Source organism: Pecten maximus, chromosome 5, assembly GCF_902652985.1.
Source record: "Pecten maximus chromosome 5, xPecMax1.1, whole genome shotgun sequence".
In the NCBI taxonomy this organism is placed as follows: domain Eukaryota; kingdom Metazoa; phylum Mollusca; class Bivalvia; order Pectinida; family Pectinidae; genus Pecten; species Pecten maximus.
The window spans coordinates 40,029,705-40,173,883 of NC_047019.1; the positions used below are offsets into that span (position 1 = coordinate 40,029,705).

A 144,179-nucleotide genomic window follows, 5' to 3' on the forward strand; every position below is an offset into this window, starting at 1 on the left:
GTACCCGGACTCCATTCTTTCGTACTCGACAGTCGGTATGATGAATCAACTTCAACTCCTCTTCAGAGAATCTTCTTTCTACAACAGACCAAAACCAAAAAGTGCTTGCTTGGGTTTCTTTTAGGCACGATGTGCTAAAAATACATATATTCAGTATCCATATCTGATCTGAAATAATTATAAATTATTGTTGAGACAAGTATATTAAAATATACCAATCTGATTACCTGACCTCCCCATTAGGAATTTCTACATTTCGAGTCATTTGTATCTAGCTCTCATTTCTTATGAAAGTTACTTATATGTTATAAAGGGAAGATACCCAAACAGGGGACATTACTCATATTTGACTTTAAATACTTGTTTACTTACTACTTACGTAAACTACTATCAAGGAAAACGGATTGTTTGTGGGATGTTATTGAATGTAGAAAGGTTCCCATTTTCACTGCTGTAAGTCTTTTTAGTTAGATAACCGTTTGGGCCCTAGGGCCTGTTTTTAAACAGTTTTTATATATATATATTTATCAGTAGAGATTAGATATCCCTGTCAATATGTAATATTAGTATATCATTCTGATTCTCGCAAAAAAAAAAAAAAAAAAAAATAATTATGACATTCTGCGGAAAAGAATCAATACTATATTCACCAAAAAAAGTACTAATGGATACATTTATTACAGCAGCGATTAGCTTGAAACTGTGAACCATGTGAATTGTGAACAATTTACAAGACCATAACTATCAAAATATTCAAAAAGAGAAAAATTAAAAAATGTGGTTGCGAGTGCGAAAAGAGTAAATCGCCGAGGAGAAGATATCCTCTCATATGTGTGCGTTTGCAATGCATGTTTACCACCTGTTACATCCTTTGAACCATGTGATCAACTTTTCACTGTCAGTCATAATAAGAAAATAATAATAACATCAGACAGGTGAAAATTACGTTTACGTTTCCTCTATAAATCTGGATACAATTTAATGCAGAATTTCTGTCTGCCTGACGGGGAAAATGAACAATAGAAAAACTGCTCTAAGAATATGATATATTTCATATGATTATATTAACAATACCTCTATATGGTTCCATTCTCCCGCATATGATACACTCGAAGGTCATTCCATCATGGTCCACGAAGTACCACCTGGCAAGGTCCAACACCCAGAATCTGATTGACACATGTCTAAAGGTCGAGACACGTGTCAATTCACACATCAGACGTGCCATTGTATATACTTCTACCCATGTCCAACTAACTGGCATCTGAAATAAACAATGTTAACACCAGGAGGTTAACATATACATTGGTTAGATTGTAAGTGTTATAACAGATAGTGTCACATATACATTCGTTAGATTTTAATTGTTATAACATACAGTGTAACAAATACATTCGTTAGATGATTTTAAGTGTTATAACATATAGTGTCACATATTGTAAGTGTTATAACATATAATGTACAATTGTGACGTTGTAACGTTTTTGCATTACTGATGATGATAACAATAAGTATAGCATTCATTTTCTGAATACAATGCTCCATCAGATAAATTTATATCGGACCTACATACTGATGTAATAGTAACTGTATGTTTTTTTCGCTTAAAATGCATAATATGCCATAAAACCGATATTCAATACAAAAACATAATCCAGAATGTGACCACCAAACTGCCATTCTATACTGTTAATTTCAACCATTGTTTTATGAACAAATTATCCTTTGTAGATTTTATCCCCTCCTCCTTCCTTAAAGGGAGAGAGAGGGAGTATAAGGTTGCGAAAGGGCTTGACTAAGCTGGACTGGACAGATTTGAAAAGGTTTTTGGAGAATAGATTTAAGAGAAATAATAACACCCCCCCCCCCCCCCCCCCCCAAAAAAAAAACAACAAAAAAAAAAAAACAACAAAACAAAAAGCAAAAAAACACAACAAAAACGAAAAACTAGGTTCATAGAAGTAGGATATATATTTTGTTACCAAATAAAGATCCTTTAGCCTTTTATTCAACCTCACCTAGATCATTTTTATGGCAGATAATAATTTTTGGTATCACAGTAAGTTTGTGGGACCTTTTTAACTTATTTAAGAATATCAATGTATTTTATTCAGACATTTGTTGAAGCAACCCTTTATGTGTACCATGTCTTGTAGAATATATGTCCTTCAACAGTGTTTTACTACAATGAAGATTTCGAGATAAAGTTTTTCCTTTATTGTTTTGATATAATGTTTACGATTATATCTGGTCCTGACTTTAATTTGCTTCCAATATTTCATTCTGTCGTGCTTGATTTACTATCTTTGGTATTATCGAGGAAGTGAAATTTCTGTTTTCTTAGTTTGTAAAGTAATTTGTTGGATTTCCCCCCTTCCTTTTGTCATCTTACGCTAATTTTCACATTATTATACTACTGTGAATCTACATATTCATTATCTTTAATTTCACGTATCAAATCCTTTCAATAAGCTTCATGCACATTCTGTTATTGTTCTTATAAGGTAAATGAATAACATATAATTCATCTCCAACTTCCATATCAAATGCTATAAAAAAAAGCTGGACTTCAATTAAATATTGATATCTATCTGAAATACCGATAATGTTATTGATTATAAGGATACCTATCCCTCTAGTCTAAGGGTAATGGATTTTACTATCTGACCTTAAGACCCTACTATATCTGAGTATTTGATTATGAAATATTTGAAGTTGATTGATATTTTTGAAATCCAATTCCATCCCAATTTGCCCCGCCCCTCTGACCCCCAATTCATGTCGTGCTTACATTTCTATCTTAAATTGTGTTATTTACAACTGAATAACTGAATATAAACAAAATACAAATAAACAAATGAGTACTTTTCCTATTAGATTACTAAAACATCAGTTCCAACATCGTGTTTCTCTCTTAATCTTAACACGACTATTGCATATATAACGAATTGATACATAGAGGATATCTAACAGTGTCTTCAGTAATACCAAATATATTTCACGAGTGGGGCTAATATTTTGATATTTTTCACGAGTGCGCAGCACAAATGAAAAATATCAAAATATTAGCCACACGAGTGAAATATATTTGGTTTTACTGAAGACACTGTTAGATATTCTGTTTATTACATTTTTTATCAACGAAAACCCTACCCCGTATGCTTACTAGGACTACAGCGATAATTTGTAAACAAAAAAAGTAGTTTCCCCTGTCTAGTTGCTGACATATATGTCGGGCTTTCTGATTGGTCAATTATTTTGGTATTTTCTAATCATTAATTTGATTGGTCAAATCAGCAAAAGTGATATTTTTCACTAGTGAAAAATATGATATTCTCCACTAGTGAAAAATATCACTTTTATAGAATGAATAATTTTTGATATTTCACTGGTAAAAATGTAATAAATTGATATACTCGTCATTTTTCGTTCTTTTAATTTCACATCTACATTTCACAGTACAGTGGGGCCGCGGTGGCCGAGTGTTTAAGGTGTTCCGACACTTTAACACTAGCCCTCCACCTCTGGGTTGCGAGTTCGAAACCTATGTGGGGCAGTTGCCAGGTACTGACAGTAGGCCGGTGGTTTTTTTCTCCGGGTACCCCGGCTTTCCTCCACGTCCTAAACCTGGCATGTCCTTAAATGACCCTGGCTGCTAATAGGACGTTAAACAAAAACAAAACAAAAAACAAACAAACAAACAAACAACAAAAAAATAAATCACAGTACAGTACCATATAAAGATTTAGAAAGTTTAGCTTTCTGCATTTTCCAGATAATCTCCAGAAAACAAGATACTGATTGTATAATCACACCGGCCTTTTCCTTTATGTGGGGCCATACCTGATATATATCGTAGGTTATATTTGCAGTAACTGCAACCTTGGCATTGACATTGATAAAATTTAATTTTGACATATGCAGGTCAGAAGAAGATTATTTGAGACTTAAACCCTATTTGGTCCCGCCCTTTACCCAATAGGGGTTGGTATATATTATGTCATATATTATGCCAAAACCATCAAACAGATATTTGCTTATAGTTTTATCCAATTAATAAAAATAATTTCCAACTGAATGGAATAAAATACAACTAAATGAGTCGTTTCCTATAAAAACTAAACAAATAAATTGTGTGTCTGAATGTTTGGTTGAAAGTTTCCAGGTTCCTGAATTTCCATTTAAAAGAAATAAAATCAACAAAGATAGAAAATAAATAAATAAAGTAATAAATAATAGTTAAAATGAATCAATATTCAGAGGGAGAGACCAACTTCAATCAAAATAACAAAAGACGTGTACATCTGTCAGTGTGGTATCATATTTAAAACATAACATCGGCTTTTAAAAACTAACATATGTCGGATTTAAGAAAGCATGGTCAACCTGGCAAACAATTTCCAATGAGAAACTTCTTACTTATTTCCAAGTGCTTTTTGGTGTTATGTATGTACATATTTTATCATTAGTATTGCTGTTATCATGCATTAATTATATATTTTTCTATTTCCTTTAATATTAGAAACAAATATTAAGATGGATACTTATTGTACAGGATATCAATATATTTTTGGTAATTGTCAAAATATTTAATAGTCTGCTATAGTACATACACAAGTAAACAGCATTTTTTCCCTCATCCGAGAGTGTGTAGTTTGGAAAGGATATCATGTATTCAACTCCATCAAACGCTTTTTTTTCTGAGTGGTAGAAGTTTTTACTTCAATGTCAAAATATCTGACAAAAATATTTAATATACTGCTTCAAATATTCATACATAAGGTTATGCATGTATAAAAGTAGAGAAAACTTATAATGTTATAGAAATATGGTAGTGTGAAGTTCATAGCATGAACATTATACTCCATTCCAGAGAGACGTTCCATACACGTGCTCGAAATAAAGATTCAAAATTATTCTTTAATCTAATACTTTTCTATTTTGTATTTGTTTACAGAATATTATATACAGTTTAATTGTTTTGAGCCGTGAACTATTGAAACTAGACACGTGATAACCAGTTCAGGTAACAGCAAAAAAAACACACTATCAGTAGAACGACTGTGAAGGCCCATAAATGCCATTTGTTTAAATATAAATAGAGCGAAAAAATAAATACTTAAAAAACATAAAATGAATTATTTAATTGTCCATGACTGTCTTTTAATTCATTAGCTTAAATTATCATACTCATTTTCATAAATGTGTGATTGTGGAAGAATGAAATATGGCTTGATAGGTTAACTAGAGAAAAACTACGCATTCAGAAAAAAAATACCAAAACCTAGACTACTTATGCAACTTCATCAACAAATTTGTCAAAAGAGCATACACAGTCTCACTTACATGTATGCTCCTTGAAAATTATACATATTCATAGATGTTACAGCGAATTAAAGTTCAAATTAAATGATTCCAAACATCCATACGTATGAAACATTCTGTTTTGACATATAGACGTTTTATTCCCTCCTTGAAATTATAGAAAAAAAATTAAATACACTTTCATTTTGAGTTGAGTACCCTAGGTAAATAATAAAATTCTTTTGATTTATATTATTATGACTTCATAAATATTATTTCAATCTAATAGGCCAATAACTAAACAAAGCTAGTTAATGACCCATGATTAAGGAACGTTGATGTGAATAAAATGTGTCCACTACATCTCAAAGGGAAACATACATTATTTATCTACAAATAATCATGTAATCATCACTGCCATCATTCAATATATTGAATTCAGCGATGTCTTTTTTACAATCATTTCATACCAAAGGAGTAATATTCTGATGACGCTTTTAAATGAATGTATGTGACTGCATTTATCTTTTATACAAATCATGCACAAGTACATTAGTAAAACACTAACCTTCGCACGTGTATTTATCACAAAATGGCCGACTACGGTTGATGCAATGCTTTGTTGTTTAATATAGACTCAGGGTTTATTGTGTAAAAACTCGAGGTGTAACGAATGAAGTTTTGATGCTGCGTTAATGTGACGCTTAAATTTGGGCAATGTTGGATAAACATTTTTTGCCGCCATCGACATTTTGGTTTGTATTTGAGCTATCTAACCCATATTGACTTGACAAACCGAACGAAAAGATAATTACACAAGCGGAAAGAAATGTATCATATCACGTGTAATTGTTTTTACTTTATCTCTGTAAGAGTTCTAAATATAGCATATACTAGAATAGGAGCGATTGAACTTCACCACCTATAAGTTTTCTTTCCGCTTGTGTAATTATCTTTTCGTTCGGTTTGTCAAGTCAATATGGGTTAAATCTTACTTTAAAACTGGTACTACTAATTAACTATAAATCTGAATATCCAAAAGTAAGATTTAACAGTTTTTGGTATTGTAAAGTACATGTATAAACCACATACTGTATATATAATTCGTATGATGGAAAAAAGAAAATATGTCTTTGTTTATAATGCAAGTGGACCAGACCGGATGAGGTCTTAGTCACCCGGAAGATCTATTGCATATCAATTGATATATAATCATATATTTTTTAAAACTTGGTTCAACAATGCAATTGCAAGATATGCATACTATAATTCCCAATGCTCACAATCTAAATCATCCATACACCGTATTCTTTACTTACACACCACTTACTTTCTTACAATTGATCATACTAGTAGTTAATTGGAGATAAAATGAAGGTATTTTAATTCTATGTTTTAAGTTTCACTTATACATTTGTTTGATACACTTGTTTGATATGCTATAATGCTCATCTATAGATAAATGGTTCCCTCAACTTTGCCTATGTAATAGTTGAGTGTACATGTTGACATGGCACTGTAACTACACTGTCTGTAAGAAGTTATAGAGCAGAAAAAAAAGAAAGAAAAAAAAAAACCCAGAAAAAAAGGATATCTGGATATGGAGAGGGGAGGGAGTCACAGCATTGTAAATGATAATAAGAAAAACCAGAGATCATCAGGGTTTAATAATCTGATTTCTATAAATTTAAAATAGTGTGCAATGAAAGAAAACTACGGCGGAACAGAGGTGACATGAAAAATATTTTTTTCCCTTTACCTGCTCACATTAAAGTTTTACGCGAGCACGTAAAAGTTATTACGTGCTCACGTAAAACATTTATGTACGGTAAAAAAACCCATTTACTTGAGCACGTAAAGAAAAAACAAATTTCAGTCAACACAAACAAAAAACAAAACAAAAAATAACAAAAAAAATAAAATTGTTTAGTCTTACATAAAAAATATCATTTTCATGTCATCTCTGTTCCGCCGTAGAAAACAATTATGTATATTCAAATAATCTAGCCCATGTCTTCCACCAAAGCTGCGTATTTTGGGGTGTAGCAACTTTATCTGATCTGTTTTATAAAAGCGTTTACATATAGGTGAGTTCTAAACATCACTGTATTTCTAATAGCTAATATATTACTAATCTTTAGACTAGAAATTCTTGCAAATTTGCTTAGCTCACTTAAGAATTCTTTTGATGGCATCTTGGTTCCATCTAAAAGAGAGGTATCATCTGCGTATTTAGAAAGGAGAAAAGGATAGTTATCTACATTTATACCATTTATACCATTTATCATTTTGTTATTTCTTCCGATTCTTCCCGATGAAACTCAGAAAGGTCAGTTCTGACATGTTATAAAGGTTAATCACTCATTTGGCTATAATTCCAACCTGAATGAACTTATACATACAAGATCAAATTCAATGGTATGGGTGAATTGACTCTGACTAAACCACAGGGGCTAAGGGGTTTTGCCGAATTTGTCTATTTGTCTATTTGTTCAAACCCTCATATATTGAAATCAAATCTTTTTTTTGCGCATTTCATTACCTTGGCGCAATTAATGCGTTTCGCCTAGAGAGGGGTATTTAACAAAGATTATATATACTTCGTCAATACATGTCCCGGATGGATATGTAAGCACAGGATCACAGTTTGATGGCTTTAATATTTTCTACATGATCTGCCCCAGTTGCATAAGAGGTTGGGCTTAACATTGCCATTTTATCTAACAATATTCGTGTTCTTCAGATCAGTTGTGAAACCTTCATAGCATTTTATCAAACATTTGAAGAACAGCCATGTTCTGATCCTTGGTGCCCATTCGGACTTCAAATTATACAACACATGTATATTATATGTGTAGGTAATGCAAATTTTTGACATATGCAGCACAAGCAAATTGATTATAATGGAAAAACAATAGATGAAGCATATGCATATGTAAAATATGAAATAATCGACATCATAATCATAATATCACCATAGTACCTACCTAGTTATTATATTGACATGTAAAACATAGTCTAGTTATCTATATAAAAAAATAACTCATGCACAAACAATACTAATGCATTATAAAATTCTTATTATTAATAGGTCATCCATAGCTTTTTCTTTCAAGATATGTAAAGGCATAACTTTGTTTAAAGCCTAGTATACTCATTAGACATATGAAAGTATTTATAAAATATCTTTAGTTAATAGTTGTTGTTTCAGTTAACAATGTGGACCGACTGCTTAATTGGTTCATAGTCGATGAAATCGACTAGTATTGGTATCTTTTCGGCAAACAATGAGATACTCCTAACTAATGTATCATGACCAATGTAGACTTATTGATAAACCTTTACTGATATACATAATTTAATATAATAGCAGTTACAATGACTTCTGCTGAAAGTGTAAATACATGTATATTGTAAAGATGTTGTTTGGATTTTCATGATATTTGACTAACAGTTAAATGCTGAATTATGGATATGTTTTGAAAAAGGAATGTATAGCATAATCCCGTTTATTGATATAACTACATGAAGCGCTCGTTCTACTTTTTAAATGATCTCATTACTTCCTGTATCCGTTGTATTAACGCGCGTCTAGTTGTCCTCAGACACAACGTACTATCTATATTGCTCATATTATAAACAAGAAATTATACACGTCAAATCACTCGAAATATTTTAACTTTATATCCTGTACACAAATCTGATATTTCTCTTACGTGACTGCGCAGTAAATTTAATTTTGTATAGTGTCTACATGGCGGCTAGATGTATATGTTTTTCCAGTGATTTTATGTACAGTGCATTTCTACATAGATGTGCATTGTATTTAACAGAATTATATACATATGAACTATTAGCAGCGATGACTGCCTTCATTAACCAACTTTCTGTAAGGGTTACTAAAAGGACGCTCAAATCGAAACATAATTTGTAATACCAGTATTCAAACGACCATTCCTTCATGTCGATGTACAGCATAGCTGCCATTATTGAAAACACCTTTAAGATAAGAAAACTAAACACGTGTCAATCGCATAAAACTTACCGAATTTGAAATCAAGGAAATGTTCTACTCCATGATTCGTGAAGTCCACCCCAAATATGCCATTAGTCGAGACATTATTCTTTATTTAGTGTCTCATTTATTTTACTGATAACATTATGTTTCTTAATATCCATGTTTAAAACCTGTACGTATTGTATACGAAATTCGGAGATTTCGATTTCGACTATGCTGTAGTGTTACAACGCTATGCTGTGCTATTGTAATTGGACTAAAATGACTCAATCTTGCTACTCGTTGTCTCATACTTGGTCATATATGTGCCTAATCATCTCGTTTTAGTAGAAAACAACTCGGACATGTTTTACACCTTGTGTACATCTGATTCCCTGGCCATTAGTCTGATAAAGATTAAACATGCCATAATAGTCATCAAAACGTCACCTGTAGTCAACAAATGGTTATGTAACAAATTACTTACATATATCATGACTTTTGTCCTCATTGGAATGCTTTTGAGATCTTTCGTAGTTCTTCAGTATACGTTCTCCCATGACCTCCTCTAATCTGCTCTTGTAATTGGGATTATTGAAGATCATATCCAAATGTAAAGCGTTACTTCTTCCTTCTTATAATACAACCGAACTGTCCTTCTTCCTTTTGCATGGAATGGGTTCGACTGACACCAGTTGTTTCTTGTAACCTTGCGTACTTCCTCTGCAATATTTGTGAAGAATAAATATGCAAATGAATACCTTATCAACATATTTAAGGTTTTTTCGTTCTTATGATACAGGGATTTAGCAAGTGTAGCTACAGTAAGTTGTAAGCCTTCTTTCTCATCAGCTTATACCAATTTTCATTTGTTTAGTCCGCCTGGTAGCACAAACAATTTGTTGTTTTCGTGATTATTATATATAACAAGCGTTTCAGTCATTGTTTTGTAACATTCTCTTAGGTTTGAATCGGCAATATCTTGTTTAAACAGGCTATCTTGCGCCTGGTGTCGATGTATTCCAGTAACTATCTACAATGGCTGGTGTTGTCCATGTACAGAAAATAGTTTAATGATTTTTATTATTACATGTAGCTGTTACAGATGATTAAAATACTTACTCATTCAACCTTTCTTTCCCGTCTTTTATTTTTTCATCATTTTTTTTATCTCGTATGTGTCTCCTTAGGACTCACTAATCACCAACTCTTTCGATATTCTGTAGTACATGTTACATACACACTCTCTCCTCTCGCATTGTTCTATCCGTTGCTTTTTATTTAATTTCTTCAATTGAAAAGTATATCTCTCCTCATAGCCATCTTTTAAATACACAGGATTTATATTGCACATTGGATATTTTATAGTCTCAGTTACATTATCGTAAATACAACGTCACTGTGAAAGACGGCCATTGCTATATAATATCAAATTTCATATCAATTGCATTTAAAAGTAAACAAGCTATTCATAGAGCACAGTGACAGAAATTGTACATGCATACATACCCTACTCTGGCGCTGTATCCGTATCGTTTACGTATTTTACTATATCATAAGGGTGTGATGGTAATACATAAAACGTGGCGTAACTCACAAATCACTTGATTCACTAGTTATTAATTGTTATTTCTATTTTGTGAAAATCACAACAATACATTAACTGACACACACTACATAGTTTGATGTATATGGATATAAATAGTCGTTCAAATTCAGTGACAACGAATCATTTATACCACCTTATTTTTCCATTTCGCCGTCTTCTTCGTTAGTATTCTCATTTCTGTCAGCTGCTTTCCTTCTTTGTAACTAATGGGAATTGTGTTATCCATTTCTGTGTCGTAGCAATATTTTAATGGCGAAAATACATCCACTTTATACAGTCGGTGTATCTTCAAATGACGTAAGTCTTCGTTATGTGCAAGGATGTGACAGGGGGGGTTAGCAATATGAAGTGGTTTATTATCTCTCAAGTATTTTGTGATGTAACGTATATGCAAGATTGTTATTAGTAATCTGACTCAATGGAAGATAAATGAGATATTTCCGTGAACAAATATTACATATTATAAATGTATGTATGTATAAACCGTTGCTGCAGTTCGTACATTGATATTATTCACTTATGGATTAGTTTCCCTATATAAAGTTTTACTATATTTTCGTATTTTCTGGATGTTGAATATTTTGTTCACATATGATACTTATATACGTGAAACCTATATAGTCATTTTAGTTAGTACAACTCGAGAGATATTTAGCATTATATGAAATGCATGGAAAATATTTACTATATTATTCTACTATGTTATTGTAAGAGTCGAAACACTTTATTGGGATATTTATTGTGGTATAATTGTCAAATTGTTGTGCCTTGCCAGCCTTAATTGGTGCATAATATTTATGAGCAGCAAGGATAAATTGTGTAAATTCGTTATAATTATAAATTTAGTTGTTGACATGGACATTATGACAATTTAAATACCTTGTCAGAAACCTTATTGCTCCATACTTTCATTGGCAACCGGACTAATCTTGCTAGATTGGGGATTGTTGGTGCAGCGGCGTTCATCTTCTTCCCCCGAGCAACTGTTTGAAATGGCGAACAGGTGAACTGACGACCAACGCTTCCAATTCAGCAGTTTTGTAGGCTAAACGTGTAGATTCCAGTCATTTATTTAGGATGGTGTCATCACCGATTTTGAGGATGGGCTACTGGATGCTTTAGCTCGTTTGTTAAGTTTAGTAGTGTGTCTGGTGTCAACACCAGCCATTAATAGTATTCGTATGGCCTTTTATTTATTATTGTGCTTTATTCATCATATTATATAGTATAAGTATATAAGTGTCAAAGGGGAACATAGGTCGTTAGTCATATTTATCGAAGTTTTGTGGTTATTTTAGAATTGCATCATTATAAATGTCATTTCATCCAAGATTTGTTTCGGCTGGTTGATAGAGTTATATATAGTTTTTATTGAAGCTTTGTTGACATTATTCATTGATGAAAGATTGATGTTTTACCTTGTGGATGACTATGTAGGACTAAGGTGTGGGCCATTGTGATCCGGTAAGCTAGGAGAAGTGTGTTTTAGTCTGTATTTATGTAAAAATTAATATTTTAACACTGATTTTAGCAATAATTAACATTTGACTTGTTTCTCGGTGTTATTGACTATTCTTTTATAAGAACTTAACCTGTTGCTGTTACCTAGAGCTTCGCTCAGGTTTTCAAATATAGAGCTAGTCTCAATGGAGATAACTCTCCCACACGTAAGGAAAGACTTATTGGATCAGGAGGAGACACCTTTGGTACTCAGAGCCAATCTATATAGGAAGAGGTGTCCCAAATCTTCAAAGGTAGCAGTCTGTGACTTCGACTCGCTATACTGACATGAAGAAACAGACGAGGCGCAACTGGGCGTTTCTTCATTTGTCGATTTCAACAGAATTTAACAGGCTGAAAGTCTTTTACTTGTCATTGCTCGAATGTCAATGTACATCAATATGTAAAATTATATTATGACTCAAGGGAAGCAACTCTTGTTTACTGACAGCATGAGCGGGATTGGTATATGACTGGTGAAGGAGTACTTTTCCAGCTCTTTGCCATTTTTTTCTCAGATAGTAAATAAGATACCCATTTAATAAACTTGCAATGTCAATATCAAAGGGGTTGGACCTAATAACTGATCCTTAACCAAGGAATTTGAAAAGCATGCGTATGGACTGAGTTTAAGAAGTTGGTAGGTATATATATATTTGCTCAATCAATCTGTTTTTACTGATGATGTACTTAATAACTTAACCGAAAACTAATTGTTAGTTCCAGTGGTACACATTTGAAAACCATGGATATATATTTGACATTCGAAGATGAAATATTCGGCAGTTATAAATAATGCATTGCATTCACATGAAGCATATAAAAAGTAGATCGGACACTTTTTATATGGTCTCAATGAATGGATGTTTGAAGGTTTCTGACAGATAAGATTAAATTCAGAGAACATCTTCAGGAAGACATTTGTTGATAGATCACTGTTATCCACATAGATTAATTAAAACATCGATTAGTTCTAAGCTTATCTATAATATCTTCAATAGTTTCCAAGCAAGGCTAAACATGAATATTTTTGAGTTTCGCTGTTAAGTATTCTATACTTAAGCAATATTTTAGGTTTTCTTCTCCGTTCGTAAGGGTTCCCTACCCAATTCATTACATAGTGCTATATCAAAGGTAAACACATAACCACACTAGCTGCTTAAATGTCTATTGGTTTTAAGCATAATCAAGACATTTATCCCTATCAACATCTGCATATTTAAGCTATGTTCTAACATATGAACTATATAATACCTGTCAATTATTTTCTTCAGTAGTCTCAAGATGATGATGTATTGAAGTGATTGATACCAGCTAATTATTAAAAAAAAAAAATGCGGTAGATTTTTTTTTTACTGGACAAACATTTGTTATGCAGTTATACATGACGTTAAATGAATATCCCACCGCTTAGCTCAAGTATTACTGTAATAATTCTAAATCATTAGTTAAACAGTTTAAGTTATTATACCTTTCCTTATTTTACGCAATACATAAACTAGACAATATAATTGCTATGCAATTTAACCGAAATGGACGCATTCATATTTTCGCTCATTCTGATCGGACGATTTAAATGCAAAAATGATATGATCTAAATGCTGGTATAATAAAACAGTAATTGTATGGGTATTTCTGGAAATAGCATTTTTATTGACCTCCCTGATATTAACTCTTTCCCTCGGCCTTGCCTCGGAAAATAGTTAATGTCTCGGGGAACAATAAAAGTGTTATTTCCCTCACAACCATACACTATCTGTATGCTATAGCGAAGGAGTAAGTATCAGCAATTTCAAAAACAAGGAAGTCTCGTCAGTAAACAACCTTATAATACTCCTAACACAGTTTGTAATACCACTATCATTAAAGTACCATATCAAAGAAAACCTAGAGCAGAACAATTTGAAATAAAACAACTTAAGTGATCTAGAAATCGTTTATCATAGAAGGCTTTTTATTGTTCTTTGTCAATTAAGAAATCAAATTTAAAGTTTGACTGATTAAATGATCATTGGGCAAACAGCCCATGTTGTACCTGCTCTGTTGATGTTTATCTCTTTTCAGTATTGAAATGATAATGGTTGAAACCAACGTTTTTCTACAAGGCTGTCCTGATTCTGACGGAATAACAAACAGACATTTACTTTATGACGTACAATTATTCATTAGTTAGTTCTGACGTTTTAATCTCTACGTTGTCTAATCAGCCATGTCTATGGTTATTTCAATCTACATTTAGTAATATATCCCGAAAATGATCTACTTTACCTTCCTTTCAATGAATGCTATCATTTAAAGGACACACAGACGATATACATACAATTACAATACCATTTAAAAGTTTTTACAACACTGATCTATACATATACTGAGCACGTAATTTTGGTTAATGTATATCAATAACTGATATGATAGTTATTTAAAATGATTAAAATGCCACCAGATTGAGTTGCCTCCATTCAACTGGTTATAAAAGAGATAGCAGGTTATATAATCCATGACCAAAGGAATCTTTGGAGAACTAATCCAATTCATTTGCTCGGGATTACTTAACCAACGGATGATCGGCAGACGCATTTCTCATTATGTCATTTCTTTGAAATGACTCTTTATCTAATGTTAATAACATCAAGTGTTAATAAATAGTACGATTGTTTTAATCATATCAACAAAATCTTATGGATAAGGGTCTGAGGTTCTTTCACTCTTTCCCCGTATGGTAATGAAATATTTCTCTCTGAATCGTCTAGTTTTAGTGATGATTTCTTGTTTATATGAATACATTTTCTATATAACGATAGAAAAAAGATATTGTTATGCATGTCTTTTATTTTCATTAATTAGACATCCACACTTGATACTTTATTGTTTGATTTATTTTCATTAATTAGATATTCACAGTTGTTGTCTCATTGGTAAATTTATTTTTCAAAACTGCAAAAATATGGTAAAGCGTCTGTTTTCCTCTCTTAACTAAGTACATGTCTAATATAGCTTCTGTTTACACTTGAAGACTCAGGAGTTCTTGCTCTTTTATTTTGGTGTTGCACTTTGACTCAGTAGATATGAAGATGGCGTTGATGTCTGGTTTTATCCATCTGCAAAGTAAAATGAAATGCATTAGCACATTTTTTTTCACAAAGGTTATAAGTGTATATAAAACAACTTTATGAATAGTGGATATAGGGGATCAACAGCTATTTGACTAATGAACATGTCTACAGAGATGCTCTCACGGCAACAATATTTGTACTTTTGAAAAAGAGTTCCTTGTAAAGTTTAGCTGATTTCGAGAGCGCCAATCAAGGATATTTATATGAGATTTTATAATCCTTGTATGTTCAAGTAGCTGTCAAACAAATATAAGATAAACATTGTAATCAATGATTTACCATATTAAACAGCTGTCTTCCTGCTTACATAGCATTAGTTACGTTTCCGGACTCCATTGATTCGTACTCGACAGCAAGTATGATGAATCGACTGCAGCTCATCTTCAGAAAATCTTCTTTCTATAACAGACCGAAACAACATTGACTACTAGGGTTTCAGTTTGTAATCAGGCATGGTGTGCTACAATACAAACTACAGTAAAAAATTCAGTTTGAAATAATTTGGAATGTTTTTAAAAATACGTGTTTGAATAGAATGATCTGGCTACCTCCCCAACACAATTCCTTTTTTTCTTTTTTCTTTTTTCTTTTTGTGTTTCTTCGGTCGCCTACTACGCATTGATTGTTTAGTCCCTCAACTTTATTGACGATCTTCAAATCAGCTGTATAGGTCGATTAAACTTTTTTACTAGGAAAAACTGTAAGACCCAGTAGACTATCATTTCAGGTCATCTGACCCGAAGGTTAAAATTTTGCTCCTCCTATCTGTCTAAGCAAATTTCAACCTTTGGCTGATCTATTATCGGGGAGGGACATCATACTTTATATAAATCAGGTATGTTCAAACATTTTAAACAAAGAAATGAGGCCACAAAACGGGAAGCTGACTATGGATTTAACAATATTCGGACGGAAAGATCATTCGGGACGGCCATGATTTATCAAATAAATGAACGTGGTTTAACCTCTGGAGACAGAGTGGCGAGGCTGGAAAAAAAGAAGCTGATCAAGTGCAGCTTTCAACTGCCATTGCTTTAATCCCTGGTAACAGCAAGATATGGTGTCTAATAAGGAAAATGTCTCGTTTTAACCTTTGAAATATACCACTGAAAGAGGCAATCCTTTCTTAGATAAGTAGGCCTAGTTTGAAAAATCTATGGACAAATGGTAGGTGTGGACATTTGATTTGCGTTTGCATGTAAATGCTTTTAGATACTATATAAACAAGTAGTTACCCATTGCTCGTAAAAATCACCACAAAGGAAAACAGATTGTTAATGGGACTTAAATGAAAGTGGAAGGGCTATCTTTGAATTCGTTTAAGCCGTTAGCCTCTTGTTAAATAGCTGGACATTTTTTGTAGATATCTGTCTTTTCGATATTTTCATTTTCTATAAGGCAGTAGGGATTGTATATTACAACTGGCTGTTTTCAATACAATATGATTTTTCTCAAATAAACATGATGGTATTCTGAGGAAAAGAATATCTATAATATACATCAAATATATTGATGAATATGTCTTTAGCAGCTCACACCGTAGAGGGGAAAGGGAATCTTTTTCTACAGCCAGCGTTAAGCATCAAGCTTACCGATATTAAACAGAACTACTGTGAAGGCAAGTCATTGGCAAGACCATTGATTTCAAGCAATAAAAATATATACATTGTTAAAAGTGTAATTGTTACTCCTCCAATTAGTAGTGAACACTTTGTAATCAACTTCAGTACACTGTACCTCTTTCTCTGTAAACACTAATATTATCAAATTGAATCAAATGATTGATAACAATAAATGGGTAAGTATAAATAAGCAACAATATGTAAATGGTTTTAATATTGCCTTGTTGATACTATTAACAATGCTGCAGATTGTATACCAATAAGAAAACCACTATCCGACCAAATGATAAGCGATATATGTCAAACGAGATAATTGGGCTAATGTTCGGAAAATAAGATTAATACTTATTACCACAGATGTATACATTCTACATTCACAATTTATAACACTATCTGAAAGACCCAACTGCTATCGTCTAGATAGTGGAAAACTACAAAACCTATTCTTAAAATCAACAGGTCACCCATTATTCCACTATTAAAAGTACTATAACACTGTCTTGTTATATCAATTGGATAAAGTCGAATGTGTTGTTGATTATTTTACAGCCATATCAACATCGACTGGTTACATTGATCCTATGTTTCCTGTTCCTGAATCTCCTTCTCTATTTGATAACATTTTATATCAAGAGCAGGATTTACTGACAGTTAATGTTCTGAAATGTGAATGATCTGATAAAAATATACCGAAAGTCAGCTTCTTTCTTCATCACTAATCACTAAATCATTATTTTTAAAAGATATCAGATGGTTTTATTTTTCTTTCTTGGAAATTGTCTAATATTGATGTTATATGTAAAGGCAAAGGTGATAAAAAGGATGTCTCAAATTACTGTCCAATCTCTATTATATTATGTCCCAGTAAAAAATTAAAAAAAAAACGTAAATGAACCTCACACTTTTAACTTTATTGTGAACCCTGTTGGGACTCTCTGTCTGCAAGATGAAATAGATAGACTTATTATTGTATACAAAGATCGTAAAGGGTTTTAGACACAAAAAGGTTAAAGTTGTCTATAGGTTGGTTTTCTGAAAAGCCAGTCAAATTACCCTCACACTCCTGGGGTTGTGTATATACACGCTGAGATACAGGACATAGTATGGGTCCATCTGGACAACTGACCTATATGCAAAATTTCATTCTGATAACGAGGTCAGTTAGCCTCCTACGTCACAGGTTCACTGCTGCCGAGATGATAGTATAACTAACGTTATAAACACCCAAATGTGTGTCGCATTAAATCACTATTTACACACTATATACCAAAGGTTTTGTGATGTGGGAATACTTTACATTAATATATTGGGTTACAACAGTGAATTGGTTACATGTACTCCAGTGATGATCCCGTTATTCATTAAACAACTGTATTCAATTCAACTTTATTCCATAAGTTTTACAACTTATTGGATAAAATAGTATATAACATTAATGGACAAAGGCATCCACTCTTACATGATTTATAATTCAATAAGCTAATTTGTCAGATTTGTTACAGGGAAACAGAGAAATAATAATTAAAAATGAATATATTCTAATTAAAATCTTATAAAAAATCTTTCCTTTAGTTTATTTGTTAGTGATAAATATTTTCCTAAATTGTTAAGTTCTTTTATATTTTCTACTTTGAGTAACTGAATACGTTTAAACATACTAGAGTATTTAAAATGATATGTTTTAATCAAATCAATAGGAATGTCTGCGTAACATTTTCACCACATCAAACATTCTTTAAGGAAATTGTCAAAAAAGGACGTTGTTTGAATACATTACTGTAAAATTGATCAGACCAGTAACTGATTTCTTCAAACATTTACCCAAGACTGACAGTTCAAAGTTCCTGATTTAAATAAAGAATCCAAGGATCTTTAGTTTCCAACATGTCATCATTACATGCTTTGAGTACAAAATTACCTGGACGCTTTAATTTCAACCAATATTTAAGAATTCTTGATTTAATATGTAACAAAGGAAATCCTCAAAGTTCGATGTACAAAAAACCCATGTATCGTCTTAGACAAAAAAAATCAGTTCTGTGATTACGTACTATCTAATTAAAGTACATCAGGATGAGACAACTTTATTTCAAACTACTGCATTTTTATCAAATCTTTATCTTGCAAAATTAAGAAATGGATATTTTTATGTTAATATTACTTCAGGAAAGGGTAAAACATTTTCTTAAAAGTGTACAAAATCTTATCAAATTATGACAAAAATAAAATGGTTAACAAGGCTAGGAAAATTAATCACCGTAAACAGACTGCACAAGTGAGATCATTTTGTCACCTCACTGTGTAGTAGACCAGATATGTATATATCACATATGTGATATTTACATCTCTGAGTAGACCTATAGCGTATATGCTATTATTTGAGTTTTTAAAATAAAAAAATAAATAAAAAGATGACATGTGATATTAGTAAATTACCGAGGTTATCATATTGTCCGCTGGTCTACTATTTTGATTATACAATTACAGACATGAGGTGTGGAAAGAAAATCTAAACATGTAAGATGATAAAATCAGGACATTCACGTCATTGCTTTCAATGTTTACAAAATAATATGGGGCTCTTTGAAGTTTCCCTCTATAAATGCATATAACAAGGCATAGTCTAGCCTAGTGATACTGGTGAGGTGAACCAGATGACGCGTCGGACCACGTGACCACCTAGCTCATTAAAATTTTTCAGCCAGCAGCAATATCCCCCAACTGGCCTAAAATAGATAAACAGCTTTGTAAGGCGAGGTGAAACCTGTGTCAGCCAACATTTATGGGGTCGGGCTAACAGAAAATGGAAAAATACCTTATGTGTCCAAAACCCTTTAATGGAAAATGCCCCGAATTATCTAACGGTATCAATTGAACCAAGATCACGATTAAGTTGAAACAAGGTTTGATCTACTTAACATCATCATCATATCATTCTCACTTTGCCAACGCAGGTGATAGAAAATAGAATGTCATACTCTGTCAACGAAGACATTTTCCTGTTTTATTATTTTTGATCTACAACGTATCACATTCCTCATGAACTTGTGTTTGTAGTAGTTAAACTGTACACCATTGTTTTCCTCATTTACAAAAAGTAACTAAACTAACGAAAGCCCTCTACGATAAAACATTTGATATTATTTACAATCGCTACACACTGATTCATTTTCTATCCGGATGTTAAAAACCAATATTACATTATGTGAGTGTAGTTGTAAGTATTTTAGAGCTACACATATACTTCCTCATATCTACTACATTATACATATCTGATTTGATAGTAAATAGTATGTGTAATCGTCACAGTTCCCTTTACCTGTGGTTAGCTTTTCCCTTTTGGATTTGATCTCATAACGGTGGACCCGTTCAATACCAACATATTAACAAATCCCAACAAGATTTGAATATCAAAACAATGTTTGGAATCCACTAATACATCAAAATAAAAGTCTTCCTTTCCTCATTATCTTATCTGCGAAAATTATTATGCAGTATCCATGACTGGTCCACAATTTATGTATGACGAGATGAAATTGCTTAAAAAAATAGAAAAGCCGATGTAAGCAGTATTCTATTATAACAATACCTCTATATGCATGCATTTTTCCGCATATGACGCACTCGAAGGTGATTCCATCATGGTCCACGAAGTACCATCTGGCAAGGTCCAACACCCAGAATCTGATTGACACATGTCGAAAGGTAGAGACACGTATCAGTTCACACATCAGATGTGGCAATGTAAATACGTCTACCCATGTCCAGCGAGCTGTCATCTGAATAAATGATAACAGTACCAACTGTAAATTGTAACTGTCATTACATTAAGTGTACATGTATAAATTTGTAACGATTTTACATTGTTGATAATAATGCTAATTGCTAAAATATTCATATTGAGTACCTCCTTTAATTCATATCTGTTCCAAATCAAGATGTAACTGTATGCTGTTATGCTTTCAATGAAAATATGCAATTCATTTCATGTGCAATATAAAAGCATGTTATCTTAAAAAATAACATAAAAAATCGCTTTAGCCTGTCTGAGTGTGCAGATGTGTCAAACTAAATTAGTCCCTACCTAAGGTAGTAGCTGTCCCTTACATTATTCTAAAGCTTTTAGCCACTTCATCAAATAATGCTGGTGATTAATATAATTTAAACCAGCAAGTTTTGCAGAAGATCAGGATTTGTTGCATATCCTGCATGAAATGTATATGGTAAGCTTAACTTCTTCCCAAGAGACATGCCCTGCAGTGAGGGCATAACAGTTGTTCTTGCTGCCACAATCACAAGATCTAATACAGACGGCTAAATTAAAGATAGTATCTTCTGTCCTCTTTACGTGTTTTTCCCTAGAAAGCGTTCAACTTTTAAGAAATATTTTGGTTCCAAGACCTTGAAAAATACTTCAGCAAACCTAAAAACTAAACTTTTCTATATGAACTATGGTAAAAGTTGTTAAATATGATGGCCCATTGTAATAACTTAACACATGTACACACACGCTCACACACAAAAATATAAAAAATAAATAAAAACAACCGGATTCAAAAGAAGATACACATGATATATAACCCCTAGACTCATAAGTCAAGAACATATAGTATTGACAGGTGACCTGAATGTTAATATGCTAAACTTACAACCTCATAGTCATCTCGGCAGATTAATAACAAAATTTAACTTGAATAGCTTTGTAAATGTTCCTACTAGGATAACTGCAACTGCATCAACCTCTATAGATGTTGTCTTTTCTAATAATCATAATTTGGTTAAAAATGTAGTTGTAACTCCTCCTTTTTGTAGTGACCACTGTGTTATTAAATCCAATGTCTCATTTCATGTGTTTAAATTAAAACCTTATCAGAAACAAATATTGATCTATCATGAAGCTGACTTTGAAAAAATGAATAGGAATTTGAGTTTAATAGATAGGGAATTATCATCAGAATCACATAATAGTAATGACTTTATTGATGTTTTGTGTGATGCTATCAATGAACAAATATCAGAATGTATCCCTAGTAAACTAATAACAGTTAGACCTAGTGATAAAAAATGGGTTACAAATGGAGTTAGATTACAAATAAGACAAAGGAATAGGGTACATAAGAAAGCAAATATAAGTAATCTGCCAGCCCATTGGGAAAACTATAGGAAAGTCAGGAATGACACCATTACTAATATAAGAGAATCAAAGAAAAAATTATTGGTAATTTACAAAAATCTTTAGCAAACAAAAACACAACTACTAGCAACTGGTGGAAAATAGCTAAGAATGTACTTAATATAAACAATAAGTCTAGCCCTATCCCTCCTTTTAAATTTGAAGATTCTTTTATTCAACATCCATTTGATAAAGCGGAGCCTGTTCCAGACATTGAAATAAACCTTCCGCATTCTTTAGAAAATATAACAATTCCCAACAGGACACTAGTGATCAACGTATTCTTCTTAATAGCGATAAGCCACCTGGTCCTGATGGTATGATTCCTAAAATCATCAAGAAACTTGAACCTTCTATCACCCTTCCTCTTACGTTACTCTTCAATAAAACTATTCAAACAGGAGTTATCCCCCCTTCGCTGGAAAACTGCAAACATAAATGCTATTTATAAAGGAAAGGGGTCGGTTAATGATGTGTCTAATTATAGGCCTATTTCTATTACATCTTGTTTAAGTAAAAGAATAGAAAAAATAATTTTTAAATACTTGTATAATTATTTGAAAGAACACAATATTATCACTAAACATCAATCTGAGTTTATGCCAAATGATTCAACTGTTAACCAACTGTTATCTATGTATCATACTATTGTACAAAGCCTTGATCAATATAAAGAACTTAGATTTGTTTTCTGTTACATAAGCAAGGCGTTTGATCGTGTTTGGCATGATGGACTTTTACATAAATTACAACTTTATGGTATTAAGGGGAAACTGCTATTTTGGTTTAAAGACTTTTTATATGATCGAAAGCAAAGGGTACAAACTGAGGGATTTATCTCTACATTCAGGTCTGTAAATGCGGGGGTACCCCTAGGGCTCGGTCCTAGGTCCAATGTTGTTTTTACTTTATATAAATGATTTAGTTGACTGTGTTGCCAATGTTATTAAGCTGTTTGCTGATGACATATCACTGTACACTATAACAGGTGAGGATCCTAATCAATTAGCTGGGCAATTAACAGATGATCTAACTAATATTAAGAACTGGGCCACCAAATGGGATATCAAGTTCAACCCAAATAAAACTGAATCTGTTATTTTTTTCTAAAAAACAAAATTCTACTCATCCAGACATATATTGTTATAATGAGCCAGTAATTGTGACACATAATCATAAACATTTAGGCATTACATTCAGTGAAGATGCTAGATGGAATGATCACATTAATGACATTTTACAAAAAGCAAGTAAAAGGTTAAATATTTTAAGGATCATGAAACATCAGCTGGATAGAAAATCATTAAATACTATTTACATTTCTTATATAAGACCAATACTGGAATATGCTGATGTGGTATGGGCAATTGCCCACAAAACTTAAAAGATCTCTTAGAATCTGTCCAACTTGATGCTGCTAGGATAATAACAGGATTGCGTAGAGGTACCTCACATCATATTTTGTACAAAGAATTAGAATGGGTAACATTAGAAGCTAGAAGAAAACAACACAAACTACTGTTGATGGACAAAATTCTCCATAATGAATCACCAGATTATTTGAATGATATTGTTGAACCCTATCTCCATGATCCAACCCTATCTGGATATCCACTTAGATCAGTTAGACTATTTGATCCACCTTTATGCAGAACAATTAATTATTTTAATAGTTTCCTTCCTTCCATGTTTAATGAATTCAATAACATTGCCTCTAGTCTAGAAAATGTTCACTCTATATATCAGTTTAAAAAAATAATCTCTCAGCACCATATCCCAAATTCAAATACTACTGATGTTTTCAAACTATTAGGAAATCGAGAGATGAGCATTCTTCTCTGTCAACTAAGAAATAATGCTAGCAATCTTAACTTCGACCTCTTCCAAGATCATCTATCCGATTCACCCATGTGTTTTTGTAATGCTAGTATTGAAACTGCATACCACTTCTTCTTTGAACGCACTATATATACTGATATACGTATCATTCTCTGTCAAAATACTACACAAGTCATTCATCATGACCACTTACTACTAGATGTTTTTTTCTCAACGGCTGTGGAAATTGTAATGAAACTGAAAATGTAGCTATTCTCTCTGCAGTATCTAAATACATTTCTGATTCAAAAAGATTTAAATTTCATACTTGATAACTTATAACCATATTGGTATAGTACATATACAAAATGTACATGTATGTAAGCATGTTATAATATAAAAGACATACTTATAATATTTATTATAATTTACTATTTATTATTATTTCCTTTAACAAAATATGCATGTATAGCGAGATATAAATAAAAATGATGTACATTTTGTATATTGTGATATACTAGTAGTAATGAATGAATTTTTACAAAGATGGTATATATATTGATACCATGAAACTTGTACCATATAATTTAATGCTACTTCCTGCTTCTGCCTACATTTTTCAATATATAAGTCATATGGTTGTTTACTATGGAGAGTGTGGCTTGGTGGGCAAAGTATATATATTTCTACCTACATGTTAATATTGTGAGGCAGCTCCTGTTAAATACTATTCTCAGTCAAATAATCATTTCAAACTTTATATTTAACCTTTAACCCAAAAAATATAAACTATCTGGTGATATGGAATTTCTAAATTTCATCAGTGGATGGCCAGTGTGATGATGGAATGGACTATGTGGCCTGTATCAGTTGGGATAAGGATATTCAATATCATCAGATGTTTATTCCATAAAGTTTGTTAAATTTTATTCAATTAGGATATAAATGCCTATTCTGTCTTTTTGCTTTAAATATTGTTTTACCTATTTTAAAAGGTTAGAGTATTCTTTTCATCAAGCAAAATTAATACTAATCAAATGGAGCTGCCTCTTTGTTAAGAATTGAGATTGTAATATGAAATGTGTTATATTATGTCCATGTTTGTACCATTGTGTATGTTACTGTTTTGGGAGAGGACTTATATAGGCTTTGCCTGCTGTCCAATTCTATTGTCCTTATGTGTCAATAAAATGTTTTAAAACTGACAAAAATGAGTCAAGAGCATCTGGATTTAGCATTTGATCTAATTATATATATATATATATTAAATTACTTAATAATAATTAAAATTACCTTATTATCAGTTGCTGTATGTCAAACTCTCATATTAAAGTCCCAAAATAATATTTTTCTTTATTAAATGAAAAAAGAATGACCAGTGCATCCTAAAGTAGTTCTAAACTTTGTATAAAGTACTGAGTTGCCTGATATTCCCATATTACATGAGCAAACCTTTTTTGGTTATGTATTAAACATGTGATTATCCTAGTTTATACAGAAAGAATTTTTTGTCATAACATGATGGACTGTTTCATTAGCCACCGTGGCTTAGTATATTAATATTATATTATTATATTCACGATCCGAGATATCTACTCAGTTTTTGTTATGTAGTTGAACCAATTCTTCCCATTCTTCCTGCCAGAAAAAAAAAGCAATATACATGTAGGGCGTTATCATAAGATTACACGAATCGTTTGACAGTTTTATTCTTTTTATAAATAAATCCAATGCTAACAAGTAAGTCAACCCAACAAAGATTTGATGGCAAATAACAGAATACGGTATTTCAGAACATTTGTGTTAACTTGGTATATTTGGATAAATGTTTGAATTCCTTCCTTTTAATCTTTATTTCATAATCATTTATAAGGCATTGATCTAGAAAGAATTAAAATATGGCTGTGAAATAAACATTTTGATAATACATCTTGAGGCCCTACTATTTATGAATATTAGACGGTACATTCAATGTTTTATTTTTTATTGTCATCGGCCGTGCCCTTCACAATAAGAACTTTAAACACCCTGGATGTGCAACACCATATACAAGGTTTTAAATTTTTGCTTTCTGCATTCTGAGATAATCTCCGGAAACCAAAGTGTTATGATTGAAAGTATATTCCCAGTTCTAAATTTAGCAACATCAGCCACAGCCGTTTTAGAATGTTATGGCTTTTGTAAGAGATATATTTTGACAATATATTCATGGTTATGTTGTTAGTAACAGCGACATAACCATTAGGATCTTCCTCTCACCCATATTGCACATCTTTATATCACAGAACAGTTAAGTTTCAGAAAGGCTGTCCCTCTGTATTCTTATATAATCTCAGGACTCAAAAGAGCTGTCGGAGAGACCAAAGCACGGATGAGCGGACGGACGGACAACATTTTTACAATAGGAAATTTACCATGCGGGGAAGTAATTATGGTAAAATTTACCAATGCTTCATTGGAGAACGTGTGGTCCCAGGGTAACGAATTCATACGTTGAATAAATCATATTTACCGAACGAATACTTTGTTTTGACATATTCAAGTCAGAGGAATCAGATTGGTTATGTCATTTTACCTTATTTTGCGCCCCCCCCCCCCCCCTAAACCATGGGGGTAGATACTATAAGTCTAAACTAACTGTCATTTGGTTATACCTGTAACTAATTCTATTCTTCGAATTTGAATCTAAATAAAGACATAAATACAACCAAATCAGTCATTTTCTATGTATACCAAAACAATATGTGATTCCAGGTTAAGGAAATTAAATTTACACTCTGCTCTATGACATGCTAACAACACAACGCATATTTCCCTAAATTTGACTAATGTTTAACCAATATTGGTGTGAATAAAATGTGGTCACTTCAACTCAAGCAAAGCGTGCATTATTCATTCATCTACAAGCAATCTTAAATCATTAGTGTCATCATTAAGTATATTGAAATTTAAAATGCTGTTTTAATGACACCTAGTCAACAACAAGATATACAAAACGTATTCACACTCGTATTGCTTATTCATGATGCATACAAATCAAACTGATCAAATCAGAACGAACACATCTATCTCCATAAACAATTCAACAGACCATACACAAATAGATTGACAGAACAGTAATATTTGTACCTTCTTAGTACCGAAAATGGCGGACGTAGGCGGAAGTATGTGAAAGTCGAAGGTGTAACGAATGCTTTTTTACATGAATTATTTTGGTTACGTCGACGAGTTTTGTATTAGAGTCAGCCAACCGAGCTCGACAAAGCAGATAAGTATGTATCATTTTTAAATAAAACAATAGAAAACCATCGATTCTAATTTAACCACCTACACCATCGGTACTACCGAGTAACTGTACATTTTATTATTCAAATCGAAAGTACAGACATTCCGGTATGTCGCTTAGAACATAGATATATTTGACTGTAGCGATACCGACATAAACAATATGTGTTTATAATACACCTAGACCTCAACATATCGCTGTCGCTCAGGTATTTAGGATATGATGCAAAATTTACAAAATAAATCAATGACAGATAATTTATATTTTCTTTACATATATGTTTATGTTCCTGTATTCCCTGACTAAGCATGTAGTATACCACGTTAACTGGAACTAAATTTGTATATAAATATAAGTAGAAATATGATTATTTTAAGTGAAGCACTGAAAGAAAACAAATTCATGTTCTTATGCATCGATTGTTTATAAGGGACATCGACTGCAGCCTCCGTAAATCATGTTATCAAGCGTTTCCATTATGCTGGGGAATTAATGGACTATCATTGTACTTTATCATATATAGAAGGCAATGAACGGAACTATATGTATCAATACATACTACTGGTAAGGTAGGTATATATCTTCTTTTAATTTTTTTTTAAAACAATGTCTTTATAATTGGGCTTATGTATGGTTATTTATTTGGAGCCATTACACATTTTTATACGATTAAACAATTTCTTTAAAAGGAATTTTGTGTTCAGAATAAAAATCCGATAGCATACATGTAGATATGTTGACCCTGGCAATTCAACAATTGCGAACTTCATTACCATGGCGCCCTTATGTTCCGCCTGGAAAGGGGAAATTAATATTTATACTTCGAATAATTAGTTGAACACGATGAAGACTCGAATTTTATGCACACGATAACAGATTAATGGCGTGGATATCTCTCCCTGATCTACCCTATTGCGTAATGAGTGAGGCTAAAAGTTCATACTGTCTAATATTCCAAGAATCTTCTCGCTCTTCAGATCAATTGTGAAACCTAAAAATCAGATCTTTACTTATCCTTGGTGGCTATTTGGTGTTTGAAATTAACAAAAATATATGTATATGTAGAAAGGCATATTTCTGCAGCACAATCAGATTGATTTTATTCATATTTATCCACAACATATCCTGCTATCCTTTCCCCATACGACCCTTTAGAATTCGACGTCAGTTTTAGTTAGGTTGATAAGGAAATGCCAATTCTTACACTTTCTGCAAACTTGACATGTATTTGAGGTTCTGTCCCTTCTTATACCTCTTGCATATTTATTTATTCAATTCAACAGACCAGGGGCCCAATTACAGAACTGATAACAAATCAGTTGTACTTGCGTGACATATCTAAGCATATCTAAGAAACACGCATACATAGATAAATACATACGCATACAAAACACAAAACAATCATAATCATAATATCATAATAGTACCTACCTTGTGTATCCATTGAAATGGATCTCAGCGGGGAAAGTATATTATCCATAATCCAAACTATTAAACACATAACACATTTTCGTTGTTGCATTTTATGATGACGAAACCCATTAAGACGTCAATGATTAAACTGCAAACAATTCTGAAATAAAAAAAGAAATATTTTAAACGTTCACCTGACCAAATGTAAACGTTTACATGCAAACGTTAGTCATAAGTCTTTACTGATCTATTTATAATCCCCGTATACATTATGTTTGGGCAAAATCAAAATCAAATTTTTTACACATTAGAAATAATAAAAGTAGAAAAAAACAAAACAAAAAAAAAAAACATTACTACTGATGCACTACCATTCTACTTCGACCTTCCTATAGTTATATAGATATATCAAACTATGGTAATGTTTACACTTTACAAATATTTTCCAATCAATAAACTATTGTACGTGTTATCTACGATAATCCTTTAAAATGCTTTAAGGTGAACATTTGTTTAATTCCCAGTTTATATCTACATGTACATGTATATATCATATTTTAGATAGCTTGTCGAGGTGTTCGTAATGTAACATTACTAGTCCGATCTGTACAAATGTAGCGATTTAAATTTAGAAAATGCTAGAAAAGAGGACCTGTATCGCTCATCTGGACATTCTTCAATGACCGATATCAGCCATCACGTTACTTGCATTTTTGTGATGCGAGTAACCTGACACAGTAAAAATCAAAGGTCTGAAAGGCCTGTTGGTCTGATAGACTTAAATGGCCTCAGCTGTTCATAAAATGTCCGAACAACACTCAGAAATTCACAATTCAAATTCGAAATGACATACTTCATAAGTTGTAGCCTTGATTCAATTTACTTACATCGTACACGAGTTTTGATTTAAATTATCTTGACACCACTAGGCCGGAATTGTATTCGGGGACAGTGTTCCTAATTGAAATTAATGTCTTTTCGAAGTGATAAGACTGATTCACGCACTCTAACAAAAATAAAACAAAAAAAACGGTGTTACACGAGCTAGCCTAGTACGTATACACGTGCACATGGGAATCTCGCTTCAGACCCATGCCATGATTACTAACTCTTAATACCAATATACCTTATTAAACTGAATTATCTAATTCTAACTTTACCACAGATCATTTATGACCAATATTATCAACGTCCTACCAAACGCACAAGTACAGGCATAATATACAAAGAGAAACGGACAATTTGTAGCAGACGACACACATGTAGTGGTACACAGTTACACCAACCGGAAGTCTAGAACGGTGTATTAATATGTTTTTGTTTTTTTTTAAATTCTTGTATTTATTCACATTTTTTCATTGTAAATACAACACACAAACAAGTGCTAATGTACTTAAACTTCATTGATTCGTGTGAGAAGCAAGTATCAAAATTTTGAATATCATTTCACATGCACTTTTCCTTAGATCGGAAGTTTTTGACAAAGAGTAATGACCCCTTCAACGGAAACACTGAAACCACTCGACCATGTCTGCACGACAGCTATGGTCTATCCGACCAATCATATGACGGGTTACTCTCATTAGATGCGAGTAACCCGACATAGTAAAAATCACATGACGGGTTACTCTCATGTGATGCGAGTAACCCGACATAGTAAAAATCACATGACGGGTTACTTTCATGTGATGCGAGTAACCTGACATAGCAAAAATCACATGACGGGTTACGCTCAGGTGATACTGTAACGTTTCGCCCCCTGCTCCCATATTTCCAACCCATTTTATGTAGATAACCTTTACGGTAGAAATACAGAAACAGAAGGAGTTACATACATTTAGGTTCGCTCCTGTCTAGTATCTTGAAATTGAAATACGTTGACAAACACGTCAAATAGAAATAGTGGTACATTTATTATTATTAAAACGGAGAATAGATCAGATACAATACATAACTTTGATACTGTTAGCCACTGTCACGTTACTGGTAATATTTTGGACGATATGAATATAAGAAATAGTAGTTGTTGCCCATTTCTAATTCTGGTTACTTCCCTTGGATCGTGAACTATATGATCGGCTGATAACTATTGTTTGGTATATGTAATTATTAAGTAAGGACTGATTGGATATTTGTTTTGTTAACACCGCCTATTTATAAAGAATATTTGACTAAACCATATCTGGACCATTAGAGGCATTTTGTTTTAAGGAAGAATTCAGGATCACTCCATGAAACTGCTATCCCTCCTGACAATTCTGATCAAGTTAGAAATATTTACAGTGTCAATTCAAATGATGCTCGAACATGTGAGTCCCTTTATACAAATCAAATATTATAAATTTCATTCGGATCCAAAAATCATCAGTTCGATAAAGCACCTTAAGGTCGTGTCATTAATGAAGAGTATTAATTGACCATATCTAGATTGTCGTCAATATGGCCCGTTTTGGCACTGGTCATCAGTCTCTGGGAAATGGCAAGGGCAATTATGTAAATACTGTCACCATACTGATAATCAATTTTGAATAAAAAATGTGATCTAGTCAAGTCTTGTAAAGTCAAATTATAAGCCCTTTATCCAAGCATGCTATAGACAAAACTCTTTTTATGCCTCTTAATTATTGAGAAGAGGTCATGATGATGTGATATCTTTCCGCACCTACCTCTCTTTACATCCATCTCAAGGTTGAGAGTTAAAACCATTTCAACGATCCATCCATCTCAGGGTTGATAGTTAAAACCTTTTCACGATCCATCCATCTCAGGGTTAAGAGTTAAAACCTTTTCACGATCCATCCATCTCAGGGTTGAGAGTTAGAACCTTTTCACGATCCATCCATCTCAGGGTTGAGAGTTAAAACCTTTTCACGATCCATCCATCTCAGGGTTGAGAGTTAAAACGTTTTTACGATCCATCCATCCCAGGATTGAGAGTTAAAACTTTCTACGATCCATCTATCTCAGGGTTGAGAGATAAAACCTTTTCACGATCCATCCACCTCAAGGTTGAGAGTTAGAACCTTTTCACGATCCATCCATCTCAGGGTTGTTGAGAGTTAAAACCTTTTCACGATCCATCCATCTCAGGGTTGAGAGTTAGAACCTTTTCACGATCCATCCATCTCAGGATTGAGAGTTAAAACCTTTTCACGATCCATCCATCTCAGGGTTGAGAGTAAGAACCTTTTCACGATCCATCCATCTCAGGGTTGAGAGTTAGAACCTTTTCACGATCCATCCATCTCAGGGTTGAGAGTTAAAACCTTTTCACGATCCATCCATCTCAGGGTTGAGAGTTAAAACGTTTTTACGATCCATCCATCCCAGGATTGAGAGTTAAAACTTTTCTACGATCCATCTATCTCAGGGTTGAGAGATAAAACCTTTTCACGATCCATCCACCTCAAGGTTGAGAGTTAGAACCTTTTCACGATCCATCCATCTCAGGGTTGTTGAGAGTTAAAACCTTTTCACGATCCATCCATCTCAGGGTTGAGAGTTAGAACCTTTTCACGATCCATCTATCTCAGGATTGAGAGTTAATACTTTTTCACGATCCATCCATCTCAGGGTTGAGAGTTAGAACCTTTTCACGATCCATCCATCTCAGGGTTGAGAGTTAGAACCTTTTCACGATCCATCCATCTCAGGGTTGAGAGTTAGAACCTTTTCACGATCCATCTATCTCAGGATTGAGAGTTAAAACCTTTTAACGATCCAAGGTATAAATCACAAGCACATCTTTCCTGTTGTAGTTTGATTTTGATGAAATCATCAAACATGTCATCTATTATACTGCAAGATTTCCTGAAAAGAAAGAAACAGATAATACAACGTTTACCATTACAAACGTCAAAGTTTACAAGTAAAATTACTGTGAACTTGTATTTACAGATTGATTACTTAATCACATGCATGAAATATTGAAATTTACTGTCTATTCATACAAGAGAATTGAAATTGTCTTTACCACAAGAAAATATATATAAATAACTTACGGTGCCATTTATCGTCTAGTTGTCAGAGCAAATTGAAAGATACATTTTAAAACACATACGCAGAAGGAACTATTTATTTGACTGAAGCACTGTTCGAATATACAAATATATAGCATGTCAACATTCGATCAAAGATTCAGAACACATACCTTTTGTAAGTAAGCCCAGGAGTACATCGGTTTGTTAAACAACAGCGGACAGTGGACAGCAATATATAGCGTGAACTCAACTTAATCCTTCAGGCTGTAGGAATTGAAAATCATCTCTGCTACAAGTAGAAAAATACAAATTGGCACTCAATATAAAACCATTTCACTCATTTTATTTAACTTCATGCAGTACATACTCGTCCACTGACATTTCAGGGATTATAATACAAGTTACACGATCCAAACATTAAATACATGCATGCTTATCGGCACAGGTAACTCCGTTCCATATTCTATGTCAATATTATGTCAGTTAAATCATAAAAACATGTTGTTATTACCGTACCATTATGTAATTTTGTTTGTACTTATATATACATATGATAACGAGATATGAATTTATGTACTAATACAATTGCTATACCTGAACACTTGAAGACCATCCGCCTTATGTATAAACCCAAGTGAGTAGTTTAACAAGTAATGATCGCATAAAAACATTGACTGTTGATCAAATCCACCTCGTTATTATTACGTCATCATGTCTTATATGATTTGAATGTTCCACACATGAAGCGACAAAGAGTGTGAAATGTGGCTTGCCCACTGGAACGCTCTTGGGCTGTCTTAAAATATCCCTTATTTTTAAACTATTTTACCCAATCAAAAGAAAACTTATTTCAATACCTGGTATTGTCAAACGAGCAATTGACCAATTATCTCTGTGATTTTCCATGACTATTAGTTATGTGATTTATAAAAGCACACAGTCTTTGGAACAATATACTATAGAATTTATTAAAAACAGATCGATAGATAAGCCTTAACTTCCTTGCCTGTCAAACCAATATACATGTAAACGGAATGCTTTGTAGATAGGCATATTCACACATGAATCACCCGTATAACAGTTTTCATATCTTGATTATTTAGAGGTCTTTATTTTCTTGACACTCGTGTTAAGGGTGATGTTTTTGTTTGATTAAATGGAATTCATCGGACCAGTCCTCAATTATTTCACTTCGTGTAATGTCCTAAGAAATAAGGACAGAAAGTATCAACCTTCACAGGCATGAATGTTATAGGATCATCGTCATAGGTTAAAGATTACTTCGCTACATATATCAAATACTTGTTTAAACATTTAATGTGTAAGATACATAAATGTATATGAAGTTAATTTATCAGAAAGCATGTGCACTTTAAAATTATGTTGTATAACTGTACCAGCATGTCTTTTGCATTTCGACATCGCACCCTTAACTGAGTTTCGTTGTATTATGCTGAACTAATATACCGATAAATATATATCGGACACCCGATATATTAATAGGTCTAGATCTATTATTGGTTGTTTTCTAAGTACACGTTGTTATAATGGTTATAAATAGAACACACCCGATGTCAACGTGCATTGTGTATAAACGGGTATACACGAATTAACATGTACATGTAGTGATAGTTTAGAAACATTGACGTCTAGAATAAAGCATTTATCCCAGTATAATACAGAAACGGTTTATTATTTTAATACATTGAATCCGCCCTGTTATTATTGCATTAAAATTACACCATATTTTATTACAGCCACCTGTTACACAAAGTAACAACCCACGAAGCCATTGAACATCGCCACTCGTCTTTATTTACAATATTGGACTTTATGAGTACCTTTACAGAATCGGCAACTACTGTTTGGTTAATACTTTAGTATGATCGATAATTTTCATATTAATTACACCCGGTATAATATACCGTGAAAACGCTTTGTAGATAAAGTTTTGTATGGATTAAAACACTATTTACCGCGATTGATGATCGTAATTTAATCATTCACGTAGAAAGCTGAATGTAGTCACAAGCTCGATTTCCCTCATCACTATTTTTTTTTTTTTACAAAAAACGTTTTAATCCCCCAGGACATGAATATATTTGGAGGCTACCGGGGGGCTTGGGCATTGGTGTCAACCTAAAAATATAATAATAAAGATATAAACAATGTCCCCACACAGCTCTCAATCGCCACGCAACTGACATATGTTACACACCTCATACTCTCACAACATGTATATGTGCAACATTTATTGATCAACATCTTCATACTTTGTTAGAAAACAAAATAGGATCAAAATATATAGGATGAAATAAATAAATTCAAATATATTGGCTAGAATTCAGTAAATTCATGGCCAGATAACACAAGTGTAAATATACATATGCTACCTATATTTATTTACAGGTTTATACTTTGTTTCGAAAAAAATATTTTATGATGAAATGCTAAAAATTGTCTTATTGTACAATATATTTATATATGTACATGTTATTTAGTTATTGAGAAAATAAGTCTTCCCATGTTTGAAAAAAACAACTTTTAAAAACAATTCACTTTGTTATTGTGCAATTGTTTTATGTATTATGTACATTTTTGTTATGTATGCTATTAATTAATTGATGTGTATGTCTGATTTTTTTCTTGATTTAAGATAAATGTAGTATTTTGAGTATATAATTCTGAAATCGCTTGGAAAGTTTTGTTTTTGATCAGTTGTTGAAATACCGAATATGATGTTCTTGATATTTAGGATTATATTTATTTGTGTTTTTTTCGAATATCCAAAGTTCAATGTTCCTCCAGATTATTGTATCTTTCTCGCATACATGTCATGGCTTCCCTTTTTGCTTCTAAGTAGTATTTGTATGTGGTAAGGTATAAATGGTCTATTAAAAGGTTCTGTTGATTACATTATTTTGTTCTACATTGTTGTTGTATTTCCCGACAAAGCCCTACAGAAAACAAAATATTTGACTGTATTCTGAATATGTTCTTAAATTCTTAAAAAATTAGAAAAAGGCACCGTCTTCAGACATAACATCACGTACATCTTAAACACCTTTCTCATACCATTCCTTGCAAAAATCGGATCTTTTTTCTATTTGAAATAAACAATTGTGCCATAAAGGAGATTTCATTATATCATTAAAATTTTGTGACATTATAAAATGCCTCACATAAAAGAGACAAATTAAGTGACACTGAAAACAGGTCAACCATTGATCGAATCAAAGAAATATCCTGAAAGAACTTCCTAATGTTTGGTGATATGACATGTTTCCCAGTTTTCATAAGCAACACCTCAACTGAAAGATTACCGAAAACATGTCAGCTGTCTAGTTCGCGGAGTTGTAAAGCAAGCACTTCAACGCAAAACTTATCGGCATTTTTTGCCCAAATATATGACCAACCGGTCCCTGTACATATATCTGGTATCAATGATATCATCACACCCGAAGGAAAGTATCTCCCACTCTGCTTCCAGACGCTTCAGCGAAACGCTTCAACAAAAGATTCGGATAAAAGGGACATTGTCATAGAATTTCTTGTCAATGAAATCAGAGAGTGGCAAAGAAGGAATATGTGTTTCAACATGATGAATCATGAAACAGATACTGCCAACTGGAGGAAACGTACATATGTTAAAGTACCTGTATCATTATAAAACAGGAGTGCTAGGTCTAAGGAAAATTACGAGGAGACGAGTTTATTACCCATATGGCGATGATCACTTTCACTCCTAAGAAAATATGTAAATGTCAGTACTTCTGACATAGAAGACGTGGATACTAGGACAAGAGTTGTACGTATAGCACAAGATCGTATCTACGTTGTGATAGATATGAAACACTGGACACCGAAGCATTTGGGCTCGGCTAACACATTGCTTCAAAAAACTTGGTCAAAGGAACTTTTGAAGATGTGTCATGAAGCAGGACCCACCATAAGCTTTAACAGCAGTTACTCCATCCTATGTTGTGTCTGACAGATTTACACACCTTGCAAGCAACAACATTGATATAAATGGTTCAAACCTGAGTTGCAAACACAGTCTTCATGCTACAGCATGACAGCCTTTCAATTGGACACCGGAGGCTGCATGTGAAGAAAGACTTAAAACCATCAAAAGAAGAAAGTCTTCAGTTCCCAAGGTGATTAATGATCTTGTTCCAGTAAGTGCAGTATAAGGCGAGGTTTACTGCAAATCAACAGCACACACACACACACACACACACACCCACACACACACACACACACACACACACACAAAGAGGTGTTCCAACCATCAGATGAAAAAATGACCAATTGCAAAAGACACATTTTTTTCAAACGACAAGATGTAACAGATGTGAAAGACGTTTGGACAATGAAAAACACATTTAACAATTCACATGAAATAAAAATGTTGGTTACATGTACATGTGCATCGTCCAGGCACATGCTCACAGCTAAGGTACTCCGAAAACCGTTGCTTTGAGATGCAAACATTTGGCCAAAAAGGAAAAACGTTGTAATGACAAAGGATAGAAGGCATGGTTTTGTAAACTAATGGAACTGAAATGAGCAATCGCTGAGTACCAGGATTGCCTTGTCGTCAGATTGCATGTCCTTTACACTGCCCTTAAATTCATACAAGTCATCCGTAAACACGTTCAATTATCTGGACTGTTGAGCGTGAGCTGAAGGCAATATATTGGTCCCTAGACCGCTGAACAAGTCATTTCTCTAAAATCAACCTGTAATCTATTTGGGGGATTCTTATACCTCAGCTGCTAAGATTCATCAAAAGCATGATCCCTAGTCTGAAATAACTACTGGACAATTCTGAAAAATACTCGAGCTCGATGGGATGGAATCTGGGATCTCTCAGCTTTGTTGTTTCCGTTTCAATCAGTCAAGAGTGGCTCGATGTATCAGCCATAAAGGGGGTGGTATCATTTATATCACAACCACTTTCCACTGCTCTTAACTGGTGGGCTTTGTAATTCAATATCTGATATCATCTGCCCCTTGATCAAATATGCATTTGGCTGTTAGGATGAATCTACAAATGAAACTTGATTCCAAATACGAAGATGCGCTGCTGGAGTCCAACACAGGTGAATGTATATCCCAAGTAGGAAGCTCCAATGCATTATAAAGCGCTCGGACAAGCTGTGATGAAGACATCCCTCTTTTCGGCTCCCGGAAAGGGAAATTCAGTCAGTTTAGTGTAAGAGTAGATTGAAACATCTTTTCTGCAAATATCCTCACATCAGTTTTATAATTTGACAGTTCGGTCCAGATCAATAGATGAACGAACGAAATAGATTTAATTACTCAGTGATGCTAATAGACAGCATTCCCTGCTAACTACTCAGTTCGAAAGTCAGTTTGATAGACTGGGGAGATTGTATGCCATGGAATGGCATTCAAGTTAGCACCGCCCTTAAATGGTCCTAACATATATCATAGTGTTATGGTCTTTATTTAACACAGAAAGTTACTTTTGATTTCAAGCTAAACTGATCAAGAACCTTTATCCGGGGCTTATTAAAAAGCGCTGTTTAAAAAAAAAAGTTGATGGCTGGAGATGAAATCGACAACCGTCAAAAATCGACAACCGCCAATATCAGCTCACATTAGGCTTGCGGCGAACTGTGTGCCAATAAAATGTACATGGCTGTGTATTGGTTGTACATGCTCTTATAATATTTTTGTCACAAGGTGTAATGATCATTTTTGTAAGGCAATGCGTAAATTATTTTTTCTTGAGATCCGATCGCAATTGGCAATGCTGTAATACATTTCTAGAATTCGACCTGTCGAATTGCTCAATGAGAAAGTCTGCAATTTTCGCATTCTTCTTTGGAACAGGAATTTAACTACCTTTGCCTAGGCCATTGCACCACATCCCAGCAATAACACACCAACTGGAGCTTTATTTTCTGAACACTGTATATTCTATCCTGGCCTTTGTCTTCATTGCCCATACCCTCCTCAAATCTGTTCTTGTCATAGGGGTAAATAAAAAGCATTACAAGGTTTATAGCAGTTAGTTTTGTTCTCCGTTATAATACACCAAATCTGCCTCTTTGTCTTTGCAATCTAATAAGTTCTACTGAACTGTGGTTTTCCTCGCATCAGTTTTTTTCTTTTAATTTGACGAACTTCTACAAGAAGATAACACTAATTTCGATGATGTCTTTTCACGACAAGTGTAGTCTCCATTTTGACCAATTTTCAACAGTTTACAACGTCTAGTATTACTTGTACAGATATAGTCATTACCCGGGAACGTTTAGAAGTATCTATTATTAACATTCACATATTGATATTTTCGTCTTTTCGAAAAGCAATCCTGTAGTCAAAAACTATCATCTTTTGATTGTTTCTGTCTGGTGTGCTCTGACTTTTCTGTTTTACATTTTCTTACCATAACTTCACAATTTTCCACCCTTTCTTTATCCCGTGTTAGCTACTTGATCCATTCTTCTTTATATGTCTATATGTGTGAACTCTTTAATTGTTTCTTTCTCCTCTGGTTTCGTTCTATCCTTTGTGTACAATTGAATCCCTAAGTTGATAAAATTGTTTTCCCGTTTTCTCTCTCAACGGCGTTCATTTTTTACCTAGTATATCAAATTGTACACTTTCGTGACAAATAATATAAACGGATATTTATGTAAACTACATTAGAATCATCACAGGAACATTTTGTTATTGAAGCTGCCTTTTTAACTTCCTATTGTCCTGGGATGGCTTAGAGGTATTTACACACGTAATTTAGATGAATTGTCACAAACCACCCGTGTCATTTATACATTTTTGATATAAGAACATGTTTTCAAATACTAAAGACATTTCTTTCAACTTAAAAATAAAGCTTTTTTTGTACATGGGTCCCATCATTGTCTCTGAAACATCATCGCTAGAGTGACGTCGCTGTGAAACAGCAATTGAAAAATTGTTTAAAAAAATATTGTTTATGTGTAGCTTTATATCAAGTATGCGAATTATTTATAATGTGTATATATATGTCTGCAATCCTGGTTCTGGTGGATCGTTAGATTGTCTTACTGTATCATAAGAACGTTGACGGTATAACAGAAATATAATGTAACTCAAAAATTAGTAGATCTCCCAGATCGAAATGGTTATTTCTATTTTGTTTAAAAGGTATAATGCACCATCCGACAAATATCACATATATTGAACCATACTTTCATAGATATGATTAGTCGGTTAGAACAATCGATAGGGAATCATTTATACAACCTTATTTCTCCATCCTATCTCCTCTTTTGTTTGTCTTCTCACTCCTGTTATCTGTACTCCATCTTGGAACTACAGTATTAAAGTACTGCGTTGTCTGTTTCTACGTTATAACAATCTCTTATCGACAAAAAATAGATACATCTCATACAGTACATGTATCTTCTGATGACTTAACAAACGTCCTCTTACATGTATGTAAGTCTGTGACAAACGGAAACTCTACATCTGGTTTTGTTATTAATATGAGGGGTTATTATCTCTCCAGCATTGTTATGATGTATAATAAACACATGGTTATCATAAGAAAATCCCAGCTATATGTATACATTTAGGTATTCTACTGTGCCACGACAATTCAAGTGGATATACGTCATTGATTCTGTTCATTTATACATTGTTTTTCTCCATAATACATTGACTGTAGTTTCCCAACATTGAATCGTTCACACACTTTACCGGAACGAAATATGATCATTGTTCATGAAACATGTTTGTTTCCTTGTTTCGGTTATACATATTATACTTTTTTTTGTAAAATGGTGAGGTGTAGTTATATGTGTGCAACTTATATACTTAATCTATATAATCATTATCTGTAGAAATCATGTGATATTTAAATGTAAGGACATGTGTTTATGTACGTGTTAGTCTGTATATACAGCCATGTTTGGTATTATGAAATATTATGATGAAAGAGAGGCAACTCTTGTTGATTTATAGCATGAGGTTATGACAAGTGAAACAATGATCAATCCAGCAAAATGAGTGTCATAACTGTGGCATTCACTGAAGAAGTGATGATCAGTTTCAAATAGTACGCTACTTTCACAAGAATTATCTTCATTTACAGTATCACTATGGAGGGTAGAGCTGAGATAACTTCCTTGATCGGCAGAAACAGATTATATTCTCGGACTTTGAAATTGGAAGATAATATTTGCTTCATCTCTGATTTTTGATTTTTTGCTCAAATACTTTTTAAATGACCCATATAACGAATATTCGATAGATCGTTACTGATATGATAAAATTCAGACAACAAACACGGAGAAGAAACTTTATGAATAGTTTACTGTTCTGCAAAAAAACATTGCTTAAAATGGTTTGTTCTAAGTCGATATCTAGTATCATCACCATTATTCATGCAATGCTCAACAATATCTGATAAATATGCGAGAGTTTCACTATTAAGTATTTAATGCATAAGCGATATTTCATGGTTTATTTATTTTTTCTTCGTAGGCATTTTCCAACTGAGTCCATTATATAGTGTTGTATGTATAGGAGGAACACGTTAACGTTCTAGATATTTCAAGACTTTTCAAGATTTTAGACTGTCACTAAGTATATCACATTCATTCAGAAAATCTTTAAAATAAATCTTCAATGTTTCAAGTGTTTTGATTAAAAACTCATTATACAAAAATGTTGGTTTTTTCCATATTTCATTCTAAAATATTTTTTCAAGTTTGTTTACAATTTTGTTAATATATTTATTTGATTCAAGTCTGCTGAAACAAAGAAAATACTTCCTCCCCTTCCACTCATTTTGCTCTTGATATTATCATATTTCCTTTTAGTTTGTTCTAATCTAATTTATGTATATACGTTGTCTATGTGATGCATATTGTATAAATAATCCTCTATGTTTTGGTTTCCAGCAATGCTAACTTCCCATAGGGGCCGGCGTAAACACTTTTTTACAGCTAGAGACCACTCAGTACTGTTCGTTTTTCTTTTAAGGAATATTGGTAATCAGATTAATCACTTTGCTCAAAACTCTTAATTACTAATCTGGGGCAATTTATTTGATACTGTTAGATGTTTTTAGCACAAACTTACTAATGAACTGCAATAGGGAGTTGTTTTGATCTCCGCTTAATGTAAACTAAACATTTTCTTACTTGAAATATATTAAGTGTTGCAAGGAGTGGTCTGCTCTTTATTCGGCATGTATATGTGTTTGCTCTACCAAATTTCATGAAATTATCAGAAATAAGACAAAAGCGAAGCCTAGGTTGGTTTGACGGATTTCTTCTTGTCGATGTGTATCATTTATATTCTGGACGTTATTTCCAGGGCTAAAATGTTCCCTACCCCACATCCATCCTGTCATGTAGTTCATATTCATAATACTTACTGCACGTGCATTCTAGTGAAAGAATTAAAAGTAACATTTATAGTCCCACGTGTCTTGAAGTTGTAGTGAAAATTCAATAAATCTCATCTTTTACTTTTGATTATCAGGCTCTGGCATTTTTCTGGTGCTATCCTTATTTTATTGTCAACAGAGTATATGCAATTATATTTGTATATAATAAACAAAGAAGCATTATTTAGTATTTGATGTAGTAGCCATATAACCATACAAAACGAATAAAAATCATCACGAAACAGATCGATTAACTTATAATATATATCAGGTTTTTTTTTCTATCTAAATGATAATTCACAAGTATTTTAATCATATGTCTCTTTTTGCTTGATGATGTTATCCCCATAAACGTGTACCAGACTAAAGGAGAAGTTGTTTAAAGGTATGTAACGCACATAGTTACAAGCTGTAGCTATACAATCTCGTGCATGTATTTCTGTGAAAAACTTCACGAAGTTAGTGTGACGTCAAAAAATATTTGTACCTGTAAAATGTGCATTCGTAAATCAATAATAGTAACATCAATAAATCTAGAAGCGAAGCAAAGGAACTGGTAAAACTAGCTAGAGATTACCTTATCCACTTTAAACTATAGATGGACATGTTTTATTGAGGGCAACCTAGTCCTTCATCTCTTGAACTGAGGAAATTGTTGAAGGACATTTTTACAACTATTGGCATGAACTACACTTATGGTAACCTTCATTGTAGATGTATTAATACAATCATTAGATAATTTGGGTTGGTTCGCATCTTCCATATTTGTGGACGAATCAAACAAATCGTTTGGCTGCTTACAAATTAGAAGTAGAGGCATAGACAGTTAATGGAGCTAAGACTCAATTTGTGATTTTGACTCCTGAAGAAATAGTCCAGTGTGTGGGTAGCGTTAGATACTAATTTAGGTTTCGTTCTCCAATTTATACTATAATGTCTTATAGTATGTGTATTACAACTCTATGTATGTGTAAGACGAAAGATTTAGCACTGCACTTCCGTAATGCAAGCAAGATAGTCAACACCTCAGGCCTAACACCTAACCAATCGTCGTTGGTGTATTGCATACGAGATGCCTCTTTCCTTTCACACCACTGTCCATATACAGCTTCTACTGAAAGTTTTATAATAAAAAGTCCTGTTGACATCTTCAACCTTAATCATTGTTTTATCATGACTCATATTACCATCTTGAAATAGCCATAATCTTGCAAATTCTTTTTATGAATTGATCAGTAATATAAACCTTCAAACATTTGAGAACTACTTAACCATAAATTTAGATAAAGAATGAAAAATTCACGAAAAAAAAAAAAAAAATCAATCGATGATTCTCTAATAGCTGAACTTCATAGTTTGTCAGACCTAGAACCTACTGAATTATACGTGTAGTGTTATTGTGCTCCTTAATCCTGTTCTACTATCGAAAACAGTTATTTGCAAACCTCAGGAGCACCTAATCATGAAGAGACCATAGACGAACCACAAAACCAGTAAATTCTCACCAGCAGACGACCGCCACAGCGACACATCAAACCTTGACGATCACTCCAGCACAGACAGACAACGGGCAGATATATTGATTAAAGAAAAATCTTCAAACGGAAAATCAAAACAACTTCACATTGGTGTCAGGAGATTGTCATGAAGGTGACGAAGCCGCCGGGACTAACCTACAAGCTCTACCTGTTAAGATATATGAAGAAATGTTCCCAATGGAATAAATGAAAAGGCCATTACAGCAGAGGATTCAGAAACAAAAACGTAATACATGGGCTGTATCCCGACAAAAAAAAGACAAATAAAATGTGTGACTTAAGTAGGACAAAGTGAATCTATTAAGGAACTGTCATTGATCTCATAGGAATAGCAAGATGATTTAAATTTTTTAGAGGAATTATCAACGTGAAGAAACTTTCCTTGTTGTCATTTAGTATGAGAGAGTTTTTCTGTATATATTATATTGTACACTATATGAGTATATTATATTAAGTGTAATCAGTCTTTATCATATATTAGCAGATAGCTTGGGTTCGTACGACAGACTTCGATATGTGGCCAAGCATGTAGATCTAGGACCAAGACTAGGGTAGGATCTGTGTGGTACTGTATGTAAGTGTTAATGCAAGTATTTATTCATATGTATATATTCCATCTTCATCCTAACTAAAAATAAAAATCAACTTTATATTGGACTACTTCAAAGAGTAAGTTGACATGTACATTTTTGTCAAGTTATAATGTGTGAAACAACTTCAATTACGTAGTTGTAATTTGTCGGTTGATACGGGCCATCGTAGTTATCCCTTCATTAACCGACACGTTTTCTCAAGTCATGTTGCTTACCAAACCTGAGTTGACAACACGGGGCGATGCGGGACTTCGGGACACACTAACATCTGGAGTAGGTGTGTGATTTGCCCGGAACCCTGACTTGTCCTACTACAACTATAATGATGGTGAGTTAAATTCAATATTGTAAAAAAGATATCCTTGCCGTTAAGAGCAGGATGAGGTCACTTTGATATTGAGAAGAAAGTTTGTTGTGAAGAAACCTTTCTTAGTTTTAGGAAAATAAATTACAAATATGTACCGTGTAAACATTATGCTGATGTACACGAGGAGGAGCACATGCTAAATGAACTTTAAACAATGATGTGATAAATGACTGACCCTGTTGAACTATGGATAGTTTTTTGTGGATGAACTTTAAACAATGTTGATGTTGTTGAAACTGGAACTACGCTCAGGCGTCTATGTTATCGTTTTATATGTACATTCACATTATCAAATAATTCCATATATATGTACTTATACAACAGAGGAGAATATAGAGTCTGTGATAATGAATGGTGGATTAATACTGTTACAGTGTTATATTCGACAAACACAACTTGTGTTGATTGCGAAGACATTGAATTTACAAGTAAGTGTAATGATTATTTTAATGTTGAAGTATTTAATAAGTTTTTTTAATTTTTTTTTTATTGAAGATTAATGAAATATATTACCCCTGTGTTTTGTTGACAGGGATATCTCATCCCTTGGGATAATTTTTTTTAAGTTTCTAGCACGAGGCTTTTCGAGTGCTATACACTTTAAAAATTCTATCCCGAGGGATCCATCGCAAAAATTACCTGTACCTTGTACATTGAATATGTTCCAATGGGCTTAAATATGTCAACAATTTTACCCCTTTCACTATTCTTATCGACAGTAAAATGCTCACAATTTTTGAAATGCCCTAATGTTGCCATCGTATACATTTTGTTTAAATTTAGTATGTGTGTACATGTGTGTAGAAAACGATGACGCGATCCGATCGATTTAGTGTTAAATGTAGCGGGTCAAAGATCACCAAATATGAAGTGCGTTGTTTATGACGCAATAGCGCGTGTGAACTGTCTTTTTCCCTTCCCCGGAAAAAAACAGAGTTATTTTTTCCTACATGTACCTAAAATGGGAATGGACCTGTGAAGTATGAGATAAAAGATTAATGTTAAGAACAACAGTGTTGGATATAGTGCATGGTGGTTGGTGCATGCTTGTGTATGTAAGGCAAGTGTGTGAACTTACCTGACTTTCTAATTGTTAGGATATACAGCGTATGATAGCCTATAAATGATTATTTTTTATGATTTATTTATTATGCTTTGACCGGAAAGAGGTTCAAAAATACATCAATTGAATATATATTTTGCTCAGAGGTAGAACCTAAGAGATATGAAAGATGTTATGCGAAATACATTTTATCTTTTTTTTCAGGAAGGTATTTAATGAGTGGTTTTGATACAGGTTTGATTGGAAATATTTTGACAGCCTTGGTCAAGTTGGGTTAGACATCAAATGTGACAGGCACGTAGGCATTATATATAAATTTAGGCCGATCAGAGCAACCGTAATTGGCGAGTCAAATAAAATAAAGGATGTAGTTTTGTTTGTTACCTTGTGACCCCAGTCAAGAAGTGGCAGATGGGTTACAAATTTACATAAGATGCTTTCAAAAGTTTAATCTAATTAGAGAATAACTTTAAATGAGTGTTGAGTGAACAATTTCATTCGTGTTTATTAAGATGGAGTAACCTCCCTTAGATGGAGCTTCATCATACATTGAAATATAATTATATAATACTTGACTACAGCCATCTTTGGAGAATGAAAAATCCAATTGTTACCGAAATGGGGAAAAAATCTTAATTTTGATACATGTTAAATTAAAGCGTCTTTCTACTCTAGTCCAATATAGATTTTTTAAGATCGATTTATGTGTGTATATTTAAAACTGGCCTTAAACGGCTCAAAATGAAACAGCATTTCTTTTGGTATGTTTACTGTTTGCATCTTTCAGTAACAAGGATTAGAATCATGAGCGAATATTTGTTCATTTACCAAGTTGTGTTCACATTGGATATTACTTATCTATACTTTCGATGCAATTATCTATAGGAAATGATTTTAGTTTCAAGAATTATCAAATGATGTTTCGGTGTTAAAATGGTAACATATAATATCATAGATCAACACTATACATCGCTTGACGTTTCTAGATATACGGTAACTACAAACAACACGATCATACAAAGTATAATAACATGTTTTGTGGTAAACTCGTAAAATAATATTTTAGATATAAAAATCATATACAAATATATAAATAATGCCGTTAATCATAACGGGCATATCTTTGTCATTATACATACTGTCATGGAATATTGCCAAAGTAAGATTGTTTTCTACTGTGCTAACTCAATTATTCATTTAAAGAAAAAAAAATTGATAAATATTTTGAGACACAATATCATCATTTTTGAACCAAACCATCGCGCATGATTAGTTTCGTTGACAGGTGATATGGTTCCCAGATATGTTACCTTAAGAGACCCAATATGTCATAAACCATTTTCCTGTGTAAGAGTCAGTATTAGTGAATTTGTTTAATCTCATTGCTTGTAACTGTGCATTCCCCCTTTTATATACATGTTAAGTTTCAGATCCTTTGATTGATTTCACAATCTTAAAGAAATGCTAGATGCCCGCTTTTATGCTTCGTTTTGCGTGACCTTTCAAGGTGACAAAATGCTGTAAACAACGTAATCGCATTCCTTTTCGACTCGTTTCATCTTATTTTGTTTCTTATATATGTTTTAACTATTTAAATACAAATGACATGTTTAGCTTGGTTATGACGACACATCCTTACTTTATTAAATGAGAAAATAATGTGTTAACATACTATTCAATAACAGCAGAGTGAGCTTGTCGTTTTTATACCGTGAATGAACTACGTAAAATTATTGAGGATAGGAGATGATCTTTTGAACCTTAATGATCCTCGGTCTGTTAATAACAAAGTAATTAAAACTGCAGGTACATGTCCATGCTTCTTAGTCATGTCAGTTAAATTTGATGGACTAAGGTCTGAGGTTTTATATTACAACCCCCGTATATCAATACAATATTTCTTTCAATATTTTTTTGTCTTTTAGAGACATTGTCTTATTTTTATTTGAATAAATCTCTAAAATGTCAATTGCAAATATGAATTTGATTTTTTTGTTTGTTTTGGCAATAATGGTCGCAAAGACCTGAACATATAGAAAGGGTCGCCTGCGTGATCACATGGGTATCCTCCGGATAGAACAAACCCCCAATTACCGTTTTGGATTGCAATAGTCCTTGTATATATAGGCAAATTTATATCCCACGAAATATATTTATTTCTATGGGAAATCACTACGTGACACATTTTTTTTTTCTAAAAACAAATATAACGATGAGACGAGATATTTTAATGCCAGTTTTCTTTTTTTAGCATATTGCCATAGTTACCCTCTTTTTTCAATTTCAGTTTTCGAAATTCGCGCAAAAATATGGCTATTTTTATTTACCAATAAAGGCTTCAGAATTGAAAAAAATCTAAATTATAGAATAGTGAGTAGAAATCCGGATACACTCAAAACTATTTTATGCACCTCCCGTCCAGTCTCATAATAACAAAACGGTTATGTGGTTGAATATGGTCACCATATACGTGTATATGGTGACATTTAATTGATATTCCAAACAAAAAATACATGAAAATGACAATCACGAACCATTGCCAACTACAGCATGACATTATGTATATTTGACGTAAAACTTGCTGAACCCAATCCTGAGTGGGGGTTGCCAAACTTCGCCACAAAACCAAGATGTTGACATTGCAAGTTTCAAAAGTATTTTGCAGTTCTATTTCTGTCGGATAAATTGCATTTTGCCTCAATAGATCGAAAAATGGTGTTGAAATAAGGTTTCCGTCGATCTACAACGTAAAATGAAATGCACAAATTAAGATAATAATTTATTTCTGTAAAATATTTTTTTGAATAGTTGATATGCATACTCATTCTCGTTTTAGCAAAAAGGGGATATTGAACTATTTGATTATTGATATTTAGTTATACTTATACCCTGAGACCAATCCACAAAAACATGAGAATTTCTTGTAAGGTTTATAAGATATTTGTGTGTGATTTGTTTGCATTTTCAAAAAGTAGCCTGCATACAATTTAAAGATATACATGTAAATACATATTTACCATATTAAACACGTGTGTTCTCGGTTACTTTGGTATCAGTAGCGTACCCGGACTCCATTCTTTCGTACTCGGCAGTCGGTATGATGAATCAACTTCAACTCCTCTTCAGAGAATCTTCTTTCTACAACAGACCAAAACCAAAAAGTGCTTGCTTGGGTTTCTTTTAGGCACGATGTGCTAAAAATACATATATTCAGTATCCATATCTGATCTGAAATACTTATAAATTATTGTTGAGACAAGTATATTAAAATATACCAATCTGATTACCTGACCTCCCCATTAGGAATTTCTACATTTCGAGTCATTTGTATCTAGCTCTCATTTCTTATGAAAGTCACTTATATGTTATAAAGGGAAGAGACCCAAACAGGGGACATTACTCATATTTGACTTTAAATACTTGTTTACTTACTACTGACGTAAACTACTATCAAGGAAAACGGATTGTTTGTGGGATGTTATTGAATGTAGAAAGGTTCCCATTTTCACTACTGTAAGTCTTTTTAGTTAGATAACCGTTTGGGCCCTAGGGCCTGTTTTTAAACAGTTTTTTTTATATATATTTATCAGTAGAGATTAGATATCCCTGTCAATATGTAATATTAGTATATCATTCTGATTCTCGCAAAAAAAAAAAAAAAAATTATGACATTCTGCGGAAAAGAATCAATACTATATTCACCAAAAAAAGTACTAATGGATACATTTATTACAGCAGCGATTAGCTTGAAACTGTGAACCATGTGAATTGTGAACAATTTACAAGACCGTTACTATCAAGAAATATTCAAAAAGAGAAACATTAAAAAATGTGGTTGCGAGTGCGAAAAGAGTAAATCGCCGAGGAGAAGATATCCTCTCATATTTGTGCGTTTGCAATGCATGTTTACCACTTGTTACATCCTTTGAACCATGTGATCAACTTTTCACTGTCAGTCATAATAAGAAAATAATAATAACATCAGACAGGTGAAAATTACGTTTACGTTTCCTCTATAAATCTGGATACAATTTAATGCAGAATTTCTGTCTGCCTGACGGGAAAAATGAACAATAGAAAAACAGCTCTAAGAATATGATATATTTCATATGATTATATTAACAATACCTCTATATGGTTCCATTCTCCCGCATATGATACACTCGAAGGTCATTCCATCATGGTCCACGAAGTACCACCTGGCAAGGTCCAACACCCAGAATCTGATTGATACATGTCTAAAGGTCGAGACACGTGTCAATTCACACGTCAGACGTGCCATTGTATATACTTCTACCCATGTCCAACTAACTGGCATCTGAAATAAACGATGTTAACACCAGGAGGTTAACATATACATTCGTTAGATTGTAAGTGTTATAACAGATAGTGTCACATATACATTCGTTAGATTGTAAGTGTTATAACAGATAGTGTCACATATACATTCGTTAGATTTTAATTGTTATAACATATAGTGTAACAAATACATTCGTTAGATGATTTTAAGTGTTATAACATATAGTGTATCATATTTTAAGTGTTATAACATATAATGTACAATTGTGACGTTGTAACGTTTTTGCATTACTGATGATGATAACAATAAGTATAGCATTCATTTTCTGAATACAATGCCCCATCAGATCAATTTATATCGGACCCACATACTGATGTAATAGTAACTGTACGTTTTTTTCGCTTAAAATGCATAATATGCCATAAAACCGATATTCAATACAAAAACATAATCCAGAATGTGACCACCAAACTGCCATTCCATACTGTTAATTTCAACCATTGTTTTATGAACAAATTATCCTTTGTAGATTTTATCCCCCCCTCCTTCCTTAAAGGGAGAGAGAGGGAGTATAAGGTTGCGAAAGGGCTTGACTAAGCTGGACTGGACAGATTTGAAAAGGTTTTTGGAGAATAGATTGAAGAGAAATAATAATAACCCCCTCCCCCCCCCCAAAAAAAAACCCAACAAAACAAAACAAAACAAAACAAAAAGCAAAAAAACACAACAAAAACGAAAAACTAGGTTCATAGAAGTAGGATATATATTTTGTTACCAAATAAAGATCCTTTAGCCTTTTATTCAACCTCACCTAGATCACCTAGATCATTTTTATGGCAGATAATAAATTTTGGTATCACAGTAAGTTTGTGGGACCTTTTTAACTTATTTAAGAATACCAATGTATTTTATTCAGACATTTGTTGAAGCAACCCTTTATGTGTACCATGTCTCGGCATTCCGTATTTTATATGCACTTAACGTTACCACACGTGTCTTTAGCCGAGCCCCGTTCGATTTGCACTCTTCTCAGAAGAGAAGCCTTCTAAGAAGATCGTATTCCATTGTGTGTAAATCGAGTAAACCGGGAGAATAAAACAAAAAATAAGCAAGTTTTTAAGTTTTCTCAAACACGATGACACAAACATGTGCATGTATGTGTTATAAATCCTTCTCTAGTGAAACTCATCACTCGCACACTTAAAACATGGTCGCCGCCATCTTGGAAGATAAATCTTCCAGCTTTGAGACGGAAGAGTAGAAGATCTTCCAGAAGCAGAAGAGCTTCAAATCGAGTGACCGGAAGATATCTTCTAGAATCAGAAGAGTGCAAATCGAACGGGGCTCAGAAAAGCCTAACGACTTACGTAAGTGTGCATTGTACTTCTTTTGCTTTATCTGTTCAACGCGATATAAGTGTTTTGTAATCGATACATAGTTTGTTTAATTAATAAAATGCTTAGGTATAATTAATGAAAAGTATTTTTATTTTGTTGTGTTTGAGGTATAAATTAACATTTGAGCCTGACAGGCGACGATCATCACGAAGACACCGAGGACATGTAACGTTAACATATATGGTCATTATCAAGAAAACATCGATCTATTGTCAGCCATGAATAATTCGAAGTCCCGCTGTTTCGAAGTTTTTCTGTTAGTCCCTTGAACTTCGAAACATCGAAGTTTGACTGTAATTTTTACGATTATATCTGGTCCTGACTTTAATTTGCTTCCAATATTTCATCCTGTCGTGCTTGATTTACTATCTTTGGTATTATCGAGGAAGTGAAATTTCTGTTTTCTTAGTTTGTAAAGTAATTTGTTGGATTCCCCCCCTTCCTTTTGTCATCTTACGCTAATTTTCACATTATTATACTACTGTAAATCTACATATTCATTATCTTTAATTTCACGTATCAAATCCTTTCAATAAGCTTCATGCACATTCTTTTATTGTTCTTATAAGGTAAATGAATAACATATAATTCATCTCTAACTTCCATATCAAATGCTATAAAGAAAAGCTGGACTTCAATTAAATATTGATATCTATCTGAAATACCGATTATGTTATTGATTATAAGGATACCTATCCCTCTAGTCTAAGGGTAATGGATTTTACTATCTGACCTTAAGACCCTACTATATCTGAGTATTTGATTATGAAATATTTGAAGTTGATTGATATTTTTGAAATCCAATTCCATCCCAATTTGCCCCGCCCCTCTGCCCCCAATTCATGTCGTGCTTACATTTCTATCTTACATTGTGTTATTTCCAACTGAATAACTGAATATAAACAAAATACAAATAAACAAATGAGTACTTTTCCTATTAGATTACTAAAACATCAGTTCCAACATCGTGTTTCTCTCTTAATCTTATCACGACTATTGCATATATAACGAATTGATATATTGATATACTCGTCATTTTTCGTTCTTTTAATTTCACATCTACATTTCAAAGTACAGTGGGGCCGCGGTGGCCGAGTGTTTAAGGTGTTCCGACACTTTAACACTAGCCCTCCACCTCTGGGTTGCGAGTTCGAAACCTACGTGGGGCAGTTGCCAGGTACTGACAGTAGGCCGGTGGTTTTTTCTCCGGGTACCCCGGCTTTCCTCCACGTCCTAAACCTGGCATGTCCTTAAATGACCCTGGCTGCTAATAGGACGTTAAACAAAAACAAAACAAAAAACAAACAAACAAACAACAACAAAATAAATCACAGTACAGTACCATATAAAGATTTAGAAAGTTTAGCTTTCTGCATTTTCCAGATAATCTCCAGAAAACAAGATACTGATTGTATAATCACACCGGCCTGTTCCTTTATGTGGGGCCATACCTGATATATATCGTAGGTGATATTTGCAGTAACAGCAACCTTGGCATTGACATTGATAAAATTTAATTTTGACATATGCAGGTCAGAAGAAGATTATTTGAGACTTAAACCCTATTTGGTCCCGCCCTTTACCCAATAGGGGTTGGTATATATTATGTCATATATTATGCCAAAACCATCAAACAGATATTTGCTTATAGTTTTATCCAATTAATAAAAATAATTTCCATCTGAATGGAATAAAATACAACTAAATGAGTCGTTTCCTATAAAAACTAAACAAATAAATTGTGTGTCTGAATGTTTGGTTGAAAGTTTCCAGGTTCCTGAAGTTCCATTTAAAAGAAATAAAATCAACAAGGATAGAAAATAAATAAATAAAATAATAAATAATAGTTAAAATGAATCAATATTCAGAGGGAGAGACCAACTTCAATCAAAATAACAAAAGACGTGTACATCTGTCAGTGTGGTATCATATTTAAAACATAACATCGGCTTTTAAAAACTAACATATGTCGGATTTAAGAAAGCATGGTCAACCTGGCAAACAATTTCCAATGAGAAACTTCTTACTTATTTCCAAGTGCTTTTTGGTGTTATGTATGTACATATTTTATCATTAGTATTGCTGTTATCATGCATTAATTATATATTTTTCTATTTCCTTTAATATTAGAAACAAATATTAAGATGGATACTTATTGTACAGAATATCAATATAGTTTTGGTTATTGTCAAAATATTTAATAGTCTGCTATAGTACATACAAAAGTAAACAGCATTTGTTCCCTCATCCGAGAGTGTGTAGTTTGGAAAGGATATCATGTATTCAACTCCATCAAACCGCTTTTTTTTCTGAGTGGTAGAAGTTTTTACTTCAATGTCAAAATATCTGACAAAAATATTTAATATACTGCTTCAAATATTCATACATAAGGTTATGCATGTATATAGGTAGAGAAAACTTATAATGTTATAGAAATATGGTAGTGTGAAGTTCATAGCATGAACATTATGCTCCATTCCAGAGAGACGTTCCATACACGTGCTCGAAATAAAGATTCAAAATTATTCTTTAATCTAATACTTTTCTATTTTGTATTTGTTTACAGAATATTATATACAGTTTAATTGTTTTGAGCCGTGAACTATTGAAACTAGACACGTGATAACCAGTTCAGGTAACAGCAAAAAAAACACACTATCAGTATATTAGAACGACTGTGAAGGCCCATAAATGCCATTTGTTTAAATATAAATAGAGCGAAAAAATAAATACTTAAAAAACATAAAATAAATTATTTAATTGTCCATGACTGTCTTTTAATTCGTTAGCCTAAATTATCATACTCATTTTCATAAATGTGTGATTGTGGAAGAATGAAATATGGCTTGATAGTTTAACTAGAGAAAAACTACGCATTCACAAAAAAAAAAAAAAAAAACCTAGACTACTTATGCAACTTCATCAACAAATTTGTCAAAAGAGCATACACAGTCTCACTTACATGTATGCTCCTTGAAAATTATACATAATCATAGATGTTACAGCGAATTAAAGTTCAAATTAAATGATTCCAAACATGCATACGTATGAAACATTCTGTTTTGACATATAGACGTTTTATTCCCTCCTTGAAATTATAGAAAAAAAAATTAAATACTCTTTCATTTTGAGTTGAGTACCCTATGTAAATAATAAAATTATTTTGATTTATATTATTATGACTTCATAAATATTATTTCAATCTAATAGGCCAATAACTAAACAAAGCTAGTTAATGACCCATGATTAAGGAACGTTGATGTGAATAAAATGTGTCCACTACATCTCAAAGGGAAACATACATTATTCATCTACAAATAATCATGTTATCATCACTGCCATCATTTAATATATTGAATTCAGCGATGTTTTTTTACAATCATTTCATACCAAAGGAATGATATTCTGATGACGCTTTTAAATGAATGTATGTGACTACATCTATCTTTTATACAAATCATGCACAAGTACATTAGTAAAACACTAACCTTCGCACGTGTATTTATCACAAAATGGCCGACTACGGTTGATACAATGCTTTGTTGTTTAATATAGACTCAGGGTTTATTGTGTAAAAACTCGAGGTGTAACGAATGGAGTGTTGATGATGCGTTAATGCGACGCTTAAATTTGGGCAATGTTAGATAAACATTTTTTGCCGCCATCGACATTTTGGTTTGTATTTGAGCTATCTAACCCATATTGACTTGACAAACGCGAACGAAAAGATAATTACACAAGCGGAAAGAAATGTATCATATCACGTGTAATTGTTTTTACTTTATCCCTGTAAGAGTTCTAAATATAGCATATACTAGAATAGGAGCGATTGAACTTCACCACCTACACCACTGGTACTACTAATTAACTATAAATCTAAATATCCAAAAGTAAGATTTAACAGTTTTTGGTATTGTAAAGTACATGTATATTACTCGTGATAAACCACATACTGTATATATAATTCGTATGATGAAAAAAAGAAAATACGTCTTTGTTTATAATGCAAGTGGACCAGACCGGATGAGGTCTTAGTCACCCGGAAGATCTATTGCATATCAATTGATATATAATCATATATTTTTTAAAACTTGGTTCAACAATGCAATTGCAAGATATGCATACTATAATTCCCAATGCTCACAATCTAAATTATCCTTACACCGTATTATTTACTTACACACCAGTAACTGTACTCTTACTTTCTTACAATTGATCATACTAGTAGATAAAATGAAGGTATTTTAATTCTATGTTTTAAGTTTTTAGTTTCACTTATACATTTGTTTGATACACTTGTTTGATATGCTATAATGTTCATCTATAGATAAATGGTTTCCTCAACTTTGCCTATGTAATAGTTGAGTGTACATGTTGACATGGCACTGTAACTACACTGTCTGTAAGAAGTTATAGAGCAAAAGAAAAAAAAACGAAAAAAAAAAGGATATCTGGATATGGAGAGGGGAGGGAGTCACAGCATTGTAAATGATAATTAGAAAAACCAGAGATCATCAGGGTTTAATAATCTGATTTCTATAAATTTAAAATATTGTGCAATGAAAGAAAACTTCGGCGGAACAGAGGTGACATGAAAAATATTTTTTTCCCTTTACCTGCTCACATTAAAGTTTTACGCGAACACGTAAAATTTATTACGTGCTCACGTAAAACATTTATGTACGGTAAAAAAAAAACCATTTACTTGAGCACGTAAAGAAAAAACAAATTTCAGTCAACACAAAAAAAAAAAAAAAAAAAAAAAATTGTTTAGTCTTACATAAAAAAAATATCATTTTCATGTCATCTCTGTTCCGCCGTAGAAAACAATTATGAATATTCAAATAATCTAGCCCATGTCTTCCACCAAAGCTGCGTATTTTGGGGTATAGCAACTTTCTCTGATCTGTTTTATAAAAGCGTTTAGATATAGGTGAGTTCTAAACATCACTGTATTTCTAATAGCTAATGTATTACTAATCTTTAGACTAGAAATTCTTGCAAATTTGCTTAGCTCACTTAAGAATTATTTTGATGGCATCTTAGTTCCATCTAAAACAGAGAGGTATCATCTGCGTATTTAGAAAGGAGAAGAGGATAGTTATCTACATTTATACCATTTATACCATTTATGATTTTGGTATTTCTTTCGATTCTTCCCGATGAAACTCCAAAAGGTCAGTTCTAACATTTTATAAAGGTTAATCACTCATTTGGCTAGAATTCCAACCTGAATGAACTTATACATACAAGATCAAATTCAATGGTATGGGTGTGTTGACTCTGACTAAACCACAGGGGCTAAGGGGTTTTGCCGAATTGGTCTATTTGACTGAAGTGCTTTTCAGTCCAAACCCTCATATATTGAAATCAAATTTTTTTTGCGCATTTCATTACCTTGACACAATTAATGCGTTTCGCCTAGAGAGGGGTATTTAACAAAGATTATATATACTTCGTCAATACATGTCCCGGATGGATATGTAAGCACAGGATCACAGTTTGATGGCTTTAATATTTTCTACATGATCTGCCCCAGTTGCATAAGAGGTTGGGCTTAACATTGTCATTTTATCTAACACTATTCGTGTTCTTCAGATCAGTTGTGAAACCTTCATAGCATTTTACCAAACATCCTTGGTGCCCATTCGGACTTCAAATTATACAACACATGTATATGTATGTAGGTAATGCAAATTTGTGACATATGCAGCACAAGCAAATTGATTATAATGGAAACACATAAACAAGAAACACATATACAATAGATGAAGCATATGCATATGTAAAATATGAAATAATCGACATCATAATCATAATATCACTATAGTACCTACCTAGTTATTCTATTGACATGTAAAACATAGTCTAGTTATCTTTATAAAAAATAAGTCATGCACAAACAATACTAATGCATTATAAAATTCTTATTATTAATAGGTCATCCATAGCTTTTTCTTTCAAGATATGTAAAGGCATAACTTTGTTTAAAGCCTAGTATACTCATTAGACATATGAAAGTATTTATAAAACATCTTTAGTTAATAGTTGTTGTTTCAGTTAACAATGCCTACCGACTTGGTTCATAGTCGATGAAATCGACTAGTATTGGTATCTTTTCGGCAAACAATGAGATACTCCTAACTAATGTATCATGGTCAATGTAGACTTATTGATAAACCTTTACTGATATACATAATTTAATATAATAGCAGTTACAATGACTGATGCTGAAAGTGTAAATACATGTATATTGTAAAGATGTTGTTCGGATTTTCATGACATTTGACTAACAGTTAAATGCTGAATCATGGATATGTTTTGAAAAAGGAATGTATAACATAATCCCGTTTATTGATATAGCTACATGAAGCGCTCGTTCTACTTTTTAAATGATCTCATCACTTCCTGTTATTGTATCCGTTGTACCAACGCGCGTCTAGTTGTTCTTTTCTGGGTTATGTCCTTAGACACAGCGTACTATCTATATTGCTCATATTATAAACACGAAATTATACACGTCAAATCACTCGAAATATTTTAACTTTATATCCTGTACACAAATCTGACATTTCTCTTACGTGACTGCGCAGTAAATTTAATTTTGTATAGTGTCTACATGGCGGCTAGATGTATATGTTTTTCCAGTGATTTTATGTACAGTGCATTTCTACATAGATATGCATTGTATTTAACAGAATTATATACATATGAACTATTAGCAGCTATGACTGCCTTCATTAACCAACTTTCTATAAAGGTTACTAAAAGGACGCTCAAATCGAAACATAATTTGTAAAACCAGTATTCAAACGACCATTCCTTCATTTTGATGTACAGCATAGCTGCCATTATTGAAAACACCTTTAAGATAAGAAAACTAAACACGTGTCAATCGCATAAAACGTACCGAATTTGAAATCAAGGAAATGTTCTACTCCATGATTGGTGAAGTCCACCCCAAATATGCCATTAGTCGAGACAATATTCTTTATTTAGTGTCTCATTTATTTTACTGATAACACTATGTTTCTTAATATCCATGTTTAAAACCTGTACGTATTGTATACGAAATTCGGAGATTTCGATTTCGACTATGCTGTAGTGTTACAACGCTATGCTGTGCTATTGTAATTGGACTAAAATGACTCAATCTTGCTACTCTTTGTCTCATACTTGGTCATATATGTGCCTAATCATCTCGTTTTAGTAGTTGGACATGTTTTACACCTTGTGTACACCTGATTCCCTGGCCATTAGTCTGATAAAGATTACACATGCTGTAATAGTCATCAAAACGTCACATGTAGTCAACAAATGGTGATGTAACAAATTACTTACATATATCATGCCTTTTGTCCTCATTGGATTGCTTTTGAGATCTTTCGTAGTTCTCCAGTATACGTTCTCCCATGACCTCCTCTAATCTGCTCTTGTAATTGGGATTATTGAAGATCATATCCAAATGTAAAGCGTTACTTCTTCCTTCTTATAATACAACCGAACTGTCCTTCTTCCTTTTGCATGGAATGGGTTCGACTGACACCAGTTGTTTCTTGTAACCTTGCGTACTTCCTCTGCAATATTTGTGAAGAATGAATATGCAAATGAATACCTTATCAACATATTTAAGGTGTTTTCGTTCTTATGATACAGGGATTTAGCAAGTGTAGCTACAGTAAGTTGTAAGCCTTCTTTCTCATCAGCTTATACCAATTTTCATTTGTTTAGTCCGCCTGGTAGCACAAGCAATTTGCTGTTTTCGTGATTATTATATATAACAAGCGTTTCAGTCATTGTTTTGTAACATTCTCTTAGGTTTGAATCGGCAATATCTTGTTTAAATAAACAGAATGCTATCTTGCTCCTGGTGTCGATGTATTCCAGTAACTATCTACAATGGCTTGTGTTGTCCATGTACAGAAAATATTTTAATGATTTTTATTATTACATGTAGCTGTTACAGATGATTAAAATACTTACTCATTCAACCTTTCTTTCCCGTCATTACTTTTCCTTTTTCATCATTTTTTTTTAATCTCGTATGTGTCTCCTTAGGACTCACTAATCACGAACTTTTCGATATTCTGTAGTACATGTTACATACATGTTCACTCTCTCCTCTTGCATTGTTCTATCCGTTGCTTTTTATTTAATTTCTTCAATTGAAAAGTATATCTCTCCTCATAGCCATATTTCTTTTAAATACACAGGATTTATATTGCACATTGGATATTTTATAGTCTCTGTTACATTATCGTAAATACAACGTCACTGTGAAAGACGGCCATTGTTATATAATATCAAATTTTATATAAATTGCATTTAAAAGTAAACAAGCTATTTATAGAGCACAGTGACAAAAATTGTACATGCATACATCCCCTACTCTGGCGCTGTATCCGAATCGTTTACGTATCTTACTATATCATAAGGGTGTGATGGTACTACATAAAACGTGGCGTAACTCACAAATCACTTGATTCACTAGTTATTAATTGTTATTTCTATTTTGTGAAAATCACAACAATACATTAACTGACACACACTACATAGTTTGATATATATGGATATAAATAGTCGTTCAAATTCAGTGACAACGAATCATTTATACTACCTTATTTCTCCATTCCGCCGTCTTCTTCGTTAGTATTCTCATTTCTGTCAGCTGCTTTCCTTCTTTGTAACTAATGGGAATTGTGTTGTCCATTTCTGTGTCGTAGCAATATGTTAATGGCGAAAATAAATCCACTTTATACAGTCGGTGTATCTTCAAATGACGTAAGTGTTTCGTTATGTGCAAGGATGTGACAGGGGGGTTAGCAATATGAAGTGGTTTATTATCTCTCAAGTATTTTGTGATGTATCGTATATGCAAGATTGTTATTAGTAATCTGACTCAATGGAAGATAAATGAGATATTTCCGTGAACAAAATATATTATAAATGTATGTATGCATAAACCGTTGCTGCAGTTGGTACATTGATATTATTCACTTATGGATTAGTTTCCCTATATAAAGTTTTACTATATTTTCGTATTTTCTGGATGTTGAATATTTTGTTCACATATGATACTTAAATACGTGAAACCTATATAGTCATTTTAGTTAGTACAACTCAAGAGATATTTATCATTTATGATGTGCATGGAAAATATTTACTATATTATTCTACTATGTTATTGTAAGAGTCGAAACACTTTATTGGATATTCATTGTGGTATAATTGTCAAATTGTTGTGCCTTGCCAGCCTTGATTGGTGCATAATATTTATGAGCAGCTCGGATAAATTGTGCAAATTCGTTATTGTTATAAATTTAGCTGTTGACATGGGCATTATGACAATTTAAATACCTTGTCAGAAACCTTATTGCTCCATACTTTCATTGGCAACCGGACTAATCTTGCTAGATTGGGGATTGTTGGTGCAGCGGCGTTCATCTTCTTCCCCGCGCAACTGTTTGAAATGGCGAACAGGTGACTGACGACCAACGCTTTCATTTCACGAATTCAGCTGTTTTGTAGGCTAAACGTATAGATTCCAGTCATTTATTTAGGATGGTGTGATCACCGATTTTGAGGATGGGCTACTGGATGCTTTAGCTCGTTTGTTAAGTTTAGTAGTGTGTCTGGTGTCAACACCAGCCATTAATAGTATTCGTATGGACTTTTATTTATTATTGTGCTTTATTCATCATATTATATAGTATAAGAATATAAGTGTTAAAGGGGAACATAGGTCGTTAGTCATTTTTATCGAAGTTTGTGGTTATTTTAGAATTGCATCATTATAAATATCATTTCATCCAAGATTTGTTTCGGCTGGTTGATAGAGTTATATATAGTTTTTATTGAAGCTTTGTTGACATTATTCATTGATGAAAGATTGATGTTTTATCTTGTGGATGACTATGTAGGACTAAAGTGTGGGCCATTGTGATCCGGTAAGCTAGTCTGTATTTATGTAAAAATTAATATTTTAACACTGATTTTAACAATAATTAACATTTGACTTGTTTCTCGGTGTTATTGACTATTCTTTTATAAGAACTTAACCTGTTGCTGTTACCTAGAGCTTCGCTCAGGATTTTAAATATAGAGCTAGTCTCAATGGAGATAACTCTCCCACACGTAAGGAAAGACTTATTGGATCAGGAGCAGACAACTTTGGTACTCTGAGCCAATCTATATAGGAAGAGGTGTCCCAAATCTTCAAGGTAGCAGTCTGTGACTTCGACTCGCTATACTGACGTGAAGAAACAGACGATGCGCAACTTCTTCATTTGTCAATTTCAACAGAATTTAACAGGCTGAAAGTCTTTTACTTGCCATTGCTCGAATGTCAATGTACAGTACTGTTCATCAATATGTACAATTTTATTATGACTCAAGGGAGGCAACTCTTGTTAACTGACAGCATGAGCGAGATTGGTATATGACTGGTGAAGGAATACTTTCCCAGCTCTTTGCCATTTTTTTCTCAGATAGTAAATAAGATACCCATTTAATAAACTTGCCATGTCAATATCAAAGGGGTTGAACCTAATAGCTTGTACGTAATAATTGATCCTCAACCAAGGAATTTGAAAAGCATGCATATGGAATGAGTTTAAGAAGTTGGTAGGTTTATACAGTATATATATTTGCTCAATCAATCTGTTTTTACTGATAATGTACTTAACAACTTAACCGAAAACTAATTGTTAATTCCAGTGGTACACATTTGAAAACCATGGATTTATATTTGACATTCGAAGATGAAATATTCGGCAGTTTCAAATAATGCATTGCATTCACATGAAGCATATAAAAATAGATCAGACACTTTTTAAATGGTCTCAATGAATGGATGTTTGAAGGTTTCTTACTGATAAGATTAAATTCAGAGAACATCTTCAGGAAGACATTTGTTGGTAGATCACTATTATCCACATAGATTGATTAAAAAATCGATTAGATCTAAGTTTATCTATAATATCTTCAATAGTTTCCAAGCAAGGCTAAACATGAATATTTTTGAGTTTCGCTGTTAAGTATTCTATACTTAAGCAATATTTCAGGTTTTCTTCTCTGTTCGTAAGGGTTCCCAACCCAATTCATTACATAGTGCTATATAAAAGGTAAACACATAACCACACTAGCTGCTTAAATGTCTATTGGTTTTAAGCATAATCAAGACATTTATCCCTATCAACATCTGCATATTTAAGCTATGTTCTAACATATGAACTATATAATACCTGTCAATTCCTTTCTTCAGTAGTCTCAAGATGATGATGTATTGAAGTGATTGATACCAGCTAATTATTAAAAAAAAAAAATGCGGTAGATTTTTTTTTTTACTGGACAAACATTTGTTATGCAGTTATACATGGCGTAAAATGAATATCCCACCGCTTAGCTCACGTATTACTGTACTATAACTAAATCATTAGTAAAACAGTTTAAGTTATTATACATTTCCTCATTTTACGCAATACATAAACTAGACAATAGAATTGCTATGCAATTTAACCGAAATGGACGCATTCATATTTTCGCTCATTCTGATCGGACGATTCAAAAGCAAAAATGGTATGATCTAAATGCTGGTATAATAAAACAGTAATTGTATGGGTATATCTGGAAATAGCACTTTTATTCACCCCCTTGATATTAACTCTTTCCCTCGGCCTTGCCTCGGAAAATAGTTCATGTCTCGGGGAACAATAAAAGTGTTATTTCCCTCACAACCATACACTATCTGTATGCTATAGCGAAGGAGTAAGTATCAGCAATTTCAAAAACAAGTAAATCTCGTCAGTAAACAACCCTATAATACTCCTAACACAGTTTGTAATAGCACTATCATTAAAGTACCATATCAAAGAAAACCTAGAGCAGAACAATTTGAAATAAAATAAAGCCTTCAATTATTACTCTTTCAGTTATATCCGAAAGATAATTTTGAAAGAATTCCTTTAGTTTCCCTTAGTACCATATACTTTCACATATCCCTCTTTTCACCTAAGCTTTTTATATTAATTGGTTAATCGTTGACTATTTTGGTAAAAATCTCAACTGGTGATTTGTTATTACTTCAAAATTAGGTCGATGAATATTAGTTAAGGTAAAACTTATATTGGTTTGTGATTGGAAATAAAAATATCAGACTCTTTCCCTTTATCTATTACATTTTCCAGCTAGATAGATAGATAACAATAGTTTTATCACAAATATAGTAAGAAGTTTCGAAATAGATTGAGCTCAATATCATTTATCATTGAAGTTTTTTTTTATAAATCTTTGTCAATTAAGAAATTATATTGACAACTCATGTTGTGCATGCTCTGTTGATGTTTACCTCTTTTCATAATCATTGAAATGATAATGGTTGAAACCAAAATTTTCCTACAAGGCTGTCTTGATTCTGACGGAATTACAAACATACATTTACTTTATGATGTACAATGACGTTTTAATCCCCATGTTGTCTTATAGCCATGCCGATATACTTATGTATTTATTTCAATCTATATTTAGTATAATATCCCGAAAATTATCTACTTTACCTTCCTTACTATGAATGCTTTTATTTAAACGACACACAAGGGATGTACATACGAGTATATACATTAGATATATATTAGCAAGCATTATTACAATAGCATTTAACTTTTTTTGGCACCAGTGATCTATACATATACTGCTCACGTACTTTTGGTTAAGTTATATCAATATCTGTTATGATAGTTTTTTAAAATGATTAAAATGCCGTCAGATTGAGTTGACTCCATTCAACTGGTTATAAAAAGGATGGCATATTATCAAATCCATGACTAAAGAAAGCTTTGGAGAACTAATCCGATTCGTTTGCTTGGGATTACTTAACCAACGGATGGTCGAGATACACATTGCTTATTATGTTATTTCTTTGGTCACTTATTTGAAATGACTCTTTCTTTAATGTTGATAACATCAATGGATTGTACGTTTGTTTAATCATATCAACACAATCTTATGGATAAGGGTCGGAGGTTCTTTCGCTGTACGGTTATGAGATATTTCTCTCTGAATTGTCTAGTTTTAGTTTTGACGATTTATAGTTTATATGAATACATTTTCTATATCATAAGAAAAGACATTTTAATGCATGTCTTTTATTTTCATTAATCAGATATCCACAGTTGTTCTCTTAATGTTTTTTTTCGAAATTTATGCAAAAAAATATGGTAAAGTGTCTGTTTTTCTCTTTTAACCAAGTACATGCCTAATATAGCTTCTGTTTACACTTGAAGACTCGTTTTGCTCTTTTGTTTTGGTGTTGCATTTTGACGCAGTAGATATGAAGAAGGCGTTGATGTCTGGTTTCCATCCATCTACAAAGTAAAAAGAAATGTATTAGCATATTTTCCCCAAAGGTTATAAGCGTATATAAAACAACTTTATGAATAGTGGATATAGGGGATCAACAGCTATTTGACTATAAACATGTATGCAGGGATGCTCTCACAGCAGCACTATTTGTACTTTTGAAAAAGAGTTTCTTGTAAAGTTTAGCTGATTTCGAGAGCACCAATCAAAGACATTTATATGAGATTTTATAATCCTTGTATTTTCAACTAGCTGTCAAACAAATATAAGATAAACATTGTAATTTATCATATTAAACAGCTGTCTTCCTGCTTACATAGCATTAGTTACGTGTCCGGACTCCATTGATTCGTACTCGACAGTCGGTATGATGAATCGACTGCAACTCATCTTCAGAAAATCTTCTTTCTATAACAGACCGAAACACAACATTGACTACTAGGGTTTCATTTTGCAATTAGGCATGGTATGCTACAATACAAACTACAGTAAATATTTCAGTTTGAAATGATTTGGAATGTTATTAAGAATTCGTGTTTGAATAAGATGATCTGGTTACCTATGCCTCCCTAACAGAAATCCCTTTTTTTTTCTTATTTCATTTTGTGTTTCTTCGGTCGTCTACTTCGCATTAATTGTTTCGTCCCTCAACTTTACTGACGACTCTTGAAATGGCAAATCGGCTGTATAGGTCTTTTTTTCTATGAAAAACTGTAAGTTAGACCAAGTAGTCATCTGACCCGAAGGTTAAATTTTTTCTCCTCCTAAACCTTTGGCTTATCTATTATCGGGGAGGGACTCCATAATTTATATAAATCAGGTATGTACAAACATTTGAGACAAAGATATGAGGCCACGAAACGGGAACCTGACTATGGATTTAACAATATTTGGACGGAAACATCATTTGGGAGGGCAATGATTTATCAAATAAATGATCGTGGTTTAACCTCTGGAGACAGGGTAGCAGGCTGGAAAAACATAAGCTGAGCAAGTGCAGTTTTCAACTTTCATTACTTTAATCTCTTGTTAGAGCAAGATATAGTGTCTAATAAGGAAAAGGGCTTGTTTAAACCTTTGAAATATACCACTGAAAGATAAGTAGGCCCAGTTTGAAAAATATATGGACAAATGCTAGGTGTGGACAATTGATTTATGTTTGCATGTAAATGCTTTTATATCACTATATAAACAAGTAGTTACCCATTGCTCGTGGAAATTACCACAAAGGAAAACAGATTATTAATGGGACTTAAATGAAAAATGAAATGAAGGGCTATTTTTGAATTATTTTGAGGTCTTTAGCCTCTTATTAAAAAGCTGGACATTTTTTGTAGATATCTGACTTCGATATTTTCATTTTCTATAAGGCAGTAGGAATTGTATATTGCACAGATCTGTATTCAATATCAATATGATTTTCTCAAATAAACATAATGGTATTCTGAGTAAAAGAATATATGTAATATACATTAAATACATATTGATTAAGATATCTTTAACAGTTCATACTGTGGAGGGGAAAGAGAACCTTTTTCTACAGCCAGCGTTAAGCATCAAGCTTACCGATAGTAGATAACACCACTGTGAAGGCAAATCATTGGCAAGCCATTGGTTTCAAGCAGCAATAATATATACATTGTTAAAAATGTAATTGTTACTCCTCCAATTAACAGTGAATACTGTGTAATCAACTTCACTACACTGTACCTCTTTCTCTGTAATACTAGGGTTATCAAATTGAATCAAATGATTGATAATTATAAATAAACAAGATGTAAATGGTTTTGATACTGCATTGTTGATACTATTAACAATGCTACAAATTGAATACCAATTACAAAATTACTATCCGACCAAATGATAAGCGATATATGTCAAACGAGATAATTGGGCTAATGTTCGGAAAATAAGATTAATACTTATTACCACAGATGTATATATTCACAATTTATAACACTATCTGAAAGACCCAACTGCCATCGTCTAGATAGTGGAAAACTACAAAACCTATTCTAAAAATCAACAGGTCACCCATTATTCCACTATTAAAAGTACTATAACACTGTCCTGTTATATCAATTCGATTAAGTCGAATGCGTTGTTGATTATTTTACAGCCATATCAAAATCGACATTGATCCTATGTCTCCTCTTCCCGAATCTCCTTCTCCACTTGATGACCTTTTATATCAAGGGCAGGATTTACTGACAGTTAATGTTCTGAAATGTGAATGATCTGATAAAAATATACCGAAAGTCAGCTTCTTTCTTCATCACTAATCACTAAATCATTATTTTTTAAAAGATATCAGATGGTTTAATTTTTCTTTCTTGGAAATTGTCTAATATTGATGTTATATGTAAAGGCAAAGGTGATAAAAAGGATGTCTCAAATTACTGTCCAATCTCTATTATATAATGTCCTAGTAAGAAATTAAAAAAAAAAACGTAAATGAACCTCACACTTTTAACTTTATTGTGAATCCTGTTGGGACTCTCTGTCTGCAAGATGGAATAAATAGACTTATTATTGTATACAAAGAGCTTAATGGAAAATGTCCCGAATCATCTAACGGTTCAATTGAACCCCTTTTCAACAATACAAACTCATGCCTATTGGAAATTAAAAAAGAAATATCTACAATCTCTTGGTGAAGAACACACGTTAAAGCCAAACAGCTATATTCTGTACACATACCAGGATCACGATAAAGTTGAAGCAAGGTTTGATCTACTTAACATCACCATCATTTCTTTCTCCCTTTGCCAACGCAGGTGATAGAAAATAGAATGTCATACTCTGTCAACGAAGACATTTTCCTGTTTTATTATTTTTGATCTACGAAGCATCACATTCCTCATGAACTTGTGTTTGTAGTAGTTAAACTGTACACCATTGTTTTCCTCATTTGCAAAAAGTAACTAAACTAACGAAAGCCCTCTACGATAAAACATTTGATATTATTTACAATCGCTACACACTGATTTATTTTCTATCCGGCTTTGGTGATTGAGATGAACAAACCAATATTACATTATGTGAGTGTAGTTGTAAGTATTTTAGAGCTACACATATACTTCCTCATATCTACTACATTATACTGATTTGATAATAAAGATGATGTGTAATCGTCACAGTTCCCTTTACCTGTTGTTAGCTTTTCCCTTTTGGATTTGATCTCATAACGGTGGACCCGTTCAATATCAACATATTAACAAATCTCAACAAGATATAAATATCAAAAATATCACTAATACTTCAAAATAAAATTCCTCCTTTCCTCATTATCTTATCTGCGAAAATTATTATGCAATATCCAAGACTGGTCCACAATATATGTATGACGAGATGAAATTGCTTTAAAAAATAGAAAAACCGATGTAAGTAGTATTTTATGATAACAATACCTCTATATGCATGCATTTTTCCGCATATGACGCACTCGAAGGTCATTCCATCATGGTCCACGAAGTACCACCTGGCAAGGTCCAACACCCAGAATCTGATTGACACATGTCGAAAGGTTGAGACACGTGTCAATTCACACGTCAGATGTGACATTGTAAATACGTCTACCCATGTCCAACGAGCTGTCATCTGAATGAATGATAACAGTACCAACTGTAAATTGTAACTGTCATTACATTAAGTCTACATGTATAAATTTGTAACGATCTTGCATTGTTGATGATAATGCTAATTACTACAATATTATTGAGACCTCAAAAATTAAATTCATATCTGTTCCAAATCCAGATATAACTGTAAGCTGTTATGCTTTCAATGAAAATATGCAATTCATTCCATGTGTTTCATTAGCCTGTCTGGGTCTGCAGATGTGTCAAACTAAATTAGTCTCTACCTAAGGTAGTAGCTGACCCCTTTCCTTTATAAATAGCATTTATGTTTGCAGTTTTCCAGCGAAGGGGGATAACTCCAGTTTGAATAGTTTTATTCAAGAGTAAAGTAAGAGGAAGTGTGATAGAAGGTTCAAGTTTCTTGATGATTTTAGGAATCATACCATCAGGACCAGGTGGCTTATCGTTATTAAGAAGAAGTTGATCACTAGTGTCCTGTTGCGTAATTGTTATATTTTCTAAAGAATGTGGAGGGTTTATTTCAATGTCAGAAACAGGCTCAAGATTTTCTGAATAGGTAGATATGGATGTGAAGTATTTATTCAGACATTCCGCTTAATCAAAGGGATGTTGAATAAAAGAATCTTCAAATTTAAGGGGAGGGATAGGGCTAGACTTATTGTTTATTTTAATAACATTCTTAGCTATTTTGCACCAGTTGCTAGGAGTTGTGTTTTTGTTTGCTAAATATTTTTGTTAATTACCAATAAATTGTTTCTTTGATTCTCTTATAACAGTAATTGTGTCATTCCTGACTTTCCTATATTTTTCATTTTTCCCAATGGGCTGGCAGATTACTTAATTTTGCTTTCTTATGTACCCTATTCCTTTGTCTTATTTTTAATCTAACTTCATTTGTAACCCATTTTTTATCACTAGGTCTCACTGTTATTAGTTTAATAGGGATACATTCTGATATTTGTTCATTGATAGCATCACACAAAACATCATTAAATTCATTACTAGTATGTGATTCTGATAATAATTCCCAATTTATTTAACTCAAATTCCTATTCATTTTTTCAAAGTCAGCTTCATGATAGATCAATACTTTTTGCTGATAAGGTTTTAGTTTAAACACATTATATGAGACATTGAATTTAATAACTCAATGGTCGCTACAAATATGAGGAGTTACAACTACATTTTTAACCAAATTATGATTATTAGAAAAGACACCATCTATAGAGGTTGATGTAGTTGCTATTATCCTAGTAGGATCATTTCAAAGCTATTGAAGTTAAATTTTGTTATTAATCTGCCGAGATGACTATGAGGTTGTAAGTTTAACATATTAACATTCAGGTCACCTGTCAATACTATATGTTCTTGACTTATGAGTCAAGGGGTTATATATCATGTGTATCTTCTTTTGAATCCGGTTTTGTTTTCATTTTTATTATTTTGTTTTTATATTTTTGTGTGTGAGCGTGTGTGTACATGTGTTAAGTTATTACAATGGGCTATCATATTTACCAACTTTTACAATAGTTCATATAGAAAAGTTTAGTTTTTAGATTTGCTGAAATATTTTTGAAGGTCTTGGAACCAAAATATTTCTTAAAAGTTGAACGCTTTCAAGGGAAAACGCTTAAATAGGACAGAAGATACTATCTTTAATTTGGCCGTCTGTATTAGATCTTGTGATTGTGGCAGCAAGAACAACTGTTATGCCCTCACTGCAGGGCATGTCTCTTGGGAAGAAGTTAAGCTTACTATATACATTTCATGCAGGATATGCAACAAATCCTGATCCTCTGCAAAACTTGCTGGTTTAAATCATATTAATCACCAGCATTATTTGATGAAGTGGCTTAAAGCTTTAGAATTATGTAAGGGGTCGGTTAATAATGTGTTTAATTATAGGCCTATTTCTATTACATCTTATTTAAGTAAAATAATAGAAAAGAATAGTTTTTAAATACTTGCATAATTATTTGAAAGAACACAATATTATCACTAAACATCAATAAGGGTTTATGCCAAATGATTAAACTGTTAACCAGCTGTTAGCTATTTATCATACTATTGTACAAAGCCTTGATCAATATAAAGAAGTTAGATTTGTTTTCTGTGACATAAGCAAGGTGTTTGATCGTGTTTGGCATGATGAACTTTTACATAAATTACAACGTTATGGTATTAAGGGGAAACTGTTATTTTGGTTTAAAGATGTTTTATATGATCGAAAGCAAAGGGTACAAACTGAGGGATTTATCTCTACATTCAGGTCTGTAAATGCGGGGGTACCCCAGGGCTCGGTCCTCGGTCCAATGTTGTTTTCACTTTATATAAATGATTTAGTTGACTGTGTTGCGAATGTTATTAAGGGGCATCTAAACAGCAAATCCAGTCAAAACATTGATATTGTACAGGCCTATAAATCCCTAATAGTGTGCAATGTCACAGAAGTAACATGATGAACTTTTAGTATGTATCATGGCCAACCCTGGGTCTTGCTGTTGACATGTAATTTGTTAAGCTGTTGGTAAATTTCAACAAAACGTAAGAAAAATGCATGTTTCAGGGGGACATAATTAGCATTGGTTTGACAAGCTTTGACATTATTGTATAAATGCTGCTTTTATTTTGACTTTGAATTGCAAATGGCGGTCGTGAATGATATCACATAAATATGGCGTATAAGGAGGTATTTAAAACATCAAAAATGCTCTTATTAGACAATATAAAGTATTCTTGAAGTGGCAAGAAGGCTGCTTTTATGAAAAAATGTTCAACCGTTGAGTTTGGGGTAAAATATGCCTATTTCTGAAAAAGGCTGCAAACTCACCAGTTTAACAAATTGACATTCAAATGTTCATGTAATTATGATGAAATATCTTAAAAGTAAGATATATAGGAGTTTTGTTATTATCTGAAATGCCTCTTTTTAGCCATATTTGTGTAATATTATTCTCAGCCGCCATTTGCATTTCAAGGTCAAAATAAGTGTGTATACGTACATACAGTAAAATCTGGTCAAACAAATGCTTCTACCCTGTGCTATAGACACTTGTGAACATAACAGCATGGCTATTTTTCAGGTTTGATCATTTGCGTGACTTAGAATTATTCCATGCCAAATCTTACCACAAAGTTACTCTACAGAAAAAACTGGTAGCATCTATAACATAATATTGGTGATTGTAAGAATCTACGTGCCATTTTGGTATATTACATGACATTTTTTTGTGAAAATCTTTAGGTATTTATTCGTGTTTGAAATTCAACACAATTCTGCTATATAGATGATCCTTAAGCTGTTTGCTGATGACACATCACTGTACGCTATAACAGATGATGATCATAATCCATTAGCTGGGCAATTAACAGATGATCTAACTAATACTAAGAACTGGGCCACCAAATGGGATATCAAGTTCAACCCAAATAAAACTGAATCTGTTATTTTTTCTAAAAAACAAAATTCTACTCATCCAGACATATATTTTTATAATGAGCTAGTAATTGTGACCCATACTCATAAACATTTAGGCCTTACATTCAGTGAAGATGCTAGATGGAATGATCACATTAATGACATTTTTTAAAAAGCAAGTAAAAGGTTAAATATTTTAAGGATCATGAAACTTCAGCTGGATGAAAAAAACATTAAATACTATTTACATTTCTTATATAAGACCATATTGGAATATGCTGATGTGGTATGGGACAATTGCCCACAAAACTTAAAAGATCTTTTAGAATATGTCCAACTTCATGCTGCTAGGATAATAACAGGATTGCGTAGATGTACCTCACATCATATTTTGTACAAAGAATTAGGATGGGTAACATTAGAAAGTAGACGAAAACAACACAAACTACTGTTGATGTACAAAATTCTCCATAATGAATCACCATATTATTTGAATGATATTGTTGAACCCTATCTCCATGATCCAACCCTATATGGATATCCACTTAGATCAGTTAGACTAGTTGATCCACCTTTATGCAGAATAATTAATTATTTTAATAGTTTCTTTCCTTCCATGTTTCATGGATTCAATAACATTGCCTCTAGTCTAGAAAATGTTCACTCTATTTATCAGTTTGAAAAATTAATCTCTCAGCACCATATTCAGATACTACTGATGTTTTCAAACTATTAGGAAATCGAGAGATGAACATTCTTCTCTGTCAACTAAGAAATAATGCTAGCAATCTTAACTTTGACCTCTTCTAAGATCATCTATCCGATTCACCCATGTGTTTTTGTAATGCTAGTATTGAAACTGCATACCACTTCTTCTTTGAATGCACTAGATATAATGATACGTATCATTCTCTGTCAAAATACTACACACTTTTATTTTTATTGTCATCGGCCTTGCCCTTCACAATAAGAACTTTAAACACCCTGGATGTGCAACATCATATGATTTAAAAGTAATGCTTTATGCATTCTGAGATAATCTCCGGAAACCAAAGTGTTATGATTGAAAGTATATTCCCATTTCTATATTTAACAACATCAGCCACAGCCTATTTAGAATGTTTTGGCTTTTGTAAGAGATATATTTTGACAATATATTCATGATTATGTTGTTAGTAACAGAGACATAACATAACCATTAGGATCTTCCTCTCACCCATATTGCACATCTTTACATCACAGAACAAAAGGAAGTTAAGTTTGAGAAAGGTTGTCCCTCTGTATTCTTATATAATCTCAGGACTCAAAAGAGCAGTCGGTGAGACCAAAGCACGGATGTGCGGACGGACGGACAACATTTTTACAATAGGAAACTTACCATGCGGGGAAGTAATTATGGTAAAATTTACCAATGCTCTATTGGAGAACGTGTGGTCCCAGGGTAACGAATTCATACGTTGAATGAATCATATTTAACAAACGAATACTTTGTTTTGACATATTCAAGTCCGAGAAATCAGATTGTTTATGTCATATTACCTTATTCCGCCACACCCCGTAACCAATGGGGGTAGATACAATAAGTCTAAACCAACTGTCATTTGGTTATTCCTGTAGCTAATTCTATTCTTAGAAAATTTGAATCTAAATAAAGAAGTAAATGCAACCAAATCAGTCATTTTCTATGTATACCAAAGCAATCTGTGATTCCAGGTTAAGGAAATTAAATTTACACTCTGCTCTATGACATACTAACAACACAACGCATATTTCCCTAAATTTGACTAATGTTAAACCAATATTGGTGTGAATAAAATGTGGTCACTTCAACTCAAGCAAATCGTGCATTATTCATTCATCTACAAGCAATCTTAAATCATCAGTGTCATCATTAAGTAAATTGAAATTTAAAATGCTGTTTTAATGACACCTAGTCAACAACAATATATACAAAACGTATTCACACTCGAATTGCTTATTCATGATGCATAAAAAGCAAACTGATCAAATCGGAACGAACACATCTGTCTCCATAAACAATTCTACATACCATACACAAATAGATTGATAGAACCGTAATATATGCATGGGTACCTTCATATAGCCGGCAATGGCGGATAGGCTGAAGAAAGTATTTGCATTTTATTAAAGGCTTCCGAGTAGTTATGTGAAAGTCCGAGGTGTAGCGAGCGTTTGTATGGCGGCAATGTTACACAAATCATTTTGGTTTGTATAAGAGAGGACCCACCGAGCTCGACAAACGGAAATAAAAAGATAATTATGAAAGCAGCAAAGTTTAAAAAAATAATAATTGAACCACCTACACCATCATTGGTACTACTGAGTAACTGTACATTTGATTATTCAAATCGAAAGTACAGACTTTCTGGTATATCGCTTAGAAATTAGATATATTTGACTATAGCGTTACCGACATAAACAATTTGTGTATATAATACACCTAGACCTCTTCAATCAACATATCGCTGTCGCTCAGGTATTTAAGATATGATGCAAAATTTACAAAATAAATCAATGACAGATAATTTTTATTTTCTTCACATAGATGTTTACGTTTCTGCATTCCGTATCTAAGCATGTATTATACCACATTACCTATAACTAAATTTGTATATAAATATAGGTAGAACTGTGGTTATTTTAAGTGAAGCACTGAAAGAAAACAAATCCATGTTCTCGTGCATTGATTGTTTATAAGGGACATCGACTGCAGCCTCCGGAAATCATGTTATCAAGTATTTCCATTATGCTGGGGAATTAATGGACAATCATTATGCTTTATCATATAAAGAAGGCAATACACGGAACTATATGTATCAATGTATACTACTGGTAAGGTATGTATATATATATTAAAAAAAAAAAAATAAAACAATGTCTTTATAAGTGGGCCTATGTATGGTTATTCATTTGGAGCCATTAAACATTTTTGTACGATTAAACAATTTCTTTTAAAGGAATTTTGTGTTAAGAATAAAAATCCGATAGCATAGATATGTTGACCCTGTCAAATCAACAATCGTTGTTAGTTTAAACTTAGATATATCGAAATCAAATACTTCCCGGGTATGAAAGTTCGAGGTTACATTATCACAATAGCGAACTTCATTATCATGACGCCATTATGTTCCGCCAGGTCTCGCATTTTAAGCGCATGATAACAGTTTTAATGGCGTGGATATCTCTCCATGATCTACCCTATTGCGTAATGAGTGATGCTAAAAGTGTCATATTGTATAATATTCCAAGAATCTTCTTGTTTTTCAGATCAATTGTGAAACCTAAAAATCAGATCTTTATTTATCTTTGGTGGCTATTTGGACTTTAAAATTAACAAATATATTTGTATATGTAGAAAGGCATTTTCCTGCAGCACAATCAGATTGGTTTTATTCATATTTATCCATAACAGATTCTGCTATCTCTTCCCCATACGACCCTTCAGAAGTCGAGATCAATTTAAGTTAGGTTGATAAAGGAAATGCCAATTCTTTTACTTTCTACAAACCTGACTTGCATTTGAGGTTCTGTTCTTTCTTATACGTCTTGTGTATTTATTTATTTCAATTCAACAGATCAGGGGCCAAGTTACAGAACTGATAACAAATCAATTGTACTTACATTACAGAACACGTTAACATAGCATTTCTAAGAAACACGCATACATTAGATAAATAAATACGCATTACAAACATAGAACAATCATAATCATAATATCATAAAAGTACCAACCTTGTGTATCCATTGAAATGGATCTCAGCGTGGAGAGTATATTATCCATAATCCAAACTATTAAATACACAACACATTTTCGCTGTTGTAGTTTGATGATGACGAAACTCATTTAGAAGTCAATTGTTAAACTGCAAGCAATTCTGAAATAAAAAGGAAATATTTAAACGTTCACCTGACCAAAAGTAAACGTTTACATGCAACGTTAGTCATTAGTCTTTACTGATCTATTTATGATCCCCTTATATATTATGTTTGGGCAATATCAAAATCAAATGTTTTACATATTAGAAATAATATAAGTTAAATTACTAGAAAATATATCAGATTTTAAATTACTACTGACGCACCACCATTCTATTTGGAACTTCCTGTAGTTTAAAATAAATATGATATACGGTGCACGTATTTGAATGCATATGTGTATACTCCACAAAGGATTATCGAAATTATTACAGAGGATTGTCAACAGGATCACAGTCCAGATCGATTGGATAGGATATATAAACATTGCACGCCAAAATAGTCATAAATATTACGAGAAAAGTACAATATCCATGTAACCCTTCACAGGTAAAAATTTACAATTTAAAACATCGATATTGCGTACACATTGGTAATACAACATATCGAACTATGGTACTGTTTACACTATACAAATATTTTCCACTCAATTAACTATTGTAAGATAACCCTTTAACATGCGTTTGGGTGTACATTGTTTAATTCCCAGTTTACTTTAACATTAGTATATATATAATACTTTGATGACTTGAGAACCACGACAGCAAGAATCCAACATTAATACAAACCTTCCTTTCATGCAGGTAAAATCAAATATCTTACAGTTTGTGGTTGTCTGCTTCAGCTACCGAAATCATTGCGTAATTGTTCGGTAGTCGATCAAATCGGCTAGTATAGGTATCTTCAGCAAATTAAGATAAACTCATATTTTTTTCTACCATGGCCAATGTGCACGAAGATGTATAAGCTTATATCATATTTTAGATAGCTTATCGAGGTGTTCGTAAGGTAACATTACAAGTCCTATCTGTACAAATGTAGCGCAATAGATAATATCTAAATTTAAAAAACGCTAGAAAAGAGGACATGTATCGCTCATCTGGACATTTCTACAATGACCGATATCAGCCGTCACGTTACTGGCATTTTTGTGATGCGAGTAACCTGACACAGTAAAATCACATGACGGGTTACTTTCATGTGATGCGAGTAACCTCACATAGTAAAAATCAAAGTTCTGAAAGGCCTGTTGGTTGGATAGACTTAAATGGCGTCAGCTGTTAATATAACTTCATAAACTTTCCGAACAACAGTCAGAAATGGTAACAGAAATTTACAATTCAAATTCGAAATGACAGACTTGTAAGGAATGAATGTGTGAAGTTGTAGCCTTCATTCAATTCATCGTACACCAGTTTTGATTTAACGTATCTTGACACCACTAGACTGGAATGGTATTCGGGGACAGTGTTCCTAATTGAAATTAATGTATTTTCGAAGTGATAAGACTGATTCACGCACTCTAAAAAACCAACAGTGTTACACGAGCTAGCCTAGTACGTATACAAGTGCACATGAGAATCTCGCTTCAGACACATGACATGATTACTAACCCTTAATACCAATATACCTTATTAAACTGAATTTTCTAATTTTAACTTTACCACAGATCATTTATGACCAATATTATCAACGTCCTGCCAAACGCAAGTACATGCATAATATACAAAGAGAAACGGACAACTTGTAGCAGACGACACACATGTAGTGGTACCCAGTTAAACTAACCGGAAGTCATGAACGGTGTATTAATAAGTTGTTGTTTTTTCTTTCTTGTATTTATTCAATTTTTTTTTCATTGTAAATACAGCAAACAAACAATTGCTAATTTACTTAAACTTCATTGATTCGTGTGAGAAACAAGTATCAAAATTTTGAATATCTCGGACTTGGATATTTTCAATTTTAATTAATAACTCAGGCCTGCGGCCTTCGTTATTGATTTAATTGCAAAATCTCCTCGTCCTCGTTGTAGATTTTGCAACAATACACGAATCATCGTTGATTATTTTTTTAATAACATATAGTAAATGGTTTAGTTATGTGAGCTCTATAAATCTACTTTTTTTTCATTATCAATTCATTTTTCTTTCATTTATATTTTATTTATATCCCATCCTACATTTAATTAAGAAATAATTAACGATGATTCGTGTATTGTTGCAAATATTTGTTTATGAAATATACAGGCAATACAGTACTACGATCAAGAGCATCTATCATATGGCATTGATTTTGAAAATGTAAAAAAAAAAAAAAAAAAAACGATGAAAGAAAAGAAAAAAATGGGGGCCTCCGTAGGATTCGAACTCGCATCGTGATAAAAATCTATTGAAAGACTAACCCATTAACCCACTCGGCTATAGTAACCTTTTATAAAACGGGTGAATATCAGATATATAGAATTGTAACAGCCGTGACTCGCGACCGTGTATTATTGGCAGGAGCGTGTCTTATTGGCACGAGCGTGGGTTATTGGAAACTAATACATAGTTTTAAACCAATCAAAACTAGCGATGCATAGCAAGCATGGTAGAATAGGCTTTATAACACAATCGATTACACATCAAATGTACGTGTGCAAAGTAATAGATAAAATGTAATATTTCAGAAAAGAATTACAATATGTGCATGTATGTAAAGTAGAAAATCCCCAGAGCCATTTAGGTATTATATAATCGATATCGTATTACATTTGTACCTACCTGGTATATCCATTTGCGCGTATCTCAGTATTTTCGACGAAAATCAATATTAACACATCCTCGTTGTTGTAACGTCGTAATTCATATAAGAGCCAGTTATGATACCATACTACTTGCTAGAAAAGAAGAAAAAGAGCAGATTAAAAATGCAAGTTTCTCCTTAAAAAATCGGCGTTAACAATTTAGATGAAAGTTACATACAAACATGTCTTTAACAATCATAATTATTAGACATAATATATATTCTTGCGACATTCAAATGGAAATCTAACATCACAAAATGTCAGCGTTTGCAAGTTATTGTCATAAAGTACGCATTAACATGTTTTAACAAATGTAATTTTAGGCATCTGTTCAGGCGACATAGAAATTAAATACTTTTGTTTTACATAAACAAAAATATAACTCATTAAGAAACGATTTAAATTACTTACTCAAGCGTCGCTGAATTTCTTAATTGTGATATACGTGTCCGTTACACAAATGTCTGTATCATGGTTTTAATACCTAGGTGTATATCACCACTTCATGACGTTATAATTCTAGTGGTTACCCAAGTGGGATTCACAAAAAATATTGATGTATTGATTACGTATGGGAAGTCTCTCCATAGTATAAAGGTACCAAATTTACAGTGGCAAATTATTTATAGTCATGTCTTTGTGTACCACATACAGTGGCAAATTATTTATAGTCATAAGGTCTTTGTGTAGCACTACAGTGCCATATACATTGTACATATCCCAAACGGTGTATATTCTCATTAAGGGAATATATACACGAACCTCCACTCCAGATATTTTAACATTAACCGAATCACCTGTTCACATAGAATGCCTGTACACCAATCAATATAAAAATCAATCGATTAAAGGTTGAATTTTTGTATTGGTTAAACTTCAAATATGGTTGTTTAGCAGTGAAGGCTATATATAAAACTAATGATACGTAGTAATTTCAACGATTGTTATGAGAATCTACAATGTATCATGAACAAAGTTGTCGTCCGTTTTAATAGGTATTACTTTTGAAAAACCGGGCAATGATATTTGTCTCGATTTTTATGAAGCATTGGACTGACAAAATTGCGTTTTCGTTATAGCAGTGAAGGCTATAGATAAAACTACACAATGATACGTAGCAATTTCAACGGTAGTTATGAATCACATAGAATCTACAATTTATCATGAAAAAAGTTATCGTCCGTTTTATACGGAGCCACGAGACTGACATGCTACACACTTATTTTATTTCGTTATATCGAAATGTTTTTTCGTTTTATCGAAATGTTATTTCGTTATATCGAAATAGTATTTCGTTTTATCAAAATGTTATTTCGTTATATCGAAATGTTATTTTGTTTTATCGAAATAATAATCCGTTTTATCGAAATGATAATTCGTTATATCGAAATGTTATTTCGTTATATCGAAATATTATTTCGTTTCATCGAAATGTTATATACAAATGGGTTCCGTTTATTTATCTGTCCTTCCGCCTGTCTGTTGGTCCGGATTTGTATTCCGCATAATATCTTTTGAAGGATTTATTAACTAAGCCTCTCATTAAAGTTAGATTATCGTCATATTGAGCACATATTTAATGAGGCTGCTTTGACCTGATTGGCGGATTGATGTAAGCACAGTATCATTTGAAGGAATTATTAGATTATAATAAAACTGGCCAAGTAAACTTATTGTTTAAGTCCCTATAGTTCCATTATCGCAATATGTAATGATTCTAAATGCTATTTCATGTGTTTCTTGTTTTTATGCATGTTGCCCATTTAATTGCATGTAATACAATATTTTAATTTGCGGGGGATCTTAACAACTGTCCTTGTCCACCTCCATTTGCCTGTTAAGTTGTATAGTGCTGCATAAACAATGCAACCCACAGAAGTAAAAGTTTAGTAATGGAGTTGGAAATAGATTCCTATAAATTCGTTTTCTTATAAAGGGTAATTGTTGAAGAAATTGAACTGTGATCACATTCACCATTGTAACTCTGTTATCATATTGACTTAGTTTTATCAATATTCCTTAAATACTGTATGTAAGAAAGTTTACTTACTGAAATTTGTCTTTAGGAAAACATTACAGGCGTGAAGGATTTTTCCTTAATATTTTTCCCTAAATCCTGTTACGCTTTTCTTTTGAGAATTTTAAGTTAAGGACTTTCCTGAAGTTCAGAAATGTTGATGAAACCAGAGCTTGATAGTTTATTCTCCTCCAATATTTGTTTAGATATCCTATTTTTTACATTAATGTTTTTATCTGTGTTCCTTTCTGAGTGTCAACAAATGATCGAAAGTGTTGTTGCTGTTTGATCATCTTGTCACAGACCTGTGAAGAACATGGATAATACCACTCTTTCTTAAAAGGCATGTTCACCAATTACATGTACATTACATACTACACATGGTATGATGTGATCAGGAGTATAGATAATATAAGTTTGATCCTCTCAACATTCATTGCATGTCAATTATTTTATATATGTTATCAATTTTGCATTCAAGTTTTATGTATGTTGGTTGGTTTAGGGTCACCAACTATACTTTTAATAATGTTTTACTTTATGTATTTTTGCATTGCGTATTGTTTTTCACACTGTAAAATCATTTTATATTTCGACAGTGTATATATATATATATATATAAATGAATGTGCTATACAAATTGCCCTTCATCCTTAGTCCATCTTCCGCCTTTTAACATTTGTCTATTGTGTGTTGTCACAAATCAGCACTATCACATTAGTATTAACATATATCTTTCCTCAAATTATCAGATTGGTTGAAGTGTTAGGATGACAGACATGGCGACTACAATCTTTTGAACCTCTAAAGTTCCACCAGTGGAATTAAGCTCAAATGTACCTGACAACGCGTTGTTATTATTCTGAAATCCAAGATGGAAGCTTAAACCGTCATGCTGGAAAACATATTTAAACTTCCCCAGTTCCACTATTGAGATTGATTTGGAAAGTGGTAGATAATAAAGTAAAGTGCTATCTTATAATGTTGAGAAACAGCATTGTATTTTACGTAAGGTTCCGAGGATTCCGGGTGCTTGTATATTACCTATGTTTTAGCCCTCAGTTATCGGCTAGACCTCAGAGCAATACAGACGGTTATTCCTGACGTTGCTGTTCTGTCTGACAATTATCGTCATACAGATACGATAACTCAATCCTGCCATGTTACACCACTCGATTTCACAACAATAACATAGTTGCGTAATCAATGATTGCCGGAATACCACCAATGTAAATTTTGTAAAGTTCTACTAGACAGATGTGTCTTAAACCTATTTTGAAATGGTTCTGAAATGGTCCTGACCAAGTGTTGGTATTTTATCAAACTGTTTTGAAATCCGAGATGACTGCTATCTTGAGAAAATAAAATCGAAAAAAGTCTCCAGTGATCTAATCGTCCTTTGTCCGTCCGTCGATATTGAGCCTGAGATAAATGGCCACACAGATTCATCAAATTATCACTTTGACTTTGACTTACTGTAACAGTACAGTACTTTAACCCATTTTTTTATGCGCGAAAATCCATCACGACATCCGTTGATGCAAATTCCATATTGAGGCAGCTTGTCATAAACATCAAAATGCCATATGTAATTTGGCCCTTTTGAACAACACGGTCGTTTCCTGAGTTTATGTTTTCGGCGATATCCATGCATTATTCCACATTCCTTATGTTAAGATTGTATAAAATCTACAACGTCCATAACGTCTGGTCAATGTTTATACCTGTACAAAACTTCACTGTGCAATATCCGTATCAGCTGTCTACTACTGAGGCTAAATCCATAATAATGCTTTAAGATCAAATAAATTTCATAATGCTTTAACCCTAATAAGAAATAATTTCTCAACAGCTCCAATCCAGAATCTGACATGACAAAATATGTAGACTACAGGACAAAATAGTATTCCGATAAAACGAAATAACATTTCGATAAAACGAATTTTTATTTCTATAAAACGAAATAACATTACGATAAAACGAATTATTATTTCGATAAAACGAAATAACATTTCGGTAAAACGAATTATTATTTCGAAAAAACGAATAATTATTTCGATAAAACGAATTATGACTTCGATAAAACGAAATATTATTTCGATAAAACGAAATAAAATAAGTTTGTGGCATGTCAGTCAAGGGGCTCCGTAGTATTACTTTGGACAAACCAGTTGTTGATATTTGTCTCTCGATATTTATGCATTGAACTGACAAAATTGCGTTGTCTGCGCACCAGTATATCAGTGATTCGCTATGTCAAACAAAACGTACTCATTTACAGCTGATTCGACTGCACCACAATGAAGTAAAGTACCCGGTGCCGAGACTCGGAAGTAGCGATCCATCGGTCACGTAGCCCTGTCATACTAGTAGACCACAGTGCTTCAAAACTATTTTAAAAGATTAATGAAAAATAATATGCACAAAATCCTATCCTTAGGAATGATGGATCTTTCTCCTCTCAGTTATAAGTTATTTCATATTCATTTGAGACGATCTAATGTAACAGATATCTAATCCGAAACTCTTCAATCATTCTTTTCTGAACAGGTAGAGAGTAATGAATTTCAGTCATATTATACGGACGGGACAAAAGACAATCATACGCTGCCGTGGTTGCAAAAACTGCTGCTTTAGATTGTCGGCTTCAAATTAATGCGTCCGCATGCTATCTTTCTAACCACAATTATACATCTTTTTAAAAAGCTCTATCTGCACCAGAGAATATTAACTACAGATTTTTTTGGTAATATTATTGCAAAACAGTAGTTGTATTGCCTTTGAATCCCCAAACAAAGGATTTAAAATATTCCTGCCTTCTCGAATACACACTTACAAAATCCCTACGAAGTTATGTACTACGTGCTTTCCTCTTTACATTTTTGCTAGACAGTTTCAGAACTTATGCTGCCAGCCTGTTTAGGCCTTCTTACATTGTTTTGTTTCTTTTTCGGGCCACCCTAGTTAGCCCAGTGTAAAAAAAAAATCTCGGTCGTTTATTACTGGTTACGTTTTTTTATCATTCTCTCTCATACCCTTGTTCAGTTCACTTGTGTGGTCATCCATCCTCGTTTCCTTTTGTTTAAAAAGGATGCTATTTTGTTAATTTCATTTTAGATTGACTTGATAAATATCATGTTTATCACAAATGTAAACGTTCTATTTTACAACATTGAATTATTTGTCCCATAATATATTGTCGCCTCTTTTGACGCCTTTGTTTATTCCTTGATCTGTCAACTACGGCCCATTACATTCAGCGTCTAGGGACGGCGCTGGGTTGTTCTTACATATGTAGTTAGTCAGTAATTCTCCAGGAGCAGTCCCGACTGCCTTATAATCCAAGGGTTAGGAATTCACAGTTAGTCGGCTTACTTCTTAGCGTCTTTCTTCGGTCCCCTTCTCAGAGTTCTCCTTTTCCTCAAAGCGCTTTTTTTGAGCTGAGTCCTTTGGCCAGCGCATCAGGTAGAAAATATCTGATGCCATTGTTAGTCCGTCATTCTCGAGGAGGCAGTATATGATGTTGTTCATATCTACTCAGTTGTTGACGCTTGTCATGAAGAGTAGTCTGCTGACGATCTTTAGGAAGACTTCCAATCCTTCGGGTATCATAAGGGCGATGATGACCCTGAGTTCTGTAAGATGTGGGTTTTGTCTCGGATTAGTGCCCATATGGCTGATGTTGGCCGGGTTCTCGGAAAGAATCTGTGCGCACCACGTTGCTTAAAACTTGCTTGATTCGGCTTTGGCCGTCTCTAGACCTATCTGGTAGGAGGACGTCTCTCTGCTCTTCCTCGGTGGAGGTAAATTACAGCGATATCTTTTGCTTTGTCTGTGGTTCCGCTGGAAATAGACATCTTCACGATCTCCTTCCTTCTCCGAAGGACTAAAAAAACTTGAAATATCGAGCAGGATTTCAGCTCTGGGTTCCCACTCTTGTGCAGGGGACCGATAATTGGTCTCGATGATTTCAACGATCTCTGATATTCTCCTCACTACAAGATATGAAACGTACGGGGCATCATTGCCGCAAAGCGAGTTGGTATATGGCAGCCTCTGTCGATCTAATGTACGCCTACACCCCTATCAATTATTCGGCACGGAAGAAAACCTTTCTTCATTTGCGATGACATTGTCTTCTTTTTTCAAGCCATGCCCTTCGGGCTCACGACTGAAACGCTTGTATTCAACATGCTGCTGCAGATTGTTTTAGGATTCCCTTACACTTGTTAAATATATGTTCTTATTCCTTCCTGCTATACTTCGTCAGGAATTTTCTCGTGCAGCACATGCGTTTGGTCTTGTAACGTTTGCCCAAGTTGGGGTTTATCTTCTCACAAGAGATATCAGAGATGTCCTCTTCCGAGGGATTGTTGGTCCTGGGAAATTTTCTTTTCGCCTCTGGGTAAGGTATCGAAGGGCAGAGATCTCTGTCCTTCATAGGTCACTTTTGAGTTTTGATCTCAACTCTGGAGGATATGGCTCTTCTAGGGAGACTTCACAGCAAACCTATCCTGATGATCTGCTTGCCAACGAGGATCCTTCTTCGAAGGATCTGTAGGCAACGCTTCGCTTGTAGAAAGCGGCTGAACAGTTGCTTTGTGTTATGCAGTGGGTTCCTTTGCCAAAGCCAGCTCCATGTATGATCCTTTGGGAGCTTACGCATGTGGGTTAATGTTGCATTTATAATTAAAAAGAACAAAAAACGTCATGTTTTAACATAAATTCAATATTTAATGATTTCCCGGTTAGTTCTGTTTGTTTTCTTGATCGGATTTTAATGTTAGGTGTCCAACGTCTTTATCGGGATGTTTTCGTCGTTCCTCGTGTTCTCGCGTGGTCACGTGACCGGCACGAAGGACTACATTAACACTTGGTCGGTAAATATGGCCAGAGCACCCGATCAACGTATTTTGTCGTACAAACAAATATGATACACTTATGCATCGTGCTAAGAAACCGAGAAAAAGTGCTGTACATTCTTCTATTTATTCAAGTATGGTTACATAACGGCGTTATAAACTGGTGTTAATTGAAGAAGTGCCGATTAATTGACTACTTTTAAAGTAATTTTGACGATGTTTGTCATTTTCGTAAGAATGTACAGCACTTTTCGTTGTTCTCATACAATTACCTTCACGCTCTTACCTGTTTCATAAGTATTGATTTAGGGTAGTCGGGTGCTCTAGGACGATTCATAGAGCAAGTGGTAATGTTCATTCTCCAATATTGGAACTCTTCAGTGTTTTAAGTATCGAAATCGGCATACAGAAAGGAACAAACGTAAATAAACGAATGCAATGGATCGTAATTAATTCAATTAATTATTTACAGATGATTTCCAAAGACATAAGATATAGTTAGAAGTTTTCGGCTGTACACATGCAAGTTTGTAAATTCGTCACTGTGATGAAACCACCGTCCTCGTCGTTGCCATGACAGCCGATCGAAGCTGCGATCACGAATGCACTGACAAAGTGAAAGTTTTAGTATTTTTCGCAACATGCGGTTTAAACTTAAAATTACATTCACACCTCATATTGATTGGGGTTGTTTAATCATACCTGATCAATTGAATTATCAGAAAACTAACAAAAACACTAAAAAACAGAATGAAGCCTTCGTGTCAGGCAGTGCAGACACAACGCGGGATCTGTAAACAAGGTGACGGCATTGGAATGTACAAGTTGCAACAATGTACAACAATGTATCTTTTACATGAATACACTAATGAGCAACAAAACGGGACGCAATATTAACCCACATGCGTACCTCGACGATAAGTCCATTGTGACCACCTTTCGCCGCAGATTAATGTTTTTGAGATTAGAGCAGTTCTTTTTGATGTACAAGCCCGACGACGAAGGTTGTAGGGTGGTTTTAGGGCTACAGACAACACAGTCTCCATGGTTTTTTTTTAGAAGCAAGGGTCACTAGTTCCGGTTATCTGTCACCTGTTGTAGCTGACTATCCTAGTCACGTATCTCCAGGACAGGTGGAATGTCCTACTGGCGGTTTTGATGGAGTGACAACTGAACACTTTGATCTTCAAGGCTTTTGTCAGGTGTGGAATAGAAATACAGTAGATGTGTTTGCTTCCTCGCAAAACAAACAACTCCTCGCCTAAGTTTCTGCGGTGCCGGATCCAACGACTCAGGCAGTGTATTCACTGGCTGACTCGATTGTATGCTTACTAATTGACTTGACTCCCCTAAATCCTGTGGGAAGTTTGCTTCAGAAGACTTGTTTCTTTTGTTACAGTGTTTCTCATTTATTTGACCTCTGAACGTAGGAGAAATAAGGTTCATGCCTAGTCATTTCATCCATTTTGTCTCCGTCGGTCAAGGACCAATTCCTCTGTCACAGCTTTATTTACCAATAATCCCTATCTGTCCTCTGTCGTTACATATGTGACTGTCTGCCCAGTGTTCGGGTTGGCTTATAGTCCTCAAGGACTTTACGTGATATACTTGAATGCCCTTTTGATAGACAATAAATTGTCCTAAACGCATATTCCTTCCCTTTTACTCATTTAACCTTACCCGTTCTCTGTATGTCTCTGTTATATTATAAGGGTTATTGGCCGAGTTGTCGTTGAATTTTCTAAACATAGTTTTCGACTCTTGTTACTGTTTCCCTCTATTTCGTTTATCCACTACAGACTGATCGTTTTAGTTATTGATCACTCCCGTACTTTAAGTCCGATCTAGTAAATTATAAGGCACATTGTCAATAGATAAATGTTTCCTGAAGAAAACGGTCTGTTTAGTTCTTTGCTATCTTTAACAGAACGGTCAAAAGATTGTTTTGAAAATGGTCTTTTTTTTCGACCTTCTCAGTATTTTTCCACTCGACTGGGGTATATTCCTGTAAATCGGCTGCCTGTTTTGATGGCTTAAGACCGGGGGTTTGCCTTCCGTTTCGCACGGTTAAACAGATGGACCAGATCAGCATACAAAGTTATTAGCATTAAAATCATAACGGATCTGCTGGTTTTACATTTATTTTGGGCGAGTCTGATGTCTTTCAAAGCCTGCATTAACATCAACAGGTCCGTTAAGATTGATGAATGAAATGTATACGTAATAAAAAGTATTGACACAACTGGACTCTTCGGATATTGTAAATCTGAAATGATTCCCCGAGGAGTTCTGGATGGAATAACACCGGTGACTTCACGCCACTTATTCGTTCAACTCAAAGCTTTACATGTATATGCAGTCTGAGTTGTATTACATTTTCCCGTCAGGACCAAGACATTTTTAATATCATATTATACTAAAAGTGACATAGGAGGATATAGCTGTTCTACTATGACCAAATTTGTTGCTTGACAGTATCAGCGTTCAATTTTTTTCGATACCAAATTTCTAAACTAGCTAGTAAGCTTCCAGTACTAGGCCTAGTGTAAATGTCATACGTGTTCATTAACGTTTTAGAGACAGGCGACGTTTGAATATGTAATATTCATTTTCTTTATTGTTTGTTTGTTTAATGAAATTATACTGCTTCGTTAGTTGATGCATGTATATGTTTTGATATCCTGATCAGTAGATATATGTTTATGTCGGGGAGCAACGTTTCGAGAGTCATCACATACATATTAGCTTACGATGTCACGAACTTTTAAGTACTTCAGTACACACTAGCAGGATATTAGTTGTTTTCAATAACATACTTTTTTTTCTGAAATTTTCAATGAAATATCCATATTCAAATGCTTTAAATTTTGAAATAAAAGTCTCTGACCTGCCCTTTATTGAGATTGTTCATAGGACAGTGTCAAATTATATCATCTTTTGCATTATTAAATAAATGAAATAAATTTTCAAATTTATTTGCCTTCAAATACCATACAACATAATATAACTTTACACTTTCATGCACCGAGAAAATTAGTATGCAAGAAAGCTTTTCTGACAAAATTAAGCTAACATATTGTCAATTATTATGTCGCATTAAGTAAAATTCAGTTACTTTGGGTGTAGAAAGATGTCATGTAATTTTGTTATCTTTTGAAATTAAATTAATTTCAACTTATTACAAAAAAGTAAACGATGGAAAATTATTTGATAAAATCAAAGTGTTACCAGGTTTTAGCTATCACAATTTTACAAAATAGTCGACTTTGAAATTTCATAAATTAGTATCTATAAGTTGAATTATTATAAATTTCATACCAACATATTTGAACCCTTTGCTTGCATGTGCCAAAGAAAACCATGTGCGAGAAACCTGTTGTGACACAATTTTACTAAAATTATGTCAATTGTTATATCACATTAAGTTAATTAACTAATTTAGGGTGTGGAACCATGTTATATTTTTGTTTTATCTTTTGAATTTAAATCAATTTAACTATTACAAAAGGTATTATAGAAAACTACTTGACAAAATTAAAGAATTACCAATATTTTGTTATCACTATTTTACAAAATAGTTTTTCTTCAAAATGTCATTAACAATTAGTAATTTTTTTAAAATATCTTCGCGTTAAATACCATACCAACATATTGCATCCTTTCGCTTACATATAACAGATTAAACAATGTGCATGAGACCAATTCTGACAAATTTCTACTAAGTTTTTGAACTATTATGTATTTATTGTGTCGCACTAAGTTAAATTCAATGGTGGGGAATCATTAGTTGAATTTGTTTTATCTCTTGAATTAAAACTAACGTATTGCTAAAGGTATTATAGAAAATTATTTGACAAATGCAAACAATTATTTCATATTGTAGAACTATTCTCTCAATTTCAAACTATTTTGATATTGGGATAACACCATTTTCTTCAATTTTCACATCTTTTACAATTGCAGCTGTGACAAATAAGAAGAATTTAAAAGTTTTAAACAGTTATTATAATTGTAGGCCTCAGACCGCAAGTAATTACCCTCTAAGTTCTGCCTTAAAAAAACTTCATTAAAATACTTTTAGATTTAGCTAGCCAGTTCAATTCAATTTCTATGATATATGTATGCTTCGCTTTTGTGATGATGTAAGAGGAAGCTGTCATCTGACTTTTATATTTTTTCGCCATTCTACTTGCGCTCTACTTTCGAGTAAAATAGTTTCCAAGGTATCACGGGTAGTAGCTCCCCGTTAGAGAATGTCGGCCAAGGATGTTTTAATTTGCATTTTTGATATATAATACGCGTCGTTAATTCTACTTTATTATATATCAAGGTTAGAAAAATAGTCAATCTTCAAACGAGTAGTCATACAAAGATATTGGTCAAGTATTAAGCAAGTTAAGACATGACGAATTCGAAAAAAGTCGGCAGATGAGGCATGGTAGACAAATGTCTGTGCGGTTAAATGAGTGTAAGTAACTAATGACTGATTATTGGCTTTTCAAGTTGAAATAGTAAAACTTATTCCTAGAATATAATTTAATTTATCGTAATGAAGACTACTTGATATTTTTGTATTAGTAAGTTGATGGTAGGTAGCAATATATCTTAATTTATCCTGTACGATTACTTCCCTTGGTTTGGTAGTATTTTTCATATTTGCAATTAGAGTTATCGTTTCAGATATTGGTAGCCATTGCTAGCCTGTGAGACACAAATGACCGATTATTTTCCTTAGGGACAGCTACCAACCTTCGCCATCAACCAATATTTAACGCTGGTGTATTTATGTTCATTGATTGAGGGTTTGTATGGGCCTTTCGACCACCGATGGTCTAATCGAACTCAGATGTTACCGATATATGTAACAGAAAAAAGACCACAGTAGCTATTTATCATTCGGCTGCAGTTTGGCTATGTTATTCTTGCCGCAATTAAACGATTTATTGTGACAGCCTCACACTCTACTGTTCAGCATTTCGTTTATTATATTGTTGTTTTCAAAATTTAATCGGTATCGTTTTTCATAGTGTTTTAAAATGGTCATGGTACACGTGCCGTTATTAAAGTTTATATGTATAAGCAATTTTCTTAAATCATATGTATAGACTCAATTTTCGTGTTTGTTAATGTAGGGCGAGTTGCTCAATTTTGACGATTTTGTGTGTGTGTGTAATTAAGATTATTTAAATGAACAGAAATTATTTTCTTATGTAAGGTTTTGAGTTCCAGATTATCATCAAGTATGAAAGGTAGGGACCAGAGGCGTTCAGCCAGGCAGTCAAGCAGCCCGTATGCTAGTACAGGGAGGCAGCCTGTGGGATCAGGTCACTCGCAGTCACAGTCTGAGTCATCAGGGCATGAGCAACAGGAATCAAGTGCGGGCCCTCTTTTGGCATCCCAACTGGATGAGGTGGTGAAAGCAGTATCTGCCAGAGTGACTCCTTGCCTGGTTGAGGCAGTCCATTCCGTGATTGAGCCAGTTACGGCCACTCAGCAGGAAGGTACAGTAACATGTGATACTGTTAATTCATCCATTGAGCCCTTTCGGTCTACAGTATCAAGCTGTGTTAGTCAGTTTGACCAGAAAGTTCATCAAGTCGCCAGTGTTAATAATGATTAAGGCTGTAACATTTCTCAATAATACACAAAGCAAAAAATCATAGGCAATTAATGTATTGACCTGGGTGGGTCATATGTTATCAAAACTTTCTCAGATAGACGACGAGAAACGCATCTTTGGTTGGTGGTGAATTTGTGGTAAAAAGTCAAAACAAAACCCCTACAATAGTTGACTTGGATATGTGGACCGATATTTTCATTGTGTTCATGTCAATATACACCTGGATTCATCCAGGAGATGTATCTGGCATGTTAAAATATATGCATACAGTAAGGTTAGGGACAACAAGGCTTGGGGGTCTTGGATGGAAGAGTTACGATGAACAGTTCCGCTTAAAAAGGCCCAAAATTGTTCTATTCCTTGGAATACAATGGATCAGGAGCTGTGGCTCCTCTATATACATCCAGGGGGCGTAACTTCGTCAGCCATAACAAAACCTTCCTCGGCGGTTCAGTCGATAAAGAAATGTTTTGATTTTAATAATAGCAAGTGTAACAAGTCTTTCTGTTTTTACAAACAAGTTGTCTGCATTACCAAGGAAATCAAAGGAAGATTAGCTGTTAACAGCTGACGGCACAGGCAAATAATTCTAATATGAATTATTCTTCTAGGTCAGACAACAATCCTTCAACCAGCAAAGCAGGTACTTGTCAATCTCCAGCCGGGGGTTATAACAAGTTTAATGGATCTCGGGCGAACGCCAATTAAAGCCGATATTCTCAGCAAGTTGTTGCAGTCACATCCAGACAGAATTTAGTGGATGAGCTAGTGTCTAGTTTTCGTTTATGTTTTTCATTACATTATCAAGGTCCACGTACGAGTACATTCTAATTGTAGGAATTTAATATCGGTTAAGGGTAATGAGAACGAGGTTCTCAAGAAGATTCAGAAAGATATGGATGCAGGTAGAGTAGCCGGGTCTTTCTATTACCTCCCTTTGTCCACATTGAAAATTTCTCCAATTGGTTTGATACCTAAAAAAGATAGGTCATGGAGATTGATTCACCATCTCTCATGTCCGAAGAATAACGGTGTTAACACGTTCATTGATGAGAATCTTTGTAAGGTGCTTTATACAAATTTGGACCGCATAGTTAATATTGTTCAATGTCTTGGACCCAACACTTTGATGGAAAAAAATGAACATTTAGTCTGCATTTCTTTTATTACTTATTAGTCCTTCTGACTTCGACTTATTGGGGTTTAAACTTGGGGAACATTTTTTTGTTGATAAATGTTTACCTATGGGTTGTGCAATATCCTGTTCATTATTTGAGAACTTTTTCAACGGCTCTGGAATGGATTGTTTGGGAGGTGACAAAGTTGAATAGTTCACAGCACTGTTCAGATCTAGATCACTATTTATCTGATTTTTCTTTACGGGTAAGAAAGGTACTTCTAAATGCCTCTATCTCATGAACACATTTGATAGGATCTATACAGATTTGGGGGTTGCTATTGTTGTAGCTTTCCTGAGAAGTATTTGGTCAACAACTTAGAGTTATAGCAATTCACTAACAGTTCAGCGGGTGATAGCACAAGGGGTGGGGTAAGGGGCCTTCTTTCAAGGTAAATGCACAATTCTTCCCTTGCCTGAAGCATGGGTAGGTTCACCGATCATTCGGGACATCACCTTTCTGGAACTTATTCCTATTGTCATGCCATTTTTTTTTATTTTGGGCTCTGAACTTGAAAAATGAAAAAAAAAAGTATTTAAATACAGATAATGAAGGCCTAGCGGCAATTTTGAACTAGATAACTTCAAACTTTTGTAGAGTCATGGACTTCATTCGCCCATTTGTACTGAGGTGTATGTTGAACAATATTCAACTCAGGGCAGTTCATATTGGTGGAATGAAAAAACTGTATTGCTGATGCAATCTCTCGGCAACAATGGCATTGCTTCCGCGGATTGGCACCTCTCGAAGAGCTGGTACCATCAGAATTTCCGGCTTCATTCAAAGATTTGATATGCAACACGAAATTAACCGGCTCCCGAGAGCTTCCATTTCATTATACTCTAGAAGTGTATGAGACTGGAATAGTTCGCTTTGAACAATTTTGTAAAACTTACCTCTTCGGCTGTTCTTGGTCACCAACCCAACAGCTCGTAATGGAGTTTATCGCGTATTTGTCGTCAGAAGGTATTGCTTCATCTACTGCAAGGCTTATATTTCTGGGATAGGTTTCAAATGTAAAATTAGTTGTGCTGTAGATGTGACTCAATTTTTCATCATAAAAAAAATGCTGCTTGGTATGGCAAGATTAGATGCTAGATATGATTTCCGACTACCCAATACTCCAAAGCTTCACACTAAGATTATCAACATTCTTCCTTAGATATGTTTACTGTCCTTTTTCAGTAGCATTTTTTGCAGTTTTGCGTGTTGGGGAATTAATAGTAGCTACGTAGGGGAGGATGGACATGCCTTATTGGCACATAATGTCTCAGTTTCTACAACCGATCGCCTGGTTCAGCTTAAGCTTCCTCATTCAAAAACAGATCAGTGTGGATCTGGGTGGGAGTCAAGAGCATATCAGAAATATGTTCCCGAGAGCTTCCATTTCATTATACTCTAGACAAGTGTATGAGACTAGAATAGTTCGCTTTGAACAATTTTGTAAAACTTACCTCTTCGGCTGTTCTTGGTCACCAACCCAACAGCTTGTAATGGAGTTTATCACATATTTGTCGTCAGAAGGTATTGCTCCATCTACTGCATGGCTTATATTTCTGGTATAGGTTTCAAATGTAAAATTAGTTGAGCTGTAGATGTGACTCAAATTTTCATCATCAAAAAATGCTGCTTGGTATGGCAAGATTAGATGCTAGATATGATTTCCATCTACCCAATACTCCAAAGCTTCACACTAAGATTATCAACATTCTTCCTTAGATATGTTTTCTGTCCTTTTTCAGTAGCATTTTTTGCAGTTTTGCGTGTTGGGGAATTAATAGTAGCTACGTAGGGGAGGATGGACATGCCTTATTGGCACATAATGTCTCAGTTTCTACAACCGATCGCCTGGTTCAGCTTAAGCTTCCTCATTCAAAAACAGATCAGTGTGGATCTGGGTGGGAGTCAAGAGCATATCAGAAATATGTTCCCGAGAGCTTCCATTTCATTATACTCTAGACAAGTGTATGAGACTGGAATAGTTCGCTTTGAACAATTTTGTAAAACTTACCTCTTCGGCTGTTCTTGGTCACCAACCCAACAGCTTGTAATGGAGTTTATCACATATTTGTCGTCAGAAGGTATTGCTCCATCTACTGCATGGCTTATATTTCTGGTATAGGTTTCAAATGTAAAATTAGTTGAGCTGTAGATGTGACTCAAATTTTCATCATCAAAAAATGCTGCTTGGTATGGCAAGATTAGATGCTAGATATGATTTCCATCTACCCAATACTCCAAAGCTTCACACTAAGATTATCAACATTCTTCCTTAGATATGTTTTCTGTCCTTTTTCAGTAGCATTTTTTGCAGTTTTGCGTGTTGGGGAATTAATAGTAGCTACGTAGGGGAGGATGGACATGCCTTATTGGCACATAATGTCTCGGTTTCTACAACAGATCGCCTGGTTCAGCTTAAGCTTCCTCATTCAAAAACAGATCAGTGTGGATCTGGGTGGGAGTCAAGAGCATATCAGAAATACATACGAATTTCAACGGTAACTTTATTGCAGTCTTTTTTCAGCAATGCTGCTAAAAGGAAATTCATATGCATGGTACCCTTCTGTCCATCATTCAAAAAATTGGCCCAATTTTAATAGCTTATTGTAAGTTTAAGTCTTCACAGAGTACCACAATACAATTTGGATAGCTGGTTCATCCATTATAAGAAGACCTTTCTGCCATGCACGGGCCTCCAAGGAAGGATCACGTCTTGACCTGGGTCGTTATGGTGCCTCCATCTTATTGTATGCCAAAGGGGGTTTGATGTGGAACGGTGTTATCTGCCATATTAAACTTCTACTCCCCATTGGGAATCCCCATATCAGTCATGCATTTTGGAGACAATAATTTGGGTCAAGTGAATTCAGGATCACTGAAGTATAAAATACTGACAAAAATGGTAACCTTACAAGTTATGTTCCCCAACACGAGAATTGTGTGGTCAGCGATTTTACCGCGTTTACACGGTGGAGGGGGGTGGGGGGAGAGAGATCATCATCAATTCGAAATATATCTGTAAATATTAACAGTCAAATAAGTTCTTACCTAATTAGGAATGGGGGCGGATATATCAGATAACCAGAGATTACAGATGAGAACACAAGTATATTCTTAGATGGGGTTCATCTTAGTAACTTTGGGAATGTTCTTTTTCTATTCAGGTTACAGCAGGGTTTTCAAACATTATTGGGCACTAATACTAGTATGACTCCTGCTTTTGGGGGAAAAGGGGCCATGGTTATGGTGCTAATTTTGGGTGCTATTTTGTTCAGCAAACATTTAACTTGTAAGATGTGTGAGAAAATTGCCTGGTCATTTGATAAAGTATGTTGAATTTTTGTTTTGGGTCTATAATTTTATTGCCTTGCTTTTTACGGAGGATGCCAAATCGCCCATAATCTTATGGGTCGGCTCCTTAATCTTGATATATTGCAATTAGAATGCAGTATTTTTGTACATTGGCGGACATTTTTTCAGCCGGGCACTTGGACCTCCCACCATCGTTTCTTCAGTTTTTGCTGAATATTTTTTATTTGATTTTTTTGGCACGGTTGCACCGATTTTTGTGGTGTTTTTTGTTTACAATTGCTATTCAGTCTTTACTGAATATTTTGTTTTTGAAACTCGGACATCTTTAACACCAAATTTGTATTGTCTAAAACTTAAATTCAAATTTTACAACTAGACTTTTCTCTCGCATGCTGTTGTGGCGGTGACAAGCTCTCGTACTCTGCTTGTGTTGCCATTTGGCTGAGTTACTCCTGCCTAACTTCATTACCTCGCGTGTTTGAATCATTGGCCATCATTTGCAACATATTCCAACATAGAATGTGTAATGTTTGTTTGGTGTTATTTGTTTAAGTTGTCTCTTATTTGATAAATAGGAGCAATTTTTAGATTTTTGTATAAGCGCTCCCATTTTCGGGTAAAAATCGCCATATCGGACAGTAAAGCATAATACAAACTGGAATAATCAATAGCCCTGACACGCTATACTATTTTTAAAACAGGCCAAGTTAAAAGTAGAAAACAATTACAGCATGCAAGATAGCCTCCTTATGTCTCTGAATGGTATGTTAGTTTAAAGAGCTGTGAGAAACTTGTAAGCTGTCAGTTGTATTCCAGAAATGCATGCATATTTTCACAGAAGGGATTTTATTTTTGTACTGTATATGCAATTTGTATAGTGTTGTTTTAGGAGTTCAATGCGTCTTTACCTGACTTAAGTCTTTTCTTTGTGGTTTAGATTTTGAAAATATTTATTTTGCTTATTACAAGAGATACACTGACATTATCCCGCGAATACGAATACCAACGTAAAACAGTTTTATGAGTAAACGTGTTCTATTTCACATAATGGTAGATGTCTGATTTGACAGTCCGACGGATCCAGGTAGTGACTTGGCGTGTTGACATGATGACCGAATACGTGTATCCCCAGACTAACCGATCCACACTTGGAGCTATCGGAATTATGTAGGTCATGAGAAAGGGAGTGGTCTGCTTCATGTCCGTTGCTTAGTACCCATTCCTGATGGGACACATGGCCATCAACCCAAGCTGTACCACCTGTAATGGTTATTGAATGTAATTCTTACTTCTCATAAGTATAAGTCATAAAATAATAATAACATTCTTTACTGAGTGTACATACATATGGTCCTCTAGTTAGTAAAATACAGACGTTATATATTAAATCATATGATAAGGACAGTACACACAATACACTAAATAGTACTAGTATTACAATATTATAAGATAACCTGAAATCTAATATCACAGCATATGTTACTTTAAAGCATCACAGAATGAACAGTTACCGAGCATAGTTGTTTAATAAACATCAAGCAACGTACAATATAAAGGTATCTGACCATATATATATGTCCTGCTTTTTTTGTTTGTTTGTTTGTTGTTGTTTTTTTAGTGTTATTTTTTAGGAAAAAGTCTCGTTTTTCTTTTTTATACGTTAACCTTCGCAAGGATCTCCTTTATTAAAATATAGATTTACACGTTTAGTTATTATTACAAAGAAGAATATTGTACATTATTTAGAATTGACTGGTTGGCGGACAGTTCAATGCTTATATGGGAACTAGGGATACAGAAAACGGACAGTATATGTAACAATACAGAAAGAACGTTTTTTCTGGTGTTGTGCAAGTATGTAATGATAAAAAGACACATATCAACAGTATTTATCTATGTCAGAAATTTAAGTACCTATCTGTGTTCCCATTTTCAAATGTTTATTTATACTTCCTACTCTATTTTGAAATACAACGCCATGTTCATTATGTATCAAACAGTTCTTTTCCTATGTTGATGGTAGTCATTGGATGGCATAACGTCATATTTATAATGTTCGAGGAGTGAAGACAAAGTATACAAATGGAATGTACTTAGTCCGGCTTGAGTGTAGAGGTATTTTCCGAGGTCTTGCAGAACATGTTGTAAGTCAGCTGATGAGCTAAAGTCTGCCAATTTACCGCAGAGGCGTTCACAGGTAGCCTACATGTAGATTGATTTGTAAATAAAAAGAAGTTAATGTGAGCTCCGACATTGAATAGGAAAAAAAATACTGAAAGGCATTCGATTGAAAACAAAATGTTAACATGTTATTATTCCAGTATGAAGAAAAAAACCTAAAAGGTATTCAATTGAAAACAAAATGTTAACATGTTATTCAAGTATGGCCGTATCGATTTGAACCGAATAGATAGTATGTACATTGTTTCTACTCAGCATGAAAGCGATAAGTTGATCAGTTAAGCGTTGATGTTATGTTTATATGCACCATGTGTCCGTTTTTAGCGAACAAACCAACCGTTTACATGTTAGGGTCAGTGACAGAGTTGAACACGATCATTAAGAATCTTTTGATACTATCAGCAATCGGAACATTTCGTTCATACCTTAAATGAATGCCGGGCGCACATGACATGATGTATATGTATATTGTTTAACTAATCGCAATAGAGTGTTAGATATAGAGGCCAAGGGGTTAAGAAAGTAATTGTGGCGAGCTTTCGACGAGACATATTTGCAGTTTATATTTGCAGACACTGACCAAGTATTCTAATGATTCTGCAACATTCATAGAATATAAACATATTCAATTGAGGTATCGATAATGTTCCAGATCTGTTCGCATGAACAATCCAGGCGTATCAAAATATATGATCAACTGTCAAAGCAAAGCAAATATAGTTCCTTACACTTTCAGCTAATATATGTTGTTGTTTTTTATTTTTTTGAATTAAACGTTAATTTACTCCGTACCCTTAATTCACGAAACGTGTGATGCAGGTTTGCTTACGTGACATGCAGAACAAATTTGCGTCAAAGTGCAGGTCCTTCAGAAAGGAACGGGGCATAGAATTCATACACGTGCTAATGTAAAGCTGCTTTACGTTAATGGGGAGTACATCAAAGATATATGTGGTGTTGTATTTCGACAAAGGCAGCGCCTGTTGCGGGATAAATAATTTTGTCAATATACCATAAAGTATATGCGTTACCTTTGCGTCCGCCCAGCTCACTGCCGTTAGTGATAAAGCATAGCATGATGTTTGGTGATGAATCCATTCTGACGGACATCTGTTGTGTCGACTAGGGCAGTCTATGGAAATCGAACACGTGATTAAACTTAGGAAGACAAGTTTTCCATTACAGATCGACTGTTACGTTGGTATATAGCCAGACATAAAGCGTTTCTTGATTAATTTGAATATATTCTTATCTAAAGTATTTATCTCAAAAATGTTAGATACATATCAAAGCTTTTTTCTTTTTCTTTTTTTTTTCTATTTTTTATTTTATATATATTTATAATTTTTAAGACAAGCATAAATTTATTTCCTATAGTTTACAAACATTTATGAGGGGTTGTCGGCGAAGGTGTAGTCGGAGCCATAGTTGTAGTCGGTGGGGGAGTGGTTGTCGGTAGTAGAGCGTGGTGGTTACAATAATCGCCTTTACAACATCCGCCATGGAGGGACAGTTCAAATGCTTGACGCTTTCCAAAGATATCAGGAGCAGCTTCACCAAAGGAGGAACATAGCTGAAATCAGTGAACATATCATCTCGAAATGTAGATTGATTATTTTGAAACTCACAGCGAATGATGTTTGTGGCTTTACTGTTAATCAAGGAAAAACAATATATGTTGATCTTAACGTAGTATTGTTCCTTTGTTTGTATCAACCTTAATGATTTGTTGTCCTGTCCTGTGAAATGCATTTTACAAGACATGTATGGTAGTTCAATTGATGACAGATCATTGTTACCTTTTCGTTTAAACATCCCATTCTGTATCCTCGTTCAAGCGAAGCAGATATCGTCTCGACAGTATAACATTGCTATAATCAGTGAAAATCGCATTTTATTATTATAATGTAACAAGTTTGTCTGAAAAAATAAACATAATAAAACTTACAATATAATACAACAACGAAACGCAAATATCTTTTGAGAATGTTATTTAGGCATAACGCATCCCGATTCCAGAATATTAAGCTATTTTTACTTATTGAATGATTAATTGATTAATTATTAAAATAGTTATTGCATTATCTATCTATCTATTTACCAAGTTTTTTATTAATTCATTTCCATATATATGATAAAACATAAATTTACACAGCTTGTACATAACTATTAATATACTGTTTCTAATAATTATTTCCCTTCACTTATCTGCTTACCTACTTATCTAATTTATTTAATTTATTCCATTGTTAATTTATTTAAATGTTCACCCGTCTAAATAATTATGTGTTTTACATGAAAAAATAGTAGAGTGAAAGTTTGAAAAGGAAGGGAAGAGAGTATATACTATCGAAATGTGAGATTATTTTATGAATTGCAATAGCGACAGTATATACATGAGTATGTATGATAATAATAGCATACTAAGATTGATGTATGTGTTTGTAGGATGAATGTGGAAGTGAAAATGAATGACGTGTGCAAGCCCTCCTGCGAGAGGACATATATTTCTGATTTATATATGATTTTGTCTAAGTCGAATTTTACTACGTTAAATTTTCAGCAAAATTTGTCAAAGGGGTGGACAAAATGTACATTTAACATTAGAAAATATCGTCCTTAACTGAACCTGCCGATTGAAGCACAAAAGCATACTCATCTTTATTGTTTATGGATATAAAATGAGATAATGAAATATTTTGAATTTCACGTTCACGTTCAGATACATGACAACATACACAGAAAACGATACTGTTTACATTGGGTGCTCTGCTTTATCTACATTGTATATGGCAAACCTTCACTCGTCGATAACAAAGCATTTGAAACCTGGTACTTATCATTTCTATTCAAAACATAATCTTTTGTTGTTACATATACATATAGGTTAGAGCGTTGACAATGATTTAGATTACATGTAACGTTAATGTAGAACAAACATGTAAATTGTCTGTTAATTCGGCTACATGTGTATAAAAATGACTTGAACGAAGATTCACTTGGTTGGTGATATTTCTTTGGTTTCAACACACTGCACAGATATAATCTGAATTATTTGTATTCTGTATTATATTCTGACTTACCTTTTAATCTGTATAACAACGACTTCTTAATTTCAACTTTGATCATAGCATCATGTGAAATATATCAAGTTATTATCTTAGTGCAATAGAACAAGGAAGTAAGTGGGTGTTTTTTTGTTTTTTTCCCTACATCTTAGACTGAAATAATATCAACATCGGATTACTACATAAATGCTGTATTTCACAGGTTTTTTTTCCGGTGTGGTTTCCTTGTACGCAGAAATATAATAATTAGTAGATATAATGGTTTTTAGTTGTAACTTGTACTTTCATAGCAATTGCATCCAGTTAAATAGCTTATTGATGTTGAACCTTTTTGTCCCAAGAAAAGTATTTAAACAAAAGTTTTGAAAAGGAAAATTATGTTAAAAATTTGGTGATACTTTAAAAGTTAACGGTAATGTTATATTTAGAATGCCATTATATACGTATTTATACAAAAGGCTTTTCAAAGCTCAAGTAATAGAATCAAGCTTTAACACTTGGATATTCTGTTATTTAAACAATTTTTGAATGTCTAGATGTGAAGATAAGATATTTATAAAGTTCATTACCTCTCCTGCTGCACAAACCGTTTTGTGTGAACAGGTTTCAGCGACTGGCACATGACTACACTGGTAACACCCCACTGTAATACGCAATAACTTTGTGTTAAATATCGCAATAGTAAAATAATAAGGACAGCTAACATTTATATAATGAGATCAAATATGACCTTACAACCGTATCGTACAAGATCGAAAATATGCCTTATTCGAAACTAGATAGGATGCCAAATAAAAACATATAGTGTAGTACTAAAACCGAAAACTAGGCATAGCTAATTATCAATGTTTGGTACATGTATTTGTTATCAAATCCATTAATCAATTTGAATTTTAAAGTTTAGATAGAACCAATGTATTATATATATCGAATTTTAAATGGGTATATAAACCCAAAATATATTATACATTTACATCTTTGTTTGTCTGAAATCAAACGCAGTGAGGCATGAAATTTTTCCATACATGTATGCTTGTTGACATGCTGTTTTGTAAAGAAATGAAGTTATGACAAGATTTATCATTTTATATACACATATTAAAATTTTAAACATATACTTTAATCATTTTGAATAATACATAGTTGCTATTTTAATAAAATAAAATCATGTAAATTGTGTATTAACTCCAAGTTAAACCATTTTAAGAGACTTTCTCATGAAGGAAACATTGATGAAAGTACTCCTATCAAACTTACTGCATTTGCCACATTTCCTAGGACAAACGTCATTTGCAATACAATCGATTGTACACATATCTGGAAAATTCAGCGCAAGCCGCGAACATATATCTGCATCGACGTCATCACAAACAGGAGTCACAACTGGAAGAGCTGTCGCAACTGGAGCAGAAGTCACAACTGGAGCTAAAGTCACAGCCGGTGCCATTGTCGCAGATTGTACATCGGTTACAATTGATGAGTTTGTTGTCGGTATTGAAGTAGAAAGACTGATGTTGCCAGTTGTTGGCGCGGACAATTCAAACTCGTCACGAACAATGACTGAAGGCATTGGATCATTTGCTGGAGCTGTCGTTACGTTACGAGACTTTACATTACATAAATCAGTATCACAACAAGAACCCTGTAATATGCCCCGCTTTGACACAGAATCGTCCTGTCTGCGACCTATGGCTGGACCAAAATGAGATGTGCATACCTAGTAAGAAAAGGAGAAGATGTTGAGATGTTTGTGTATCAATGTTCTAAGACAACAGGTCAGTTCAACATTGTTAAATTAATTGGCACTTGTTTATCATAAGGAATTCAGCAAAAAGTCACGCACTAGACAAATTAGATTCCCATCTCACTTATGAATGTATACTTTTTTATGATGAGGTAGCATACTACAGTAAAACAACTTGGCCATGGGCGATTTCTTTGTTAAGCAAATAACTCCTGTATTATGATATGCATAACAAATGAAAAAATAAATGTACACTATAATTGTTATATTCAGTATGAAGTAGTACATACTTCACATATGTTACAATGTAAAACAAAAACTAATAAATTGGTTCCGGATTTTAAATTTCTGAAAGTGTGTTTACACAGGAAATTAAGTTTTGCCTACAGCGTAAAATGGAAGCCCACAGAAAAGGTAAGATAGCAGAAAAACTTAATTTACAACATATGTCAAAACAAGATTGTACAAACATGATATTAAACTTTCACACTAACGTAATAGATTTTGCATATATAATACAAAGTAAGGAAATGTACTATTTACACAGACTTCTGAAATAAGTAAAATTTGAATCAATTATAAGACATTAACTAGAGTTTAAAGACAGAAATCTTATTGGAATAACAAATATAAGATATAGCGAATCATATACTAATATTGTTGTTTGGAAATGTCAAAACAAGATTGTACAAACATGATATTAAACTTTCACACTAACGTAATAGATTTTGCATATATAATACAAAGTAAGGAAATGTACTATTTACACAGACTTCTGAAATAAGTAAAATTTGAATCAATTATAAGACATTAACTAGAGTTTAAAGACAGAAATCTTATTGGAATAACAAATATAAGATATAGCGAATCATATACTAATATTGTTGTTTGGAAATGCTTCCTCTAATGAAGATACAAAGTATTGTTATACGTATACCTCAATATATATATATATGAATTATCAACATCTCTAGCCAACATTTCATTACAGAATAGGTTAGATTAAGTTTGCTTTTACAATTCACAACGAATCATAAACTACGGATACTTACTCATTTAAGAGTTCAGTGGCGATTATGTAACCGTTAATATCATTATACACCTATATAGCTACTGGTTTAAGGGCACACGCTAGTTTAAATATCTCCTTAGATACTTACCGGGTTTAGTGTCCAACGTAGTGTTTTCACTCCTTTAAACACTTATCGAGTTAGGGAAACAGAAAAGTTTCTATACCCCTTAGATACTTACTGAGTTAATGACACCACCAAGTTTTATAACTTCTTAAACACGTATCGAGTTAGAGACAAAACCGAGTTTATAGAACTCTTTAGACTTACATGTACTGGGTTATAGGCAAAGCCTAGTATACATGTATATACCTCTTTAAAGTTACTGAGTTAAGGACACAGCCTCGTTGATATAACTCTTCAGATACTTACTGGTTTAAGGGTACAGCCTAGTTTATATAACTCTTTAGAGTTACTGAGTTAAGGGCACAGCCTCGTTGATATCACTCTTCAGATACTTACCGGTTTAAAGGCACAGCCTAGTTTATATAACTCTTTAGAGTTACTGAGTTAAGGGCACAGCCTCGTTGATATAACTCTTCAGATACTTGCCGGTTTAAAGGCACAGCCTAGTTTATATAACTCTTTAGAGTTACTGAGTTAAGGACATAGCCTTATTTTTTAGGGACCAAGTTAGAGGCACAGTCTATCTTATATAACTCTTTAGACTTACCAAGTTAGGGGCACAGTCTATCTTATATAACTCTTTTGACTTACCAAGTTAGGGACACAGTCTATCTTATATAACTCTTTAGACTTACCAAGTTAGGGGCAGAGTCTATCTTATATAACTCTTTAGACTTACCAAGTTAGAGGCACAGTCTATCTTATATAACTCTTTAGATTTACCAAGTTAGGGGCACAGTCTATCTTATATACCTCTTTTGACTTACCAAGTTAGGGACACAGTCTATCTTATATAACTCTAGACTTACCAAGTTAGGGACACAGTCTATCTTATATAACTCTTTAGACTTACCAAGTTAGGGGCACAGTCTATCTTATATAACTCTAGACTAACCAAGTTAGGGACACAGTCTATCTTATATAACTCTTTAGACTTACCAAGTTAGGGACACAGTCTATCTTATATAACTCTTTAGACTTACCAAGTTAGGGGCACGGTCTATCTTATATAACTCTAGACTTACCAAGTTAGGGGCACAGTCTATCTTATGTAACTCTAGACTTACCAAGTTAGGTGCACAGTCTATCTTATATAACTCTAGACTTACCAAGTTAGGGGCACAGTCTATCTTATATAACTCTAGACTTACCAAGTTAGGGGCACAGTCTATCTTATATAACTCTAGACTTACCAAGTTAGGGGCACAGTCTATCTTATATAACTCTAGACTTACCAAGTTAGGTGCACAGTCTATCTTATATAACTCTAGACTTACCAAGTTAGGGGCACAGTCTATCTTATATAACTCTAGACTTACCAAGTTAGGGGCACAGTCTATCTTATATAACTGTTTAGACTTACCAAGTTAGGTGCACAGTCTATCTTATATAACTCTAGACTTACCAAGTTAGGGGCACAGTCTATCTTATATAACTCTAGACTAACCAAGTTAGGGACACAGTCTATCTTATATAACTTTAGACTTACCAAGTTAGGGGCACAGTCTATCTTATATAACTCTAGACTTACCAAGTTAGGGGCACAGTCTATCTTATATAACTCTAGACTAACCAAGTTAGGGACACAGTCTATCTTATATAACTCTAGACTAACCAAGTTAGGGACACGGTCTATATTATATAACTCTAGACTAACCAAGTTAGGGACACAGTCTATCTTATATAACTCTAGACTAACCAAGTTAGGGGCACAGTCTATCTTATATAACTGTTTAGACTTACCAAGTTAGGTGCACAGTCTATCTTATATAACTCTAGACTAACCAAGTTAGGGGCACAGTCTATCTTATATAACTGTTTAGACTTACCATATTAGGGGCACAGTCTATTACTCATTAGACTTACCGTGTTAGGGGCACAGCCTAGTTTGTATACCTCCTTGAAGTCATCAGTAAACGACTGGGTAGTGATGCAGAACTGAATTGAAAAACAAAACAAAAAATGAACAGAATCCAGACCAAAATTATTGATAAAATGAATAAATAACGAGATTGGCGATAGACTATCGAGAATTAATTGAGATATGTCAACGTCAAGGCTAGAATAACGAGTTATTGTTGGGATACCAAAACAAAGCATCCCAATAAAAAGTTCAAACTTATTAATAGAATACCGAAACAGAATATCGTGGTGAATAGGTCAAAGTAACTGATAGAAAACCGAAACAGATATTCACAATAAAAAGGTCAAAGTTATTAATAGAATACCGAAACAGGGAATCACGGTGAATAGGTCAAAGTTATTGATAGAATACCGAAGCAAAGTATAATAGTAGATAGGTCAAACTTATACATATCTAACATTGTACAGCCAGATCGTGAATTTTCCTTACAGATAAGATCAAAATAAATCACCCCCATAAACGTTAACTATCTGGTGTTATACTTCATGCTTATCGACAAGATATGGGCGATTGCTTTATCTATATAATATGTTTCTATCTATTTTAACAATTTTGTATCTGTAATAAATGAACATATACATCAAAGTTTGATATTAACTACATTCATCTGATACAGTTTTATTGGAGAAAAAAGAGAGTAGACCATATTAAATTTGGCGCAACATTATAAATTTGTTTTGTGAACGCATGTACATTGTGACGTCAGCGTTATTTGTGACGTCAGCAAGTTGGCTTTTCAAAACTAAATTGCTGAGAAGAACAATTATGTGATGTTTTTTTCAAACATTATTTTGGATAATATCGAACTTGACAAACAATAGCCTAAATGACACTCTGATTTACAAATGTTGGGCTCTTACTTTAAATGGAATGGTATATAACACACACATCTGATCATTTCCATACCATATGGTTTCCATAACACTAGAATTTTCAAACTTCGAACATGCCAACATTTGTTTCGAATATCTAAATAACATAAGGTTGCAGGTACTTTCATCGCCTACTCACGTGATCAACAGACGGGCATTGTGTGGATGTAAAACACTGATCTGGACTGGAAACCTCATGACACTGGTAACATTTCAGTGCTATAATACAAGGTATATCACACTAATGACAACACTGGACTATCAAAACATTTAAAAGATACCTTATACTCGTATAGAAACGAAGCATATTCATCTGATCAAATAAAATACGATATTATCAAATAAAGTACATCAAAGTTCTGTGTTATCGATGGTAGTAGTGTACGTACGACATTTCCCACAGAAGCGTGGACACAGAGCTACCGAGTAGCAGGAGTTGGCACACATGTTTGGATTTAGGTTATACAGGTCCTGGCAGATCATGGAATTAATATCGTCACATATTCCATTAGTTTGAGCACCACCCAATGCCAAACAAACAAGAAAAACTGAAACATTACAAAAGTTGTCAAATTAATTCTGCCAACTATACAACCATTTTTATAAAACAAGGTAATAGTGTCTGAAGTAAGTCGGCTTTGGACGAATGGTCTTAATATAATGATGCACTTACCATGCATTTGGATTGTATTCACACGATATTGCATTATCATTGATTAATGTATGTGCACCGAAATTTATAAATAATATAGATAAAAACTAAATATGTATATTATTTGAATTATAAATTGAAATATATATTTACCTGTAATCGACAACATTCTGAAGTGTAAGCTTATCTACCATCTACAAGGAGTGACCAAGCTGACACATAGACCTAGATAGGCGGAGGGTCACGTGTCGTTATCGGGGTCAGTGCATGAGCTAAGAAACATGCATAACCAATTTAACTTCATAATTTCTATGAGGAGAAGAAATTATAACATTGAAAATAGCGGTCTTTAAAGCATAAGCATATATATATGGGTCAAAGAAGTAATATAAACAGTATAATCCAGATAACACCGGATCATCACATAAATGTATGGAGGATACGAATTACTTGTAATGATTATATGGGGCAAAGAAGTAATTTAACAGTAACAGTGAATTACTTATTTGCCCCCCATATATATATATATATATATATATATAATACGCATTAAGAAACGAATTACGAAAATATACAAGAGTAATACCAGGTGTACGTACGAATTAGTAAATCGTACGTACGAATTAGTAAATCGTACGTACGAAATAGTAATCCGTACGTACGAATTAGTAAATCGTACGTACGAAATAGTAATCCGTACGTACGAATTAGTAATCCGTACGTACGAATTAGTAAATCGTACGTACGAATTAGTAATCCGTACGTACGAATTAGTAAATCGTACGTACGAATTAGTAATCCGTACGTACGAATTAATTTTTTTATAGTGGCCCTAATACGCTTCCGTAAGATAACAGCATTGTAAGCACAACTTTCCAGGTTACAACTGAAAACCCTGAAATATTACTGAGTTGAACACCGAATGGTGTTGTATTGTCGTCAAGCGTGACGTCATAAGAATTCAACGTCAAAGATTATGCCACTGATTCCCGCGCTTTCTCAGCGCATATATTTTACGAGTTTTTCGTAGTCCAGATTTCTGTGAAATATGTGATATTTTACGGGAAACGAATAACTTCTGTATTTTCAGATTGTATTAACTGCAGTATCTTTAGATTGTATTAACTGCAGTAGTTGCTGCATTTTTTTATCATAAAATTTCATCAAAACTTGTATTATCTTAATAAAATTTCATGATTTGTCCAATATGCACACACTTCAGATTAAAAACCTGGATGCTTATAATATATCTCAAATAATAGTCTAAGCGAGTGATTTTGCTTCTTGTTACTTCAACCACGGACTTAGATATACATACTGATATATGTCCATGCTTTAACTTATAACAAAACCAAAACCCAACAGATGCATAAAATAAAAGATGATATAGATATACCTCGCAAGTTTTGATTGTAACTAGTTTATTGATACGATTGCCTTCCAGCTTCCTTTAGCTCAGTCAGTAAAGCAGCTGACCATTTAAGCCATGCAGTGGTCGCGGGCTCGATCCCGGTGGGGGCACACTACTTGCTTTTTCTGTTACATCGGTTGACCACTCCAAGTGCAAGTGTTCGGGGCAAACACGTTTGAAAGTGAGGGATAATGAGGCAGGTTTTAATTGTAAATAGTACAGTGTACATAGTGATTTCAAGTGGGGAAATTTCCCTTAAGCTTATTCGGTAGAGCGACGGACCAGTAAGCAGAGGGTCGCGGGTTCAATCCCTCGTGGAGTCAATATATTCGCTTTCCTGTTATATACATGTATATCATGAGAATCTTGTTGTATTGTCTGCCCTTTTACGTTTTTAGTAACATATGAAATATGGCAGTAGAATACTGATGTCATCATACAGTGCACATGTCATCACGGATATGATATTTACGATCATTTGGAATCAGACAATGCAAAGTAATTAAGACAATGAAAGTCACATCAGGACAAACAATAAGAATTTCAGCTGATATATGTATAGATGTACAGATGTATAGATGTAATACATAGTTTATGTTACAATGTGTTTACACGTTTAGATTTAGATTTTTTTTAAATGGGGGGAGGGTATAATCACATATTATATTTTGGCCTAGTTTGTAGCATATTTTGTGTGTCATTCTTTTAAGTTAATTTTTTTAAGTTTTTTCGAACTGTCACAGGGTGTGATAGTCCTGGGAACACATGCGCAATCCTCTCGAGGCTGACAGTCAAATTATCACATTACTTTTATATAGAGAAAAAACGTAAAGGTATAATAACACGGGGTAACGACCCGGGGTAATGACCCGGGGTATTAACCCGGCATTATCACATGGGGTAATGACCCGGGGTATTAACCCGGCATTATCACATGGGGTAATGACCCGGGGTATATATAGTCTCGTGTACACCTCAACAAAATGCAATAATTGTATAATGTTCATGTCTTCAGTTGAATATACATTTTACCGAGACCAAATATCATATAATAGTTCTTTCATCTTTTGTCAACATTTATAATTTTAGAAATTAAACATCTCAAATACAGCATGTCCCATTTTGCCATTTTGCTTTTGGCATTTCAGTTTCTTCGCCACGAAGGACTGTTAGAATTTTGTCGTCATTGAAACTGTAGGAACTTTTATCAATCATGACTGAAGACTCTGAACAATTAGGTGAAAGTTGTGTTATTTGTTTGTTGTTTCGTTCCAGTAATTTTCATTTATAGTTTTAACTTGTTTTTCCATTTCATCTCCTTTTTTCCCAAAATGTATATGACAATCGTCCTAAAAGACGAAATATTGATATAGTATCATCTATTGTATGGAAAATGATGTTAAAAATGAATGTCTTCCTACATACAGACATCAGATCTGTGGTTAATCACAGGGTTCTCATTGTCATGGATCTTTTGCAACTTTACCATTTTACAAATCTAACGCAAATACTTGTATTGCATTTGGGAAAGTTTTATTTATCATTAGTGCACATGTTTTATTTCACATAGCGGTAGGTAACTGGCACTGCAGGCTTGAGGGTGCAAATAGGTGGGGGAGTGTGATGAGAGGGATATATAGCCGCAGTAGCTGTTATGGTAGCCGTTATTGTGCTGTAGAGAGGAGTCAGCTGTGTGGCCGGTGGTAGACCATGTCCATACAGAGTGAGACAATTTCCCATCTACCCAAACATTGGTATGACCTGAAACAAGGTAGGAGATAAATAAGTTTTCAAATCATGAGCTCTGAATGAGGGTTAACAGACTATCCCATCTAACTTTTTACTATAATGGCGAATCATTTCTGCCTAATGTATAATCTTTTAGATTGTATTTTCCTCTTTTGTACATAGCAATAGAAATGGATTTACAATAATATCTTATTATTAATGCATCTTGACTAGAGAGAAAAATGTTATCCGAACTCTGCTTGCTGCTCTGTTATACTGTTCCGAATTTTAAACAAAATACAGCTTTCTGTTTTACTAGGAAACATGCATGAAAACAATTCGATCGTAATTCTAGGATAACGATTTTCATTTTATCTGTCCTTCGTCATGTTAAAGCTACCACTTTATTACTGATGATTTCATACTCATTAAACGAAGATTTTCTCTTATGTAACAATACATGATCTTATATGGTAAACATGTTCTGTAAATATTTCTTTATGGGTTTATAACTACTGTTTACCTCATTTGAGGTTTGTAAACAAAACTGACAATGCCGACTGGAGTCACATGGGTGTGAATGACGAGTCTAGACAGCGTTCTGTTTACGAGCGATAACTAATGCATCTTGTAGGCCTTCTGTTATGTTATTGTGTCGCGATGACTTTGGTATATGTATTTACAAAACAAGCTTGCGGACACTTTAAATTTTCATTATTAAGAGAAAGTATTTGTTTTTATTATTAAATAGTTATATCAGCTTTAATGCAACATCACTTTACCGGAGCTGCTAAGTACAGAGAAGCGGTGTTCCAAGTCCAGCGCTACACTATGGAGATCTGATGCGGAGTCGAAATCAGCAAGCTCGCCGCAATTTTTCTCACATTGAGTCTTCAAAAATACAAGTACTAAAAATACAGGTACTGACCAACGACATGTTATGTAAAGACTTACACATGCTTTAAGATAGTTACTTAATTAAAGTGCTTAACGGCCCATCAACACTATAAAGGTCATAATGGCCAAACAAGTTAATAAAAATACGAACAAAATGGGCAAGTGAAAAAATGACATAAAAAAACGAAACATGTAAAAATATAGATATATATTGCTATACTCATTCACGACCAGTTAAAAATCAAAGAGTGGCTATGTTGACTCAAATATTGTGATAAAGACCAATAACTTTTCAGATAGTTCAAAATTTTGTTTTCTAACAGACTCGAACAGAGTCTTCAGACTTGCCATACTGTGGTAGAAACTCTCTCTTGCAAATTGTAGATCAATGCAATCCAACAGTAAGTGTTTAACGGTAAATGGTTCATTGCACACGATGCACTGAGGCAGGTCCTCACGCTTATCCGCGAAGATAACAAATATATTACAATGGACTGGTACTGTCGTGTATTACCTTAGCACTGTTCCAGTCCATCGCCGGAGTACCGATAGCGTAGCATGAACTGTGATGGTGAAGCCAGCCATGTGGACAACTCGAGTAATGATGTGAACAGCCTACAATCAGATACACTCCAGTCAATATCATCATAATACAAGGTACATGCAAGGCTATGTTTTCCTAATTTAACTTCTTTATTTTTACTTTGGTCAAGATCATCATATCTTTTTTAAGTAAGTATTCGACTTTATCTTAAATATTCTACTGAATTGATATATGCAAATGCCATTGACATTTGTTTCTCTCATATCTCGCCATGTTGGATAGAGTTTGCCCATGTAAGATAGCTATGTAAGATAAATCTATCTTACATAGCATTTCACGCGCGCGGATTAATCTGCGTTCAAGGGGGACAACTCTCACAAAGTCGTCTGCTTGTGTTCACATCCGACAGTCCTTTTCGTCGGTGTCGGTTTTGAAACGTTGGACTTAACTATAAAAATACATACATTCTTAGATAAATATATATCATATCAGCAGTAAATCAACAGGGCTACACGGTTAAACGATTAGGCATTTCATCTGAGCGAACATATAACTCCGTTACTGTAGACTACGCCTACAGGCCTGTTGTAACAGTAATAACAGTACAATACAGACTTGCCTACCCGACAGATTTGTCATTTGTCATTAAAAACATGTAAACACACACAATCACCTGGCAATGACAGGAAGTAAAATAAAAGCCATACATAAAAAAATATAAAAAAGAAAATGTCAAACGTCACAACCTATGAAATGGTTCCGTTTGCGTCAGCAGGGGGCCCTGGAATTTGTTTACTCTACTGTACTGTACTGTCAGTAACTGTTAGGCCTACTGAGTAACCTGTGTATTTGGAAGTTGGGAATTGGCTCTTAAATGAACGAACATTCGGTAAAAATGACACCCCTCGATGTTCATATAAAAATATTTATTTTAATTGTAACTCAGAGTCTATATTTGTGTAGAGTAACCATGAAAACTAACTGCCATCCTAGCCTTTCAATATGATCATCGTTAGCCTATCGACTGACCTACCTTCGTCATTCCATCAAGACAACCGGTTAAACACATATAATCCTATGTCACAGAAAAGATCGAATACTCGTATAGAGTCACCGTTCGCTGGTTCACACACGAAGTTGCCAAAATCACAGTGAATTTAAAATTACCAGCCACGAAACATCGCCGCGTCATGGCGATCGAGATCGACATCACTCTCAATATCCTTGAACTATGAATGGAATTCCAATGACAGTCGTGACGTCATGCAGTGACGTAGTATATTATAAAAAAAAATTGACTTGACATTTAAAAGTACAGTGTGTTCTGTGAAATGATTAAATATGTCGAGGTGCAAATCAAATTATATGTGAAGTTGGAAAACTCATTTCAGCGTTGGCTTTCAGTATTGTTGATAGAACTTCTTTTTCTCGGATGTTGACAATTTGATCACGGCCACGTAAAAGTCGGTCAAGTTACGGTAATTTTTATCGGCGAATAGTTCATTCGTTCATCACTTAACCACAAAATGAATGAAATTTGTGTTCAAACATAGTTTGCCAAAATAGGGTATGATCTTTCAGAATATCACAAGTATATTTAGTAAAAACGTCAAATAAAGAAATTAAAAAATTGAAGAAAATGGATGGCTGAGGGACACTTTCGCCAGAAATTCGGTAATGATATGAGAGAAAAAGACTCTTTCATTATGTGTGTATGTAGGATAGGGATATTCCACCCTCGGGATCACAAAATGTGGTAAAACCCTCGGCAAGCCTCGGGTTTCACCACATTTTGTGACTCCTCGGGTGGAATATCCCTATCCTACATACACACATATGAAAGAGTCTTATAATATTTTGTAAAGCTTCCGGTGTGCTAGGTTTTGCTTTTTATCGTGCACGATGTGTCAACCGTTCCTCATATTATACATATTTAAATTCCTACGAATTTAGAACGTTTGGCAACATACGAACGCCTTCTACAATCGTTTAGATAAACGAATGACCAGATTTACATTCATTCAAATATAAAGTAGTTAACTCATTTTCTGTCACATTTTACACTTATTTAGGCCAATTTATCCTATTCCCAGGATCGAATGTTAACCTGTGTGTTGTGTTGTAGTCGGTACAGCTGTAGTACTAGTAGTCGGTGGTACACTTGCGGTCGGCAGTAGTGTGTGGTGATTACAAAACTCCCCTTTGCAGCATCCACCATGAAGGGACAACTCGAACCCTTGACGTTTTCCGAAAATCCCTGGGGCAGCATGACCGAAAGTCGAGCAGAGCTTGAAAGTATCAAACATATAAATAGTTATTTTCCCGGCGATATTCGTAATAGTCGTGTAGTTTAATATGTTATCATTAATATTTATTAACATTTGCCTTTTTTATTCAACAGTAGTTACTTGTCGTTGTAACCCCACTTGACAAACACTACAGTTTGTATAGCGAAATTAAAATTGTTGTGGTCATCCGAATCTGATACAGATTTACATCATACAATGCTTCGAGGATCATTATTAGCTGTTAGGCTTACCCTCTCATCCATGCATCCAAGCCTAAATCCTTGTTCAAAATTTGCTGAAATCGTCTCCACCGAAAAGCATTGCTGAAAGGATAGCAGTGAATGTATTTATGTAATAGCTTTTTTAGCATATCTAGCACACACATAGAAAAGCAAACTGAATGTATGGCCGTGTCAGCTGACCTGCTATATTTTAGCACTGTGTTTCTCTAGCACTGTGATCAGCCAAGAAGAGAGCATTGCTAGTATTACTGATCTAATGAATATCTTATCAACAAAAAGGTTTAAGTGAATTCGTCATTGTGTTGTACAACGCGTTAATGAGTTTTTTGTTTGTGGTATTTTTAAGATACGTTAACGGTATTATTAAGATGTGACGTTAGACCGCAAAGAGCACAGAAATTATGTGTCGATTTAACGACCACAAACCGAGCTCTCAAATGTATTGGTCCAGTTAAAGCTGTTATTTAATCCATGTGTGGTTACCGTTTAACCAGCTCGTCATTCAGATGATGATCTGTACTACATGTGTTACTGATGTTTTTGTGCTGCAGTGCATTAGTAAAATATTTGTGTTATTGCTTATGACATCATGAACTAACAGCTATGTCTTATTCAATGTATAAAACTAGGTCATTATTACTAGAAATTACTTCTCGATATATAAAACTCTGTTTGATTAAGTATGCCAAACAAATGACAGTATCTCGTTACAGGTTTGTGTTAAATTCGATATACCTGAATCGAATTTCGCGTACATCAAATCATACTTTCCTTTTTAGTCAATGGTTTAACGATATGTACATATTTATACCTCTCCTTTTTTACAGACAGTTTTGTGTGTACAAGACTCCGGACTGGTCACGTGACTGCATTGGTAGCATCCCACTATATGTAGGTAAATAATAATCGGTATGTAAAACAGTCATTTGTCAAGAAATAACTTATTACCAAAATTATAAAAAGCAATATTAACACAAAAGGCATAATATATCCCGGAATATTGTTTGTGTATTTTGATTGACATGGACGACTCTTGAACATACTCTGAACACATCTTTAATTGGCGTTAGAAATATGGATAATTTATAATAGTAATAATGAAAAATACTGATCTTATGTGTATGCTCTTTAGCTTTCATACAAGCCTTGCTGATATTTTCATCATTATTTTATATAAATAATTGTTAATAAACCGGAGGTTCCTTGCGAGATAGGAAAACGTTTTGTTTAGTTTTGGACATTACATTTGTAGGTTCCACTGGGGAAAATAATAGGTAGTGAGAAAATAGACAATTTCTTTTCCAAATAGCTTCCAATCAGACATGACTCTAGGTATTTTATCCATGTTTATATTTCAAGTCTATAATGATATCCAAAAGTACTTACTGCACTTGCCGCATTTTCTTGGACATACTTCGTTGGCAATACAGTCAATGGCACACATGCCAGGGAAATGTGTTTCCAGGCGGTTACAAATATCCGTGTCAATATCATCACACAAACCGGATGTCACAGTTGGTGCTGACGTCGTTGTCATGTTTGATTGAGCTGTATCATCGGGTACATCACGTGGTATATCGGGGAAGATAGAGACTAACAACTGATCCGCAGTGGTGGGCGGTATTGTTGGTTGTTGGGTCGTTATTGGAACTACTGGTGTTGTAACGTTACGCGTGTTTACGTTACATAGATCTGTAGTACAACATGATCCCTGAAGCTCACTCCGCTCCGATAGACTTCCATCTCTTCTACCTATTCCAGGACCAAAGTGGGATGTGCACACCTAATTGTGATTGGGTAACCATTACAAAATTGTCATTAAAAACAGATGATGATAATAATGATAAATGTAATAGATATCTTCTTATGAAATTTCAGAGACCAGATGAATATCTTCATATTATCTGAAAAAAAGTTATACTTATCTTGAAAAGGATATGTTGACATTTGTTTATAAACATGTGAATAACGGAAAATTAATAAAAGTAGATATAATCATTGTTTTCAACGTATCAACGATGTAAACTTACAGAATTTAAGGCACAGCCGAGTTTGTACACGTCCTTAAAATCGTCATTGAATGACTGCGTCACAATGCAAAACTGTTAAGAAAACAAATAAGAAAAAACACACCTTTTTATTCTATAAAACATCATTATTATTTATAGCTATAGATTTTGGTGAATTAGTAATATAGTATCTACAGGTAAATATTAGTACAATGTAAATAAATTCGTCTGTTGTACAAAATATATGTACAGTATGTTTAATAGTGCAGTGGTGCCAGGCCGATAGAATACATCATAACATTTATCTAGTTCAAGCATACACATACAATTAGACGTTAAGATTTGAACGGAATTTTCCTACCACTCATGTCTTTTTGAATGTAAGCTAAGACACAATACCGTGGATCCTACTACAATCACATTAACATGTAGCAAAATGACCCAGTTAGTGAGTATACGCATAAATGTTACAAAAAAAAAAACGATCAACATATCTTATGTGCTATCACTAGATATCAAATAACAAGAGAAAAGCGAATATTGTTGCATGTATAAACGGTATTGATAACAGGAAATCTACAGTATACGAACACATTACATATTTACACGGATTGTCATAGACCAAAAATATGGAGGAGTGGTTAAAACAAGAACATCGGAAACATTGTTTATTTAATATGTCAATATATCAATATGTTATCTCTGTAATTTTGCTGAGGAACACGTAGTGATATATTTTCTTCAAACATCGTAAGTCCTACTGGCAACAGAAGGGTAATGTGATGAATATGTAGGCTCTTACCATTCAGTGGACACCCCTATTATATCTATGGTCATAATCAGGTCGAGTGATGACTTTTTACATCACAGGGCAGTTACGCGATTTAGAGATATTTATTAAGATTATTTAGTAATCTTCTAATCGTGTACTATTGAGTTGTTCCTTGATTGGTTAAGTATGAAGATTATTCATTATAAACGATAGATACCATATAACAGAATCAGGAGTGATTGATTCTGTTTAATGTTAATATTGACAGGCATGCCTCTACTCTTATGCGATCATGGAAGACATATTAAACAGCTACAGTGTAATGTCGAATCGAGATTTCCTGGGAAAAAAACGTGACAATATTTACATGTGATGAATATTGTTTTTAAAAAGCAGAGGATTGTTTTCAAATTGATTTTACGTGTGTCACATTATTTTTCCATAAACTATTGCGAAGCAAGTGGCTATGTTATATAATGAACTATATATATCAAATGGTGTTAGTACTCACGTGGTCAGCTGACGGACATTGTGTTGTTGTGTAGCAAACATCTGGAGTGTCCACCTCATGGCAAGAATAACACTTCAATGCTGTAAGAAGATGTACATGTAAATCTCTCGCCTGTTTTGGAATCTCCATGCAATACAATTACATTAATTCTCCACATATACAACAAGGATTTTCACCCTTTAAAGAACAGTTCCATAGTAAGTGTTTTAGTGAAGCAGCTTGGCCAGGAACCAAGTATTGGATATACATCTACTCATATAAGAAGTGACTGTCATTGTTCTTAATACTCATATCCATTGGAAATTTACACATGGTATGTGGTAGCAGATTGATACTTTCTTTCCAATTGCATTGACACATTAGATCATCTTTTTGCGTTACAGGCGAGATTTTTTTACTATACGTTTGAATGTGCTACATCTTCAACAAAGAGCTATTGTGATAATTTAAAAAGAAATATAAGCTAATGTATATTTCCTTAATTACTATAACATGCTTTATGCTATTGCAATCCCCAAAGAGCTTTACTTTAGATCAGTCTTTATAAAAGTGACAAAATGTTTGATAGCAACACGTAGAAATCCATTTGTGTTCTGCCTCTATTACTGTGTATTTATTGGCATCACAAGCGGTAATTTTTTTGTTTATTAAATATTTCGGAACCTTTTCCACTAAGTTATTTATAAGATATTTCGGAACTGTTCCCATTTGCAGCTTTTTATTAGATATTTACGAACTGTTCCCATTTACAGCTGTTTATTACATATTTAGATATTGTTCTCCTTTAAAGCTGTTTATAAGATAATCTCGAAGTGTTCCAATTTACAGCTGTTTATTAAATATTTCTATATTATTCTAATTTACAGCTGTTTATTAAATATTTCTATATTATTCCCATTTACAGCTGTTTATTAGATATGTTTATACTGTTCCAATTTACAGCTGTTTATCAGATATCTCCATGCAGTTCCAATTTACATACATTGCGCGTTTAAAAGATATTTCAGAAATGTTCCCATTTACACCAATAGATTAGATATTTCCAAACTGTTATAATTTACAGCTGTTTATTAGACGTTTCCATGCTGTTCCCATTTACAGCTGTTTATAAGATAATATGGAAGTGTTCCAATTTACAGCTTTTTATTAGATATTTCCATACTGCACCAATCTACAGTTGTTTATAATCAATTTACACCTGTTTATTTGATATTTTCATACTGTTATCATTTACAGCTGTTTATTAGATATTTCCGAACTGTTTCCATTTAGAGCTGTTAAAAAGATATTTCTGATTAGATATCTCCACACAGTTCCAATTTACTGCTGTTTATTAGACCTTTCCGAACTGTTTCCATCGACAGCTCTTTCTTTTTTTTTTTTTAGATATATCCATGCAGTTCCACTTTACTTATGTTTAAAAGACATTTCCGGACTGTTTCTATTTACAGCTGTTTATTAGATGTTTCCGAGCTGTTCCAACTTACAGCTGTTTGGTAAATAGTTTCATACTGGTCTCATTGACAACTGTTTATGAGATATTCCCGAACTGTTTGCATTGACAACTGTTTATTAGATATATCCCTACTATTACCAATTGATGCATTTTTTGATAAGCAGTGTAAACGTTGCAGGCGGTGTAGTATCTTTCACAAGAGAATAGTGAACTTATAATGAAACTAATTCTGACTCAAAACAGATACAACAAGAATGTAATACGGACACAATATAGATAACCATGGAGACATACATACGACCACGTGTTCCTTTCACGTGTCGACCTTTAAACTGTCCTTTTACCGTCATCTACTTACATCTCTCGAAACCTTGGGTAGCTAATTATCAAGCAGCAATCTGTCGGTATTTATTGTAAAAAACATGTTCATCAACCTACTTTACTGGAACCCTTTGTTGTAAATTTCCCATCAGTAATCGGCATATGTTCGGAAATCGGAGTAAAGGAAACAAGTCATTTAGGTGGATCATCACAATCATCATACAACTGAGCTGTAAGCGGTCCCTGTTAATATGATTTTAAAGTAAAATTGAGGTAAGCGACTGATGTTGAATGTTGCCTGTAGTATTCCTGGATTCTACATGGTATATTCGATCGACATTTCCGTATGCTTGTGTTATGGAAAGATAATATTCGACAGTATATATGTGTAGGTAAAAACTGAAGGACTTTGAGATTAAACATTGTTATTTGCTCAATAAACTTACGGCATTTTCCACAGAAACGTGGACAGAGTGTCGAAGAGTAGCAGGAATTTGAGCAGATGTTCGGATTAAGGGAGAACATGTCCTGGCAGATAGCAGAATCCACATCCTCACATGTCTGACCATAACACAACGTTACCAGCACAGATACTACTGTAATGCAACAGTTACTGGAAGTTCAATTCTTGATAAAACACTTAATATACATTAAAATAAATATCATGTATGCTATAATGCGTCCATACGCCATGGCAACAAATGATAAAACCGATGGAATTGATTGATTGATTACTTGACTGATTGATTACTTGATTGATTGATTGATTGATTGATTGATTGATTGATTGATTGATTGATTGATTGATTGATAAATACACATTACACTCCATGAATGGGTTCAAATTAAGAGAACAGGGTCGTTAAAATTTATCAAATTAAGACATACAGTTTACACAAATATATTTACAATGTTTAAAACATTATGAATCGCAATCTTCATTTCATTATGCAAATCATATTCTTTAATTTCTATATAGTGGAAACAACTTATCAACCATGGAGAACAGGCTCTACACATTATTGATGTAATGCTATGTTGAAAAAAAGAGCTTTAGAAATGGTACTCTCAGCAGTGAATCTAGAGGTGTGTACACTAGTGATCAGAATGTGATTGAGTACTATACTCATTGTAGAAATTTTTCATACATTTTATTTCTTCTCGTCGTGCCATTTTCTATAGCTACATATTATCTTTAGTCTTTATATCGACAGAAGGATCCGCACCTATCTACATGGCGAATACACCTCCCCACTGTTTATAGCGATGAATCGCCGACTATCTTCGTATTGCAACTAGTTAGAAAAAGCATTAATTAAACTTATGTTGATATTAAGGTATTAAACGATTTTAAATTTACCTGTAATTAGGATTATCATCTCTGTGTGACGTCTATGGCGCTGTCAACTAACAGGTGTTAAATAATACCTGATAGATAAATACGGTGTTAAGTTTCTCTGTCACTGGGTTATCAGTCTACCGTCCCATGTACTAGAAGAATCGTGTTGCTTTAAATCCAATGAAATTGCTTCAATCTCACTTTAGTTCTGCATGGTACAAATACTGATGTGGTGAAGTGTTATCTATTGTAATATTAATTACAATTGTTATCATTGTTTTTTTTATACATTTGTATATATATTACTTGTTATCATTATTTATTGTGATTATTTATTATTGTGTTTTACCCATTTAATATTTAATATCATGTACAGTATTTCCATTAAGTATTGCTTTTGGTTATTTATTAATATTCGTTACAATGTATTTCCATCGCTTATTTATTATCACTGTTATTATCTATAACTATTTATTGTTATTGATAACTATCAATTAATATCTATTAGTATTAATTCCTATTTTTCATTATCTATTACTATGTTTATTTACATTTATTCCTATCTTTTATGTATTCATATTATTAAGTACTGATTTTTATTAGCTATTGTTATTAATTAATATGTATTTACTGTTTATTTATATTAATTACTATTTAGCATTTAGCATTATTTGTTATTGTTTATTACTATTCATCATTATTATTTATTAACCTAATGTTTGTATTTCTTCCTTTTATTGAAGCTGATTTAGTATCAGTTACCGGTATAGTGGTTGAATTCAAACTTTGTCAAATACACATAAAGGGTAAATTATCAAACAAATCTGAAAACCAAATATATCGACATTAAAAACATCAAAAGACAAATCCATTATCTGTTTGTTAACTATATAATACCACTACGGTATTCGACCGTCACAACTACATCATATATATTTCGTCTTTCTCTCTTTTTTTAATATTTTTAAATTTCTTTAAAATGTAGAGGTACGATCACATATAGATGCGTTATGATAACACTACCACTACTACAAAGAAATAAAGCCTTTCCCGTTCAGCCAGATACTCGATAGTGCCGTTAATTATCCATCCTTTTGATATAAAACATTAGCAAAAAATACTACAAAAGAGCATCACTAGGAGAAAACAAAACACTGTTGCGAAAGATATGTTCAAAGGTGCATAACTCCTTTATCTTTTTAAGCAAGAGAAAAAGATCATACTTCCGTAACAAATTCAGTGGTAAAAGTTTAGAGTAACCAGTTATGGAAACTGGGGGTGATGTGTCAAATCTGTACTTTTTATATTGATATGTATTATTATTTACCTTATATTCGTATGTATGTAGTGTTCACGAAATTTTTAATGCAAAATTTTGCACCTTTCCAAAAAAAAAAAAAAGTCAAATTATCTACATGTTGCAAATATAGAAGACTATTTTGTTTGATCGGATGTCTAACACTATACCTTAAAGTATGATGTCACTAATCTGAACTCCTTATGTCATTTCCTCGTAATCGATAACTCTTGCTGTGCATCAACTTACCTGGTCCGTGAGATAAACTCTATCTCTCCCCTGTCCTCTTCTCCAACATTAGCTATTCCAAATACCATGTCCGTTCTGTTCTTAATGTATTCCAATCGAATTAACTAACAATTATATTTTTCTGTAAACGTTAATTGAAGTTGGTATTGGATTTTTAGTTCTTACGTCGCGATAATGGATTATTTTTCATTAGCTTAGAATTGTCGGATTATTATACATATGATCACTGTTTAAGCTACGTGCTACAAGTGTAAAAGTTATGATTTGTCATTGGATTAAGTAAAGCTTGGCTATAATCACTAGAAGATATTCGCTTTATGTTAACATGCTCTACGCATCCGGTATCCATGTGTGTTTACTAACTGCCAGTAATTGATAACACAAACTAGAGACTGTATATTGTATTTCTCTCTGTGGTCTTTCCTAACCGATAGAACACCTCAAACGATGATGGAATCAAGCATTTATCCCTTGAGTATGACCATGTGTTTAAGCATGCTTTTAGTATGATAAAAGTTTCGTGGATACCGGTTCTGGTCTTAGTCAACAAGTAAAACGGTAACATTAATGTTATATCTAAATTAACCCTCCTTTGATGGATTCGGTGTCAGATTGTTGTACAAAATACACTCGTTTAATTCTTTTACACTTAGAATGGTTTCCAGTTTAAGACAGACTGTTGAGTAAAGCAATAAAACCACACCTTACGATTTCGATCTTATCAGATTATTCAGTGAAGCTAGAGGCAAAAGGCGTGGACTCCCCAATGAAGGATAAGTGGGACATAAATTGGGATAAAATGTCGAAATATCGATAGCGAGAGCTCTAACCCCGAAATGTAATCAATTTAGTTTTAAAGGTATTGATTTTTTGAAAGAAAACATCCTGTAGTAGGGCTTAACATCCAGCTATCTTGCATTTTATTTGTTATAGATTTCTAAAAAATACAGAACGTATACTACATATATCTCAATGGGGATTTTGTTGTATTTGTTGCATTTAGAATTTCTTATTTCTTTTAAAGGATATATTTACTTCGCCCTCTAAACACACTAAAACAAAGGAAACGATCGATTTCTCATATGTGTACATGTAACAACAGAAACTTGTATCTTCTGTACAATGACTCGTTGTTAAACACTGAAACATATGGATACATTGAATTAGGTGCGCTGTGTGTATCAAACACATATGATATAGTCCTGATGATGGGCCAAGTTTGTCCACAGATAAGACGCTTATCTATAGTTACTTGTCTAAGTGTAGTAAATTCGCTTGTCGAGTCGATTGTCATTTTGTAGATTAAGACCACTGACGTGTGTATATAAGTAAAATGAAGCCAAATCGCCATTCAATCATTTTATTTTTTTTTAGATTGCTATTGTTAATGTGTTTGGTCTGCAGTGTCCATAATTGTAATCTAAATGTTGCCGAAGCGACATAATATTATGTTTCAATGCTTTCGGTTATTCTGCTGACTACAAATGTATTTCTACAAAAGTTTATGTTTTGCTATCGTGCATATAAACATGTAGCCTTCCAATATGTAAATCATTAGTAACAAATGCCGTCATCCCTCCTTTTTCCTATTGCCGCCCTATTGCCCTTGTTCTTATGATATGATGTATAGCATGCCTTATCTAGGATGATTATTGCATTAGTTTAGGTTTCAAGTTCTAGAATAACCAATCATATTACAATGTATATATTGATGGACCAATCCAGGAACTATATTATAGTTTTCGCCCAGGTTTAGCATGTTTATAGCCGTATTTTTTAAGCGAATGAAAACTACTATCAATAATTATTTAATCCACCATCACTCTTATACCTAATATTTTATTATATTTTGTGCACTCTCTTCATTGTGAGAATCTGCATGCTACATCGATGACTCGCTTGGCGAATGACCTGTGGCTTAAAACCAATTAAGGAAGTTGTTTGGCCTCTATCACATGGACGGAGAGAATCCGGACATGGGTTCGGAATTCCAGACACTACAAAAGTATGCATGTTACATTGTAACCATATTTCATATCAAAGTGAACTCTAAAAAACCGTGAAGCTTATTTACTATGCCCCTGGGAAATTCACTTCTATTGACGAATTACAAATTGAGACATTATTTTTCACGTTATGGGCTGATATCATTTCTTTAAGCCAAACATGTCAGATTTTCAAGGCAATCAGTCCCTTTATCAAGACACAGAGAATACAAATACAATCGCATGATATATAAACAGTACTAGACAATACAATAAGATACAGAAAGACCAATGTGTTTGGTAATAGTTGAAATAACTACGACGAACATTTCGGCTGGTTTGGACCGAAGGCGGAGGCTAACATGACGGAATGTTATGTGACTAAAAGCAAATACATTTGAAAATATTCCGCATGTGCAAATGCCGAATTGTTAATAGACATTTCGTCTCAATATGATTATATATGGGTACAGCGTACTGGTGGACACTATCGTCCATGAAATTGTAGTTGGTATAAGATATAAATATATTGCGTATAAAGTATTGAGAACTCTCAAAATACCATGAAAAGAATCAAATTGGCCAACGTCATTGAGAACAAAGTTGTATAAAATTCAGGACTGTACAAACCAAAATTTACGGGTGCCGAAATGTCACTATGGCATACACTACAGACTGTTGGGGATTGTTGAGATAAAGTGGACGACGGGAGGCGACCAAATTTGAGTATCAGTGCAGCAGTGTAATGTAAAAATATTATCGACCACTGGAGGCGACCAAATTGGTTTAATATCTCGATTTTCTTTCCCTAAATGCATTACTTGCCTTACATCTCGCGTACATTAGGCCAAACTACTAGGTTAACACCTGCTAAAGTCATAATTCATGTGTTCAACCTTAATAGAGTAATATCAAACTCTGTGTCTTTATGTTTCTTATCTCAGGTACATGTAGAGTCTGAAGAGTCTGACAGTTGTACTAGTCGTCTGCTTTGTCCTTTTAATTGTCGTGTCGTCTGCATTGTCTCATTTAAAAAAACAACATGCATATCATTATTAGCAAAACCTTGGTCTGATTTGGTGTGAAATGAAACAACTGAAATGAAAATCATATGGTATTTGTACTGGTTTTATTTTGTGAAATATTGTTCAATCGATAAACAAACATCCTGAAATGAGAAAAAAAAATATGTCTACCAAAATTCATCATGCTTTGATATACATAATATAATTCTAAATAAAAATATTGAGACAGAAAATATTGTTTTGTCTTTTGTTTCAAGTGTCATAAGAGAAGGAACATTTTACAGTTCTTGTTTTACCTCCATTATAACCATTTAACATTACATTGTCTAGATAAGGATGTTTCGATCGTTGTATCGTTTATTATGTTGATAAGATGTTACATATCATGAACAATTGACATGGTCTTTTTCGAACTATCAGGAAATGCGCTAAGAACAAACACATCCCTCCTGCACGCACTAAGCATCCCCCCCCCCCCCCCCCCCCCCCCCCCCCCCCCCCCCCCCCCCTCTTATCTCTTGTGTTCAGGCGTTCAACATACTTTTACATTACACAACCATTTGGCTTCTCAAGATTTTGCATTATTAGAAATAGATATGTTGCTGCTACGTTTCCCTTTGTAGAACGAGACTGTGGTGCTTACCTATGGTGAAATAGTTATTTCGCCAGACGCTACCAAAGCTGTAAGTAAGAGACACAGACAAAAATAACAAATTGTTGTTTAGTGTATGTATAAAAGGAGCCTATATCAATTTGATATATTACAATGAATTGTTTAGTTATCAACTTTATTCAGATTAAATACACACATTTTTATTTGTATCTTTTAATACTAAGTTGATTTTTACCAGACAAAATGCTATATGATAATTAAGCATTGAACGGCTTTCAGTTGGCATTCATATTGACTATGAATGCCAACTGAAAGCCGTTCAATGCTTATATTTACCATCTGCGATTTTTTATTTGTCGTGCGATTTTTTTTGTTGAAATTTTCAAATTCAAATTTCAGTTGGCAGTTCATAAGCTGGTGAACTCGCAACTGAATTGGTAGGGTTATATATTGGCAGTGCCATACAATGGTAAATATAACGTAATGAACACCTTATTCTTACTTTTTCAGGAATGTCGTTCTTTTCAGTAAAATATCTCACTCAATTACCTTGGAATTCGTCGCAAAGATTACAGCTTAAGGCACAGTTAGATAAGGCAAACTTTTTAGATATGGGATCCGTCGTGGTACATATAATAGGTACAAATTGACTACAGTATCCTGATGAGTCGTAATCCTTGCATGGAATCAGTGTAGTGGTCACTAGGGCGGCAGCTGCAATACATGAATTGAGACTGACTACGGGAAATTTATCGACAGAGTGTGTCAATTCTATCGTCCATACACTGTACGGATACAAAATCTAGGAATCAAGATATATCGTTTATTCTACAATATGTTTTTTTTTCTTCTAAATCAATATGATCGGAATATAACTTTAGACTAGATTGTATGTCAGTTGCATAGTGATCAAGTGATATCATAATAAGTTATCACGCAGCAGTTTCCTACGTCATTTGCATGCTATGTGTCCCGATTCAAGCATGAATATGCTATGTGTTATAACTCAAGCAGATGTGTGGTATGTGTGCTGATTCAAGCAAGTGTATGTTATGTGTCATAATTCAATCATGTTTATGATATGTGTCCTTATTCAAGCATGCGTATGCCATGTGTTCTAACTCAAGCATGTGTATGTTATATGTCATAATCCAATCATGTGTATGCTTTATGACTTTGTTAAACATGTGAATTTCATGTAACCTTAGTCAAGCATGTGTACGCTATTTTTCATGCTAAGCTTGTGTATGCTATAGCTGTAGAAGTGCGATAAAAGATTATGTAGCCTCACTTCAAAATGATGTTACTAAAACATGGCTTTATCCAGTAATGGCTGAGTTATCACGACCTACTATTTTCGTACGTGGTAGGTCTAAAATGTATTCCGTTGTTACCTATCTAGTAATATTTTTTATATTTATCCTAGAGGTAAGCATGGCTCGACTAACCTGTCTGTTTTGTCTGTTGTTTTGTGGACCATGTGGTTTTACTGGTAGTCGGCAATGCAGTTGACGTCGTCGCTGTTGTTTTACTAGTAGTCGGTAATGCAGTTGAAGTTGTCGCTGTGGTTTGACTGGTAGTTGGTATTGCAGTTTGAGTCGACGATGCGGGTTTACTGGTAGCCGTCGGTCCAGTGGACGTCGACGTTGTGCTTGTAATTGTGGTCGGTAATGCAGTAGAAGGCAACAGCGTGGACATTGTTGAGGTTGCTTGTTTAGGTGAAGTCTGCTGTACTGCGTGCTGGTTACATAACTCCTGATTACAACACCCACCACGAACGAACAATTCATATCCTTGACGCTTCCCGAATGTGCCTGGAGCAGCGTGACCAAAGGTCGAGCAGATCTTGAAAGAAAATAGCAATACCAATTACTGACATATAGGCCTTTGGAATAAATGTTTGCTAATACATAACTCTTCGTGGATATAAAATGAGCAATAGCAGACTTAAGTATACTGCATTTGCCAAACATTTGAAAGTGATATAACATATGTAGTTTCAAAATGAACATCAATAAGCATTCGACTATATACGTAAAATCTTACTTTTTCCCCAATGCATCCAAGTTTATAGCCATGTTCAAAACTTGCTGAAAGTGTCTCTACTGAAAGGCATTGCTGAAAGATAAAGAACCATAGAAAATGTATTGTTGCAATATGCACACACGTAGGACAACTTATCATGAATAGACCCTTTCCCCATTTCTATCAACAAAAAGTGCACCAAGCTAGCAATTATATACAAATGTACAATGTATTATGACAATTGAAAACATTTACATTACCTCTCCTCTTTCACAAATGGTTTTTTGTGTACAGTTTTCCGGATTGGGTACATGGCTGCAATCGTAGCAACTGACTGTATTGCAAAGACGACATGTTTTGTACAAATTCATGTAACTATGGATAAGCAATGTAAGTCTAATTATATAACGAGAATATATATATATATTTTATAAAATCCATGATAAAGTAAGTCTATTTGACAAATGATTAATTAGTCCATTTACCAAATGTTTCACCCTTGTTTCAGTGAACAAAATATTTATGATTTTAGTACCATTAAATGAAATTCAGTGCAATGTGTATGTTATTAAACTATTGCAGACAAAACTATAAGTGTTGTTGAGTGTAATCAGATGATACTCAAAGAAAAGTTGCTCACTTACTACATTTCCTACATGTTCGTGGACAAACCTCGTTGGCAATGCAGTCATTTGAACACATATTAGGTAGACTTTTTCCAAGACGAGTGCAAATGTCTGTAGTTACGTCCTTACAGACACTGGATCTCAGCTTGCGAATAAATGTCACTGCTGGTACAACCGATGTCGACTGTGTACCGCTCGTACCAGATGTCACATTATAACCTGACGTCACAGATGGAACGGCTGGAGTCGGAGATGTCGTACTAGGACCTGACGTCACAGACGGAACGACTGGCGTTGAAGATGTTTTACTAGGACCTGACGTCAAGGACGGAACGGCTGGCGTCGGAGATGTCGTACTAGGACCTGACGTCACAGATGGAACGGCTGAAGTCGGCATGTTTGTATTTATTATTGGTGATGATGGTTGCGTTGTCGATATATTCAACGTGTTTATATTACATAGATCCGTTGTACAGCATGACCCTTTAAGTTGGATCACCTCTGTTAGAATTTGATCCCTGCGATTGATAACTGTTTGTAAATGTTCTGCACATATCTGTGTATAAATGGACAAACAATCTAATAGAAATATTCGATGACAAAACATAAGATGATCATAGGTTTGTAATTTAATTGATTTTATCATTTTGTAGACAAAACTTAACATTCTAATTTTCAGCATTAAAAAGTCATAGAAATCATTTTAAAAGCACTGTAATAGGAAGGATTCAAACATTGACTCATATAGGAAACAAATTAAGTATGATTTGAATAAATACACAATTTGCAATTTTACATAGTACATACAATTGCATTTTAAACAGAAAAATCTTAATTAAACCAATATAATCAAAATGATAACCGTAGCTTATACTCTAAAATTGACTCAAAGTTTACTACTCAATGCAAACCTACAGAATTCAAGGCACATCCTAGTTTGTAGGTATCCTTGAAGTCATCGTCAAAGGATTGTGTCGTGATGCAAAACTTCAAAATAAAGAGAAAAGTGTCATTTAAGTATACACGCTGCTCGTCAGGAAAGATAGGCCAGCGTTATTGTATCAAGGAGTATCATTAAGTCAAATGTAGCATTTTAAGGGTTAAATATATGTTCCCACTGTAAGCACATTCATGCGAAATAATTTGTATTGCAAAACACAATTATTAATATAAATGAAAATGTTAATTAATCAAGCTCTGAAACTAAATCTATTCCCACACTCATTGCATCAGCATACGAGATAAATGCTTTGGAAATGAAAGACACCACACTGAGAAAGCCTTTGTTATTTTACTGGTGCATATATAACATAATAATGATGTTTATTCGCTCACATGCACCATCCTTTGGCTGTCTGAGGTGATATAATGATGTGGATTTTCATTGTTATAGTTTGAGACATGAATCAGAATATTTTTGTGAAATTAAGATACTCACATGATCACGACTCGGACATTGTGTAATTGTTTTGCACAGGTTTGGATTATCCACCTGATGGCAATCGTAGCACTTCAATGCTGAATAAACAAAAATGAGTATATATAATCAATTCTAATTAAATATCGAAAAAAAAAAATTCGGACACGATTTCTAAAAACCTGTTAACTAGCAATTCATGACATTTTGATAGTTTATGGGTGTACTACCTGTGTTTCCTGTGATGCGTATATTACATGTAGATGTGATTATGCAGCACTGCCTGGAGATAATATTGTAATGTATTAATGTACGTACGGCATTTTCCACAGGTTCGGGGACAGACAGACGAGGCGAAACAAGCACTGGAACAAAAGTTAGGATCAACGGCGAATATTTCTTGACAGATAGCTGCATCCACATCTTCACATACCTGCGCTCTGCATAAAGGCACCAGCGTAACAATTACTACAATACAGATATTTATGTGTTATTTATTGATTTCCCGGTAAACAAAATAATCATAAAACTAAAACAAAATCATCTTCCCACAATTACAATCCCATATCAAATTAGAATACAGGCATCCTCCCACATTTAGACATCCCTCCTCATTTACTATCCCATCAACAAACTAAAACATACGTATCCTCTCACACTTACAAACCAATCACAAACTTAACCAAAGACATCCCTCCTCATTTACTATCCCATCAACAAACTAAAACATAGGTATCCTCTCACACTTACAAACCAATCACAACCTTGACCAAAGACATCCCTCCTCATTTACAATCCCATCAACAAACTAAAACATAGGTATCCTTTCACACTTACAAACCAATCACAACCTTAACCAAAGACATCCCTCCTCATTTACAATCCCATCAACAAACTAAAACATAGGTATCCTTTCACACTTACAAACCAATCACAAACTTAACCAAAGACATCCCTCCTCATTTACAATCCCATCGCAAACTTAACCAAAGACAACCCTTCTCATTTACAATCCCATCAACAAACTTAAACATAGGTATCCTCTCACACTTTCAATACCATGACAAATTAAACTAAAGCCATCCCATACACTTACACACTCATCACAAACTTGAACAAAGACATCCACTCCACACGTACAATCCGATCAAAGGCATCCTCTTACAATTACAGCAAACTCAAGCACAATACTACAATTAATGTATAATATTAAACGCATTCTTGAAGATATATTTTCGTGGTTTTTAACAAACGGTTAACTGAAGCATATCTGACATACCTTTATTGAACTATTCGTATTAGAAATTGAAGTATATTAAATGGATTGTGTCCAGTGAATTTGGTGTCTTTTTGTAAAACAAACCTCATTGAAGGGTTCAATAAACCTTAATACGGGAAGGGCGGAAGAGCCTGCTAAATAGGGTGTTAATAAGTCCAGTGAAAACCTTCTTAACCCCCGAAACACACACATAAATATTCTGATACGGTAAATAAGAGAAAAAAAGTACCTGAAAGTAAGATAATCATCTCTCTGTACTTGACGTGGTCATCCAACAGGTGTTGTCTCACATGTGTTATCAGATAGATATGGACGATAGCAGTTTATCTTTACCTATATTAACCATTCCAACAACTTCTGTCGACAACAAATATTGCCCTTAACTTTGCCCGTAAGACATAGTATATTATTGATATTGGATTATATACATTCTATATACGTTTGGGGGGCTGAGTGTGAGATAAAGATTTTCAAGATGCATGCTTTCTAGAAAAATCTACTGAAAGCATGCAGCGTCCAACGGAGTCACGGTCGACTAAATTTTAACTGAATAGCATTTTAAGTATACAAATGTAGCTCAGTGTGAAATTTGATTGACTTTTAGACCACGCCTAAAAGATATATTAGAGAAACTTGCGTTTCTTCTTTCCGCTTGTATAGAACTTATCAAAGAATTTTAACGACGTATACACTTCTACATAAAAAATGCATCCATTAAAATCCATCATGTCTTTTTTGAAAATCCAATCCAAAAACCATTGAACATATTTTTAATAATAATGATAATAACAAAACGCTGAATCGTCTTACATATGGCCAAGTGATATAAAATGTACATTATTTACACATACTATGAAAGTTATTAGATAATTAACCATATACTTATGTAGTACACAAAGTTTGAAAGTAGTTCAGTAGTAATATGAAAATGGACAAATATCACAGGGCTATAATTATTGTTTTAGTATCACATATCTTACTAATATTTCAGTTTCCTGGTAGCTTTGTCAATCGTGCCAACGGCTCAGCTTCTGTGTAAGTCGTATCGGTTTTTGCCTCGTCAACTGAGTCATCGGCACGCTCTTCACTGATTAAACCAATTACTAAGTACAGCACATATCACATCTTTGAATGATTTAGCAAAACTAGGAAACACTATTTTAAAAAGTCTAGAGGCTAGTATACAGTATCAGACTGCCATGTGCATAATTAAATTTCGTAAACAATTAAAGGAATATTCATTGCATTGTTACACCAGGAACACTGTTTTGCACATTTATTGAAAGACAAAAGTACGTTAGAAGGTAAACTTTTCAATATGTGACGGCCCTGCCATGTAAAATATCAACATACTTGTTTTAAACAATGGCATGTAGAATACATTCTGTGTTGATGATCTGAAAGTTCTTGTTTGAATTTCGGATGACAACTTAAAATTATTAAAATAATCTCGAGCCAGGTTGTAAAGGACATCAGAATATAGTTGTTGTTTAAAATTCCTTTCTATTCCAGGCTCTTCTTTTGTGATGTTCCTATTAAAATCACTTTACTTTTTTCTGTGTTAAAACACATTTTTCATCACAATTATTAGTTAAACATCATTGTTTAGGTTGTAATTGGTATTTTCAATGGTTTTTTCATGTGTGTTAGCGGCTGTGTCATCGGCATACATATTTATTGTTGATTCTTATTTTATCAAAAGATAAAGATTTCACATAAAAAATTAATATAAGCGGCCAGAGTATTAAGCCTTTTGGGGACACCGACTGTGAGGGGTTGAGTGTCGCTTATAGAGTTTTTAACTTAACTGTTTGAAAACGGTCATTGAGGTAAAATTTCAAAAATGTCAGAGTGTTTTTCGAACAGCCTTACAAATCTAATTAAGCAAGTAACATATTGTAGGTGTACAAAGTCACAGGCCTTTCTAAAGCCTAAAAATTGAAACCCTGTTAAGTATCCCTTATCAATAGAATTATACCATATATTTGTTATTTTTGCCAACGCAGTGTTTTGATCTAAAATCTTATTGACATTCTAAGATTAAATCATAAAAAGTTGTAGAAATGCTGATGTTTTTGTTTTTTCTAGACATTTGGATAAAATCGGTAGTACTGATATTGGTCTCTTCCCTTTTTTAAAAAGGGGACTTACTTAAGCATTTTCCCAAAGACTTGGAAAGGAATTAATTTCAATACTGATATTAATCAGTTTGTAAATTACAGGTGCTATATATTTCGTGCAACCTTTCCGAAAATTAGCTCCTATCTTCAAAAGTCAAAGGTGTTGTTGCAGGAATGCTCTAAAACCGCCCACGAAGGGAATCGATCCTTTACCTAATGCCCGGATAGACATGTCCATGGGGCATCTGATAGTACATATGAAAACCTTGTTCCGTTCCGGACATGCCAGAACGAGGCCATTTTGTACCAAAGTCGTAAATACTCACAACCACACTTTATCAAGTATTTATAAGGTCAAAATATTTTTTTGTAAGGAAAATTGTACTAAAATTACGTTTATATATCGGGCAACGTAATCAGATATCGATTGTATGAATCTTTTCGTTAGTTTCTGTGAAATTTGACATCAAACATAAAAAAAATTATATTTCTCATAAAGTTGAATGCACGTTTAAACGGCATTTTGTCTAATTCAAACCCCGAGTACTATCGTATTTTGTCGATAGAAAATATCTCCATTCATTTGTGTAATCCATGAAAAAAAATTGCGCTTCAGAATTACTGGATATGCCTCGTTTTTGCAACTTCTATTAGTCAACCCCCCCCCATAAATCTTCATATAAATCAAAGTGCTGAAAGCACTGCATGCTTGGTTCTTGCTCATTCAGCTCATCATGTATCATTTGTGTATTTTGAACTTAATATCATATATATATGAGTATTATATTCCTTCACATTTACATTCTAGACACTGTCGATTATTTTTGAAGAGTGACAATGACGCTACGTTGTGTATATCAGAAACATTCAATGTAGTATCTTCCCTACATTCTGGATTATATGTATTAGCGGGCTATTTACTTCATCAGTGGCATAAACTTGGTTGGTCGAAGTGGTTATCGAGACTGACTATGGACATAGACCCCAAGGTAGAAGAGAACACTGGCGATATGAGCACACATACCAACAGTCCTCTGACCTGTTGGACACGTACAGTAGTAATTCTGTATTGGTGGTTGTTCGGTAACTGAGTACTGGATCCATATATTGTATTTCGTTTGCGATTTATGACGAGATCGGATATGACATCGAATCAGGTCAGAAGAGTGTTGGTATGCCATTACTTCATAATCTCCATCTGCTGTCAAATGTTCCGATATGTATCCGGGGGCCAACTTCACCTGGTATCTGGTACGTTGATAGTTTGCTCAAAATGTCTCGGAAACCCCTGTCTACAATTACCTGGTCATCTTCCTTTAGGATACCTGACAGACTTTGTAATGAGGTAAGTATCTTGTCAGCGATTTGGTGTCATTATCACTACCAAGAAATGGGCCGATAGTGTCTAGAACGTAACCGTTAGGGAACACAATACTCATAAACTTCAAGTAGTTGCGTTTTTTTTGACCGCAGTAACTTTAAAACTGTATTGTGATCCGACGCTTGCGCACTAGACACGTGATCCGGACCAAGATATGTGGGAACTACGGCTTGATTTAGAGCATCTGTAACGATCTGGAAAATTCTGCTGACGCTCGATTTGTGAATGCGAAAAGAGAAGCCAACTGAGTGAAAGATATGTCTGTTTTGAGTTTAACCCAAAACAGCAGAAGGGCATTCTTAGATGACAATGCTTTTGTACCAGTAATATGTTCGGAACATGCATCGTGTATTTGATTGAATTAATTACAATCACAGCCTGTCCAAACTTGGCAATCTTCATCATCCATGTTGTGGAAGTTTAATACAAGCGGTGACAAGTTATTCGACATGTTCCGTATGATTTTGAGTAAATCGTTGATAGCAGCTGGTGACTTGGTGGCTAATTGATTAACAAGTTTATCCCTCCCTGTCAAAACCGGCTCAATGTCAGGACTGATATCCTTACCAAGAAGATGACTTGAACACACCCTGGAATTCTCAGGCATGTACAGTTTATGTTTGATAAACAGCTGGTGTCTTGCTTTCTCACTGATGCAGCTAGAACTCTTCATGTTGTAAGTTTGACAAATGCTACATTTTCTGTTCGAAGAAGGGGCATAGTATAACTCATCTACAGAACGATACCTGTCCAGAATGTCAGATTCGTCAACAGAATCATCATTGTCTACGGAAGCTTTTTTTCCGTTCCGGTTCATTGGCATTCTCGGATGCAGGATGTTTCTTGAGGTATCTGAGAAAGCATTTTGGACACAATTCTTTGCTTGTGTTGATTCAGAAAGTATGACACCTTCAGAAAGGAGAACATCTTTCATCCAGTCCTGAATTTTTCGCGGATTTTTACCATCGCCAACCTGGTTGTACTTGAACTTAACTTTACATCCCAACCCAACGCAGGAGTTCTCCATTTTCCTATTTGAGACAAGGACAACTTTACTAAAGAATAACTGAACTAAATAGAAATGTAAAACGTAACAGCAATTATAACAACACGCCGAGCACCATTCGCTGTGAGTAGTCAAAGTGGCAAAGGGAACTTTTGTGTGGCACACCCCAACGGAGGAGAAGCTTTGAAGAAGTACTGAAGACGAAGATGGTCAAGTGAGAAAAATGATGAATCATACGTAATACGGAACTACTATAAGTACAGACCCGTGTACGTTCGCTGTTCCGTCTTAAACGCAAACGCTACGGAAATGCTACGGTAATGCTACGAAAGTGCTACGGAAATGGTACGGTAATGCTACGGAAATGGTACGGAAATGGTACGGTAATGCTACGGAAATGGTAAGGAAATGGTACGGTAATGCTACGGAAGTATGTGTGAGGGTGTGTGTGTTATTTTTTTTTTTTTTTTACAAAATACCAATTTTAGAAAAGACACCAAAGCAAATATTTTTTGTGCATACCAATAATTATAAAATTCTATCAAACTAGCAGCGGATGTGTTTCTTAATGAAGAAAAGCAACGTTGCCACGAAGAAAAGTTTTTGCTATTCCAACTTTGACGATGATGTTAGTGTGATGATACAAAAAATATCTGTATGATATCAGTCCTTAAACTACGCTATTCAAATGATTCACCCTCTCTTTTACATCTTTTACGTGTTTTAAATCAAAATTAAACGATCATAGTCTATATTACATGTTTTGTACACAATTCAACTTACCTAGTCTGGTATGTAGGCATTAATACATATATTTTTATTCAAATCTTTACATAGCCTGCTTGATCGAACTTGTACAGGATAATTTAACTTTTTAGTTCCACATCTTTTTTTGACTAGGTCGAGTAGCTCAACCCTGCTTTATCCCTGCACATTCTGGATTATTGTAAGAAATTGTAATGTTCTTAAAAGAGTCCTAATTGATTAAAACTACGTTTGTCATATTCCTGACAGTTTTTTAACGTCTCACTTGAGAGATTTATGTCGGACGAAGATTTGTTTTCAGAATTAAGTCTCTTTTTTACTGTTCATAACAAGACTAACTTGATTATCTGGATGATTTCTATTTAGGACATCAGTTCTATTTCACATGTGTATGCACTTTATATACCGTATTTGCTCTTACTTTGTAATTAATTTACTCTTGTTATACTTTATCAGATACATACATATATATCACATATGATCCGAAGATATAGATTTGAATTTCCTGTCGTAGTTTTACCGAGAGAAATATATATCACATTTATACGGTCTCTGATTTTATCATGTGTTATCAATTTTGTGATTATACCTTTGGGTTTTAAAACTGAAATAAATAATGAATAACTCTGTAGATCACGATGACATTCTCATTAATGTTGGAAGCCAAGTTTTATGTAGCAGTCTATAGCCTTACCTGTAGGTCATAATTATCTCTTATTGTTCTACCTTTCACACCTAGTATAACTTGGTCCACAGAATACCGTACCTTTAGTTGACCAGTGTACAACATGCTGTGTTGTTTGTATCATCGCTGACAATTAAGTCTAACTACCCTAGTTTACCTGTGTGATACTGTCTGGACCATTTGTACCCTATACATGTAGCCTGACCAGTGCATATTACATGGAACTGTTTTAAAGGTTTGACTATAGCACAGTAAAGGAAATATTGTTTATTTGACACGATCTTCATCTTCGTTTCCATCGTAATGCGTCGACTACTATACTAGGATCCGTCATTTTTTTTATCACACTAAGATCGATGGACCATGTGACTTGACTTGTTTTTTGTGAGAGTGTTATTTTTTCTAAACAAAGATACAGAAAGATGTATAACCATATATATTTAATTCTCACCTCCTTATTTAAGTATTTGCTGTCGCTACTATGCTTTAGTGACGTTCGGTAAGTATATTTAACTAAATTTCGTTTCGATAAAAAATACACTCCGCAAAATTTTCTACCGAACGGTAATGAGACGGTCAGCGAGTGAAAATAGGTAAACGCAAATGCTACGGTAATGCTACGGTATGTGGACGCAAACGCTACGGAAATGCTACGGAAATGGTACGGTAATGCAACGGAAGTGCTACGGAAATGGTACGGTAATGCTACGGTAGTGATACGGAAATGGTACGGAAGTGATACGGTAATGCTACGGAAGTGCTACGGAAACGCTACGCTTAAATCGGAACTGCGAACGTACACGGGTCTGTATGTTAAGCATAGTAAAACATAATACATTGCCATGGACATTGTATCAAATCATTTTCATAATAAATCAATACGCTGTATGTATTATTGTCTACGACAAGGACCACTTGTATCGCCCGTGCATTTTTTCAACATACATTTTTCAACATTGAATTACTGCCCTTATCCAGTTATTCGGCACGACTTTCTTTTGCTGGTAACAGAGAGATAGTCAAATATAAAAAAAAAACACTAACATCGATAGTACTCGCATATTATCGTGCCGAATTTGCCGCTTGATTTTAAAAATGGTATTTTGAATTTGATGAAAATTTTCGAATTTTGGTTTTCTACGTCATCTTGTACTAAACTCGTTTTTTTTTTCATGGTCAACTATTTATCATTTTAAACTACAATGTTTGTACAATACCTAGTTGTGAGAAAACATCTCAGTGACAAACAGAAATACCACTTATGGGTCTGTGAAAAACACAAGTATGCTTGTAAACGAAAAAGTGAAGTAGATGGCGCTATGGGCGCGCTTATGGGTCAAGTGGAAAATAACATCTTGTTCCATATGTATTGTTCATAGCTTTACTGGAAAATATAGTCGATTTCAAGAAAACGCTGTGGGCGGTTCTGCAACAGCACCTTTGAAGTGTCTATATTGGCCAACATTTTCCATAAACTGTATTTCAATTTAAGGCATATCAAAAGAGGCACCCTTAAGATTTCCTTCGGTAAACTGTTTAAGTGAACCAAATGTTCGAGAGTAAGATTTCCGTTTGTGTACTGAATATACTGTTTGTATTCAACTTGAAAAAAAGGTTGGAGATTGTTTTTCTGTTTTGTGGCAAAGTTAGCTTATTTTTTTTCCAGTTGGTGTTGCTTGAATTCTTGCATTTCTCTGAGACTTCAGATAAAATTGTTTTTTCTTTGCATTTGTGATCATATGTGTAACTTTGTTTTCCCACTTTTAGTTCATTTTAGTGTTGTCATCTTGTTTATGTTTATTCCTGATATGAATACCCATGTTGATTTCATTGTTCCACCACTCTGGAATGGTATGATATTCAGCATGATTTTACTTGAGTGGCACATTGACATATGACTATTGAATGGTATCATTATCATATCTTAACTTAGTCTCATCAAAGTATTTTAAGCACCAACATGTAATTGTCATTTGTTCTTTTTCGTCCTTCTTGCCTCGTGCTCTTATCGCATTGACAGACACTTCAGTGTGTATGATTGATGCTGCGTGTGTAGTCCAAATATGATCTACACATGAACCAGTCTCTTGTAGGGAGTTTAATGATATATAATTAGTTAACAATGTAATGCAGTAGTGAGTTGAAACAAGTTAAAACTTTACTTTCCTTTAAAAAATTGATATTAAAATCTCTCATGATGATGTTTTTGTCAGGTATGGTTTCAAAGCTCTCTATTAATTTGCTGTCAGAATCTGGATGTTTGTATACGATTCCAAGTATAATGGGCTTAATTAAAGTAGGGCTACTAAATCCAAAATGACTTGACACCTTCAGCTTGTAAATCGTTCCTTAGATTATATGGTCAAGTCACTTTTGATATAGAAAGAAACACCCCCACCTGTTTTAAGTGTTCTGTCCGATCCAATTAAATCATAACCACGAATAACGTTAACTAAATTTTACATAGTCCAAAAACGACGAGTTGTACCTCATCAAATTTATTGCATAAACTACGAATATTCAATAATGAGAGTCGAAAACCTGTTTTGGAATTGTGATAAAGTTTGTACTATATTGATAGAGCTAAAACAACTGCTTGCGATCACTAACATTCATATTGATTTTGGGAAGCATGGATTTATTTTGGGAACATTTAGTTTTATTTATGAAGATTTGATCATTGTTATTTGATTAGATAATCGTATTTTACTACAGATAGCATTAGTTGTTTAAAAAGAAATGTTCGGAAAATGATATTAACAAATAATGTTTAAAGAACCATTTACTCTTTTAACTCAAATCCTATAAAGTTTAGAGAACTAGGTATAAGGCGTGCACAAATAACATGGAATTGCGAACACAATTGGAAAAACGGTTTCTCTTAGGAACAAAAATTTGATAATATTTCAATACAGCATCTATCATTGCTATACTATATATATTAAAGAATGACAAATGTTGAAGTGAGTTGTTTGCTATCAACCCTTCAACAACACCAGTCCTTTACGCTAGGGACACTCTGAGGAGAAATAAATATCGTCTCAGTTTTACAATAGTTTGTTTTTACTTTGGCAGCTAGTGATCTTTACCTTTTAGCTGGTCAGTTCCATATCTGACAGGTGTATCAGGTATTGTCAACGTATTAAATATCAATAAGCGATAATACGGTTACAACAAGTACACTACGGATTACTAAACGCTATCAGAACTACACCATTGGACTTAATTTACATGATGACTCATCATCTATATACATTGTATTTATTGGAATATCAACACGCGTTACTTAATTATCACAAATTGATAAGTATCATTATATTATTATTATGATTTGAAACTATTTGAAGAAGAGCTGATATACGAATTCATTGCAATCTGATTTGAACTTTCGCATATCATGTGATTTCAGCCAAAACATTAAAACGGATGAAATATTTAATGTCCTATAATTTTGCTGATGGGAATTACGGTTCTCTATATCAATGGAACTTAATTGTCATATGATCATGGTCTAGACATGGTCTGTATCGGACATTTCACTGAGACTGGGTATCGTCATCATAGTGAAAGCCGTTAAAACCGTTATTTGTATACCCTTCTACGACTAAGTCAGGGACATAATGTCCTACCCTGATCCCGTCCGCCAACGCAATATAGGTTAAAATGATGGACGTGTTTAAGGCCTATTATTGAAATTATTGAAAGAAAAGCAGTGCTACTAATTTCAGATATTAATATCACGTTGAGATCCCAGAGATGGTAAGGAATATATAGTGTGAATCTTAATGATAACATTAGGCACATTTGATACAGGTTAATTTATTTTAGCACGCATTAATACTTATATACTTTCAACTGATGCAAATGTACAGGTCAAATTATGCGGTGGTAATGTTGTTTTAATGATTCTGGACATATTTCTGGGTGTCAAAATAAAGCTAGACGCGAGGACATTCATGTTGCTCCCACATATCTTCTGTTCATACTTGGAAAATAATTAAAAGAGAAATATGTATACTATTTTCAACAACAGTGTTATTTAAAAGCACAGACATCAAAAGTTGACTTGTTTTATACATAGTCATGAGCATTTTGCACTTTGAGAAGAATACCATAAATAAGATATGAAAACACGACAAACATATAGGTAATAATGTACATTGATTTAATTTTACGAAAATACATTTGTTTTTATTTGATGATCGGCTGATAAATATCCGTCTTGAACTGAAAAATAAATGATTTGCTCGTAAGGTAAAATGAAAAGATAGTATTCGATAGTGTTAAGTCGTCATTAACAACTAAACATTTGCCCCAAAGAGAACAGATCAATATCATATTTCTTATTATAATGTAATTAATTTGGAAAGACATTGTAAACGTCAGTGGAAACACAATACAATGCTTTATATCGTAGTCACTTGGATATAATTTGCAATTAGTAACTTAATTCACACACATAATACTTAATGTCTGCTTAGAGATAGTATATGCCTACCTATGTAGATATGACAATTTCTCCGGAAGCTACTAAAGCTGTAAATACGAAAAAGTGATGATTAAGGTATTAATAGAATATTGGCAAATAGTAAAAAAAAAAAAAAAGCCATGCATTATATTTATGTGAGCTAATATCTATTACGTCAAAACAAAAACATTTATATATTTTAAGCAAAATATATATACAAAAAATATTTATAAATAGATAAATAAAACCGATTATTTGTTAATAATATCAAAACATGATTAACAAACCGTATTTCTAACATACTTACCATAAAATTCCGTACAAAGGTTGCAGCTTAAGGCACAATTGGCGATGGCAAATTTTTTTGATAACGGATCTCCCGTATTACAAATAAGTGGCACGTATTTACTACAGTAACCCGATTTGTCGTAGTCTTTGCATGGGTACAGTGTACTTGCTGAAGCGGCAACTACACAAAAATAAAAGCAACAGTTGGATGAATGCTTGATCCCAACGACATAACGAAATTTTACTCTTGGGAGGCGTTTCTCTTAAGATGGTTTTCGTAACAAGACTAACGCGAAAATATCACTTTTACAGTATACATATTTATCAATTGATAAAAAGCTAAAATATTATGTAACTTTTTGACATATTCTGTTTGCTTAATTATTGAAAATTTCAAGACATTCCATGGCTGTTGAATTATCATTTTAAAAATATATACATGGAGTCGATATCTCGAAATATAAAATACAATAATACTGGACTGTTTTTGGAATGCATTAGGACAAGTGTATTCACCATGGAAGTGAGTTCAGTTCATGTAATAACGTTTTAGTAATGGGTATTGCAAAGTGGTTTGTAGAAAAACTAATTTGCTGATACGATGGTTTATGGAATAGTCCACAAGTTTGTCCACAAATTCTCCCTACCGCGATACTTTTATCGGTAACACAATCGTATATGCAAAAATGTCACTGCTTGCATTAAATTATGAATAATGTATAGTTGTTTCATAATATTGAAATCAGATTAGTATGCCGTCGTGGTTTCTGATCAAAATGTTGCTATATTTACGTTATATATGACCATCTGATTCCTCAGAAAATGCAATAACCACAATTGGTATTTACTATTTTGTGTTATCAATTATGAAAACTTTTATTCGGAGTGCTACATTTCCAGTTCAGTGACTGGTTGTAATATTAACGGAAAACAAAAGTTTAGTATTGAGAAGTATTGCAGTGTAAGATACCTGTCGTGGTATTCATTCCGGTGATTGTAGTAGTAGGCGAATCAGTATTTGTTGGAGCAATAGTAGACGCCATTGTCGTCGGTAATGTTGTCGTCGGCAATGTAGTCGTCGGTAATGTTGTCGTCGGCAATGTAGTCATCGGTAATGTTGTCGTCGGCAATGTTGATGCTGGAACTTTAAGTACAACGTGAATGAATTGTCAAATAATGACGAAATCATTTAACGACTCTCATGCAAGCATTGGAGGTGTTCAATCCCGACATGATGCTTTGCGATCAGAACTTTATCAAGGTTGTCATTGTACTTCCGGGTGTAGAATTTCCTAAATCATCATAAGTATTGTTATATTTTGTATTTCTCTAATTACCTTTTTACAGTGATGCCAAGGAGATTCCATTAGTTCTTTATATTCCCTTAAATGTCAACATGTGAAGAACCATAAAATATGAGAATTCGTGATAATTAGTTTGAGCTATGACATTTAAGTATATCAATGAATAACTTGTTTGAATATGAACTAAGCAACATATACCTTTTTATGACAAGCTATGAATATAAACCTTCCACAAATACAGTTGTATGGTTTTACAAGGAGTCATTTGTGATGCAAGACGCTAAAAGTGCAGAAATCAAAATGGGCATGGGAAATGTTAAATACAGGAGGGGAGGTGCAGGGGTGAATAAATAATTGCTATGCGAACATTTTGAATAAATGAATAATTCATGTATGGATCATGATGCTGATATCAAGATGTTCGTTAGAGAGTACAGATCTAAACATAGATAGCACCTACCATGTTGGCAATAATCACTATCGCAACAACTTCCTTGAATCTGGCGTTTCCTCTTGCCGATTGCGGGCGCTCCAATTGATGTACCAAAGAGTCTGCTACATTGCTGAAAGGCATTTTTACACTTTCCAGTTATGTAAGAAATACAGATATTTGCGAGCACAAAAAAATATTATGGCATATGATTGAGTTAATATACAAATAACATGACTTCTGGCTTCGAAATGTGGATGCGCAATTGAAACCTGGTAGTTACACAATATATAAATATCCTACCAGCCGAAACGCTCCACTTTCTGCTTCCTTCCTTTCCTTCTTTTGTTTGATTATCTTACTTACTTTTTTATGAAAATTGTAAAAATGTAAAATTTTGTAGAACTGAAATTTTACATTTGATGATATGCACTTGTTTAAAAATGTTTATAATTATTGTAGTTAAAGTTTAATCAAGAATATATATTCTAACCATATAAGATTCAGCATTATTAGAGTTTTACAATAAAACAAAGCCGTTATACGTACCGTTCTGTCCATACATCCTAGTCTATACTGAAGTTCGAAATTAGCGCCAAGCGTTTCCACTGTCACGCATGCCTACAATAAACACCATGTGACT

The 144,179-nt window shown here is 33.7% G+C and overlaps 4 protein-coding genes and 3 long non-coding RNA genes across 13 annotated transcripts in view; all 7 read right to left on the reverse strand.

Annotated features, from left to right (window-relative positions):
- Nucleotides 1-11,234, reverse strand: part of LOC117328007 — an 11,850-nt gene extending 616 nt beyond the window's left edge. Inside the window, exons 1-4 of one of the 3 annotated variants that reach the window (XR_004532776.1) lie at nucleotides 11,044-11,234; nucleotides 9,789-10,024; nucleotides 1,075-1,264; nucleotides 1-78 (exon numbers count right to left, since the gene is read on the reverse strand). The exon at nucleotides 1-78 is cut by the window's left edge and continues 43 nt beyond it. This is a non-coding gene — a long non-coding RNA (uncharacterized LOC117328007). Of the gene's footprint in view, nucleotides 79-1,074; nucleotides 1,265-3,416; nucleotides 4,187-5,872; nucleotides 6,092-9,788; nucleotides 10,025-11,043 lie in introns of those variants that run through there. The other 2 variants (XR_004532778.1, XR_004532777.1) reach the window with 2 other exon arrangements.
- Nucleotides 11,235-48,235: 37,001 nt separating this feature from the next.
- LOC117328008 lies at nucleotides 48,236-60,292 on the reverse strand. 3 transcript variants are annotated; one of them, XR_004532780.1, is made up of 5 exons: nucleotides 60,106-60,292; nucleotides 58,830-59,065; nucleotides 49,920-50,109; nucleotides 48,809-48,929; nucleotides 48,236-48,531 (listed from the first exon to the last, which is right to left on the reverse strand). It is a non-coding gene; the product is annotated as an uncharacterized LOC117328008 (long non-coding RNA). The 3 variants fall into 3 exon arrangements; XR_004532781.1 differs by lacking the exons at nucleotides 58,830-59,065; nucleotides 60,106-60,292 and adding an exon at nucleotides 54,977-55,281; XR_004532779.1 differs by lacking the exons at nucleotides 58,830-59,065; nucleotides 60,106-60,292 and having other exon boundaries at nucleotides 49,920-50,715.
- Nucleotides 60,293-64,527: 4,235 nt separating this feature from the next.
- LOC117328009 lies at nucleotides 64,528-78,925 on the reverse strand. Its single transcript, XR_004532782.1, has 6 exons — nucleotides 78,841-78,925; nucleotides 78,407-78,522; nucleotides 75,618-75,760; nucleotides 68,255-68,444; nucleotides 65,161-65,252; nucleotides 64,528-64,849 (listed from the first exon to the last, which is right to left on the reverse strand). It is a non-coding gene; the product is annotated as an uncharacterized LOC117328009 (long non-coding RNA).
- Nucleotides 78,926-96,434: 17,509 nt separating this feature from the next.
- Nucleotides 96,435-107,285, reverse strand: LOC117328010. The gene is made up of 11 exons (XM_033885312.1): nucleotides 107,209-107,285; nucleotides 106,793-106,951; nucleotides 106,543-106,622; nucleotides 105,474-105,545; nucleotides 101,925-102,384; nucleotides 101,237-101,310; nucleotides 99,399-99,470; nucleotides 98,986-99,172; nucleotides 98,631-98,731; nucleotides 97,512-97,620; nucleotides 96,435-96,678 (listed from the first exon to the last, which is right to left on the reverse strand). Exons 1-11 carry the CDS (start codon nucleotides 107,222-107,224, stop codon nucleotides 96,437-96,439), a joined length of 1,572 nt encoding a protein of 523 aa, XP_033741203.1. The 5' UTR covers nucleotides 107,225-107,285; the 3' UTR covers nucleotides 96,435-96,436.
- A 2,692-nt stretch (nucleotides 107,286-109,977) lies between these two features.
- On the reverse strand, nucleotides 109,978-120,696 carry LOC117328011. Of its 2 annotated transcripts, XM_033885313.1 has the most exons (11): nucleotides 120,595-120,696; nucleotides 119,681-119,830; nucleotides 117,458-117,537; nucleotides 116,196-116,267; nucleotides 115,552-115,948; nucleotides 114,977-115,050; nucleotides 114,175-114,246; nucleotides 113,743-113,923; nucleotides 111,606-111,706; nucleotides 110,977-111,085; nucleotides 109,978-110,227 (listed from the first exon to the last, which is right to left on the reverse strand). In XM_033885313.1, exons 1-11 carry the CDS (start codon nucleotides 120,611-120,613, stop codon nucleotides 110,010-110,012), a joined length of 1,473 nt encoding a protein of 490 aa, XP_033741204.1. In that variant the 5' UTR covers nucleotides 120,614-120,696; the 3' UTR covers nucleotides 109,978-110,009. The 2 variants fall into 2 exon arrangements, with proteins under 2 accessions (XP_033741204.1, XP_033741205.1); XM_033885314.1 differs by lacking the exon at nucleotides 110,977-111,085 and having other exon boundaries at nucleotides 110,091-110,227.
- A 4,518-nt stretch (nucleotides 120,697-125,214) lies between these two features.
- Nucleotides 125,215-131,413, reverse strand: LOC117328013 (integumentary mucin C.1-like). 2 transcript variants are annotated; one of them, XM_033885315.1, is made up of 11 exons: nucleotides 131,319-131,413; nucleotides 130,129-130,278; nucleotides 129,832-129,911; nucleotides 129,309-129,380; nucleotides 128,412-128,949; nucleotides 128,028-128,101; nucleotides 127,789-127,860; nucleotides 127,191-127,587; nucleotides 126,292-126,456; nucleotides 125,773-125,810; nucleotides 125,215-125,272 (listed from the first exon to the last, which is right to left on the reverse strand). In XM_033885315.1, exons 1-10 carry the CDS (start codon nucleotides 131,335-131,337, stop codon nucleotides 125,773-125,775), a joined length of 1,605 nt encoding a protein of 534 aa, XP_033741206.1. In that variant the 5' UTR covers nucleotides 131,338-131,413; the 3' UTR covers nucleotides 125,215-125,272. The 2 variants fall into 2 exon arrangements, with proteins under 2 accessions (XP_033741206.1, XP_033741207.1); XM_033885316.1 differs by lacking the exon at nucleotides 131,319-131,413 and having other exon boundaries at nucleotides 130,244-130,271.
- Nucleotides 131,414-141,190: 9,777 nt separating this feature from the next.
- LOC117328014 overlaps nucleotides 141,191-144,179 on the reverse strand; it is a 6,877-nt gene continuing 3,888 nt past the window's right edge. Inside the window, exons 8-13 of the mRNA XM_033885317.1 lie at nucleotides 144,086-144,157; nucleotides 143,567-143,669; nucleotides 142,773-142,946; nucleotides 141,822-141,983; nucleotides 141,545-141,582; nucleotides 141,191-141,273 (exon numbers count right to left, since the gene is read on the reverse strand). Of these exons, the coding sequence (XP_033741208.1) occupies nucleotides 141,545-141,582; nucleotides 141,822-141,983; nucleotides 142,773-142,946; nucleotides 143,567-143,669; nucleotides 144,086-144,157 (549 nt within the window). The 3' untranslated portion in view covers nucleotides 141,191-141,273. The remainder of the gene's footprint in view (nucleotides 141,274-141,544; nucleotides 141,583-141,821; nucleotides 141,984-142,772; nucleotides 142,947-143,566; nucleotides 143,670-144,085; nucleotides 144,158-144,179) is intronic.

Excerpts from the sequence above, each read along its gene's own strand:
- LOC117328013 (XM_033885315.1), bottom strand. Across the intron at positions 128,102-128,411 it reads ACGAACATGTAGGAAATGTA|TCAGTTGCTACGATTGCAGC; the intron begins GTAAGTGAGCAA and ends TTTGCAATACAG. Across the intron at positions 127,861-128,027 it reads CCATTTGTGAAAGAGGAGAG|CAATGCCTTTCAGTAGAGAC; the intron begins GTAATGTAAATG and ends TTTATCTTTCAG.
- LOC117328011 (XM_033885313.1), bottom strand. Across the intron at positions 114,247-114,976 it reads CTGTCTGTAAAAAAGGAGAG|CAATGCTTTTCGGTGGAGAC; the intron begins GTATAAATATGT and ends CTATCCTTTCAG. Across the intron at positions 110,228-110,976 it reads CTCTGTACTTAGCAGCTCCG|GTCATACCAATGTTTGGGTA; the intron begins GTAAAGTGATGT and ends ACCTTGTTTCAG.
- LOC117328010 (XM_033885312.1), bottom strand. Across the intron at positions 102,385-105,473 it reads TAGGCTGTGCCCCTAACACG|GTATGCACATCTCATTTTGG; the intron begins GTAAGTCTAATG and ends TTTTCTTACTAG. Across the intron at positions 99,471-101,236 it reads CGGTTTGTGCAGCAGGAGAG|CAATGTTATACTGTCGAGAC; the intron begins GTAATGAACTTT and ends CACTGATTATAG.